General features: G+C 46.9%; 5 protein-coding genes and 1 pseudogene across 12 annotated transcripts in view; 2 read left to right on the top strand and 4 right to left on the bottom strand.

Moving 5' to 3' along the window:
- Positions 1–9,990: 9,990 nt before the first annotated feature.
- On the bottom strand, positions 9,991–17,901 carry LDLRAD1 (low density lipoprotein receptor class A domain containing 1). Of its 3 annotated transcripts, XM_021683931.1 has the most exons (7): positions 17,848–17,901; positions 17,259–17,310; positions 15,833–15,835; positions 15,204–15,329; positions 13,138–13,275; positions 11,267–11,395; positions 9,991–10,139 (listed from the first exon to the last, which is right to left on the bottom strand). In XM_021683931.1, the coding sequence occupies exons 1-7, from the start codon at positions 17,866–17,868 to the stop codon at positions 9,991–9,993; spliced, it is 618 nt and encodes a 205-aa protein (XP_021539606.1). In that variant the 5' UTR covers positions 17,869–17,901. The 3 variants fall into 3 exon arrangements, with proteins under 3 accessions (XP_021539606.1, XP_021539607.1, XP_021539608.1); XM_021683932.1 differs by lacking the exons at positions 15,204–15,329; positions 15,833–15,835; XM_021683933.1 differs by lacking the exons at positions 13,138–13,275; positions 15,204–15,329; positions 15,833–15,835.
- Positions 17,902–25,865: 7,964 nt separating this feature from the next.
- Positions 25,866–52,715, bottom strand: TMEM59 (transmembrane protein 59). 6 transcript variants are annotated; one of them, XM_021684327.1, is made up of 9 exons: positions 52,419–52,673; positions 48,817–48,849; positions 47,697–47,802; positions 45,633–45,727; positions 43,057–43,209; positions 41,418–41,499; positions 40,516–40,597; positions 36,757–36,865; positions 25,866–26,508 (listed from the first exon to the last, which is right to left on the bottom strand). In XM_021684327.1, exons 1-9 carry the CDS (start codon positions 52,605–52,607, stop codon positions 26,353–26,355), a joined length of 1,005 nt encoding a protein of 334 aa, XP_021540002.1. In that variant the 5' UTR covers positions 52,608–52,673; the 3' UTR covers positions 25,866–26,352. The 6 variants fall into 6 exon arrangements, with proteins under 6 accessions (XP_021540002.1, XP_044770453.1, XP_044770455.1 ...); XM_044914518.1 differs by having other exon boundaries at positions 40,516–40,600; XM_044914520.1 differs by lacking the exon at positions 48,817–48,849 and having other exon boundaries at positions 45,633–45,662; positions 47,746–47,802; positions 52,419–52,715.
- On the bottom strand, positions 29,719–32,072 carry LOC110575326 (annotated as a pseudogene).
- Positions 52,716–53,006: 291 nt separating the features above from the next.
- Positions 53,007–87,036, top strand: TCEANC2 (transcription elongation factor A N-terminal and central domain containing 2). The gene is made up of 5 exons (XM_021683934.1): positions 53,007–53,153; positions 53,768–53,912; positions 64,105–64,246; positions 79,133–79,326; positions 86,055–87,036. The coding sequence occupies exons 2-5, from the start codon at positions 53,811–53,813 to the stop codon at positions 86,241–86,243; spliced, it is 627 nt and encodes a 208-aa protein (XP_021539609.1). The 5' UTR covers positions 53,007–53,153; positions 53,768–53,810; the 3' UTR covers positions 86,244–87,036.
- A 32,302-nt stretch (positions 87,037–119,338) lies between these two features.
- On the bottom strand, positions 119,339–132,505 carry CDCP2 (CUB domain containing protein 2). Its single transcript, XM_044914035.1, has 6 exons — positions 132,427–132,505; positions 129,061–129,408; positions 126,025–126,360; positions 124,746–125,099; positions 121,697–121,875; positions 119,339–119,708 (listed from the first exon to the last, which is right to left on the bottom strand). The coding sequence occupies exons 1-6, from the start codon at positions 132,503–132,505 to the stop codon at positions 119,382–119,384; spliced, it is 1,623 nt and encodes a 540-aa protein (XP_044769970.1). The 3' UTR covers positions 119,339–119,381.
- Positions 132,506–138,185: 5,680 nt separating this feature from the next.
- The window catches only part of LOC123324552 (dynein light chain Tctex-type 4-like), a 4,305-nt gene continuing 463 nt past the window's right edge, over positions 138,186–142,027 (top strand). Inside the window, exon 1 of the mRNA XM_044913878.1 lies at positions 138,186–138,287. Within this exon, the coding sequence (XP_044769813.1) occupies positions 138,186–138,287 (102 nt within the window). The remainder of the gene's footprint in view (positions 138,288–142,027) is intronic.

Consider the following 142,027-nt stretch of genomic DNA (forward strand, 5'->3'; position numbering starts at 1 on the left):
TGAGCATCTATATGCACCAGGCATCTGCTCGGTGATGGCGACCCACGACAAACAACACAGACACTGCAGCTGTGGAGTTTGGCAGGGGACCCGGAAGGATTTGGTGTTGATCTCCCGGAGAGGGAGTGGTCAAAGACAACGTCAAGTTCTCTAGACCGAGGTCAGTAACCACCCAAGGAACAAGTTTGGGGGCCAGATAAGTTCAGTTTGGGGCTTGTCAAGTTTGAGGTGGGACAACCAGATGAAACTGTCCAGGAGATCACTGATCCGTGAGTCTGAGGGGCCAGAGAGTTATGGGCCTGGGAGAGAGACTGGGAAGAAGCCAGGGGTGGGACTGAGATCAGGCAGGAAGAACAGGCTTCAGGCGAAGAATCTGGAACTGTATGCAAAATGTTCTGTGTTTGGATCAGTGTGGGATTCCCCCACCCTATGGCGTGGTTGCATAGCCATTATCACCTTCTCCCAGGGCAGAAAATACTCCGCCACCAACATATGAGCCGCTGAGATAAAAATGGGGTGGGCAGGTGGCTAATGAGGAGACTTTGGGAGTGGTGGCATTTAAAGGGAAGCAGAGGAAGAGTCACCTGAGAAGAAAGGGTCGAAGGAGGAGGAAGCCAGAACAGTATCCCGTGACGGAAACCACAAGAGGGGAGTCTTTCCCTGGTGCAGAAGGGGCAGGGAAGACGGAGACAAGCAGTTGGAATTGGAGATGAGAAGGTAGGCCGAGGGGAACCTGGCATAGAAGCAGGCTGTTTGAATATCAGACACACTGAGACGTGACACGTGTTCACGGCACAAGGAGCAATCCAGTAGAGGAGGGGAGCCCTCTGCGGCCCCTGTCCTCCCCCTTCAGGAAAGCAGTCAGCTCCCACAGAGCGAGGGGCAGCCAAGTGACAGGCCAGCGCAGGCAGCCCTGTGCAGCTCCCCAAGTAGGCTTGTTCAGGAGACCGAAACCCTTGATCCCAGGAGGAACAGCAAATGACCAGGGAGATGTGCAGCTTGAGAGGCCTCAGGGGGCAATGGTTAACTGTTTTCAGGCGAAGGGCTTTCCTGGGACAGAGGGAACAGATATATTTTCTGGATCCAGAACTAATGAAAGAGAGAGAGAGAGATTTGAGTCGGTAATGGACAAAAATTCCTAAGCTCACAGCTACTACGAGAGGTAGCAAGCTCCTCGTCGTCAGAAGTGTGCAACCAGAAGCTGGGTAATCATTTGGCAAGGCTGGTACAGAGATAATCCACAGACAAGCCGGTGGGGGATTGGATAGATGACCTTGAAAGTCCCCTTTAGGCTTGGCAATCTCTAATGCTTGTCAAATTTCCCTGGTCATCTCAAAGGTTTTGGTGAAATGGTCAAGAAAGACTATTTTGGGATTCATTTGATTAAAGAAAATTCATGCCACATAATGCTCATGAGTTTAGGAGCAGAAAGGGATAATATAACTTAACAAGATAGCACATCTAGTAAGTGTTGTAGCTCTTGGGAAGAAAATCACTGGCTTAGGCTTTGGATCAGTGATTCCTAGAAGTTTCCAAAGGTCACCTGAGGACTCCGTTTAAAAAAAAAAAAAAGAGAGAGAGAGAAAGAAAAAGTGCAGATAAGCTCTACCACTCCTTTCTGATTTGGAATAGCTGGTTGGCCCCGGGAACCTGTATTTTAATTAATTAATTACTTTTTAAAGATTTATTTATTTATTTATTTATTTTAGAGAGAGAGCATGCACGAGCAAGGGGGAGAGGCCGAGGGAGAGAGAGAAGCAGACTCTGCGCTGAGCACGGAGCCCGACGTGGGGCTCGATCCCAGGAACTGAGATCACGACCTGAGCCCAAATCAAGAGTCTGATGGATGCTGAGCCACCCAGGCACCCCGGAACCTGCATTTTAATCAAGCAACACTCCCCTTGCCCCAAGAGTCTGAAGTGGCAGATCCCAGGACTCCCCTGTGGGAAACTGGATGAAGATAATGGCTTGAGAACAAGGATCCTCTAAGCGAAGTGCTCGGTAAATCTCAGTGTGCTGCACAGATGGGGAGCTAGGCTCAGCCGTGTGGGGGGGCTTGCTGGGCAAGTTAGGGTGTCCTCTTGGACTGACTCCCAGGTCCAGTATTTCCCCACATCACTGAGCAGACTAAGTGGGACATTTTTCAGGCCTTAATCTCATCCATTCGCACTACTCCCCTCTGTGGAGGCTAGCACGCTTGAGTCATTGCCTCAGTCCCCCAGCCTATAAAATGAAATAGCGACAGCTTCTTGATGAATGAGGTAGAGCGAATCTGCAAGTGGGTGGGGCTGGAAAACTCTGGGAATGTGCCTCCCTCTGCCTTGTTCAATGGATTCAGAATGCAGCCAAGATGTAATAATGGGACCAGCTTTGCCTTCCCGCCTGGAACAAACAAAAAACCAGGCAGAATACGTGAAGCAGCAATTTTAAGACACTGGACATCAGGCAGTGAAGGACAGTGATCCCCGAGACTGAATGCTTTCTCCTCACTATCAGGAGCAAGGCAAGCATGTCTCTTCTCACCACTTCTATTCAACATTGTAAATGGCCATTGAAATCAGAGAAAAAATAAAAGCCATCCAGATTGGAAAGAAAGAAAACTGTCTTTATTCACAGATGATATGATTATCTATATGGAAAATCTGATAGAACCTACAAAAAAATATAGAACTAATAAGAGAGTTTAGCAAGGTATCTGATACATGACTGATGTACAAAAAATTAACTATATATACTAGCAGTGAAAAATCAGAAATTAAAATTTTAAAATGCCACTTGCCATCAAAAAATAGGAAATACTTAGGGATACGTCAGACAAAGGATGTACAAACCCGTACATTGAAAACCATACAACATTGCTGAGAAAAAGCAAAGGAGAACTAATAAAGAGAAAGAGAGAGAGAATGTAATCATGGGTGGGGACACTCAGCAATGTTAAGACGTCAGTTCTCCCCAAAACTGGTCTGTAGTTTCAATGCTATTTCAATCAAAATTCCAGCAGAACTTTTCTATAGAAATTGGCAAACTGACTCTAAAATTCATATGGAAATGGAAAGGACCTAGATAGAATACCCAAAAAACACCTTTGAGAAAGAACAAAGTAGGAAGACTAATACTGTCTGATTTCAGGGCTTCTTATAAAGCAACAGGAATCAAGACAGTATGGTATTGGCATCAAGGCCGACAAATAGATCAGTGGAACAAATAGACCACAAATATATAGATTACAGATACAAAGGCAATTCAGTAGAGAAAGGATTGTCTTTCCAACAAATTGGCGTTGGAACAATACCATGTGCAAAAACAAAACAGAAAGAATGTTGATTTATTCCTTGCACTATGTACAAAAATTAACTCAAAGTGGATCAGAGACCTAACTAGAAAACCAAAACTAGAGGGAGACAAACCATAAGAGACTCTTAGTCTCAGGAAACAAACTGAGGGTTGCTGGAGTAGAGGGGGGTGGGAGGGATGGGGTGGCTGGGTGATGGACGTTGGGGAGGGTATGTGCTATGGTGAGCACTGTGAATTGTGTAAGAGTGATGAATCACAGACCTGTACTCCTGAAACAAATAATACATTATATGTTAATTAAAAAAAAAAGAAAAACCAAAACTAGAAACCTTCTAGAACACATAGGATAAAAATCTTTGTGACCTAAGGCTAGGCAATTATTTCATATATACAGCACCAAAAGCATGATCCATAAAAGAAAAAAATCTGATAAATTGAACTTCATCAAAACAAAAAACGTCTGCTCTTGGAAAGACACTGTTAAAAGAATGAAGTGACAAATCACGGACTGGGAGAAATATTTGCAAATCACACCTCTAATAAAGGGTGTGTATTCAGAGTACATAAAAAAACTGTCGGGGCACCTGGGCAGCTCAGTTGTTAAGCGTCTGCCTTCGGCTCAGGTCATGATCCCAGGGTCCTGGGATCGAGTCCTGCATCCGGCTCCCTGTTCAGCGGGGAGCCTGCTTCTCCCTCTCCCACTCCCCCTGCTTGCGTCCCTTCTCTCGCTGTCTCTCTCTGTCAAATAAATAAAATTAAGATTTTATTTATTTGACAGAAAGAGCACAAGCAGAGGGAGAGGGAGAAGCAGGCTCCCCGCTGAGCAGGGAGCCTGATTCAGGACTCGATCCCAGGACCCTAAGATCATGACCTGAGCTGAAGGCAGCCGCTTAACCGACTGAGCCACCTAGGCGTCCCAAATAAATAAAATCTTAAAAAAAAAAACCTGTCAAAATCCAGTAATGAAAAAATAAACAATCAAAAAGAAAAAAGAAATAAAATAAAACGGGTAAGAGATCTGACGAACCCTTCACCAAGGAAGAAATATAGACGGCAACGATGCATATGAAAAGATGCTCAACATCATTAGTCATTAAGGAAATGCAACATAAAGTCACATTGAGATTCTACCACACACCTATTAGAATAGTTAAAATGAGGGGCACCTGGCTGGCTCAGTCGGAGGAGCATACAACTCTTGATCTCAGAGCCGTGAGTTTGAGCCCCACATTGGGGGTAGGGATTACTTAAATAAGTAAAAAACTAAAAAAAAAAAAAGAATAGCTAAAATGAAAAAGGCTGACCACAGCAAGTGTTGGCAAAGATATAGAGCAATAGAACTCTCATATTTCAATGATGGGAATGCAAAATGAAACAACTGCTTTGGAAAACAAGCAGTTTCATAAAAAGGTAAACATACACCGACCACATCCAGCCATTTTACTCCTAGGTATTACCCCAAGATAAATGAAAATACTATGTCCATATAAAGATTTGTCCGTAAATGATCGTAGCTGCTTTATTTGCAAGAGCCAAAATTGGGAATAATCCAAAATCCATTAGCAAATGAATGTGTAAGTGAAGAGTGCCTGAACTATCAGGTATGCTACCACACGGTAAGTCTCGTAATAGTTATTCGGAGTGAAAGAAGCCAGCCGGACAAAAAGGTTGTATACCATATGATTTTATTCATATAACATTCTAAAGAAGTACCGATTATACTGAAGAAAGAAAATCACTGGCTGCCTGAGTATGAGGGGGAGACTTGGGGAGGGGTAAGGCAGAAGGATTACAGAGGAGCATAAGGACACTTGAGGGTGGATGAATATGTTCACTATCTTAATTGTCATAGTTTCGTGGGTGTATACATATGTCAAACTTATGAAAGTATATACTTAAGGTATGTGTAACTTACTGTAGGTCAATTATACCTCAATAAAGCTGTTCTTAGAAACTCATGGAACTTAAGGGACCCTGGGTGGCTCAGTCGGTTAAGTGTGTCCGATTCTTGGTTTTGGCTCAGGTCATGATCTCATGGGTCGTGGGATCGAGCCCTGTGCCCAGATCCCCACTCAGCGGGGAGTCTGCTTTAGATTCTCTCCCCCTGCCCTTCCCCCTGCACGTGTGTGCTCTCTCTCCCTCACTCTCTTTAAAATAAATAAATAAATCTTAAAAAAAACCTCATTGACCTTAAGCACATATACTTAAGATCTATGCATTTACTGTATGTAAATTATACCTTACTAAATTATTTTTTTAAAAGAGGATTCAGAGAAATCTCTTTTACCTTGACCTGGAGTTGCTCAGTGGCCCTCAGAATCCCAGTGATGGCCACCAGACAGTGCCACTTTGAGCTGGTCCTGGTGTCCTCTTGTCGAAAGCGTGGCTGGGCTATGTGTTTCTCCCCAGTTCCAGCCATCTGTGGTTCGGTGAGTCTAAGGATGAACAGAGAGTCCTAAGCAAACAGTGACCTCAGAGGGTTAAACCAGACCAGATTTCTAGTCCAAACCCTGGGGTGAAGGCTGAGCCTCTTTAAATTCCATTCATCTATCCCTGCGTGTTTGCACAGCAAAGAACCCATTGTGCTCCGAGTACTGATCTCAGAGACGGAGGGGAGGCCAGGGAAGCTGGGAGATGGCAAATATTGACGCTGGCTGCCTGGGTTCTCCATGCAGGCTGTTGCATTCAATCCCCCCCACCCCCACCCCACTGCAACCAGCCCCGCTCTGCTGATGCGAACCAGGGGAGGGGCCTGGCTGGCTGCCCTGGGCTCTGTGTCTTTCTGGACCCGGCTTATGGAGGATTGTTCAGGAGGTTGCTGTGCACCTGCTTCTTTCTGAAAGGAAGAACCGATAAACGAGAAAAGAGCAAACGCCATTCTGCCAGCGCCAGCCACCTCCTGTTTACAGGCTGCTGCTCCCTGGCCTGGGCTCCGGCTTTCTTGTCCAGGGAATCCAGGCTGCAAAAGAGCGAGACATCAGGGAGGGGCTGTGGCAGGCTCTGGATTTGGGGCTGTCCAGGTTCGATCCTGGCTCTGTGGTCTCAGGCAAGCAGCTTCGTCTCTCTATGCCTCTGTCAAGTGTGACTAACCAAACCAGGTGCCTGGGATGGTTGTGTATATTAGGGAAAATGAGATACAAGAGACAAGACATATATAAGGTGGTGAGAGTGCTTGGCATGTACTCAGTGCTGGCTAAATACTGCCTTTTAATATTCATTAAAGCCCTTGGCGCAGTGCTTGGCACTCCCCTTTCTTCTGCTTAAAGCTTTAATGTTTCCAAGTGGCGTTCACATTCTGGATCTCACTTTTTCTTCTCAATGAGCCTGCAAGATAGTTTGCCGATGACATCGTTCTTCCTGACGCCCGGAAGAGAGCCTTCTTAGCAGCCCCTCCTCAGAAGGGAAGAATCAAATGTGTTCCTCCTGCTGCAGACCTCTGCCAGCATCACGTAGCGTGCAGAGTCAAGTTCATTCCCTGCAGCCCAGCATCAGAGGCTCTTCCTCACCCTGAAGCCATGGGGTACTGTTTCACATTCCCTCGGCTCCCAGCCGCCCTCCCTGCACTCTTCAGCCTGGGCTGCCCTGGGCCTGCTTCCCACTGGGCTCCATCATGGCCCTGCGTGGGCATCACCACCACCAGAAGCTTCCCAGATCTCCCGAAACAGCGTCCAACAGCGGACTGCCGCAGCTGAGCCCCCAGACTCCTGGCTCTGCCCCCAACCAGTCATGCACACTTCAGAAGGTGCTGGCCTCTCTACGTGTGTGCAAACGGTTACCCGCCTCGGAGCACCGTTGTGAGAATGGAGGGTAAAGCTCTTACTGAGCGCAGTGCCTGGGTCCTAGTAAACGCTCAGCAGGGGCCAACTGTGCGCAACTCTGTGCACCTGGGAATCTGGCTTGTAGGTCCTGCCCTGCTACGGCCACGCTGAGTGGACCGGGACAAGTTTGTTCCAGCCTTGCTTCTCCGTGCTGTAAAATGAAGCATCTTAACCCCTAGGGGCCCGTGGGCGGGTTTGGTTGGGAGGGGAGGGTAAAATGACGGGCAACCAATGGCGCCCGTGCCTCGGGCACTTTTCTGAAAAGAGCCACTAAAGAAGCCAGGGACTGGAGGAGCCCTGGGGCCAGCTGCCCCTCCCCCGCAGGGCCCATCTGCAGCACCAGCAGGAAGCGTTTTCCTGGCGGGGACCGGGCACTCTCCGGCTGCCCGAACCACTGAGGCTGCCCGGTATGAGCATACGAGGGGCACATTCCCATAGCCCCCTCCCAGCAGCCTTGTTTTCAACAACTAGTGCTCAGGGCATGGGGAGCACATCCCATCTGAGTGCTGGAATGAGCCTCTGGACCTTTTCTTGTTCCTCGGGGACCAGCTCAGCCCTTTATTCCCCTGGAGACTGGCATCCTGTTGGAGAAGGCGCACCCAGGGCGGGAGGACTGGTGCTCCTTCTTGGGTCTGGACTCCTCCACCTCCCCCTTCCCCCTCTTCCCTCCCCGCTCCCTGCTCCCTAAAGTCCCTGTGTTCCACCAGTAAGTAGCCTTTGACTACCCCCTCTGCCCACTTGGTCCGGGAGCTGGCATCTTTCTTCGACTAGTGTAATTAAAGCTCATGGTAGGTCCAGGATGCTTCCTTGCTCATTGCCCCTGATGATGCCCACTGCCCTTAGGAGGAGGTGTGACAGGCTGTGCCCTGCAGGATCACATCCTGGTTCACCTCCTCACCTCATCTCCTACTGTCTCCTACCCCCAGCCGATGCTTTGGCTACTCTGGCCTGCTGCACATTCCTGGGCTGAGCTATACCCAGTCACACCCCCATATCTGCATTCACATCGGCCCCTCAGTGGGGAATGAATGGCCTTCTCCTCCACCCCTACCCCTGGAAATTCTCCTACCCTCCGGAGCCAGCCCCAGGCATCAGAACTGACGATGCCCTGAGCGAGCCCCAAGTGCCTCACTTGGGCTGCAGTTGGAGGGAAGCTTAGCCACGGGTGACTGTCCCTCAGCCAGGATCCCTGAGGTACCTTGTCCCAGGAGCTGGTCCTCAGGTCATCAGGCTCAGGGACGGGATTGTGTCCTCACTCCCCAAAGGCACCTCGTTGGTGGCCTCAGCCCAGCATTCCTGCTACCCCACCCATCCTCTATGTGTGAGGGGCCTCCTCCATGAGACCCTGTGCTCCTTGTGTGCTGGGATCCAGGTCTCTTTGCTCCTGGGTGCCTGGCATTGCCTTGGCCCAGAGCAGGTGCATGGAGGCTGCTCAGTGAGGAAAAGAATGAACTAGAGCTCAACGGTCTCTCAGATGCTTATGTTCAATTCGAATCTCACCAAAGACTGCTATATTTTATTAATTTTCAATGGGGATATATCTGTCTTCCTCAACAAGAACTCTCCTTTTGGCCAGATTCCAAATTCTAAGTGTCTTTTTCAGGATAGGGGTGGACCACATTCTGACCTTCAAATTTTTAAAAATTTTTTAAAGATTTTTTATTTTTTATTTTTTTATTTTCACATTTTTATTTTTATTTTATTTTTTAAAGATTTATTTATTAGTGGGCAGAGGGAGAGAGAGAATTTAAACAGACTCCACACTCAGTGCAGAGCCCAACGCAGGACTTGATCTCACAACCCTGAGATCATGACCTGAGTAGAAACCAAGAGTCAGACGCTCAACCCACCCAGGTGCCCCCCAAATTACTTTTTTTAAATACCCCGCAGAAATTCTGTTCCTGGCCAAGGTATGATCCCACTGGGAGCAGAAAAGGCTTCGGAGCTGGGACACTAGAGACTGTGCTTGAGTTCCAGTTCCGGCACTGACTTTGTTGTATGACCTGGGCAAGTCATTTCTTCTTCTGGACCTCGGTTTCCTCATCTGTTTAAGGGGGATACCCATCCTTGCCTGTCTGGCTATTGTGAAACCGGAAAGTATTCAGATAAACGGCTCATTCACTCAGGCTTCCGGGACCAAAATACAGTCCCTCCCTCAGGAAGTCTGGGCTGTTTGGCTGGGCAGCTGGCCATGGGGTGTAGGGTGGGGAGTGGCAGGGTGAAGAATGGGATGGACAGAAGGGCCGTGAGGAGCCCCTCAAGCTGCTCTTTCTCCTGACCTTCTATTCTCCAGCTCAGAGCCTCCCGGGATGGCTTCCCATGGGCAGGATGGCAGGTACCCTGCCTCGTGTGCAATCTCCTCTGATCGATCAGCAAGGCCTACTAGGATCACTGAGTGGAGAAAAATGCTAAGGCTGCATGTGAACCCAGCAATATCTGTCTTGGGTACCCAAGGAGGCAGAAAGTGGCATCCACTTCACATATATGTGCCATCCATAAGAGCTGAACTCCTTGGCTTGGTTTTATCTTTTTTCTAAGGGGTGACAGGGTCAGGATCTGGAGCCTGTCTTGGGGCAGAGGAACAGCTTTCTTCTGTGTGGCCCCACAGACATGCCTAAAATCATGAACGCGGATCCCTTTCCTCTTTGTCAGGAGTGGTCTGACCTGGTAGTGAGCCCCTGACACTGGAGGCATTCAAGGATAGGCTGAACAACTTGAAAGCAGTAGAGGCGATTCTTATTCAGAGACACTGGTGCGTGGATCCCACTAGATGATCTTGAAGCCTCCTTCTTGCCCTCGTGTTCTTGCATTTGATGCTCATGTGAAGCCTTACCAGTGCCTTTCCACCCTGCCTCGCACTCTGGCCCGGGGGCCCCACTCAGGGTCCAGGACAGGAGTACTCATCGGACCAGTCGGAGCAGTGCTGCACGAGGTCACGGCAGAGGCTCCTGGGGATGCAGCCGCAGTACCCGAAGACGGTGGAGGGGCAGCGCCACCAGCCCGGGCCACAGGGCGGGCATGCGGTCACTGTGGGCACAGCGGAAGGGGCGCTGCTGTGGCCGGAGCAGCCTGGCTCCCACGGCCCCACCCCGTCGGACATGGCTTGACTGTATTCCTTATGCCCCTGTGGCAGAGAGAATCTAGACTCCCCAGATCACAGGCTGTGTGACCGTAAGCAAGTCTCTCACCCTGCCTGGGCCTCGGTTTCCTCCTCGGCTCAAGGTTGTTATTAAGGAAGATAAGCCAAGGGCCAGGCACACAGCCAGTGTTCGGATATTAAGGGGGGCATATTTTCCTCCCTCCCTCACCCTGACTCAGCCACACCAGCCGACTTATGACAGGCTCCTTGAGGATGCCTCACGGACTTCCCTCCTTTTCTCTGTACCCTGGGCCCCCACTGTGCTTTCCTGCATGCTCAGCTTCTGCCTGTTGAAACCTGTCCCCTCTCTAAAGCCTGCTTGAATACCGCGTCTTCTGAGAAGACTCCCTTGATTCTTACCTGCACCCCTCCCCTCAAAAAACCCCTCTCTAGGTCCCCAGCACGTCCTTTTGGCCTCAGCATGATGTTAGTCCTGGGGGTTGGACACATGTTTGATTCCCTTCTGGCACCAGGCACTGAACATTTGTTGATTGAACAATGGGGAAGGAATTGAAAGGAAAGTTTGGGGCAGTGAAAGAGCGCCAGACTTGGAGTCAGGAGACCTGGGTTTACATTCCTGCTCCTTTCCTATCCCTTCTTCTATGAAGTCCCTTCTCTGCTCTGGCCTCAGTTTACCTACATATGAGTTTGGGGCTAGTGATTCCTGCCCTGCTTTCCTCACAGGATGGTTGGGAGGTGCAGAGGAGAGGAGGGAAACCCATGCTGAAATCCCAGTTTGGCCTTATACGTACTCCTTGCATGACCATCTGGTCCCTGGTTTCTTCATCCGTGCCCTTGAAGGTAGGTGCCCCACCCCAGAAGAATAAGCCTCCAGAAGAAGCCACTTGGAGTGGTAGCGAGCCCTCCACCAGTGGAGGCATTCAAACAGCAGTGGAAAACTTCATGGAATGCAAGAAGGGGAGGCAGGGGAACCTCTGAGATTCTCTGGTCAAGCTCTACCCTTTGGCCACTGCCTAGCCCCCTGCCCCAGCCTAGCCTGTGCCCAGACCCATACCTGGGCTCAGTTCATCTGAGCAGTCCCCGCAGTTGTTGGCCCCATCACACTTTTGGTCTGAGTAGATCCAGGAAGACGGGTCTCCACAGCGGGCGACGAGGAAGCTGGGGAGGCTCTGGGGCATGTCCCCTACAGTGGCACAGATGAAGCAGGGGGAGGTCCACATCTGGCCTCCAGACGTCTATCTGGAGGTGGACTGTCCTGGCTACCCCCAAACCCGGGCTCACAAGGAGAAGGGCACAGGAGAAGGTTTCCTGGGGAGGAGGCCAAGTCAAGGGGAGAGGAGGATTCTTTCCCTGTCTGCCCAACAAGATGGCCAGAGAGCGGCATCTCCCTCGTTCATTCCCGGCTTAGCTCTGGGGCATGCCCACCTCACACCATTGCTTGCACTATTCCTTCCTCCAGAAACGTCCTTTCCGACACCTCTCCAAAGCCATTCCACTTTCAAGACCAGGCTCAAGTTCCTTCACCTCCAGGAAACCTCCTCCAACAGGAACGTAACAAGAATAAATGTGAAGTCTTGCACTTGGGCGCCAGAATGCAGAGGATGTGGGTTCACAAACTTTGTGAGAGAGGGAGTCAGGGCACTGTTCTTGAAAGTGGGTTCTGTGTTAGGCAGTGGCGCGAAGGGGCTACCAAAAAAGAACACAAACTCAGGCCACAGGACGAGAGGCCTTTGGGAGGAGAAAAGCCTTTGTTCTTTGGACTAGCCAGGGCCGGCCAGAAATGTCATGGATACTTCTAGAGCCCGACCGAAGAGGGGGACGAGGGCAGCTGGTGTGTGTCCTGTGGTGTGCTGGTGGAGTGGAGAAAACCAGCCCCGAGGGGCATGACCGTAGGAGTGTGGAGTGTGGCCCTGGGAAGGGGATACTCACGGTGGGCAAGAAAGCAATTTTCAAATCCATGCAGTGCCCCCATCATGGAAGATAGATTCAAATGTGGTTCAGATGAGGGAACAGAGTTGGAACCAATCAAGGATGCTACAGGGGGACAGCTCTAAGCTCAGTCCACGGGAGACACTCCCGTGAAAACCATGTGATGAGGGGAGCAGCTGCCTCAGGCTGTAGTGAGCCCCCCATCCCAGGAGTATGCAAGCAGAGGCTAGGTGGGTTTGTTAGGAGACAATTTGGGCATGAGCTGTGACATGTACTAGATGACCTTTGACATCTCTTCTAGTCTAGAAGGTCCATGATGCAGTGACGCTTCCCCCCTCCACTCCCCCACCCCACCCACTCCAACTCCCCAGACTCTCTCCATCCTACATGGAAAGTGCCTAGTCCACATAGCCAGGGCTTTTCTCTCCTGGGCACTGTCAGGTCTCTAAGGTCTGGGACCCATTCATTCATTCATTCATTCACTCATTCATTCATTCTTTCATTCACTTCTTCCATCGTCCATTCAGGGAATCATCTCAGAGACTCCTCTGCCAGGCACAGAGGCCCCCAGGTCAAGCAGACCAGGCCCACCCTTGAGGGGTTCACAGTCTGATGGGGGTGGCAAATGTGCCAATGTGAGTCGGGCTGGGGCACAGGGAAGTAGAGGGGCTATGGGAGCCCCGAGGAGGGACCTTGACCTACTTGGAGAGTCAGGGAAGGCTTCCGGGTGGAGTTAACACTTGAACTCTGCCTCGAAAGATGAATACGGGTTCTCTGGGGGGGAGATGCGCTAGGAGTGAAGGCCTTCCTAGTCCGGGCACGTATGTGTGCCTGCGCCTGGGGCGGGCTGAGGACCCGTGGGACAGGAAGGCGTCTGGTTTGACTGGGGACACTAGAGCTTTAGTGTGGCTGCAGGGAGAACTGGAGTGGGGGGCAACCCCGAACAGGCCCTGGAGGGGTCCACTTGGGGCAGGGCAGGACTGAGCAGGTACTCACGGCACATGGCCTCGTCCTCGTCCTCGCCGTGGGCACAGGTGCGGACGCCGTCACAGACCCTGCTGGCGGGGATGCAACTCCTCCGGTCGTGGCACAGGAAGCCCGTCCTGTTCGTCAGCGTCACACAGGTCTGGGCCCCTGAGTTGGCAGGGGGAGACCGCAGAGGGTCAAGAGTGGTGCTCACAAGTTCCCGTAACTCGGCCGCACACTGAGCTGGCCCGAGGGGCTGGGGCGGCCAGGAGGATACTGGGCTGGGTCCAAGCCCTCGCTCTACCGTTTGCCGACTGCGTGACCTTGGGCAGGTGCCTTGACCTCTCTGAGCCTCAGATTTCTTGTTTGTACAATGGGGACCAGAGCACACACCCCACAGGACTGCTGGGGAGCTTACATACAAGCTTTTGTGTGAATAACCTAGAACACAGAAAGTGCAGAGTAACTCACGGTTCCCTCCTTTACTGAGGGCTTATTGACAGTCTTCCAGAAGCTCCTGAGGACAGGGCTCCAGTCAATGCAGTGGTTTTAATAATGGTGGAGTTCCTGGTGCCAGGTCAGCTTGTCGGAAGCAATCTCTTGGGGTGGGCTGGGGACCCTTATGCCATAATCCGGACATCGGGGCACAACTTTACAGGCTGCAGAGCACTTTGACATTTGTATTCTGTTTCCCCAAATAGCTCTGGGAGGTGTCATCCTTAGCCCCATTTTATAGATGAGAAAAGTAGGGCTCAGAGAGGTGCAAGGCCCAGTCACACGGCTAATAGCCCGGCCCGCTGACCCTGCTCTTCCCCGAGGCTGGGGCTGGCTCCCCAGTGTCCAGGAATGGTGGGCAGCTGAGCATCTTCCCTTCCATCCTACTGGGGGGGACACCCGCCCCCGGGCTGCTCTGAAGAATTAAAGGAGAGAAAATGGCAGACAAGGTGGGGAGGTCACCCTGGCCCCCCGGCTGTGCATGCCGGCTGGAGACGGGCTCGGCCCTGTGCAGGTGTGTTTGGGCGCCCACGAACCGCCTCCCACCTCCCGGAGCGGTTTCGGCTAGTGCGAGGGGGGCTGAGTCTCAGAGACATCCCCGCTGTCCCACATACATACACACACTGACACGCATGCACATGCACAGACGTGCACACTCATGCACACGGATACACACTCTCACACAGACAGGTATGCACACACAGATGTGTGCACACACTCACGGGCACACGTGTGTGTGCACATGGGCACATGAATGCGACTCCTCACATGTTCACTTCACTCGGTGCCCATGTTCTTGCACAAGGGGGTAGAGTACTGTGGATTTTACCCCTTGCTCCCCCTTGTCCCTTTCTACCCCCCACCTGGCTACAGAGCCATCTCTCAGGAAGGACACCCCACCCCCAGCTGAAGCCCCTGCCCGTGGCGCTCTGGATGGTGACCCTTCCCCAGTACAGCCTTTGAGGCCCTGGGCACCCGCCCTGCCCACTGCTCTGGCCCTCGGAGCCACTGGCCTCCTGTGTCTCCTCCTCACGTTTCCTCCCACCCTCGGGACTCTGCACCTGGCCTTTCCTGTGCCTGGAGGCTTTTCCTGCCACCCTGCCACTAACCACTGCCCACCTTTTCTTCATGGCCCCGCTTCCTTTCACTTCTCAAGCTGCCCACCTGACTCCTAGCCTGGGTCAGAGCCCCTGTTCAAGACTCGCAGAGCCCCTATTAACCCCGCCTTAATGGACTTCTTTGATTAATGTCCATTAATCTCCAAACTATTAGTTCCATGAGGCAGGGCTGCAGGGATGGACCAGACATGGCCCTGTCCTCTGGTGGAGGCAGACACACAGATGGATGGCACCCCCAGGAAGTGTGGGGGCCGTGGGGGCCAAGGCACGCCACCCAGCCTAGGGGTCAGGGAAGGGTTCCTGAGGAAGGTGACATCAGAGCTGGGTCCTCTCGATAACTCGTATTGCAGATGTGCAAATGGCAGCTCAGAGTCCTGGATGTGTCTCATCATGGAGAAGCCGGCAGTGTTAGGCTTCCTTATCACTCTGTGGTCCCCATCCCCTCCTAGCAAGCCCGGCCCACCCTCTCTGGACCACACTGACCTGGTGTGCGCGGTGGGAGTCCAAGGATGGTGACCAGGGCGATCAGGGCTGCAAGGGTCACCAGCAGGAGCAGCAAGAAGGCCGAGAGACAGGCGCACCGGCGCGAGCAGCAGAGCAGGCCGCAGCCTACGTGCAGGGTGGGAAACCAGTGGCCACCAGGGATCCCCCTTGCCCACCCCTACAGATGCGCCTCCCCACCTGCGGGGTTGGGGGCAGGAAGGCCGCCTTGGAGGAGGGGGCTCCTGAGCCTTCCATGATGCTCTTGGTTCTGCCTGTGGGCCCACCTCTGCCAAGCACCCGTCCCTCGCCCGGGCCAGTGGCTGGTGAGCAGCAGTGGGGATGAGCGTCCGAGTCCCTGCATCATGGCCCTCACCCCGCTGTCCTCCTTCGAGGACTTCTCCTCAGGAGGCCAGGAGAAATGGACACCTGCTTAGTGAGCTGCTGCCTGGAGAAAAACTAAAGCAGGCCCTAGGTAGCAATTGCTTTTACTTTTCAAAAACAACCTTTATTTTATAGACGAGGAAACTGAGGCTCAGAGAAGAAAAGGTCCAGATCACCTCATGCAGAGCTGGGACACGAGTCAACGCCAAAAGCTTTGAACGATGCCAACTGACCGTCCAGTCTGGAACCAGCTGATGCTGGTTGGACTCCCAGCTGGATCACACTGAGAAGTCACTTTATTTCTCTACGTCTGTTTCCTCATGTGGAAAGGCGGGGCGGGGTGGGTGGGTCATAATATCTACCTTAGGGTTGTTGAGAGGACCAAGCTAAGCTAGCGAACCGGTTGGAACAGTGCTTGGCACATAGTCAGTGCTCTAAAGGTTTCAGCTAGTAGGTCGCGGGTGCCGGAGGGAGGGGCGCCAGGAGCCGGGGTGGGATTTCCACAGGCAGGGCAGGGAGGGTGCCAGGGGAAGGCATTCCAGGGACAGTGTGTAGGAGCGAAGGCCTGGCGCAAGGGTGTGGGGAACTGAGCCAAAAACCCGCCACGCCCACAGGGCTGCTGGTGGCTCCCTGGTCGGTGAACACAGGGCCAACTCAGGTAACCAGGGAGACAGCGTGGAGCCCAGGCATTCAAGCAGCTGCTCCTCAAATATTTGTGCAGCACAGGCTGTGGGGGGGGGGAGGGGAGGGTCCCAGGGGGGACCTGAGACAGGACTGGCAGCACCGGGCCCGGGCCCACGAAGACGCCGCTCTTTGGAGCTCAGAAGCCCTTTGGCGCCGGCCCTCCCTGGACAGATGGGGGAAGGAAGATATTTGTCCCACAGCCATGCCCAGCAGGGAGCTGTGAATGAGCGCACAGGCACTTTGCCACCAGAGGAACCCCAGCTTGAATTTGAGCTCCATCTACCTCTCCCACCTCCCAACTGCACGGTATCCCAGTTTGGCCAAGCTCCCCAAACTCCCTTAGCCTCAGCTGCCTCATCTGTTATTGTCTCCAAATAGGACCCCTTCTCAGAGCTGTCCCGGGGACTGCAAGAGGCCATATGCTGCCTGGCACAGACTAGGGCGGGGTGGGGGGGGTGGAGGTAGGTGTTGATCCTTTATAGCTGATATTATTTTTATCTACCTCTGATTCTCTTTCCTCATTGGCAAATGTGGGCCAAGACAGGGCATACAGTAGATGCTCAATAAATGTGTGTTCCTTCCTATATTGCATAAAGGCAAAGCAACCTGTCCTGGGTGCATGGTGAGTCAGTGGTACACAGTAGGTGCTCACTAAGTGTGTGATCCTGCCTACTTGATCCCTCAGAGGGACAGAGAATGGCCCGGGTCACCCACCAAGTCAGGGAATTGGCCCCCGAGCTCTTTAGGTCATCGTGGAAACTGTATGGGGTGTATGGGAGGCTGCACAGATAGGTGCTCAACAAATGCAGGGAGCGAAAGAAGCCCCCTCTTAAGCAGGTGACTGTCAGCCCGGCGGCCAGGAAGCTGGGAGCAGACGATGTCAGTGTGGAGGCAGAGGTCTGAGGGACAGTGGGGGCCTTAGGGAGCCCTGTTCATGCCTCTGTAGCGGCCCCACCTCAAGGGAGCCCCCCGGGGGGCTCTGCCCTTTACCTTCCCCTCCAGGGAGGGCTTTGGCTCCAGCAGCACTGTCATTGCCGTCTCCCTGCCCAAGAGAACAGAGGGAGGGTGGGCTGAGGTGGGCCGAGGGCTGGCCTCTGGGAGCCAGACAGAAGGCCTTTTCCGAAGGGTCGAGGAGAGCCTGGCGTGGAATCATGGGCCGCACGCCTGCCAGTGTGCTGTGCGCCTCAAGCCCACCACGCCCGCTTCACGACTGCACCCCTTCGCCTGGACCGTGTCCTCTGCCCGCAATGCCCTTCTCCCCACTGTCCACTTGGCAAACTTTCATCCTTCAACCCTGCTCAGGCTCATCCTTGGAGGGGCTTTCCTTGATGCCGCCTCCCATAGTGCTGACCGCTCCCTCCCCTGGCCCCCTGTCCACCTGGCTCTCTGGCTCCCTTCCAGCGCTCGCCACCCGAACTATGCGGCCGGTTCACCTGCTGGGTCCCCTACAACCTGGGAGGGAGCCTCCAGAGCAGGGGAGACCTGGGCCACCTCAGCGCCTCCCCTTTTTACTTAAGCCCACTCTTTGCCCCAGGGTTGGCTCCCCCAGGTCGGGGGGCCATTTTAAAGCAGCTCTTACCTGGGGGAAGATTTTGTTCATGTCTCTGGCCTCCAGCTCCCAGCTCCAGCCTCCCGGCACTGGGGAGCCCTGTGCAGAGAACTCGGCACAGGTTCCTGCCCCGTCACCAGGGGCAGCCTGGCGGAGGGAGGACAGCAGGCCTGGCCTGGCCACACCCTCCCTGCGGGCAGTCCCCTCCCAGGCTCCTGCCTGGCCCTTCCCCTCCGCCCTCTGATGGAGCACTCCAAGGTGGGAATCCTCCTGCCCACATTACCGACAAAGAGCCTGAGGTTCAGAGAGGAAGAAATTGACCCTAGGTCACACAGTAGGGAGGGGGAAGCGGAGTTCGGATCTGCTTTTTCCTCCACACCAGTGGTGAGACCGGGGGCTCTCAGACCCCTCAGCTGCATGAAGATCCAGGCAGAAATACGGAGAATTAATGTTTTAGTGCCTAAAAAACAGGAATCATTTTCTTATTGTTCTATTCAATTTAATAGGTAATCTATGTGGAGAGAATATGCATTTTCCACTAAAATTAAAAAGCAAATATAATTTTAAATTATTTTCTTTTAAAAAGTGGCCATGTGCCTTTTCATCTTTCCGGAGATGGTGCCCGTGGTGGGGAAGGGGCGGGCGGGTTGCTCACCTGAATAACCCTTGCTACCCATCCCGCAGGTGGCAGCCTCATCCCACTGCTGAGGAGACCAAGGCCCTGGGAGCTCAAGGGACTGGCTGGAGGACGAAAGGAGGAGAGGTGTCCACCTTGGAACTGAGCGCGGGGCCTCCAGGGAAGTCCCTCTGCAGCCTGCCTCTGACGCCCAGGAGTTGCCCTGGGATATGAACTACTGGAGCCCCTGAGGTGGGGGTGGGATGGATCAGTGCAGGAACAGCCTTCCCGAGGCAGCAGCCCCGGGAAGGGCTAACCCCTCAGCCAAGAGAACAGGTTCTCCCGAGGGCCCTGTCACTGGCGCTGGCGTGGGCAAGTTGCTCCCCTTTGCTGAGCCTCAATTCCCTCGTCCATAAAATGAAAGGATTAGACTAGATGAAGGGGGCGTCTTGGGACTCCCATAATCAGACCATAAGACCAGACTGGAAGTAGGTTTAATTGAGAGTGATCCCTGGAAATGACAGCTGGGGAGTGAGGCGAGTGAGACAGGGAAGGGAAGGACCCCATAACTGGCATGTGATCAGGCACGTTCCCGCGATGCGCAGATAGAACTTTCTCCTGCCAAGGAATTCCAGGAGCCAAGGGAGAAGGCGCGCCTCCGAGTTACCCGCCCCCTGAAGGTGAGGGCACGGGGGCGGGGGGATGTGCTTGTCAGCTCTTGCTAGTCAGCGGCTGAGAATTGCCGGGGGTATGACCTGCCGGCTCCGCTGGCCTGCCGTGGGCGCCGAGCTGCCTGTCTTGGCGTGGCAAGCCCGGCTGACGTGCCCTGAAGTGGAACGGGTTGGGGAGTGTGGGCTGGACACCCCACGGCATCTGCCAAAGATGCGAACTAGATTTCATCTTGTACGCCAACGGCGACTGATGGATAGAGGATGTCCGGAACATGGGGTTCAGGAGGATTCTGAGGTCAGGACTCAGGGTTTTGTGATTGACTAGAGATGTCTACCATGGGTTCCCTTGGGCAACCCTGCTGAGCTCCCTTGGCCTTGGCTGGGGCCTGCTCGAGCCACACCCGGGTACACTTCTAGCAAGAGCGGGAACTTGGGTGCTGACAGTCCAAAGGGCCCCCCGCTGCTAGCTGTGTGACCTCTGAGCTAACCTCTCTGAGCTTCAGCTTCTCACTTACCTCTCTAAACTCCTTTTCCATTCATTCCTGAAGTAAGGCAGTGCCCCAATCAAAGGACCTCTCTGTCCTCCCCACTCCACACCCAACCCCACACCAGGTCCCCTCTGCCTATTTGCTTTAACCTCGCCCTTCTTCCCCTCTTTCCTCCCCTGGGGAAAAAAAGTCCCCAAAACTTATTACAGAAAAGTAGGAAAAATTAGGTAACAAATAATTATATATCTACCCTCCAGAGTTAACAAATGTTAAGATTTAGTCATTTTTGCTTTAGCCTTTTTTTTCTATTAAATTTAGCAAAATCAAAGGCATCTTTTCTTCCCAGTTGTGTTCCCTTCCTTCTCTCCCCAGAGTCAACCAGTTTCCTGAATATGCCGTGGACGCTTCCAGGAGCTGTTGCTCTCTCAAGACACACAGACGTGGACGCTTCCAGGAGCTGTTGCTCTCTCAAGACACACAGACACACACACATAGAATCACACGGTAGGGGCACCTCGACTTTAGCAGAATTTGCCATGCCGTTCTTCCAGGGGGCCATACCAATCTGCACTCCCGTTAGCAGCATGTGAGATTTCCATCTTCATTCTCCCTAGCCTCAAAACGCTCAGATTCTCTGGCACCTGCGTCTGTCTGGTAGGTGCAAAATGGTGTCTTCGGGTGCGGGTGGTTTCATTTGTTCATCTCTAGTAATTACTATTGCTACGACTAATCACTGACAAGTACTGAACCCTTACTTTTACCACACGCTGTACCAAATGCTTTATGTATGTGAACTCATTTAGTCCTCCCAGCCACAGGATATGGGGACTATGATCTCCATTTTACAGATGAGAACACTGAGGCACAGAGACATTAAGTTACTTGCCCAAGGTTCACAGTTGAAAAGAGGCAGAGCTGGGATGCAGATCTGGCTGGCTGAAAAGTTCACACTCTACCTGTACCTACACCCTTACTTTTCTAAAGTGTGTTCCTCAGACCAGCAGCATCTGCATCATCTGAGAGCTGGTTAGAACTGGGGTCTCACTCCAGCCCCGCCAAACCAGAACCTGCTTCTTAACAATATCCTCAGATGGAGAGCCTTGCCCGACCCCATGTATTGTGCTGCCCTTTTTTATATATTGGTCATATGGATTTCCTCCCTGGCGTATTGCTTTTTCATATCTGTCATTCATTTTTCTATGGGTGATTTGTCTCTAATTGATTTGTGGATTTCTTTTTGCTGGACTGTAGCTTGTCACTTGCTTAGAGTGGCTTCTGCTGGCTCCCTCTGCCTTTCTAAATCCATCTTTTGTGCCCAGAACCCAGAACCAAGTAAAAATCTCACTTCATGAAGCCTTCTCTGTCCCTTCTCCCCCGGTTTGACCTTTCCCTATATACCTTACCGTCTGGGGCTCTGTCTTGGCCTGGCTGTGGCTGGGGGAAAACCCTCTGGACATGAGATCAGCCAACCTCAGCTTGTCAGACAGACCTGGGTCTTCATCCCAACTCTGCCAAATTAATAATAATTTAAGGTGGCAAGTCACAGCCTCTTGAAATCCATGTCCTCCTCTGGAGAATGAAGACAAGAACACTTGCCTCAGAGCGCTATGGTTAGAATGAAGTCAGTGCACGTATGTGAAAATGTTCTGCTCCCTTTGGGGGCGCAATATTGTTTCTGGAGGCCTTGGTTTGTTTACAGTTACAGAGAGCTGCTAGGACTGCTTCTTAGTCCAGGGCCCAACTCTGGGTTAGAGAATGCTAACCGGCACCACCATTAGATGGACCCAGGGACCTCCTTCCAGATGTGCCTAGAGGTGAGGCCTGTCCCTGCCTCAGCATTTATCACTCCTCCCCTAAGCCTCCCATAACTTGGGGAGCCCTGACTGGTGTCTCTCCTCTCTCAGACTGTCTACTCAACTCTAGAATGGAACTGGCGGGGCCCAGCCTGCTTTCCTAAAGGAATGTGGTAAGCACCCATTTAAGGGGATGGTGAGACTGCTCTAAAGGGCTTGGCGGAGGGCACAGACAAACACCATCATGACAGATCTAAGCAGACACTGTTACAAGATAGCATTACAATAATGTTTAATGCAGATGATCCAGATTTTATCGAAGTTTACACACTTATGCATTATGAACGACAGATGCAGGGTTCCAGCAATGACTGCATGACAGTTTATCTTGAGGTAACATTATCGAGCTTTTGTTGTCTAATCAGTCACTGATTTCTTTCCACCCAAGCCTTCAATTATTGCTGTCCCAATGTTGCAGAACAATTCAAGTATAAAAAGCACACAGGAAACAGTAAAAAAAAGGAGAAAAAAAGAAAGGACCCAAATAATTTAGAATTGAACAAGCAAACAAAAATATTTTGCTCCTAAAATGACAAAGTAAAACTGTTTGTGAACTAACTGGAATTTAAATAAAAACTTTAAAAAAAAATGGCAAAAGTTAGACAACTTCTAAACCAAGGGTTTAGTGCACTTGAATGGGAAAGAAATAAATCTTTATTTTCACTAACTTCTAACTGAAATATAGCATTTCCTTCAACTATGAATGTAGGCCACAATCGACAGTCTATGAACAGTACCTGCGACTTTGTCACCGATAGAAACCACAGAGATTCAGATATCATATTACAATTGTTGCAGGTTATTTCGAAATAATAACCTGAAATTACTTTGGAATTACAGAGATTCTAGAACTACCACTAGACCTCAATTTATGTGTTAATAAAGAAGTCCATATATACACAACCACAAAATCTTAAAAATGCCTTAATAACTATATTTTAACATAATTAGTTTCCTTTGCAGTCCTTCATATTCAGTGTTATGCATCTAAAAACATGATTCTGAGGAGTCCACAGGCTTTATCAGATCGCCAAAAAGGTCCATGGTGTGAAAAAGGTTATGAACACTCGCTCTCAACAAGTTAAGTCATCAACATCACAGGAAGAGAACACTTAATTGTGAAGTATATGGAGCTTCAACAATCACAAATTTGAGAAAAGGTATATAAACTATGCTTCCCAATCTAATTATTGCAAGGAGTCGGAAAACCCACAGATTGTACAAGGTAGCTTCTCACAGAAGTCCACATTTTCCACTATTTCATTCTTTTATCTCTATTACTGTACACACTTCTACCCCCGGACTCTAGTTTAAAACAAGTAGTCAAGGAAAGAAAGATTAAAAAGGTAGTTCAGATGTTGATGATACTCAAATGTAAACATGACAATCTTAGCAACTGGACACCTGGTGGGAGGGGCTCAGGAGCACACTGGGTTCATAGAGGCTGGGTTGGCAAACCTAGAATTTGAGCATAGTGATAAGTGGACCTAGCATTGTGGTTTAAAAATTTAGCCCAATATAAGTCTGGTAAGAAGCTTGGGCTCCACAGAACAGCCTTCCCAGTCTGCTTGGCAACACTTAGATTGTGATCAGGACCCTGAGACCAGTCCTAGGATTTACCATCCAAACAATAATGTGGAGGGATAGAGAGACTTACAGATAAGGGCTCAAAAATACATGTGAAGTAAAATGAAATAGTATTGGGCATTAAAAAAAAAAGAACTCTGGGAAGGGAATGGAATTTCCCATTTCAGTGTGGCTGGATAAGTATGCAATTTAATAGATCTTAGAGGTTACTACAGAACTGGTACCTTCAGCTTCTTAACTTGCCCTTCTGGTCTACCTCCACATTGTTGGCAAGTGAATGGTTCTAAAACACTGTAACTCTCTTGCTTAAAACCTTCCTATGGCTTCTATTGTGCTCAGGATCAAGTCCAGGTTTTATAAGGTCCTTTATTATCTTGTCTTCCCAGCCACATCTATTGCTATGCTTTTGCATGCTCTATCACACACAACCTGCTAACCAATTTGCTGTTCCCACCCTTGAGCTTCTAGGTCTTTCAGTGCACGGCTCCCACTGCCTGGAGTACTTTTTTGACTTTCTCTCCTCCTCCTCCAGGTTTAAGCTGCGATACTACTTCCTCCCATAGGTCCTCCTACGTCCTCCCATACTACTCTATGCTTATCTGGTCATAGACCTTATCACATTAATAGTCCCCAGACGTTGAGCAACCATTTTTGTTTGTTGCTGAAGTCCTATCACCCAGCACAAGGCAGGGCACTCAGGCTCTCAAGTGGTTATTGGATAGTTAAAACTGTGAATCTGGATCAGGATACCTGCGCAAAATCCCCACCATGGTGTGGTGGAATGGGGATTCAGATGAGACTTGTTTTATAGTTTGCTCCAAAAGTGGTGGTGGGGGGGGGCTGGTTAATTTTATCAGAAAAGGTCTAGAAACAGATCAATAGATCAATAATTCTAGATCAGTAATTCCCAATATGTGTCCTAAGATACTTAAGGGCCCATAAAAATCTTAACAGCTCTTTTATATATTTCAAAAATCACAGTGGAAATGGCACATGTATCTAAGATAAAGCCAGACCAATAACAAAGGATAAAGTTGTTTGCTTTTGGCTGCACTATCAGAGTAAAAATAGTAGATTTCATACGATGATCAGCAGCTCAGGTTGGCTGTTAATGCATGCCATCTCTCTGAGACAATATCGATAGGCCAGATAACCTGGTAATTTCTGACTTACTGGAAAAATGTATCATAAATAAAAGGGTCTATATAGTTTTGTGAGAAGATTGGGAACCTTGGGCCTAGATCATTCACTATGGTGGTTACTGCCATCTCTGCAACTGTCTGAATTAGTCTGTCTCTTAGACCAGGGACCTGATCCAAGGACCTTCTTGGGAGCCTGGGAGGTTTGAACCAGAGACTCAAGGGTCTTGACAATTTGCCTAGGACCAAGATAAGATTCTCAAGATGCTGTGTGGTAGGAAAGCAGGTGCTGCCTGTCTCATGGAAACAAGTGAAGAGGGACCCATCCAAGAAGGGCTAAACTTTAAAAGAAAGGACTGGTTTTGTTGCTTGTGATGGAATTTTAGGGTGGTGGTGAGTTTTTTGTTTAAAGTAAAACTCTTCCCGAAAATGTCAGTCTGGTTTAATCATGCTAAACTAAAAAAGGCAAAACACGAATATTTGAGTGCCTACTAAATAATAGGAATGACTGGGTGTTGCCACATATATGGGGTTGTCTCATAAACAAGAGGGGAAAGTCTGTGTAAACTTGAATCAGGACTTTCAAGAGGAATGAGAGTGTCTCAGGGGTACCTCATTCAAGAAGCAAAGAGAAACAAGACCAGGGGAAGGGGGCAGAATCTAGGACAATTGTCCAGTCGCTCCTTATGCAGGCTTCACTTTGTGCTGTTTTAGAAGGGAGGCCTCTCCTCAGGCCTCGGGGCTCTCAGGCTCCCACACACGTGCAGCACTTGGCAGATCTCCCCCTCAGCTTGCTTCACTGGGTGCATTACTATTAACTCTGTGCCCCATTAAGGGATATAAGTATGTATCACGGGGCGGGGAAAGAAGACTTTTTTTTTTAGGTGACTCCAATCTTTGCCTCATGTTTTTCAACTGTTTTCTCACAAGAAATAAGAAAGAGACAATGACTGCTAGATGACTGCCCAGTAATTCCTTCCCTCTTCCCCATCTGGATGTGTGCGCATACTTTCAAACCGCTCTCCCAAATCTAGACAAACTTTAAAAAACCCAAACCTATCATTTTGTGACCCAAGTGTGACTTGTGTAGTTAACTGTGTTTCCTCCTGACCCTAAGCAAGCAGACAGCCCAGCTGTCAGGTGAAGGTGTGACTCACTGCGCTCAAGCCGCCCTACCACCCGCACCAGCAACGCCCCGTGAGTCAGGAGAGCACTGCTCTGCAAAGTTCTGTAACGCTTCGTGCTGTGACGACACTGGATCATGTTGAGACTGTGGTGCACTGTGTCACCTAATGTCACCCTTACTCTTAAATCTGCATTACTGTAGGTTAAAGGAATGATAATACAAGTCTTTGCCAAGTGTGAAATCTATACTTAATTCTGCATCACAAGAGTCTGATTCTTATTGTCAACATGAAACGTTTTCTCTGAAAATATCTTTAACTTACACATGATATGCTTTCTAACAGAGAAAAATAGCTCTTTGGAAAGACTCATCCAACAAAAATTCTAGAGCCTATACAAAATAACATAAAACGTACTTCTTAGAGGGTCATCTTTGCTTCAGTTTGTTCTCTGGTCATCCTATTAGATAGCAATAGACAGAACATTTCATAATTCTTTTCCGGTTGGGTAGGGGTGAAAGGAACGATCTGGAAAATCAGGACTATATTAACTCAAATTTCAGCACATAATTATTCAAATAAAATTTTAATGATTTCAGTCAATACAACTGAAAGTGTAGTGTCATTAAAGGGCATTTCCTGCTAAATCTCAAAATACAGGTTGTGGGCCTTTCTGAGCAAAAGCATCAAATCCTATGGAGTATTCAGTTTATTAACTAAGGTGACAGACAGACAGTATTATGGCAGGAGGTGGGGAAGAGCAATGATCAGCTCACAGAATTTGGCTAAGAAAGAAAACAAACAAAAACAATGTAAATAATAAAATAGCTACAGGTATTAGTAAAATAAAAATGCAATCCCAAACATCCATCTCTTAAATTACTAGAAAAGAAATTACAGATAAAGTTACAGCAAATACAGTCTTCACAGATTTGGGTAACTTTATTTGCATTTTATAGTGATTTTTAAGTCCTATCCAATGAAACCATCTTTAGAAGCTCTATGAGGAATGAAAATTTAGATGTCTATTACCCTTCCTTTAAAAAAGAAAAAAAGCTTAAATTTCTGAATGAGCAAGATTCATTTTTGTAGGTAGAGGCCCTGCTTCTTCGTGGTCTTCAGCTTTAGATCTAACAACCACAAGAGAAGAAGATGGGTATCTGTTTAGCTTTTGTTCATTCACAAATTCCAAGTCACCATAGATACTCAGCTTCTGCAAAAGAAAATCAATGCACATTAACAATTTGAACAGTTAAGAACCTCTCTGAGTACATCTTCAAATAACAATTTAATCTACAGGTATTTGGTAAAACAAAACAAAAAACTATAGACATTTCAAGAATGAAGAATGCTTTTACTCAGTGTTACTGATATGTGATTCAGCTTCCAATAAATGGCCAAAGAAAACTTTTCCACATGTCCCAACTTAAAATACTTAGAAAGATAACAACTAAGTATCAAGAAAAATTGCTCAGGTTTAAATGGAGTTAGTGTGGTCAAACCAAGAGCACTGATTCTGGATGTTCAATGTGTTAGGCGATCAATTCCTTTAAGATCTTAGCTCTCTGAACAAGTGATCAAATGATTTGGGGTAAGTTTTGACTTAACACATTGGAAAAAGATATTTCAAAAGGCTATGAGTAGAACAAAGAATATACATGAAACACTTTAACACAGATACAAATCTCTTCAGAAATATATAAAAGCTCCTCAAATTGTTTCTATCATATCCAAGAAAATACTACAAAAAAAGAATAAAATCATAAAACAGAATCAATGTAAACAGCATAAAACTCCCTGGACTGTAATAGTTATGTCTAACATCTTTTGAAAGTAGGTCTATGTGGATTAGGTCTATCTCCTAGATGCAGAAAAGCAAAGTGAGAAGTTTTTACTACAGAATGGGTAGATGTCGTTAACTCATACAGCAACAAATCTCTGAATCTATCAGTTAACAACTGAAGTGCTGACATTATTAACAGGGAAACTGACTAGATTATAAAGCAAAAACCACCTAGACATACTTGATATTGGAAAAGTATTTTTTATTTTTTATTATTTTTTAATTTTTTTTAAGATTTTATTTATTTATTTGACAGAGAGACACAGCGAGAGAGGGAACACAAGCAGGGGGAGTGGGAGAGGGAGAAGCAGGCTTCCCATGGAGCAGGGAGCCCGATGCGGGGCTCGATCCCAGGACCCTGGGATCATGACCTGAGCCGAAGGCAGACGCTTAACGACTGAGCCACCCAGGCGCCCCGGAAAAGTATTTTTTAAAAGATGCTGAATAACGAGGACTTTCAAGAGATTGAGCATCTACCAACACTGCTACATGCTACAGCATGGATGAACCTTGAACACATTATGCGAAGTGAAAGACATCAGTCATGAGAGACCACATTTTGGGTGTTTATGGCTCAGGGTGGTGGTGGCAGCCCTTGGGAGGCAGTGGGAGTGACTACTAATGAGTCCGAGGTTTCTTTTTGGTGTAATGAAAATGTTCTAAAAGTGACTGTCATGATGGGTGCTGACTTGAACTTCATGTTTCAGATGTGGCCTGATGCCTAGTTTCAAGGCAACAACTATCCTGCAACAACGAGGGAGCCCAGTACCTTACACTTTTCCAGTAAGAGTATCTTCCAGACAAATTCAGTGGTTGATGGATTGGACATAAAGCTGACATAATGTGGCCTCCTTAAAACTCAGAATTAACGTGTGATAATTTGCTCTGGGACACTGGGAAAGAAAAACTTTCACAACTTTACCAAACAGCATTTAAAGACCTTGAAACAGCAACCAGGAACTGTTGCAATGATTTCAAACATCGACATGGAAGAAGCTATCTAGAACAGGAAGAAAGTGTAAAATGTGTGTGGAGAAATGAATGAGAGCATATGGATAATCTGTAGTATGTATATTGATTTTGTGTCTATTCTGCATTCTCAAATTACCAATTAAATACAAGAGTACAACAGAGAGATTTTCAACAGTGTTAACTTGATAAGTTTACCACCCAAGCGTCCTTTATGAAAAAAATTACTTAAGAAAGTACTCCAGCAAAAGTAATTCAAGAAAGCAAAACACAGAGAATACAAGAAACAGCAGCAGTTGAGAGGACTTAGAAAATGGAAAGAAAACTAGAACAAAACAAAAAAAGATTCCATTAAGCAGAGATAGCTGGAAGACTCCCTTGGGAAAGTTTTAAGTAATGCAGTTTTCTATTTGCTTTTATGTGACTCTATTCACCACTGTATTTGGTTCTATTTTGAATACTTACATAGTCATAATATTGTAAATGCTGTCTACTGGATTTTAATTTTCCAAGTCAACCAGTAGCAAAGCATTGAAGTATATACAGAAGAATTAACATTTGCATTTTATTGTCAAGGGTCATAATTAATGAAAATTGAGAGCAGAGTATGGGAAGAGAGAGGGAAGGAAAGGAAGTAATGAGGAGTCAGCTGAAATTTACAGAGAAATCACTAAAAGTCTATAAAATTTACATTACAAAAACCAGAATGTGAAGAGATGAAGGTGATGTGGGAGATAATATGAGCAAACCAAGTTCCTCATTTTTCAGTAAGAAGACCTCAGATAATGTCTAAAGTTGATAAAACAAGAAACGAGATAAAATTCCAACAGAAGATAAAATTATATAGAAGATAAAATTAAAATGTGGTAATTACTTAGAAAAATTGCTTAAACTATTAACTGATTTATCTGAGAAGTGAAGAAAAAGAAGACAATTGAGGTCACACATATTACTTCTAAAAGTTAACAAGTAAATTAGTAAGTATGCAGTGGGCTTTGGGCCTGGCTTTGCCACTAGCCAGTTACACGAGCTCGGGAAAGCTGCTTAAATCTCCAAAACTCAGCTTCTTAACAGAATTTGGATTTAAAAACTGTGGCACTTACATTGTTTTCTGATTTTCTGACTCTTTTAGCAGACTTAACACTTCTGAACAGTAAGGTTCTTGGTCTTTTTTTTTAAAGACAAAGAAAATAATGCTTATTACAATTTAAGACATATTCACCCTACTTCCTGAATCTTGGAAGCCTTCATCATTTCATTTCATTCCATCTTGATCATAATATTCTCAATTGTATCTCTAGTCCCTTGAACATAGCCTGGCACATAGTAAGTTATGCATAAATGTATGTGATTTACTAACATCAATGTTATTAGGAATCTTCCAAAACCCTTCTTCTTCTTCTTTTTTTTTGTATAAAACTGCATCTTCTTTATTTCACATCTTTGATTTCCTAACAAAATAAACAAAAACCCCACAACACACATCCAAACCCAATGTCAGATGTGGGAGAAGATAGCGCTCAAGGCCCTTGTATCCTGCCTTAGACAGAAAGACAGGAGGGGAAAAACCTACTTGGAATCAGCAGAGGGAACCAGGTGGGCCAGGGCCACTCAAGGCCACTGGGGAAGCCATGGGGACACTATACAGAGGGCACAAGGTCTGCAGGTAGAAACTCCTAATCTACTTGTTCCACGAGAAAGGCATCCTTCATCAGCCTCAAGGGGGAGGATCTCATCAGGAAGAACAGCGCTGGGTTTCTGTGCTGTCATTTCATCTGTATCAATGCCCAGCCCTTACTTGACCATGAAGTGGATAACTGCTGGAGTGGGTCTGGGGATCCTCAAGTGAGAAGCCAGAAGAGAGAAGTGTCGTTTCAAACACCAGCACCACCAAGTCCTTGATGACCTTGTCATTCTCGTCGGCCTCTGCCTTCTGCTGTAGTGTCTCCACAATGGGGTGGTCAGGGTTGAGCTCCAGGTGCTTTCTGGTCATCCTACAGCCCGTTGCAGAGTTATCCCAAAGTGCCTGGGCTTTTTTGATGTGCTCCATGTTAGCTGTCCAAGTGTAGGTGCTAGTCACAATGCAGCAGGGTGAAGACCTAAGCCTATTGGAAACTGTCACCTTTTTTTTTTTTTTAGATTTATTTATTTAAGAGAGAGAGAATCCTCAAGTAGACTCCCTGCTGAGCGTGGAACTTTATGCAGGGCTCGATCTCAGGACCCTGAGACCATGACCTGAGCCGAAATCAAGAGTTGTATGCTTAACTGACTGAGTCACCCAGGTGCCCCAGAAATTGTCACCTTCTTATCTAAGATTTCTTTCATGAATTTGCAGAGGTTCTCAAATGGCCTTGTTCTCCTCCACTTTCTTCTTCTCCTCTTCATTCTCAGGCAGCTCCACGCCCTCCTTGGTAACAGGAGACCAGGCTCTTCACATCAAACTCCTTGAGCTGCTGCACGCAGTATACGTCAATAGGCTCGGTTATCTAAACTACCTCAAAGCTCTGCTTCTGCATTTGCTCCACGACAGCAGAGTTGACAACCTGCTCTTTGCTCTCACCAGTGATGTAACAGGTGGACTTCTGGGTCTGCTTCATGTGAGAGACATATTCTGAAAGAGAAGTCCTCTCCTTTCTAGACTAGGAGGTGTGGTAACACAGCAGCTCAGAAAGGAGTAGCCAATTAGTCCAGTCCTCATGGATTCTAAGCTTTTAAATTTTTAGAGATTGGCTCATACAATTTCTTATATAGTTCTCCTTGTCTTCTGCCAGCTCAAAGAGCTCAAGGCACATGTTCACAGTATTTTTGCAAATGACCTTGGAGATTTTGCTCTGTTGCAGTGTTTCATGGGCAATGTTCAGGGGCAGGTACTCAGAGTCAACCACAACCATGGATGAAGTTGAGATACTCTCTTATCAATTCATCACAGCTGTCCATGATGAACAGACAGCAGACTGAGTCTGATATTGTTCTTTTTATTCTTGTTCTCAGAAATCAAAAGGAGCCCAACAGGGAATGAACAGCAATGCTCTAAACTCTAACTCACCTTCTAGAGATAAGTGCTTGACTACCAAGTGGTCTTCCCAGTCATTGGTAGGACTCTTGTAGAACCCTCCATATTCCCCCTGGGTGATGTCACCAGAGTTTCTGGTCCAAATGAGCCTGTCTTGTTCAGTTCTTCCTGATAAATACATTTCTCCTTAATCTTCTTTGTTCTCTTTTTGTTGTCCTTCCTGCTATCATCCTCCTCACCTGAGCCCACATCTTCAGTCTTGGGTTTCTCATTATCTTTATCTCCTTTCTCACCTTTCTATTCCTCTGCCTCACTATCAATGATTTCTTTCTCTTGTTCCTTCTCCAAATAAAGGGTGATGGGATAACTGTGAGTGCTTCTTCACCACTTCTTTGACCAGCCTCTCCCAAGTACTCTGGTCTTCTTTAAGGTGGAGGACCACTTTGGTAGCCCGGCCAATGGGCTCATCATGGTCCACATATATAGTGAGGGAGCCCCAGCAGAAGACTCCCAGGCACACTGCTCATCATCACTATGCTTTGTGATCACAGTCACTTTCTCTGCCACCATGGAGACAGAATAACAGCCAACACCAAACTGTCCAATCACAGAGAGGTCTGCATCAGCCTAAAGAGGCTCCATAAATGCTTTAGTACCCAACTTGGCAATGGCTCCCAAATTATTTATGAGGTCAGCTTTGGTTATGTAAAGGCCTGTGTCCACCGGAGTCAGGGTGTATTCCTAGGGGTTTCAGTTTTTTAACACTGTCCAACTTAGAAGGGTCTGTCAGGCTCTGATAGAGAATCTTGTCCAAGCACTACTGATCAATTCCCAAAGGAAAATTTCCTCCTTGGAACAGAAGGTATTGATGACAAGAAATATGAACTGGGCAATTTCTGTGTGGAAGGCAAGTCTCCACCTCCTCCTCTCCATGATACACTTCCTCAGGCATCGTAAAGGAGAAAAGCTGCAAGCACTATAGACCAGGGTGGGCAGGGACTGCATGGAAGTGGCTCAGAAAGCTAAAACCCTTTTTAACTGACCACATGAAATCAGAGGATCACGATCTTGACAAATAAGAAAAAAGGAAGCACACAGATGATGAGATAACACCGAGGAAGCATCTGTATCACCACCTGTTGCAATAGCAAATTTCTGCCTGATCTCTAGGAAGAAATATCCAATACTGCTGCTGCATCCTGTTCTCACATGTCAAGATTGACCTGCCCAACTAGGACCACTATGAATGACAACTCTTTATCTTAAACAGATAGCTCAACAAGAGAAAGTGTCATCCCATAAAGTTTCAAAAATGACATAAAAAATGTGAAAAAGAAAAAAAAGTAGAGAAATGAGAAAAAATCTTTATAAGTCAAGTCACTCAAAAATGACACTGCTTTAAGATCAACCAAAGAAATGAAATTCTTTGCCAACTTTTTCTGGTCATTATAATCAAATGATATATGATGAGTACCTACTATGTGCAAAGCAGGCTAAAGATAAATTATTACAGAGCTTTCCTATATAAGAAAAACAAAGCTGCTCCTAAGTTTCTAAGATCACACTCCTGATCTTTATTGCCACCATTTTAAATTTTGTAGTGACTGAAAAGGAAGCTTGTTCTATTTCATGTTTGAGCTCCCAGATACCAGGTCAGTACTGAAGAGACACACATTCTCTCAGCAGGCTTATGATTTCCTACAAACACACAGGATCATATATGTAAATAATATAACAAAATATAAATAATATTGCTCACACATGAATTATACTTGTAGAACTTAAAATGAAGTCTTATGTTACTATGGAAAGGGGTCAAAAATAATTTATGTTTCAATAATAAAATCAATGAGAAGGTTTTATGAAAGTGAAAAATAGTTGGCTTTTGGCCAATAAAACTGCATAACTTTGGTATGCTAAATTTTCAGCTATTTTTACAGTAAACAGAGGAAAAAATACCAGGGACAGAGTATTTATACTGTAATATGTTTTAAAACAAGAACCAAAATATTAGTATGTATTAAAAATTATTTATGCTGAAAAGAAATCCACTACAATGGAAACACTACAGGGGCGCCTGGGTGGCTCAGCTGGTTAAGCATCCAACTCTTGGTTTTGGCTCAGGTCATGATCTGTCGATTGTGGGATGGAGCCCTGTGTCGGGTTCTACACTCAGTGTGGAGTCTACCTCAGATTCTCTCTCCCTCTCCCTCCCATTCATTCTCTCTCTCTCAAATAAATAAAATCTTTAAAAAAATAAAATAAAATGGAAACACTACAATAGTTTTGGATGATAAGTGATTTTTCTTTCTGCTTCTTTGTATATACTTTACAAATTTCTACAGTAAGCATAAAGAATTTTTATAATGAAAAAGCAATAGTTGAAACATTATTACCTAGCCAAAGGGGGTTTCACATAGGAAATAAAGCCTAAAAGCAGTGAATCTAAAGGGCTGTTTTCCATACATTTTTCCAGAAAAATATATCTCCTTAGAAAAGTACAGGCCTTTTGAGGGTGTAGCCATAATTTTGATTGTTAAGGATACGTAGTAGAGTTCTAGAGAGGGGCAAGGAAGAAACATCCATATGGCAGATATCTAGGGGGAATATAACAGCTGCCAACAGGACTCTGTGTATAGTGCTGATGCCTTAAGCTTTATGATCACAGGGGCCAAGGGGTGTATGTGGGAATAGTGAGGTGTTTCCCCAAAGAACTTGGAAAACAGGAGAGAATTTCTCACAGAATTAAAGCTATACTATCAAAACAAAATTTAGAGCACTGACAAACATCTGAAAGGAAGAGAAGCTCAAGAGTCATCTGAAAGGGAGGGAAAGATCCCCAGGTCTGTAAGATGTAACCAAAGCCACAATGAGAAGGGGTCATTGCCATTAAATCACGTAAGGAGATAAGAGAGGAAAACCCATGAGATGCCCATCTGAGAACTGTTTGCATAAGAGAGAATTTGAGGATCCTGGCTCAAAAACATGAACCATGTGGTCCAGGTGGTTATCTATCTTCCTAGTGTCAAAGAGGGCACACAGGAGATCAGCTCCTGAATGAAACACAACATCAACTCTCCTATTTATGATTTCAGGCTAATTAAAAGAAACTTCAGGGTACTGGCTTTGGAGTCAGATTACCTGGGTTAAAATTCTGATTCTGCCACTACTAGTAAGTGATACTGGGGCAATTATACACTCTTCTTTTGCAGTCTTCATATCTGGAAAATGGGGATAATAATAGCAGCCATCTCACAAGTTACTGAAAGGACTGAATGTGCTAATTCAGATAAAACATTGAGAACAGTGCCTGGGAGAAAGTGCTCGACATCAGTCAGTAGGCCTGGGGACCAGGATCCAGGCTGTGGTGGATTAATCAAGGTAAATTCCACCTAAGTCAGCCATCCAGTCTTTCCTGACAATAACTGGACCAATCTCTATGGAATTTTTCTTTGACAAAGGGCACCCGGGGAGTAAGGAAAAGGAACTGTACTGATGAACAAAAAGGAAGGAACAAAGTACCACAGGGTGGGTGGGGGTCAAGAAGGATTTATTAGTATGAGGATGTAGAGAGCATAGGGCAGCTCAAAAGAAGTAACAGGCAAAGGCATTCCTGTAAGGTAAGTAATTTCAGTTTTATCAGCAACATCAAAATGATTACAATATGGACATCAAAACTAAACAATAACACAAATAGGTAATGCAGAAACAGGATGTTATCTGTATATTCATATCATAAACAGATGAGTTCTATAGAAATCTACCTATTCTTTAATACTTCCACAATTCCAAGTTCTTCCCAATCCTGTCTAACTTTATCCATTTGATTTCCTAATTTAAGTTCTTCTTACCAAGTCAATTCCTTATAGTCCTTCCTTGATAGCTTATTTATTTATTTTTTTTTGAGAGAGAGAGTGAGAGAAAGAGAGAGAGCACAAGCATGGAGGGGGGTGGGGAAGAGCAGAGGGAGAGAGAGAATCTTAAGCAGGCTCCACAGCCAGCATGGAGCCTGAAGTGGGGCTCGATCTCATGACCCCAAGATCATGACCTGAGTTGAAATCAAAGAGTTGGACACTTAACTGACTGAGCCACCCAGGCGCCCCACCTGATAGCTTTTTCTTGTCTGTAATTGGGAAAATTATACACTCTCCTCTCTCTCTGCTAATCCAAGCCTTACTACCCATTTTTCAAAATTTAGGTCAAGATCCTCATTATCCAAAAGCCCTCCCTGATAATCTCAGCACACAGACTCTGCTTTCCTTAACACTTTATATATTTATTATTTGTGCCACCTTATCAGCCATAGGAAAGATAGTATATAGGAAAAAGACAGGAGTTGCAAGTCAAAAGACATGAGCTGAATTCCAGTTTCAATACTTTCACAACTGTGCAAACCCAGGAAAGTTACCTAGGCATTATAAGCCTATTTACTGATCTATAAAGTGAATAACAAAACCTGCTCTAGAGTATTGCTGGACATGGCAGATATATGAAAATATTTTGTAAATTTTAAAGAACTCTACAAATGTTAGTGACCTACATTATCCTGTTCCAGCTTCTAGCTGCTTATATCACATAGCATCTTAATAAAAAACACGAAATATAATATTATCATAATCATTACTCATATGTAAACCTATTTAAAAAGCTATCTTTATAGCCTTCTAAGATAAGACTGTTGTTTAAGCACCATGCTAGGCACATGCTAGTTATTATTAGATTCTATTTTAATTTCTTTCCTTTCTTCTTTTAAATATTTTTCTTTTTTTTTTTTTTTTAAAGATTTTATTTTATTTATTTATTTGAGAGAGAGAATGAGAGAGAGAGAGAGAGCATGAGAGGGGGGAGGGTCAGAGGGAGAAGCAGACTCCCCGCCGAGCAGGGAGCCCGACACGGGACTCGATCCAGGGACTCCAGGACCATGACCTGAGCCGAAGGCAGTCGCTTAACCAACTGAGCCACCCAGGCGCCCTAAATATTTTTCTATTACACTTTGGAGGCACAAGAAAACTAAAGTGCATTTCAGTTGGATTTGATGTCCATACACATTATTATCCTCTATTTAGTTACATAAATAACTTTCCTTTCTTGAAAGCTAAGCTGACTCACCAAATTATAGCCTTTTCCCAAAACAAAAATCCTTTACACAGTTCGGTTTCTTGGGTCAGAAGAAGTCACAAGAGTTTTCCATCTCTCTCAGGGTTAGATACCAGCACATACTAACTCAAAAATCAAATACTCTAGCCTTGCTGCTTCTAAAGCAGCAATTACTCCTTAACATTTGTGGCAATTAATTTAAAATTTTAAGTAGTTCTACAAATCTTTCTTCTTACAGATCATCTTAGAAACTAGTGTCAACAGGTTCTTTTTAGGCTCAGAAAACCAGGGGGGAGAGAGAGACCCCTTACTCAGACCAGCCAACTTATACGGCACTCCGGTAGTTAGTGTCATGGAAAACTGGGGACAGTGATTCTCGTGCTACAAACCTGCCATTTCCATGTGGGATTAAAACCACCTCATCTTCTCTCCTTCCATTAGGAGAGAGGCCTTGTTTTTCTAGTTAACAAACGGGCATTTAAAATGGTAAATCACATGGCTCAGCGTTCAAACGGCCCAAGGGCTTGGATTAAACCTACCTCAGAGGGAACATACTGCTCCATAGCCGTAGCGACGGTCGCACAACAGATCCAGAGCAATACCATCACCGAGAGGACAAGGGTCGTGGTTAAAATCCACCCAGAGTTACTAAAAAACAAGTTAGTCAGGTTAAAATTTCATAATATAAAAGACAGATTCTTAATAATGAAAGGCAATCAACCTTATGCACTTAGTTTAATAATACAAATAAAACTTCATGTGTACTACCTTTAAAACTATTTTAAAAATGTACCCAGAGAAGGAAATATTATAATAGCTTTTTTATTAGGGTCCTCCATTTCTCAGGTTTCTGGAATATGGCTATCACTTCTATAATTTAAAAAATCAGATATACTGGCTTTTTGCTAAATATATAAAATTAAAGCAAATTACTGTCAAAGGTCTTTTTTAATTACTAAATGAGATAATGCAAATCAAAGTGTTCTATAAATTGTATGCTGCTATTCATATGTCATACATTATTTTGCAAGGCACTATAGTGATACTTGCTTTAAGAAAACCCAGGATCTCAAAGATTTAAGGTACAGAACAGGTACATTATGAAATGATCATTTATTTTATAAAAAGATGCACAACAGGCTTCTAGAAGTTACCTTCCCTCGAATAGTTAAAATAATTAATTTGCCACAATTTACTTATATTTCAATTTATAAGAGCACATCTATTATGAGGCATTTTGTACCCATTATAGCATATCTTAGTAAAGAGATAGTTATATTTTTCTTACGTTTAAAATATCATAAATTTGGCCAGTTACAAGGATTAGCAACTGATGTTTTTCCCATAATTGACCTATTGTTTGCCAAACTATAGATTAAGAGTCAAAAAATAAGAAAAAGTCAAGCTATTTTTAAATATTTAATAATCCAGTTCTAAAAAACTGTGATAACTCCTGCAGGTAGTCTGATTTTCACATCTGTGCTCATCCAATACTGCCTGATAAAATGTCTATACTTACCACCATAACCCATTCACTTGATGGTTTGCCAACACTTGAACATGCTAAGGAAAAGGTATGCACAGTCACTGTCTCCCAGCAAAAGAGGTGGACATTGGAAAATGCACTGCATCTAAAAGCAGGGAACGCCTATATGATGTTTTGTTTTAAGTATTCCAATTCAAAAAGATAACAGAGTAAAAAATATTTTTAATGAAAAAACACCCAGTTTACATATTCCAGCCCTAACCCGAGTACTAAGGTATTTCCTTCCATGAAATGAGAAGGATATATTTGATATCTGGATTCCAATAACAACTTAAGCCAGAAAACTGGGGCTCATTTTAGAGTCCATCTGCTTCTTCCACTTCCACAAAAAAACAATCCTACAGATTCTCAACTATCTCCATTATCTCTTGTTCCCCTTGTCCATCACCCTAGTTCATAACTGCTTGCAGGATTTACCAAGCTCTCCAACCTGATCTTCTATCCTTCACATAGACGCCTCTTCCCAATACTTAGATTTTATTACTTTCCTGCTCCTATCTAGTTCCTGTCCACCCAGTTTGGTCTCTGATTCTCCTGACTCTCCATACATATTAATATACTTTATATATTTAGTAGGAAGCCAGCATAGCTGAAAAAAAAATTAAAGAAATCTGTTACAACTAGCAAAAATCTCTGTTCATTATTTAAGACTTATTTCTATGTCCTCTGTCAATCCTCCCTTTTGAAGGTATACTCCTTGTACTATGTATATGAGAGGTATGTATAATATATAGCAATCATCATTGCTTGTTCATTGTTTGCATATTTGTCTCTACCATGCTAGACCTGAGAACTCCATAGAGGCAGAGCTTGAACATCTTTCTTTAGGTCCCAAGTCCCTGAAACAGTTCCTGGCACTTAACAGACTCTCCCAAAAAGAAATGGCAATTGAAAAAATGAGTTCACCTCAGTTTCCATTCTGGAAGCTAAGGGTACCTCCATAACAGCTATGTAGTACAATAAAAAGCACTGCAGTTAAGAGTCAAAAGACCAGATTCCATTGACTGGCTAGGTGATCTTGCATGCCATCATGAAAAACTCATGACCCTCTAGGAAACAGACACCTATGGCAGAACAGGATGAGTAGAAGTTGCAGAATTTAAAAAGCTAGGTTTGAACTTTAACGTAATGGATACATAATCTTAGGGGTGGGTAATTCACCTCTGACCCACCTACTTATCACAGGGTACTCTTCTAAGAGTCAAATGAGCTCACTGAAGGGAAAAAGCATTGGAAAAAAAGTTATTTTTTATTAAAATGTAGAAGAGTATTATAATTCATGTTTGTGCACAGAAACTTCTAGGCATTAAAGCTCTAGTTAAAAAGTTATTTCCTAAATTAAACATTTACAAAATTACTTTTAAAATGTTAGATTTAAAAAAACATAAAATATAATGACAAAATGCTAAAGGGTATATAAGTCACCAGTAAGCTGCCAGGTAGTACAGTATTGAGAATAAACTGTAACTGTAACTTAAGATTAAGTGATTACTTAGATTTCATAAGACCAGCAAATTGCAACAAAAATCCTAAATATCAGAGACAGAAAAATTATGCCTGTATTCTGCCAAGGTCAAAAGCAGGTTTAGAAATGAAAGGAAGGGAAAATTTAAAGTTAAATCCTCATTTCTCTTACCCAGTCTTTTTTTTTTTTTTAAAGATTTTATTTATTTATTTGAGAGACAGAGAGAGTGAGAGAGAGAGCGCAAGAGGGGGTAGGGTTAGAGGGAGAAGCAGACTCCCCGCTGAACAGGGAGCCCGATGTGGGACTCGATCCCGGGACTTCGGGATCATGACCTGAGCCGAAGACAGTCGCTTAACCAACTGAGCCACCCAGGCACCCTTTACCCAGTCTTTAAAGCCTTTGTTTGGTAAAAGGAATTAATTTTTAGGTGCCAAAATAACCCTGCTGATACCTGATAAAACCTGTCAAAAAAACTATTTTATTGTAAGAAATTATAGGAAGCAGGCAGTTTGGACTACTGTAGTGTTACACTTGAGACAGAAGAGCCCTCTAGAGTATACACACTGTGAGGGCAAGCATTTGTTTACCGCTTCTACTCAAATGCTTGGTCTGGTATCTGACACAGTAGATAATTATCAGTAAGTGCTATGGGCCACTGTCTTTCTCTTTCTTCTTTTTTTTGGGGGGGGGGGTGCTATAGGAGGAGAGCTCATATCAGAACTCTTTGGAGGAGGAGAAGCATACATATTTTAATAAAACCCCCCTCACTCTCAGAAGGCTTGATACTCCTTCCTAGGAGAGCATAAGGTACCCATTACCCCTGCCTGCCTACTTTCCCCTGCCATCTTTAAGGATCCTTGGCATAGAGTTGACACTCCTTAGCACAGAATACAAAGCTCTCCTTAATCTATACCCCTTACCTACTCTCCCTAGCCTCATGTGCTGTCATGTAGATAAAAACAAAAATCCAACCCCAAACCATTCAGACATACTTTAAAGCTTAATTTAAATGTCTGGAGAAGCACATTTCTTAACATAAATCAGGGAATCTTAACAAGAACAAGAATGCTTCTGTATTGTGAAAAAAACTACCTGCTTGGGTTTTATTATAGTAGTATATGTATTACCTTTTAAACAAACTAAAGTATCCAAAAGTACAAGTTGGTAGGAAAAAGGTAAACAATTTTTTAGCAGCTGATATAATTTTAAAATAATAAAAAGGAATGCATCTGTCTGATACAAGCCAGATTTTATCACTGATACATATAAATAAACAGGAATACATACAGAGACAGACATCTTAAAAAGCCATCACTTTCTCCATCTTCAAGATAGTTCCTATGTGTTTGTGAACTTCTCATTTGCAGATCTGTTGAAATAACAAGGTACAATTTATGATATCCTATATCCCAAAAGCTAGTCTCAAAACTACTCCTAGATATATAGACTGTACAGATACCCAGTTGCTTTTGTAAGTGTAATCTGATACACTGATAAGGAATGCAAGTTCCTCTGGCATGTTAAACACCAAATGAATATTCTACCACATTATGGATTTCCTATTTTATTTTCAAATTCTTGTTGACATTGCTACTTTCTGTTTAATTACATTCTGTTTAATTCTATCTAATTATAAGATAATTAGAAAGTTAATTAAATCAGTATCTAAAATAAGGTATGAACTAGTACATTTTAAAAGGTAAGCTCAGCTTTAGGTTGATATTATACATTCCTATAAGTTAAAATTTATTTCTAACATGGAAATAAAAATAGAACAAGAACTCACACTTTTGGGATAGTTTCACTATTCAGTTAGCATATCAGAAATATCAGAATACTTCATTAGTTCATAGTCAAAATATCCTTCAAAGCAAGCTACATGTCTTTAGAATATTGATTCTCAAAGTGTGATCCCCTAACCAACAGTATCAACAAAATCTGGGAACTTGTTAGAAATACAAATTCTCAGGTCCTATCCTAGACCTAGTAAATTGGAAACTTTGGAAGTAGGGATCAGAAATCTGTTTTAACAAGCTCTCCAGATCCTAATGCACTCTAAAGTTTGAGAACCACTGTTTAGAAATTATTTGTTCACTTTCTGTTAGTGTAAGAACAATCATACAACCAATTCCAGACCACAACCAGATTTGCTAGTGTTGTTATCCCAAGCTACTTGAAATAAAACTTACAGGACATTTTGCTTAGCGACGATTCTTTCCAATTTGTAGGCTCCTGCTCCAACTGTGGTGCATACTGGATTTCTGGCTTAGACTAAAATGATAATGAAAGCAATTAAGCCATTTCTACTTCTTATGCTTTTCTCAGTAACAAGTTCTATAACACATCATCTGTATAAACACTCAAATTGAGAAAAAGTAACAGAAGTTTGGTATAAAAAATAAAACACATTAGCCACAATATATTTTAATTGCACTTCCTAAACATCAGATCCGGTGCCTTGCAAAGAAACAGGCAGATTTCTGGCATCGTCAAGTATTTAGTCAGTTTAACTTTCTGACAACATTAAAAATAAATTAAAAAGCAGGGACAAATTACAACATACTGCATTAAATATCATACCCTGCAAAAATGAATTCTAATTCTAGTTGATCAAGAATAATATAGCGGACTGCCAAAATTTTGGGCTAAACATCTATTATCTCTATTTTTCTCATCTGAAACATTCCATTTTTCCCTAAGTATGAGTAATTCATACATTATAGCTAAATACTCCATGCTCTACATCCTCCATATAGGACAGATCCTCTGGAGCAGGGGTTTCTCCCGTCTAGTTACACAGAAGTTAATACAAAGAGAGAAACAAAGCTCATCTCACATCTAATCAGGAATGAATGAGGGCTCCACTCTGAGATTCAACTTAAGCTTTAAGCTAATTAGCTTTAGTACACAGAAATTACTCATGTATTTAAAGAGAAAAAATTCCTTCTGTGTTTTACTTATTACCAAATTATGTATAGACGACCTAAGACTCAGGATAATGCCACATACTAGCCTTACAGTGACCCATTCTATTAGCAATAATAATTAAAAGGTTTACTTTAATTATTACCTGAGAGAAAGTGTCACAACATAGTTTGTGGTACATTTAAGGAATTTAACTACCAAATTAAAAGGAAGATAGCATGGTAGGGTGGGATATAAGCCTGGGAATGAAAATAACCTGAGTCTGAAGCCTAATTCTGTTACTTACTGGCACGGTGACCTTAAAAAGTTAGGCTCTTGGTTTCCTTATCAATAAAATAGGGATAATACAACCTCATGAAGGTGTTTAAAGATTTGAGATAACATATGTGAACGCCTAGTACATAAGAACCTTTAAGAAAAGCAGTTATTATCATCACATCACACGGTCAGTAATGAGGTAGGAGAAGTTACTTCTCTAGGAGGCAATATGCTTCTTCAATAAACTCCTACAAGAGTTATGAAGAAAAGCACTACAAAAAGCTAAAAATGATGTATATTCCTCTTCTTCAATATCCATATGTGATATATATATTCATGCCATTATTTACATTCAAAGTATATTCATTACTCTTATCTCTCATACCTAAAGGTTTCATTTTATCAATTTAACCACTATAAAATTTAGAAGACTCAGAGTTCTTGTTAGAAGGACCAATGGGCTTGAGATAGGCTTCCGATGGGCAGAGGGAAGTCTCACTGTGTCTTGATGCCCAAGGTTTAATGTAGGCCAAATCAGTAATTATTATTTGATGATGTATATGGCTCTATGCCAAGACACTCATTTAAGACATGTACACTTACTATTGTAGGTATTTAGATGAATTTATGAAGCACAGTTATTACCTGGAATATAACTATTTTTCCATCATCAGCTTGAAGATAAAAAGTCCATGAAGAGGTTATGAAGCTCTGAGCAGAGTCCATCATGTCACTCCAGAATGACCTTACCAGAGTTAGAGGGAAGAGTAGATGCATTTTTGGCATCAGGGACATGAGCTTTAAAAAAAAAAAGGTAAATCATGAGAAATCTATTATTTATATATATATATATTCAAGAGAACAAACTTAATTAAGATTCCCCAAATCTAGGGACAGGGAATAAAAAGTGATTCTACCATAATAACTAGCATTAAACTCCTAGTTTCCTATGCAAACGAACTGTGATAAAGCTTAAGATCCCAGGCTACTTTAATTTGCCACCATACCCACATATAAACTACCTATTACCTCTATCAGAATAACAGGCTTTTGAATCAGATCCAAAATTGTGAAGAATCTTAAGATTTGATTAAATAAGGATTAGCAAGGTCTCAAGAGGTGGAAGGGGGAAGGACAAATTCTACCATTCTCATCTTTAACGCTTTTATGTAAATACATCATGCTATAATGAACATCAGTGGAAAAGGGGAAGGAAAAAAAGCCAACCAAAAGAATATATGCATAAAATGTGAGACATCTGATAGCAGGGCAGGGTGAGGGGAATACCTATGTGCTGAATATATATAGTAAGCTACCGATTTTAACATGAATGGTGATCATGTTCCCCAAATTCTGACTTTTTCACTTATTTAGCAGCAGTGGGCCCCTCTAAAGCACAAGTATGGGATACCATTTGCTGCACTCTAGGGATGGCTTTGGTTCTGCTATATTTCAAAAGAGAGGCATTATGGAGTAAGAGATCAGTTTGTAGAATCAAAAGATACATATTCATGATCCAATTTTCCAACTAATAGCAGTGAAATTTTTCATTGATTAATTCACCAAACAAGTATTCACTGAGATTATAAATTTTAGGAGATCAGGGACCATGTGTATTTTATTCATCAACATATACCTGTGCTTAAACTGTGTTATCTATATAGGACAGAGGTTAAAAACAGGGTAATACATGTGTATGGAGAAAGGCACCTAACCCAAACCAAGGTGAGAAGGGGTTAAGAAGGCTTCACAAAAGAAATGATACCTGCCCTGAATCAAGGGGATTCAATAGAAGGATGGGGAGTAGAAGGAACAAAACCATGAATTAACTCATCATATAAAAATTAAGAACTATTCAGTATGTATACAACTAAGAGAAAAAAAAGTCTCTTAAAAATTAGCAAACATGTTTAACATTACTCATAGTAAGACCAACACAAATTTAAAATATATTAAAAGTGATACATTGTCGGGAGTTGGGGAAGAAGGAAAGAAGTGGGTATGGGATTTCTTTTTGGGGTGATAAAAATGCTTGGAACTAGATAGTGATGATGGTTGCTCAACTTTGTGAACATACTAACAACTACCAAATTGAATACTTCACAAGGGTAAATTTTATAGTATGTGAATTATATCTCAATTTAAAAAATTGGTACAAATTCCACAGAGGGCAATTTTGCTCTACTTCTCAAAATTAAAATACAGATACCTCTTGCTCAGCAATTCTACTATGATTTTATTCTATAGATATAAATGTGTGAAGTATGCAACATCGCTTGCAAGTGAAAAAGATTAGAAACAACCAACATGTCCAAATAAGAGATTGCTTAAATAAATTATGATACATCCACAAAATGGATTGTACAATGAAAAACAGAATGAGTAGACACTCTTTATGTATACTTGTATTTTACAAAAGAAGGAATATATATATATTCTTGTACATGCATAAAATATGTCTTTCTTGGTAACCCTGGCTACATTAAGAGGAAAACTGAATGGCTAGGAGATACAGGGGTAGGAGATTTTTCACTACATACTCTTTTTACCTTCTGAGTTCTATACCATGTAGCTGTACTTTCTATGCAAAAGTTAATAAAATTAACAAACTTTATCCAGTATGTTTGGAGTATAGAGTATGAGGGGTGGGGAAAAGAGATGGCCTAAGAGAGGTAATCAGGAGCCAGGCCACGATAAGCAGTTTGGACTTAACCCAGTATGTAATTGGGGAGGGGGTCCTGAAGCATGTAAGACAGGAGAATGACATGATGAGATTTCCATTTAGAAAATAAATATCTGAACACATACTAAAGGATGGACAGAAGAGGGTGAAGTAGAAAAATAGTTTGCAAGTTTAGTAATACAGATGAGAAAGGAATGATGATCTAAGTTAAGGCAATGGCAGTTGGGGTGAAAAAAAATGACTCTCAACTATCCACTTCTCTGAGCCTCAGTTTTTTCATATGCAAAATGGGGATAATATCATCACTGGACCGAGAGAAAAAAAACGAAAGAGATTATGGATATGAATGTAACTTTTAACAGTAAAGCATTACACAAAAGTAATTATGCAATTGACTTTTCTATTTGCAAACATATAATTTGTTTGCTGAAAACTATAAAATATAACACTAAAACAGTATCTAGTGGGCGATAAACATTTCAATACAAGTCAGTGCAATTTAAGCAGGCAATTCTGAAAGGCAGTATTTGTTTCATACTTGTTCTTGTCTCAGTTCAGCGAATGGCAGCTGATTCTGGCAACCAAGATGGCAAGCATATTGCTCATCAGATTGGGAATATGCTTCTGTACATGCTGTAAGAGAAAAACAGTCAAATTACAAGGAAAAAGAGAGAGATGAAGGAAAGGAGAAAAAGGGAAGGAAAGAAAAAGGGGAAGGATAGAAAAGAAGGGATTTGGCGTTTTATAAAAAAAATTTCTTTTACTTAAAAAGCATTTCATCAATATGAATTTCATCAATATGAATTTTCAAAATTTGATAATAGTAGCAAATGTATTATCTTAATAAACCCCATATCTTCTACCTCCCACACGTCAGATGTTTCCAGTATAAATCTACTGATTACACACTCAGGCTCAGGCTAGATGATGACATTCATAATAAGGGGATCCTCACCGCTAAGGTTTGCAAAGTGGAAAAAACACGGTCTGGCATCCTGAAGTTGGGTTCCATACACATTTGGCTGTGTATGTGTCCTGGGCCATGCTGTTTAACCTCTCCAACAGTTGATTTCTATATGCTTAAAATGGAAATGCCATACTTCATGGAGTTGAACAATGTATTTTAGTGATTTACACAAATGTGTGACATTACCGTTAAGAAATGGATCACTCTGCTGAGACTCAAGGGTATTCCCATAGCAAAGAAAAACAAAACAATCAGTTTAAAACCCTAAATTCTGAGAAACTGAACTTAGAAAGTGTTCTACAGCAGGATTCCAAAGTTAAGATGGGTACACACCCTCTTCATTTAGTTCACTAGAGCCAGTTCTTTCTTGTGATATATAACATTTTACCACCGTAACAATTTTATTTTTCTTTCCGACCCAGTCATGTATTTGTAATATACTTCTCAAAGGTGCTAGATAATAAATTGAACAGCATTATGCACATATAAAGATGGCCAGTTAGGAGACTGAGCCATAAAAAATAAGGTCATGAAATCAAGGAGACTAGACAGGAGTCACGGCATAGTGATGTGGAAAAAGATACCTCCTGCTACACTGAATAAACAGCATAATGTAATGAATGGAGAAAATTCCATTATAGTTTCTTTGAAAAGTTAAATGTCAATTTTGTCTTGATTACAGGGTTCTTTTATTAACCACATCTCTTTCAGCAAAAGGTAAGAACAGTGATTTAAGAGATGACAGACTCTGGTTACTTCTTTTATCGGCATGACCCACAAAGAATACACTATTAAATAGTGAGTCAAAGGCCTGATTCAGTGGAAAAAAAACTTGAGCTAAATCAACTGGCCTATGATTGAAAGGCTTAGGAAAATTATACTACCCATTGAAAAGGTAGTGATGAATTATGAGAAGGGTAATTACTACTGCATTTAAACCGAATGCTTGGTTACACAAAGGTGTCCTATCCACGGTACAAAATCAACATTGTCTCAACAAATAGGAGTAGCCCCCACTTTTCAGGAGTTCATACCTATTTTTGCTAACCGAAAGAAATCCAAAGAGGATTCATGCTTTGATGAAAAAGAAAGCGAAAACAAAGTTCAGCATTTGTTTTGCAGCGAGCCATTGCAGAGGCAGCACGCACGCCCCAGCAGCAAGAGAGGCATCACCAAGCTCCTCCCCGGGGAACGCTGCTCCGCATCCAGCCGCCAGAGCTTTGAGCTGTGTCTGTGAGCATCTGTGTTTTATCTTGATTTATGTTGTGCCTCCTTAGCAAGATGTGTCCTAAGGTATCAGAAAAGCCTAGGAGAGGTTATTTTTGGGGACTGAGAACACTCAAAAATTTTTCCATGTAAATTAATGGTAATTGCTTCTTTGCTTTATGCCATTTTGGCTCAGGAAAGGTTTCATAGGAATGCTCTACTTTCCTATAGCGGGGAAACCTAGAGATGAAACTGATAGTCCATGAAATTTCTAGCAGCAGCTGATAAAACTCAAACCTCATAATAATTAAAATATGCTAGAAATCAGTTTAAACAATATGCTTGTCATTTTCTGAGGAAAACATGTAAGGAGCATAACACAACCCCCAAAAAACCACAATGTTATATACTGTTAGCATAGCATCTTACCAGATTCACATTCCATTTTGGTCCGATTTAGATCAATTCCATCATCCACAAATTGACAAATTGAAAACAGCCTGCAACCTCTCTGACATGCGTACAACTCCTCTTCCTAGGGAGTTCAAGAAGAAGGAGGATTACCAAAAAAAAAAAAAAAAATAGTATTTTTTCCTCAGGGGGAAAAAAGGTCAAAAAGAAAACAAAGTTAGTAGGGTTTATTATAAAATGTCCAATAAAAGTTTGTAACTTTTAGAAAGAAAGAAATATGATAGGAGCCAGGTAATACCGAAGACCTCTGCCATGTAAAGAGGTTTTAGTTTCTTATTTTAAAAGTGATACCCAAGAAAGAAGCCTAGTGGGTAAAAAAAAAAACTATACCCTTTTCCCATATTCCAAGGTTACACTTTGTGGGAAAAATTTGAAAATAAAAATAACAGTGACATAATCAGAACTTTAACAGAGGTAGAAATGAGTAAGCAAGTATCTTAGGATGAATGGCATACCTCTGCCACATAAATATTTACACAAATCATCAGGCTTCTCAGGAAGAAGTATCATGACTAGCTTCACATGGCAAATAGGGCCATAAAGGCCCCCACAAAGTGAGGCATACATCTATAAAAATGCTTACATGAAAGGCGCTTTTAAACTTGGCTTACTTTAACTGAAAACACAAACAAGAGCAAGTGTGGCATATGGGAAAGGGCTCTGGAACCAGCCAGACCTGGATTAAAATCGTTCAGGTGAGTGACGCTGCACAAGTTACTTTACTGATCTAAATCTCAGTTTTCTTATCAGAAGAGCAGATAATAGCTATAAATTATCTCCAAACCCCTCAATAATGCTGGAACATAGCTATTCCCGGTATAGTGCCTGGGACACAGATGGTGCTCAATAAATGGTAGTAGTGTTAATCACAATAATAGATTTTTTTAAAACAGAAAACAATAGCTACAGGCATCATTGCCTATCTATGGGAGCTCAGGATAGGGTCGATTCTTCATTACGGGGAAATGTTAACTGCTTAATAAGACCAATAACAATGTCTTCAACAGGCTTTTGTTCGATGAAGTACATACAGTATTTGACACAAACCAGTACATGTGGGGGAGCCCCTTCAACTTACTGTGTGATCCACTGTGTACAAATTGGCGGGCACCTAATAAGGAAGCAAACAGCATGTGCATATACCAGTTAGCAATCAATGGAAGAGAAAGGTATGCATTTCTTTCCAGCAGAAGGATTAGTAAGATGTATGCAGCAGCAACACCCATTTAGAAGAGATGGCTGCAGTCTGACATTAAACAAGTGTTACATATAATTTTGAAGCTAGAGTGTTTTTGGACCTGAGTTCCAGTTGCATTTATTGTTAAGGTGAAACTGAAAGAATTTTAACAATTAAGATAAATTTCATACCTGAGTAGCTTTTGCAGCTTTGTAAAACAGTGGAAGAATTCTCTTAGGTATTTGGAGCATCACATACCTCCTTATACTGCACAGAGGAAGCTTGAGCTCATTAGTATGAGCTATACTGCATGCCATTTCATTTTCAGGTAGGTTTTCTTTTCTTAAACCAAGCCAATAAGCCCTCCAGTCTCATTTTCAAAAGAGAGTAGGGCATGCTGCAAAGAGCCTAGGTCCAGGAATCAGTCCTGCTTTGAAGCTCAGCCCCACTGCTTGCTCTGTACAACCTTGGGCAAGTGACAATCTCTCTCAGTCTCAGTTTCCTTGGTTGTAAGATGGGGACAATACTCTTATGTCAATCTTGATTATGATGAGGATTATACATTTTATGTCCACAATATCATGAATATTATGCTAAACTATCTAATAAATCAGCATAATAATAATATATTTAATGAGCACCCACAAAGTACCAGACACCACGCTAACACTTAAGGTATTATACAATGTCCAGCACAGAGTAAGGGCTCAATTGGTAGCTATTAAGAATCATATCCTTATTCCAACTAAGTGTTTCATGTACTAGATAATATTATTATTCTAAGTAAATATTTCATACTCTATGTATCTCAAATGATTGGCAAGCTTATCTGAAATGTATCTTCTCTGATTTAGAGCACAAGGAAATGGTGCTCCCCACCAAACTGAATGCCAGCTAAATAATCAGAAGGGACCTCAATGATACTATTTATAGATTATATGCATTTTCTTTGCCAGAGCTAAGTCAAGCTAATTATTCTCATTATTCAGCACCATTATTCAGATACTATATGTACCAAACTGGTTTTATGTGCTAAAAGTGCCACATACATTATCTTTAATCCTCACACCAGCTCTGTAAGGTGTGAGGCGTTTTTGTTTTTTTTTTACAGTTGACAAAATGAAGTCACGAGAAGTTAAGTGATCAGCAAAGATACACATAGAGTAAAAGTGGAGCTGGGAATGGAACCCAGGCTTGTATAGTTCCAGAGCCCACACTCTAAAAATGACCAGGTTGGCTCTAATTAGCTTTGCTGTTAACATAACATACGTCTCTTGTATTTGAACCCAGGCAAATTATGCAACTGCATTTTTGAAGAAAGTTAATTGGTAACTATATTGGAATTTTAAAATAACTACTTACAGATATTCTACTTTCTTGCAACAAATAATTAATTCAAAAAAGAGTCATTAAAATGAGATTTCTATCTTCCAGTTGCAAATACCAGACTGAAAGGCTATCTGAGCTTCTTAATTCATCTAATTTCTTAAAACACACACTGCTTTTTCCTGACCTGCAAAGCACAGTAATTCAGAGGGCCAACAGAAATCAGTGAAATAAGTAAATTAAATATTTTTAATACAACTTTATTAACAGAAGGCAGCACACTGTAGCCAGTTTTAGGACTGAATTCCTACCACTCCACTACTTCTTAGCTATGTGACCTTAGGCAAGTCACTTAACCTTTCAGAGCCTCAACTGTAAAATCCTACTTTGCATGGTTGTGACAATTAGGGATAATGGGTATAAATCTCTCATCAAACTGGCTAACCGAGAGTAGACAGTTAATAAATTTTAAGTCCACCTAACATACAGGGACCCAAATGACTTCGAGTTCCTGGTGAGAACAGCTTTAATGAAGAAGCAAAAATGACTTACAGACATCACATCAATTGTTAAAAACTGTTAAAAGAGTGGATGTTATGGAAGTACCTGAAGTTTCCAGAAACATTTATAGTAGTTAGTTATTTTCCCAGCATTCTGGGTCATACTACAAGTTTGCTAGGAAAATCTCAAAAAAGGAAAAAAACACAAGAAAACACTAGAAGGATACAAAATAAGTCTCCATTCAATGCCAGGCCAAATAAATCTTAGTGATACATACAATCTTCTTAATGATGACAGGTTTATAAGTAGAGAAGAAAGTAATGTGTTTAGGGGCAGTACACATTGATTTAAACCTGGAAGTCAGAATCTCTCATTTCTTTCTCCTCATTGCTATATTAGTATCTGACTGAAAATTTTAGGATAATCAAGCTCCCACACTTTTTCTTGAAAATTGATAAACCCCATGCAACATAAAATCCTGCAGTAAACAGACATATGGGAAGTGAAAGCATTTAGAGCTTTTCATATCAAAGACCTGAAAGCATTTGCCAATAAGGAACATCCTAAAGTTCATCGGCCCTCTCCTCGTGGTCACCTCGTAGTCTGAGAGAGCAAAGAGGGCTAGCCACACGGTTAAGCCAACAGCACAGAGGAGATAAAAGGAATACAAGGGGAAAAAGACCAGTAACAACAGCAAAAGCTCTTACAAAAAAAGCCAGTGGGGGGAAGGGCGCATATATCCAAATTATATATGGGAAAGGGTGGGGAGTCACCACACAATTTAGAATGTTGAGTAAAGAGTTCCTAAGTTAAAAAAAAAAACAAACAAAAAACTTGAGAAGCAGAATGGAATTAAAGGAAAGGCATCAACCGCAGGCGACGAGAAGTGAAAGCAGGGTCACTCCCCTCGGTAAACTGGGACCCCGACCCCCCCAGGGGCAGTCTCATTTCTATACCTGCGCCACGAATTCCCTCTGTCTTCTGCACTGAACGATAAGTTCTCTGAATGCAGAAACCTAATTGCTTTTTCTCTAAGCCACCTCAAACCCTAGTGACAGTCTCGCACACAGTAATTCAACACAGGCGGAAAGCCCTTCCTGTGCGTCTCTCAACTCCTAGGGCTGACTTAATATATTTCATACCACGGTGGAATTGTCTGCTTGTCTGACTCCCAGAACATACTGTGCGCTCCCGGCCCAGAGAGGCGCTCAGTAAACATGGGTTATGAACTAACCTTTTGTGGGCTTGCATATCTATCTGCTCCTGCCCCCCACCATCCCTTACGCTCCTTGAAAGTGAAGACCCTGCATTAATCATCCATATCCTCCTCCCCAGAGGGTATAGCTCAGTGGCAGAGCATTTGACTGCATATCCTCCTCCCCATCGGAGTGCTCGTCTCCCCTGCCGCCCCGCAAACTGCCAGGGGAACGGGGTCATGTCTTGCCCATCTCTGCGTCCCCAGCCTAATATATGGTCGATGCAGCACAAACTTCCGGTAATTACAGCAGGAGATGGGTGCGGGTAGAATTAGGGAAGAAAACAGGAGCTACACAGGTGGGAGACAGCGGTTGTAGGGTGTGGATTCGACACCCAGTTTCCCAAGCCGACACAAGTGCGAGAGAGCGGAGAGATCGGCGGCCAGGGGAGGGTCGTAGCCCGGTTCGGACGGGCCCTACCTTGGGGTAGGTATGCAAGGGGAAGGTCAACTGACAGGCCCGGTGACAAGACGCCGTATCACCCAAGATCGAGTCAAACGCTTCAGCCGAAGCGGTCCCCGAGCCTCCGGCCAGGGCCATGGTCAGCAGCAGCAGCGGCGGGAGCCCCAGCTGGGCCCTGACCCAGAGGCTCCCTTTCGGCGCCGCCATTTTGTTTCCCTCTGTCACAGTAGCTCAGCTTGTTGCTGTTTTCTTTTCAGGGTTTCCTCCGCCTTCCGGGGCCAGCCCCTTCCCCGCCCCCCAGGCCGCCGCTTCCGCCTCCGCCGTCTCCTCAGCTCCGCCCTGACCCGCCCAAAACTGCCGCCTCCCGCCCCACCTCCAGGTCTAAGAACTTCTTCTAGGTTGGCAAGAAGAGATGGATCCAATCATCGCGAGTATTAGAGCGAACAGGCCTTCCCTGATTCCTTCCCTCCGCGGGGCACGCTGGGGCATGTAGTTCTCTGCGACCGGCGGCACACGGTGGGGTCGGGAAAGTCGGTCTCGGAGAACTACAGTCGCCGTGGGCGCGCCTCACCCGCTCCTTTGCAGTGCATGCTGGGGAATGTGGTTTGCGGAGGTTCCGAGGCGCTCTGAGGTCCGAGAAACCACCGTCCCGTAAGAAAGCGTCAATATAATTCTGACCCCGGCGGCCCAGGCGTGGGTCCTCAGAGGGTGTGCTCCGCAAGGGTTCAGCTGCTGACAGGACTGCTTTTCCTGGTGGGTCTCACGTCATACCGTTGTTAGTTTCCCCTTCCTGGGTCCTGCGTGCTGAGGGTAGAGGAGGATGGTGTTTTCCCTTTGCCCAGGGATTCAGGGCGCGACAGTCGTGGTGAGGGTCCTCGGACCACCGAGCAGTTCCTGGAGATGGCTGCTTGTTGTGAGGACCCTACTGAGATCTGGAGGTGGTGGTTGGTTGCTCGTTACTAGGGGAACCTTTGGGACTGTGATTATGGTAGGGTAGTTGTTAATATTGAGCCTCATGGAACCCAGTGGAACTAAACCCTGCCTCAACCTCACCTAAGTTGAAAAAGGCTTTTAGAAGTCACCGGGTTCAATGCCTGGCCCAATATTGGAATCCCCTGCACAGCGTGCACTTCTGAAAGCTGGGCACCTCCTAACTCAGGAATTACACCGATCATGTATAACAGTTTCAGTTCTTAGGAAGATATTTCTTTTCTAAGACGAAATTTTCTTTCCTGTAAATTCTACCCAACAGTCCTCGTATTCAGGAATGCTTCCAGAATAGAATAGAAGCCCATTGTGTCACTTTAGGGAGAACACATCACAGCAGTTTTTATGACGTTTTAGAATCTTCCCTCTTTCTTGAGCAGAAAGCGCTGCAAGCACGTGAAGGTAGTTGGCAGTCCTCTAGCAATGGATAAATTCGTCATTCGAACGCCTAGAATCCAAAATAGTCCTCAGAAGAAAGATCCTGGTGGAAAGATTTACAAGCAGGCCACGATTGAATCTCTGAAGGTGAGAGAGAGAGGGGATCTGGGGCTAGAGAAAATGTGGAAAGGACTGTGGTAGCAAGGTGGTGCGTAGTTCTACTATGGAAGACCTATGAATTCTTTCTTGCTATGCTTTCTCCCCAAACTGTTCTGGACCACTCCTAATTTGTTTTCTCCCATTCTGTACAGACTTTCATTTATCAATTCCCACATGCACTTTTCTTACTCTTCTGATTACTTTGGCTGTATGGTATGTTTTGCTGGCTGAGAGAACAAGCCCCCTCTTATTTTTTTTGCAAGATTTTCCTGTCTGTTAGGAACGTTAAAGTACGAAATATGATTCTGTGTACTCTGTACAAACTCAGTAAGGCTGGGTGGTGATATTCTACTTTCGTGCCTTATTGGCCAGAGCTGTATCACATGGCCTTCACAGCTATAGCTGAGACTGGGAAACACTGTGTTAATGGACTCTTTGCAACCTCTGCATGTCTGATTTCTGTTCACAAAGAAGAGGCAAGGAATAAATACAGGATAGACAATAATGAATCAATGGACATGGGTACCCAATTAATGATAAAGTAAAAATTATTTCACTAAAAACAAACATATTTGTAATTGGTTCCCTTTGCCTCCTTGACCTTTTACATTTCTGGTCTTTTCAGTTTCCTTTATCGGTTCCTCCTCCTCCACCAGACTCCTAATATTTGTGCTCCCCAGAGCTTCGTCATATTTTATGTATTTGGCCAGGGTAACCTTATTTATCTTAAGGCTTCCCATGCTGATGACTGCCAGACTTGTACTTCGAGCCTATATCTCTGACGATGAGAATGATATCTGGGGCTAGAGAAGGTGTGCACAGGGCTGTGATAGCAAGATGGCATTCTGAGTACTTGACCTATGTACTCAGTTGGACTCCTCTTCTAGATGTGCCACAGGGTTACCAGAACCAGATTAGAAAGCAGTGCAGGGGTGTATAAACAGAAGCCCTGAGTTCTAGGCCCTCCGGTGCAACTAGGTGGTCTTTAGCAAATCATTTCCTTACCTAGGATCTCACTTTGTCCTCATCTGGAAAATGTGGGGTCGAACTTTATCAGTGTTTTTTTTTTTCTAAGATTTTATTTATTTATTTGAGAGAGAGAGCATGAGCCAGGGTGGAGGGGCAGAGGGAGACGGAAAGCAGACTCTCTACTGAGCAGGGAGCCCGCCATGGGGCTCCGTTCCAGGACCCTGGGATCATAACCTGAGCTGAAGGCGGGCACTTAACTGACTGAGCCCTCCGGGCACCCCTATTAGTATTTCTTCAAAGGAACATTGTTGTCATGTGGGGCAAGGTAATTCTTCATTATTTGGAACTGTCCTGTGAGTTACTGAACATTGACCCTCCCTGGCCTTCAGACACTAAATGCCAACAGCACCTCCCATTGTGATAAGCAAAACTGTCCTCATGTATTTCCAAGTAGCCCTTGGTTGAGATCTGCTGAATTCTAGATGGTCTTTAAAAATCTCTTCTGGTCTTGGAGTTCTGTGCATAATCAAAATTTTCAACTGTCTCTGTTTTGTCAGAGTACTCATGGAGTTGTATACAACAGTGACTCTCAATGACAGATGGTGGTGGGCAGGATTGTGATATCAAACTGGAAGAAAAAGAGAAGGGTAGTAATTGAACTACTCATACACTCATATACAAACATCCAGATTCTAATATACTTCCACCTGCCTCTTCTCCCCTCTGTGTCCCCACTTATGCCCCAATTGAGAGTCCCTCTGTGAAGAGAATACATCATGTGAAGGTTATGGAAGCAGAATAAGCAATATGCGTAGAGAGAATAACATTCCTCTTAAATGCAGTAGCTTTTCTTCCAAACCTGTTCTTTATTCTCCTGTATTTACTTTTATTTATTTATTTATTTATTTTTATTTACTTTTTTAGAGAGAGCACATGAGTGTGAGCAGGGGAGGGGCAGAGGGAGAGGGAGAGAGAGAGACTCTTAAGCAGACTCCATGCTCAGTGCAGAGGTCGTGACCTGAGCTGAAATCAGGAGTCGGACACTTAACCAGCTGAGCCACCCAGGTGCCCCCTCCTGTATGTACTTTTAAATCCATATACCAAGTAACTGGGACTAGAAACTTGGAAACTATCCTTAACTCTTATATCCAGTTTTCAATTCTGCCTCCTAAAAATCCTCCTTGTCCTTACATCTCCCACTTTAAATTTAAAACTCTCTCATCTAGGGGCACCTGGGTGGCTCAGATGGTTAAGTGTCTGCCTTCGGCTCGGGTCCTGATACCAGGGTCCTGGGATTGAGCCCCACATCGGGCTCCTGGCTCGGCGGGGAGCCTGCTTCTCCCTCTCCCTCTGTCTCGCCCCCTGCTCATGCTTTCTCTCTCTCTCTATCTCTGTGTCTCAAATGAATAAGTAAAATCTTTAAAAAAATAAAAATAAATAAATAAAAATCTCTCATCTAGAGCAGTGCCATGGTCTGGTAACTTGTCTCTCTGCCTTTGACATCCTCTCTCATTCTCCCTTCCACACTTAAGCCAGAGAAATAAAAAAGACAGTCTACTCAGGTCACTTCCCTGCCTCATCCTTCAGTGGTTTCTCATTACCTATCGATGAAGACATTTCTTTTTTTTTTTTTTTTTAAAGATTTTATTTATTTATTTGAGAGAGAGAATGAGAGAGAGAGCACATGAGAGGGGGGAGGGTCAGAGGGAGAAGCAGACACCCTGCTGAGCAAGGAGCCCGATATGGGACTCGATCCCGGGACTCCAGGATCATGACCTGAGCCGAAGGCAGTCGCTTAACCAACTGAACCACCCAGGCGCCCGAAGACATTTCTTTATATGGCACCCAAGGCCCTCTGTGACCTGGTACCTGCCTCATCCCCTGCTGCTCTTATTGTTTACATTCTGTCCAGTGTCAGCCAGTCACAATTTCCCCAAGATGGTGTGGTGTTTCATACCTCCGTACCTTTGCATATGCTGTCCTGTTTGCCTGGAATGGCCTTACTCTCTTGGCTTGGTGGCAGTATAGTGTGGTAATTAAGAACACAGACTCTGGAGCCAAACTGCGTATGTTTAAATCCCAGCCATGCCACTTATTATTTGTGTGCCTTGGGCAAGTTATTTAACCTCTCTGTGTCTTTATCTATAATGATAATATCTATTTTATAAGGTAGTTATGAAGGTTGAGTGAGTCAATATATATAAAGTGCTTGGAACAGAACCTGACACATACTAAGTAGTGTGCAAGTGTTTGCTGTTACCATCAATTTATGACTTCGTATTTGTCCCCCATGACCTAGTTCAAGTGTCTCCTCTACTGTGAGGCCTTTCCTGATCACCCTTCTGTCCCCCAGACAGAAAGCCAATCTAATCATTCCCTTCCCTCAGCCATCCCTGTGTCTTTTTTTTTTTTTTTTAAGGATTTTATTTATTTATCTGTCAGAGGGAGAGAGAGCACAAGCAGGGGGAACAGCAGGCAGAGGGAGAAGCAGGCTCCCCACTGAGCAGGGAGCCCGATGTGGGACTTGATTCCAGGACCCTGGGATCATGACCTGAGCCGAAGGCAGATGCTTAACCGACTGAGCCACCCAGGCATTCCATCCATCCCTGTATCTTAAACATGCCCCTGTCATTGCCCTTATTTGTGCTATATTGTGTTTTTTTAAATGCTCTACTGCACTATACTCTGAGCTTCTTGAAAGACTACCATCTTACTGAATTTTGTGTCCCCAGTACTCGGCACAGGGTTTGGTACATAGAAGTTTACAGTGCATTTTTCTGAATGACCAAATGAACTAAAACTCTAAAAGCCTTGGCATGGCATATGAGACCCTTCCTGTTCTACCCCAGGGAGCCTTCTCATTCCATCCCTTATAGCTCCCCTTTCCCAGGAATGTATTTCAACCATACCCCATATTTTGCTGGTCTCTGTATGAATTATTCTCTTTCATGTCTCCAGGGATTTGACTTGATGCTGGTCCCTTTTCCTGGAAAACCTTTCTCTTTCTTTTTATGGAGACTGCTCTACTCATTTGTGAACACGCTCAAGTGTGACTTTCCCTGTGAATCCTAGATTATAAATTTCATGAATACAGGGACATTGGGAATTTTATTTACTTCTGTATCCTTGGACCTATCACAGTACTTGGCACATATTAAGTGGTCAATAAGTATTTGTTAAATAAGTGAATGTTGAAGTGCTTTCTGGGTTCGTTGGGAATTAATCCTTCCCTCTTCAATACTGTCTTAGTACTTGGTTCAAATATCTCTCATAGCACTTACCTCACTGTATTTTAATTATCAGATTACCTATACTTTTCTGTAGTCTACTATAAACTCCTGAGGACCACAGTATCTTATTAGGTTCTGATTCTGCTCCAAGACCTAATGCAGTGCCCGCTACATTGTAGGTAAAAATTTATTGAATAAACAGTAATCATTCTTATTTGGGGATGCCTTTGCAGGGTCTGGATAGTAAACTATTTAACAAATATTATTGCAAAACAACTTTATGCCCAGCAGTATGCTAGATACTCCAGGGAACATAAAAGAAATTTAAGATAAGAGTATGAGCCCTCCTGGGACTTCCTATTGGGGGATCATATTATAAGAAATTAATAAGTAATGATAGATAATCATATGTGGTCCATTACAAAATTGTTGTTTAGACAGTAAGGGTTAAGAGTTCAGAGGAAAGAGCTCACTGTCTGTTTTAGTGCTCAGAGCACCTTACAGGGTTGAAAAGATTTGGCTAGGTAGAGGGAAGTAGTGACACACAACCTCTCAATAAGCAGTACTTGCTTTCTCTTTCCTTTGTGCACACACACATGCTTACTTTATGTGTACACAATGACAACTTAAAAGCAAATTGAGTTAAATGTGAATTCTAGAGAGTTAGATCTATTCTGCCAAGTAACTTATTCCCACACACCAGCATCACATTTAAATGCCAAGAATCTGCTGAATGTTCAAGCCTCAATTTCCTCGTCAGTAACATCAGAAATAAGTTTATGTAACCTGCAGTGTTATTATGAGAGCTAAATAGATAAATGCAGATCAAAAGGGCTAAGCGTTGTGCCTGGCATGCAGTAAAACTGATCAATAATTTCCTATTTTCATGTGTGGAAAAGGAAAGGCTTGTGTAGGAAAACTAGAGCTGGAACCAGTGATGATGAGAGCGACAGTAATAATTACCGCCAGTGTTTAAGAGTCCCTTTCTCTGGGCCAGGAATTGTGCTAAGTGCTTTACATGCATTAACTCTTTAAATTCTAATAACAGCCCTGTGAAATGGATGCTTTTATCATTTATATTTTAGAGATGAAGAATCTAAGGCACAGAGAGATTAAGTAGCTTGCCCAAGGTCATGCAGCTGTAAGTGGCAGAGTTGGGATTTGTACAAGACAGTCTGGTTCCACTGTCTGCCCCCTATAGGGTGAACTAAGAAAGTGGAGGTTTCTGAATGTCAAGCAGAGGAGGTATAACAATCTTGGAATATTAGGAACATTGGACTTCTGTTACCGGTTTATTACAAGTAATTTTGCCATAGCCTTATCACATTGAATAAAAGTGAGACCCAATAGAGCTCGTGTAGTATACATTTGAATGGTAAAGGTTAATTTGGTTAATCTCTTCTTACTCCCTTAAGGGAAAGTGATTTGTTCTGTTGGTTGCAATCGGAGGTTTTTTGTTGTTTTTTTTTTTAAGATTCTAGGATGTGCTAATTCTTTCAGGTTTAGTACTTGAGAATGCTCTGTAAACCTTTGCTGCTTTTGTAGGATTGAGCAGCCAATAGATTGTTCCCTGCCCCCTGTGGTGGGATGGTTTCCATCTTGTCAAACTTGATGTTTCAGCCATCCACAACTTAAGACCAGATGGTACAGGAGAAGGCACATCTTCTTTCTGGTGATAACCTTTCCACTACTCGTGTAGCTCCCCTTTTGATACCTTGTGTCCACTTCCCTTGTTCCTCTAAATAATTCAGAGAACAACTTGAAATACCTGTTTTGGGACCCATATTTGGACAGAAATAAGGAAACATTCTTGGATATATATGGAATTCTTCTGTTCTGGAATTGACTGTAGATTTTTCTATTTCTAACCTGAAATTTCAGATCTGAAAACTACACTGGACTTCGGTTCTTAAGGGTAGAGATGGCTTTGTTCAATTATACCTACTGTGCACTGGGGAGAGGGAGACAAATTGTTCAAACCCTCAAATGGCTCATAGTCAGAGGGGAAGACAGCCTTATAAGAAAGTATGTGCATAAAATGCAGATACAGTAATAGAAGTATGTCCACATTACAGAGGACCCAAAAGGGAGTGTGGTCAGATTTGGTAGGAGAGAGTCAAGAAAGGCATCAGAAGAGGGGATGCTTGAAAAGAGTCTTAAAATATAAATAGGTGTTTATCATATGGTTGAGGCAAAAAAAAGAACATCCCAGGCAGAGGGTGTGAAATACTGCAATTCATTTAGGCAGCTTCAAATAGTTTGCTATAGCTGGAGCAAATTATGAGGCTGAAAAAGATGTCAGGAGCCAAGTCATGTAAGGTCTTTTATGCCATGCTAGAGTTTGGGTTTCTGTAGTTTCCATATACTGGAGTGGTCTGATGTGGAATCCCTAACCTCATTCCAACCATGTAGAAATGCTGATAAAAAGTCTCTAATACAGAGCTGAGCTTGAAAGCAAGAAAGAGAAATCCTCAGATGCCAGGAAGAGAGAGGAAATTCAAACCCTGAGCTTTAAGTGGGAGCTGAAGCTAAACAGTTTTATGAAACCAGATATAATGCTTGGGGTGTGAGGTATTAGGACCAGTATGGGAACTGCAGATAAGGCCTCAGGCTAACAATTCCCACTTGCAGCTGGGAGCCAAAACAGGTGAAAAGTGTGAAAAATGAACTTGAAAAATTCCATCCACTAGTCCAAGGAAACAGCATGAAGACTGTGATCTTCTCAGGGGTTTTGGATGGAAAAAGAATTGACTACGATAAATTAGAACCCCACACTTATTACTATGCATAGTTTTAAATTTACACTCTGGGCAAAACTGAAAAAAAAAAATAGCATAAAAACTGGTATAGAAACAGAAATCCAGAGGCTTTGGCCAAGGCAAATGTGAGATTTCCCTGTTAAAACACCTCACAATCTAGGGCACCAGATTCCTGTAGAGAACAGTCTCCATTAAAGATGAACTCATGGTCAGAATTACAAACTCTCCAAGAAAATTGATTTCCCGGAGAGAGAATGAGCAGAAAGAGATATATAAAACCATTTCTACCCCAAGAAGTGGCGATAAGAGTACAACCTCAAAGAGATCTTTATGTGAATTTTCACAGAGATAAAGAAAAGATGTTAGACATTATAAGAAAAGAACAGGATAGTATGAAAAGAAAGTGGGCAGATTTTGAGGAAAATATTAAGTCATCTGATGAAAAAATTATTTGCTGACGCGGAAACAGATTGAGTAGGTTAAAAGTAGACAGGCTATAGCTACAGAGAGAAATAGTGGATTGGAAGCTCAATGTGAGGAAATCACTTAGAATGCATCACAGAGAAATAGAGAAAAATAGGTAAGAACAGTTAAGGTACACGAAGGACAGACAGTCGTTTATATTTCTAATAGGGGTTTCTACAGTAGAGGCTTACGAGGAGGATAGTGATACAGATTTCACTGAGCATACATCTTAAAAATTGTAAGGATGAACACTAAAATGATAGCAGTAGAGTGTATCATTTCCAAACCAAAAAGAAAAACAAGAGCAAAGAAAACTTAAACTGTTAAAATCAAAGATAGGAAAAGAAAAAGAAGCAAAGAGGAAGTGTATCCAGTTATATCAGTAACCATAATAAATGCAAATGGATTAGGCATGCCTGTTAAAAGATAGAGAGTCTCAGATTGGATGGTGGATGGGGGCAAAATAAAGCCACCATAGGCTATTTTAAGCATAATGACCCAGAAACGTTGAAAGTTAAGAGATGGAAGACAATATTGAATGTGTCATAGGCAGGAATTCATCCAAGCAGTGTTTATAACTGGAAAAAATATTAGGTGAGGGGTACCCTGAATATCCATTAGGGGAATAGATTTTAGAATCCTAAGACATTTATGTATAAAAATAATGGAATACTATTCATTACTATTAAATGGATCAACTGGGTTTATATATATCAGTATGAATGAATCGAGAAAATATAATGAGTGAAAAAAGCCTTTTGTAGAATATTATATTTATACTTTACACCTTCTTCCTATTGAAAATATCCCCTTACCTGGTTTCATTTATTTATTTTACATACCATTTAACATTAATGCTACTGCTTTGTACTGTAGCAGATCATAACAAAGGACTTGTCTCATTTTTGGCTAAAGCACCTAAAGGCTGAGAACAAAGCAGAGTGTTCCCAAATGAGATTCTAGACTGCAGAACTTGTGAAGGCAGTATGTGAAAACCAATTTTGGAATCCTGAACGCATCACCTAAAAGGAAGAGAGAAGGAAAAAAATAAATAAAGGAAGAGAGGAGAGAGAGTTCCTTTGGATAAAGTGGGAGGGCAGTGGTATTTTCACTTGGAGAACTTGACCTCTGTTCCTGGAGCTGGTGGACACAGAAACCAGATCTGTGCCTGGGAAAGTCTAAACAGAGTGGCTGTATGGGAAGGCTGTTAACCCTTAGAATTCTTCAGGGCAAAGGTGTGGGTACAGCAGAGAAAGTGCTGGCTGGCCTGGAGTAGAAATAAAGGGCTTAGGTTCACAAGGATCCTTGAAGGACAGTGACACCCCTACAGAAAGTCTTGTAAAGTGGTTTGCCAAAAAGCAGGGACTTGTAATCAGCTGGCTGGAAGAGGCCTTGCCAACATTACCAGAACTACAGGTGAGGTCTCAACAATGGGAGCTCTCCAGGGAACCACAGAAGCATCCCATACAAGAAAGAGTTAGCTTTACACATCTGCTGAGTCTAGAAAGCACACTAAAACCTGATTAGTGGAGTATCACAAAAGAAGGGAAGGCTTTCCCTGTCCCTTACTGCGCCTCTTCCCAGCTTCAAACTTGGAAGGGTCAGAGGTCAAAGCAAACAAGCAGATGGGGGAGCAAGGGAAGCAAAGATGGGGAGCGGAGTCAGACATGTCCCACCGTGGGCTGCTAGGCTGGAAGCAGACCCCAGCCAGGGAAGGGAATTGAGACTTTTTTTTTAGTTGCTTTTTATTGAACTATAATCTGCATGTAGAAAAGTGGACAAATCATGGGTGTACATTTTGACAGATTTTCACAAAGTGAACACACTTGTGTCACCAGTCTCCAGATCAAGAAACATTACTGGCATCCCAGAAGCCCTCTGTGGCCCCTTCCTTTCCCTAACTGGGCCTACCTCCCCCAGGGTAGTAACCATGCAAGATAAGATTTTTTTTTGGTAATTATAAAAGCAACTTTATTATTTTATCTTTCATGTTAATTTTTTAAAATTCTTAGTCAAAATAATTTCACAATTACAGAACAGTTGCAAGATCACAAAGAACTTCCCCATCCCCTTCACCCAGATTCCTTAATTGTTTATATTTTACACTTAATGCAAAGATGTGTATCAACTTTAAGTTGGTGATTTCTTTTTTTAGAAACAGGAGAGGAATGAGTTTAGTGAAGGATGTAAGGAGACAAACTGTAGAATGTTTTGTTATTTTATGCAAAACAGCAAAATGTTAACTTTTTTCAATTATAAATACTCTACCTTTTTATGTGTTTGAAGTTTTAAATTTTTTTCAAATAAGAGAGTTTGAATTTTATCATCTAGGAAGTGGGAAGCTGTTGAAGTAAGCTTTTTATTGTTGAAATAAATATGCCTTTATGACTTCCTTGCTCTCTGTCCTTGCCTGTGAATTAAGACACTTAAGTGAGCTATAGGGTTGATTCACCTTAGTATCGTTTTTCTTTTCTTCTCATCCTTACTGCCTCTTTCTGCTAAGTGCCCAGCGGTGTCTGACATGGTTAGATTAAAACTTGCACTTTTCCTAATAGATGTAACTCTCTTCCTGATTTGCAGTAAGCGGGACCTGCTTTTAAGCAATTACCCATCATTTGGGGCCATCATACACACTGTGCTTTGGTTCAGGTCATAATCAATAATTCATATGTCAATAGGAGCCCCATTAGCTCAGGTGAAAGCAGATGTTTTTCAATGAAAATGTTCCATTTTCCAAATGACTTTTCTTTTTCCCAGAGAGTTGTGGTTATAGAAGACATAAAAAGATGGAAAACTATGTTGGAGCTTCCTGATCAGACCAGAGAGAATCTAGTTGAAGCTTTACGAGAATTAAAGAAGAAAATACCTTCCAGGGAAGTGTTAAAATCAACAAGGATAGGTATGTTCTTTCTGAATTTTATGAAAAGTGCTTATATTTTGTCTCCTTCCTTCATCCTTTTCTTCCTCCCTCAAACATTAAGTTATTTATCATATCAGCACTTCTCAAACTATCTATGACGAAGGGCTGTTGTTTAAAAAATTCTCCATCATATTTTTATGATATATAATAAAAATTGCCAGAAAAAGAAAATATACAAAATACATGCCCTGCTTTTTTTTTTATTAGATTCAACAGAGACAGAATTACTCTGTCAAATTGCTATCAAAGTTTCTAAATGCTTACTTCAGTTTCTGTACTTAACTCATGGGTTGGTAACCAGCAGTGATCTAAGGATAACTTTTTGAGTGTGTTTGCTGCTGTGTGTTCAGAATTGTCTGAGACATGGTTTATGACCTCTAGAAACTTAGGGTTTGGTGGGAGAAACAAGCATGTAGATGATCAGGAGCAGAAAATACTGTAGGTTATAAACAAAAGCCTTTAAATAATATCCTGGATATCATTCTGATCTGTACAAGGTACATGCTGGCACCAAGGACAGAGCAGTCACTTACATCTGGGGGACTCAGAAAAGGCTTCGTAGAAGAGAGGAGATTTCAGCTAGATCTTGATGTTAAATCTTGGCTTTTCTGTCTCGAGTAGAAATAACTTGCAGAGTGTGGTTTGTAAAAACAAAATGATAGCAACATTTGCCGCTACATCATTTATTATAGCATGGAGATATTTAAAAGGTAAGTCAGGGACTTCGTTGAATTGCCATTTTAGTACAGTACACAACTGTGAATAATATTCGAGGGAGGGCCAACATGTGTTCCTCAAGCTGCTCCCAGCTCCCTAGGGAGTCCAAGGTAGTCATTCACAGCTGCTGCTGTTGCCCTCGCTAGTGCAAACCATTGCCTTCTCTGCCTCCCCTTGACCTCTTGTTCATGAGAAGCAGAAGAGAGAGCAGCTTCAGACTGGTGCTAACAGCTGGCAAGAGCTATGTGAAATCCCCCGGAGGGCCCCCCCAAGAGTCTTGAGAGTTGCACCCCTGTAATATAAACCAGAATCTGAGAAAATTAGATGCTTAAAGAACATAAAGCCCTATCATTATAGCCAAGGAGATTCTCCCATCTGCTGCTGGATTTTCTCTTTATAGGTTGTGGTCACTAGAGGGCAATAAGACCATTCATATGAGCCGGTAAGGTATCTCCACCAGTAGAGGGTACTAGTGATTAATATTTTATGACATGTATATATGTACATATGTGTGTGTGTGTGTGTGTATTCATATTTAGGCACACACCACAAATACCATTTCTGATCAGATCTTAAATATCAGTGGAATAGGCTGGAATTGTCCTACAAATACAGAACAGATGATCATTTAAAAAAAATATATTTCTGTTTGTGGGGCACCTGGCTGGCTCAGTCGGTAGCGCATGCGACTCTTGATCTTAGGGTTGTGAGTTCAGTCCCCACTTTGGACATAGAGATTACTTTAAAAAAAATTATTTCCATTTGTCCTTTGAGTACAGTTGTGAGTGTGCTTTTAAGAATGTGTGTGTCTAATGTTCATAGATTTCAATTCAGGGATCATAATGAAATCAAACACTTGGTTTGACTTAGGAGGAGCTAGAAAGTATCCAACTTTTGAATCCTGACCCTACCCCAAGCCCTCCCTAAACCTGAGGTTGTATGGAATATAGGGGTTTCTTGGTTCCTTTGTAGTTATTTCACTTGCTAGGCTGAAGATTCATTTGGATCACTGCCTGGGAATGTTTACATTCTTCCGCCTTTAGCCTCCTGCCTGTCCCTATCCTGTGGGCTATAAGGGACACATATTTACGGACTACTTTCTCTGTGCTAGGAACTGTGTTGGCGTAATAATGAAGGAGACAGATATTGTCCCCACCTTTTTGGATCCTGCAGTCTAATGGAAGGACAGACAGTTTAACAAGACTTTATCATACAGTGTGATGGGTAGAAGATAGCCAACAGAGTATACGTGTTGAAAGTAGAGAAGGAGGTGTTGAAGAACATGTTAGGCAGTGGGCAACATCATGTGAGCTGTACGGAGGGCTGGAGGTGGGGGAGAACATGATGCATTCCAGAAACTAGAAGTTTGGTGTATTTGAAATGTAATAAGCTGGAAAGAGTGTGGCAAGAAGTGAAACTGGAGAGACAGCTTGACCAGATGGAGGAGGCTCTTTGTAAGTCTGCTTGGTCTTAGTGTGTGTATTAGTTATCTATCCCTGGGTGAAAATTCCCCCCAAGTTTAGCAGCTTAAGTATTTGTTATCTCACATAGTTTTTCTGAGGGTCAGGAATCTGGAAGCTGCTTATTTGGGTGGTTCTAGTTCACGGTCTCTTAAGAGGTTACAGTCAAGCTTTTGGATGGGGCTGTAGTCATCTGAAAGCTTCACCAGGGCTTGAGCATCTCAAAATGGCTCACTCACAGGACTGCTGGTAGGAAGCCTCAGTTCCTCATCATGTGGGCCTCTCCTTACAGCTGCTCATGACATGGCAGCTGACTTTCCCCAGAACAAGCGATCCAAGAGAGAACAACCAAGATGGATGCCACAGTGTCTTCCATAACCTAATCTTGGAAGTGGCATGCTGTCACTTCTGTCATATTCTATTGGTCACACAGACCAACCCAGGTAAAATATGGGGGGGGGGGGTTGGGCAACTGCATACAGGTTATGAATACCAAAAGGTAAGGATCATTGGAGGTTATTAGTAGACTGGCTACTGTAGCATGTATTTCTCATTTATTTTACTTCATGGATCTGCAGATTTATGTTCATTTGTAGAAATTTTACAGCCATTATCTCATCAAAAGTGGCTCTCTCTCATTCTCACTATTCCTTCATTTTGGGATTCTACAGTTAGAAGTATGTTAGGCCTTTTATTTACCAAACCCCTTAGCTTATCAGTCATCATCCTATCTCCTTAATCTCACAGAATTCCAGGAAATTTCTTCAGATATGTATCTTCCAAGTCATTAATTCTCTCTCCAGCTCACTCTAATCTGCTATTTAGCCCATTCATGGAGTTCTTTGTTTCAGAGCCATTTTACATTTTTACAAGTTTCCCCCCCAAATCTGTCTCTCTTCAATAGTATTTGTACATCCTTGTCATTGTGCCTTTTCTTTATTTTTTAAAGGTTATTTACTTATTTGACAGAGAGAAAGTGAGAGCCTGCGTGCACAAGTGGGGGAAGGGCAGGGAGAGGGCGAGAGAAAGAGAATCCTCAAGTAGACTCCCCACTGAACACGGAGCCCAACACGGGGGCTTGATCCGAGGACCCTGAGGTCATGACCTGAGCCAAAGTCAGACACTTAACCCACTGAGCCACCCAAGCGCCCTTGTGCCTTTTATTTCTTTAAGTATTAATATATGGTTCTTTTGTATTCTTCATCTGACTCTTCTAGTACTTGTAGTCCTTGAGGATTTACATCTTTGTTTCTTCTGACTCTCATGGTGCTTGCCTTTCCATGTGCTCGTTGATTTTTAATTGTGAGCTCATTTTTTTCTTTTAATCCATGGGAATTCTGTCAGGTTAGGTTGGAGCTTCCCTCTAGAGGGGATTAACTTTTTTTTAGTTTCTGCCAGTAGTCAAGGGCCACTTCAAACCTGGAATACTTTAGCATACCTTGCAAGCATCCCAGCTCAGTATCCAAGAGTCCCACGATTAGTTCTCCCACTTCATCACTGGCCCAAAGTTAAGTGTTTCAGCAGCATTGCTATTAACATCACCCCTTAGGATAATCCTACTCCTTTAGCCTCTGCTTACTTTTTTGGAGGAGGGAATGAGGTGACTTTTATCCAGAATCTAGTTTATTGCAGTGCAGGGGTAGCTTTAGTCCACCATAAAGCCTAAGATCTTAAGGGTAATAGGTGGTTGTTATTGAAGGGTTTTGAGTAGAGGACTGACATATTCAGATTTACATTTTAGAAAAATCTGTCTACCATGTGGGAAAAATGTTGGAGAGAAGCAAACCTAGAGTCAGGAAGCCCAGTTAAGAAGCAATTAAAATGTCTAGGTGAGAAATGAGAGCCTCCTGGATGGGATAATCATCATGGGGATGGAGCCGTGTGCTTGGAATCAAGAGATATAAATGGAATAAAATCCAAAGGACATAGACATTGATTGGATGTTGGGAATGAAGATAAAGAAATGAAGGTTGAGGCCCAGATTTCTAATATGGGCAAATTGGTGGATGGCAGTACTGCTTATTACCATAGAGGTGGGGGCAATAATAAGTTCAGTTTTAGACTTAACTGTATTTGACATACTGTGGGACATCCAAGTGAAAATGTCTAACAAGACATTGGACGTACAAGACTGCAGCTAAGGAGAGACTGTAAATATCTGTTTGAGAGTCATTATCGGCATATAGTTAGAAATTGAGGCAATAGAAATAGGTAAGCTTGTTCAGGGAGAATATATAAGAAAAGCTAAGAGCCAAGTCCCAAATCCTGAGGCACACCAATCTTGAAGAGACTTGTATAAGGAAACTGAGAAGGTATGACCAGAGAAACAGAAGGGAAACAGGAAGGAATGCTGTCATGCACTGGGAAGGAGTGGGGTATTTGGGGGGGGGGGGGGGGCGGCAGAGGTCAGCATGTCCATTGTTGTCAAAGGGCCAAATAAGTGAAATCTAGAAATTGCATTTTGGATTTTGCAAAGTAAGGTCATTAACGATTTTGGTAAGGACAGTTGCAAAGGCAAGATTAAGAGCAGAAGCTTGAAGAGAGAGGAGGAGGGTAAGGAAATGAAACTGATGGTAGATAACTCTTTCAAGAAGTTTTGTGTTGAAAGAGAAGAGAGAGGCAGCAGTATCAGAAAGGGAATGTGGAATGGAAGAAAGTTCTGATTTTTGGAACAAGGGAGACGCTAACTTGCTGGGTGACGGGCTCACAGAGGGACCTTGTCTGAGAGAATGGACTGGCTTCAGCAAGACCTGACTGAGGAGGTGAGAGGGAGTGAGGACGCCAGCGTGCCTTTCTCTGTGTTGTCCTCTCCTCCGGTGCATTCCATCTGCCTTCAGACTCTTTAATTGTCTGCCACCTTTTCCAGCCACCTGTTTCTCTTTTATAGCCACATCCCTTTAAAAATGATTGATACTCACAACTCCCATTTCTGCCCCTCCCACTCCTTCATTAAACTCTTTCTGTTCTGGCTTCTCCCACACCACTGTTCTTCCCTCGCAGGACACGAGTGATTTCTTTCTAACCAAATCCAATAGTCTTGTCTCATTTCTCATCTTCCCAGAACTGTGAACTTGAGACCATTGATTTACTCTCTTTTCTGTTGACATAAGTGACACTGAACTTGTTCCCAATTCTGTGTCTATTTTTGTATATATATGTTTTTATGTATATGTCTTTATATGTTTATTTCTTTTTTATATGTTTTTATCTGAGTTTATAATGACTCATTTGTTTGCTGCTTTGTTTTTTATTTGCTAACTAGCAACTCTGTGGCCGCAGGACATTGCTCTTTTATTCACCAGTACGTTTCAAGCATTAGTGTGGCATATAGCAGCAGCTCAGGATATATTGATCAAGTCAGTGAAAATGACAAGGACAAAGATTTTCTCCATGGCTCTTTCTGCCTTTATATATCCTGCTTCTTGCCTTTCTCTGTTTCTTCATTCTTGTCCCTTTCCCCTACCAGAGGGTGCTCTTCCATAAATCTCAGACCTCAGTCAGCTGCTTTAGAAGTACTTAACCAGAGAGCTTGTCCACTTCTCCAGTTTAACTGAGGTTACTTAATTCAGGTGAGTCTTGGGTATGCATCTCCTGTCCTCATTAATTTTTGAATCTTAGACTTTTAGAAAGGTTCTGATTTATATTCCTGCTACTTTCATAAAATATTACTAATTCAACAGGTAAAAATAGCATCTTGTTTTCATTTGCTGCATAGAATGGTTTTCTGTGTTTATTGGTACTTTGTCCTTTTTTGTGAACTGTTTGTATTATTTGTCCGTTCACTGTTGAGATCTTATCATTTTTGTTATCTCTTTCTGATTTCTATAAAGTCAATGTCATAACACTTTTAAATCTTAGCTACTTCAATTTATAAACAAAGAAACTCAGGCCCAGAGAGATAAAGTGACTTATCCAGGGCCACTTGGTGAGGTTAGCACCAGAAATGTAATGAGAGCCCAGGTCTCTTGGGGCAGGGTTCTTTCCTGGTTAGCGGACAGACTGCCATTGTGCCGTGGACCCCGGCCATATGTGCCTTTATTTTATCAGAGCATTTCTCTGGGTTCTGCCATCTGCACAAACTCACCTCTTTTAAGTCAGAATTTAGTGCCTTTTCTTATGTACCCCAAATGGGAGTTTTCTCCTAGTATTGCCATTTTAGTCAACATCCCTATGATTTTGCTCTGACATAAACTCTTCAGGTAGAAATGTCCAACAGGGAGCTGGAGCCGTGGGATTGAAGTGCAGATGAGAAATTTAAGACCAACAATACGTATTTGGAAGTCATCTGCCCAGAAGCATTTGCTTACAATCACCTAAGTGGTGAATTCTCCGAATAAAAGTAAAAGAAAAGGCTAAAGGATTGAACCTGAGAGAATGTCTGTGGGGTGGAAATGGGAGGAAGAAGAGGAGCCAGTGAAGAGACAGAGGGAGTGTAATTAAAGAGGAAGAGGGAGAGAGGCAGGGCAGTACAATGACATGCAGACTCAGGAGGAGAATGTTTTAAGAGGCAGAAGAAATGTGTGACCTCACTTCTCTCAAGTGGTCTGGGAAGTCAAGGGCTGGCTGGGCAAAAGCCTTTGGATCTGCCACTGAATTAAGGGCTCTGTGACTAGATACCTTTATTATAGAGGAAATAAGTGGGCAAGGGGTATGGGGTAAATGTCTGGTAAGGCAGTGGAGTCAGGCCTTGCCCTCTTAACCTGATGAGCAAGCATGCCCCCCTTTTGCAATACTGTACATAGGAATATAATGGGGAAAATTATATGTCCATCCTATTGATCTGATTTCAGAGATGTCTTTTTTTTTTTTTAAAGATTTTATTTCTTTATTTGAGAGAGAGACACAGCGAGAGAGGGAACACAAGCAAAGGGAGTGGGAGAGGGAGAAGCAGGCTTCCCGCTGAGCAGGGAGCCCCATGCGAGGCTCGATCCCAGGACCCTGGGATCATGACCTGAGCCGAAGGCAGATGCTTAACAACTGAGCCACCCAGGCGCTCCCAGAGATGTCTTATTTTCATTTATGACTGGTTAACAACAGCAAAAAAACCCTGTATCACAAAGTACTTTCCCATCTGTGATCTCAATTGATCCAGATAACCATTGTGTGAGGGAAATGTTACGATTTTCTCCATTTTACAGATGGGAAAACTAAGGCTTAGAGAGTTTGAAGTAATTTGCCCTTGGTCAGAAAACCAAATAAGTGACAAAGCTATGATGTACTTATACCATGTCATGTCACCTCTTGAAACCTAAAGGTGCACCTTTGTCCATGGTAAACTCTTGCTTGCCCTTCAAGACCCAGATGAAATGCAGTCTTCTAATCTGAAGCTAAAAATGTTTGTTGAATGAATAAATGAGTTAGTGGGTGGATGAATGAATGGGTTTGTGACTTAACTTGCTCAAGGTTATGGAGTAAGTTAGTGGCAACGACCTTTCAGATGGCCTTTTTTTTTTAAGTTCTCCCATAGATTGTCATTGCTTCAGCAATCTTGAACTACTTATAGATTCCTGTATTCATTTTCTTTTGAATAATGCCCTGACAAATTGCCACAAAATTAGTGGTTTAAAACTTGGAAACACAGATTTATTATCTTACAGTTTTATAGGTCAGAAGACAGGTCTCATTGGGCTAAAATCAAGGTGTTGGCAAGGCTACATTCCTTCATGGATGCTCTAGGGAAGAATCTGTTCCCTTGCCTTTTCCAGTTTCTAGAAACACTGCATTCCATGGCTCATGGTTCCCTTCCTTCATCTGCAGAGCTGGCAGTGGTGGGTCGAATTCTTGTATCTTATCTCTCCCACACGAGCCTTCTGTCTCTTCTACTTTTAAAGACCTGTGTGATTAGATTGGGCCCACTTAGATAATTCAGGTTAATCTTCCCATCTCAGGGTCCTTAACCTTAATCTTGTCAAAGTCCCATTTTCTGTGTAAGGTAACATAATCACAGGTTCTGAGGATTGGGGCATGGACATCCTTGGGGATCATTGTTTTGCTTACTACAACCCTTAAATTATGCCATGCTATTTCAGGTTCTGTCTTCTCCTTCACTGTGCTTCTTGTGTGAGTCCTGTCTTCTTGAACCATTGTCAAGACTCGGGACAAGAATTGCCTCTTTTCATGGTGTTCCCTGGCCCTTTTGTCAGCTGAATTGACTCCTCTGTCCTTTTGACCCTCCCTGGAGTTCCCCTTCAATACTATCTTAGGATCCTGGACCGACCTGTAACACTTTTGTGTATTTTGTTTTGTTTAGGTGTCTTCTCCTATGCTTAGACCTACCTGGAGCTCCTTGGGTACAGGATTGTCTTGCTCAACATTCTATCCCAGTGTCTAGCACAAGGCCTGGTACATACTTTGTATTTGGTAATGTTTGTCAAATGAGCAAAAGACTGCTTCCTGCAGGGAATTCATCTTACCAGTGTGCTGGGATGCAGAAACCCCCTGCCCTTAAACCTAGGGGACTTGACTTAGATCATAAGACCAGCCAGTGGCACCGCTTGCTTTAAAACATAAACGTCATGGAGCAAATAATGACTTTGCAGATCATTAAATTCCTTGATGTAGCTACTGACCAACTTGTGACCTTGGGGAAAGATCACAGAGCCTCATATTTTTTCATCTCAATCAGGTAGAGATAGGACTGTATGATCACCAGGGGCACAAGTATAGGGTTAAAGCATGAGCTCTGGAGCCACACTGCCGACATTTGAAACCTGGTCCTATTTCTTACTTGCCATGTCCTGCAAGTCACTGAATTTCCAGGTCCTTGGGTTCTTTACCTGTAAAATGGGGTATCATAACAGCCCCTGCCTGTTCTGAGGCTTAAACGAGTTAAGGTAGGTAGAGCATTTAGCACAGTGGCTAACTGTTGTTATTGTTACCATGAAATTCCCTCTCTGATCTAAAATTTATCATTTTGTCTTGCTTTTGTTTTGTTTTCTTTTCTAGAAGAAGGTTTCCTAGACACCCCACCTCTTCTCTTTTGCTGCCCCAGACCAACTGCCTTTCCTGCTATCACCTGCCTTGCGGACAAATCTTGCATTCTCCTGGGCTCCCTTACAGTACTGCCCTTCCTGGGAGGACTTCACTGGTTTGGCAACATCTCCTGACCAGTCTGGGTAGAGGTCCTGTGGGGCATCTGTGAGGTGACCCCACTGCCCTGGCCTGAGAGGTGAAGCCTTCTGCCCTTTGGCCATCTCTCAAGACCTGTGCTCTTCTGGTTGGGGAACAGCAAGAAGTTGAACAGCATTATCTCAACTGAGGTTATGTTTTAGAGCTTTACTGAACACTCCCTGCGAGCCAGTCCCAGGGAATTAGGGGTTAAGTGTGTAGGTTCTGGAGTCATGCTGTGTGTGTTCAGATCCTGGCTAAACCTGGCTAAACCCTTAGTAGCTGTGAAATGTTGGGCAGGTTACTTTGCTGAGCTTCATTTTCTCATTTGTAAAAGGAGATATAATAATAGTATTTAATTCATTGTTTAGTTATAAAAATTAAATGGGATAATTCACATACAATCTGGAGTAGTAAGCAGGAAGAATTCTTTTTTTTTTTTTTTAGATTTTTATTTATTTATTTGAAAGAGAGAGAGAATGAGAGACAGAGAGCATGAGAGGGAGGAGGGTCAGAGGGAGAAGCAGACTCCCTGCCAAGCAGGGAGCCCGATGCGGGACCCGATCCCAGGACTCCAGGATCATGACCTGAGCCGAAGGCAGTCGCTTAACCAATTAAGCCACCCAGGCGCCCAAGCAGGAAGAATTCTTAACAATGAATTAGAAACTTTTCATTTTCCCAGCGCCTTTTGATTCAGTTCTTTTTAGTATAATTCCATTATTTTGTTTGCAGTTGTGTGATTTTCCCAATCAACTGCATCCATATTCAAATGTTAGTACAAAAGCAATTTGAAAGCCGAATGTAAATGGTTTTTATTTAACTGTTTGATTCAGTTCAGCAAACATTTATTGATTGTTCTGTGCTAGGCACCATGCCAGGAGCTAGGACTATAACTTGGGAGTAAGGTATGGGGTTCTGCCCTCAAGATGTTTATAGTTTAGAGGCTCAGGTGGGCATTTAAACATTCTAGGCAGAGGGAACAGTGTGAGCTAAGGCACAGAAATGTAAGAAGTCCAGACAGCCTGACCTGAAACAAGGACCTGCAAGTTGCTCTCCATGACTAGAACTTAGTCCATGAAGGCAAAGGAGCAGAAGGGCTGGGGGTGACCGGAGAGAGGAAAGAAGGTAACAAGGTGAGAGGTAAGCCCAAAGAGCTTCCAGGTCATCAAGAGCTTGAATGTTATACTTAGGAATTAATTTGAGGGCAGTGGAGAGAGCCATTGAAGGGCTTTTGCTAAGGGGGTAATGAGATCAAATTGTGTTTTTGAAGATTTATTTATTTGAGAGAGAGAGAGAGAGAGAGAGTCGGGGGAGGGGCAGAGAGAGACTCTTCAAGCAGACTCCCCACTGAACATGGAGCCTGATGCCAGCTCTATCTCAGGGCCCTGGGATCATGACCTGAGCCAAAACCGAGAGGCGGATACTTAACTACTGAGCCACACAGGCATGCCTCAAATTGTGTTTTTCAAAGGTTATTTTGACTTGAGTAATAAGGATGAGTTGGAGAAGGCCAGACTGGCAACAAAGATTGGTTAGTACGTCTCTGCAGTAAACCTGCAGAGAGGTGGTGAGGACCTGAATTAGGGTAGCAGTGAGGAGGAAGGGGAGGTGAGGAGGAAAAGGGAAAGATATAAAAAATGTTAAAGAGCCTGAAATGATGGGTGAATGGTGGTGCCTTGTGTGACAAGAAGTACAGGAGGAGAGACTGAGGGGGAAAATAAGGAGTTCCATTCCCCATTTTAGAAGTGTTGAGTTACTTAATCATAGGAAACAAACTGACGGTTGCTTCAGATTGGGGGATGGGGTAACTGGGTGATGGGCATTCAGGAGGGCACGTGATGTAATGAGCACTGTGTGTTATATACAACTGATGAATCACTGAACTCTACTTCTGGAAGTAATAATATACTATATGTTAATTGAATTTAAATAAATTTTTAAAAAAGCGTTGAGGTACTTGCGAAAGAAGCAGGTGGAGGTGTCCAGTAGGGGACTGGATGTTTGGGTCTTGTGCTCAGTGAGAGCCTTTGGGCTAGAGATATATATTTAGGAGTCATCTGCTTGCAGATGGTAGTTGGACCACAGGAATGGGTAAGATTACTCAGGGAGAGCAGGTGGAGAAAGAAGAGAAGAGGCCAAGGACAATGCCCCCCAGCTCAGGTTCACTGATAATTAAAGGTTAGGTAAGACATATGCAGCCAGCAGAAGAGAGAGAAAGAACAGTAACAGGTGGTGTCCCAAAAAGCGGTGGAAGAGAGTATTTCGGAAGACAGAGCAGCATCAGAGGTCACAGAGGGAACAAGTAACATCAGGATGGAGAAGATCCATTGCATTTGACCAGCAGAAGGACTCTCTTGGAGGGACTTCTGCATCTTCATTTCTCGCATATCAGGCTGGATCAACAATGTCTTTCTTGGAGAGAAAAAAGGATAAGAAGGGGAACACATGGAAGGGAAGGATCTGTATTTGGAAAAATCTGAATGCCCCTGTTACAGCACAGCACGTGCTGTTAGGATTGCTGACAGGTTGAGCCAGTCCATGCGATGGAGCTGAGCTGCATGCAGTCCTACTACTCACAGGAGACCCCGGGTAATCATTTCATTATAAATTCTTGACTTTTTTCTCTGCATATAAACAAATATATGTGCTTATATGTATACACAAATATAATTTTAAAAGTAAATATTGGCTCATACTGTGCGTGCTCTTTGGAGAACCTGAATAAAGTGATCATCTTTCCATGTTACTACATGTAGAGCTATTCCAGTCTTTTATGGCTGCAAAGTATTCATTGTTCAAGTGAACTGTAATTTATTTAACCAATCGGACAGTCAATGATGGACTTCTAATTGTTTCTTGCTTTTCACTATCACAAACAGTACTGTAAGGTATTTTTGTACACATTTCTGTGCACACTTTGGCAGGGTGAGTATAGGTCAAATTCCAGGGACTGTGTCTTACTCGTATCTCTTTGTACTAATCTTTCTATCTTATGGTACATTTTCCCCTTTCATCTGCATTTCCCCCTATACTTTAGTAAAAAGATGTTATTCTTCATATGGGTCTCTGATTCCACCAACATTTACTGCACACCCACTCTCCCGACCCCTACCTCCTGCCACTGTGTTCTCTGCTGGAGAGACAAAGATGAACATATCACAGCTCTTGCCCTCCAGCTCTCTTTGGTGGGCAAGAGAGGTAGCTGATCAGATAATTACAACTAGTTATAACAACTATTGTGAGGGACAGAAGCACAGGGTGCTGAGGAAGCACAGAGGAGGAGGAGGAGAGGCACCGACCCAAGACGGGGGCTATTAAGGAGGACTCGCTAGAGTAGGGGACTCCTAGACTGAGTCTTAAAGGCAGAATGGAAACTAACCAGATAAAAAGGGAAGCAAGGGTGTTCTAGGCAGACAGAATGTTAACTGGAAAGTAGGTGGGAGGGGACAGATCGTGAAGGGACTTGTGTGACAAGATACAAGTTTGGGTACAGCACTGAAAGATTTACGTGGAGGCGTGAAATGGTCAGATTTATGTTTTAGAAAAAATATCTCTAAAACAGGAAATAATTAAGTTTTAAAAAGGCCACTCTGGCTGCACTGTGGGAGATGCCATTAAAGGGTTCCAAACTTAGGCAGAGAGGCCAGTCAGGGCTGTTGGGAGTCAACTGGAGGCAACATGCCCAAATGTTACTTAACATTAACATACATGTTAATGTATTGTTAAGTGGTTTATGGTTTTTACTCATGTAAGCAGGATTTTTCCCTACTGTATTCAGACTGGTTATTGCAGACATAAGAAAGCTATTGATTTTTTAAAAAATATATCTAATATTTCTCTACTTTTTAAGTTTTTAATTCTAAGTGTTTAGTTGATTTCTTTGGCTTTTCTATGTAATTGTTTTTGTCTGAGTACTTTTGCATATTGATATATTTGATCCTTTTCCTCTTTTTCCATTTTTATTATGCAAATCTCAAACATACATAAAAATAAAGAAAATAATAGAACACACCCCCATATGCCTTCACCCAGATTCAGTAGCTATTAAGATTTGGTCCCACTTACTTCATCATTTCCAGTTTTGTGTTTTTGTGCTGTTGCTTAAGTATTTTAAAGCAGAATCCCAGACCTTATTATTTCAGCTCTACATACTTCAGTATGCATCTCTAAAAATACAGGTATTTTCTTACATAACAACAGTGCCATTATCATTCTTAACAAACAGTAATTTCTTGGTATAATTTAATATGTAGTATAAATTCATATTCCTTGTGTATCTCAAAATCTCTTTTAATGGTTGATTTGTTGCAGTGAGGATTGGAATCATACATCGCATTTGGTAGTTTGAACTCCAAAGACTCTTCATCTGTAGCGGTCCATAACCTTACTCCCTTTAAAAAAAAAAAAAAAGAGCCATCAACAAATGAATAAACAAATGAAAAACAGAATCAGATCTGTAAACACAAGAGTATAAACTGAGGGCTGCCAGAGGGAAGGGGAGTGGGGGCTAGGCAAAATGGGTAAAGGGAAGAGGGAGATACAGGCTTCTGTTATGGAAGGAATAAGTCACAGAAATAAAAGACACAGCAGCAGGAATATAGTCAATGGGATTGTCATAGCGTTGTATGGTGACAGATGGTAGCTACACTTGTGAGCATAGCATAATGTAAATACTTGTCGAATCACTGTTATACACCTGAAACTGATGTAACATTGTGTGTCAACTACACTCAAATAAAAAACTTAATTATAAAATAAATTTTTTTTTAAAATGCCAATGACTATTGAAGAAATCAGGTCTGTGGTCCTACAGAGTGTCTCACATTCTGGATGTCTTTTTCCTCATACTATAATTTAACTCATTCCTCTGTCTCATGTTTTCTACAAACCGGAGGTTAGCTTTGAATGACTGGTTGGATTCTGGTTCTTCGTTTTCTCTGGGAGGAGGGTTGTAAGACTATGCATAGGTAGGGCTGTGAAATGTCACCTTTGTCTGAGAGTCCCACTCTTACAGGTGCTAAGATTTATTAGTGGTTCAGGTGATGACAGCTCATCCCTCCATTATAAATTTCTCCATCAACCTTACATTGAATGAGTTCACCCATTGATGCTTGTCACCCGAATGAATTATTTCATCATGGGCTATGAAATGTTTAAAAATTCTGTCAATCCTTTCACACTTATTAGCTGAATAAAGAGCATTCCGTCAGTAAGTAGGGCTATTTGGTTGTTCTGAAATATAATATGTACCAAAAAGACAAGATAAATGCTTAATTCATTTTCTCTTACTGCAATTTTTGAACGAAGGAGTTGGTACTTTAATTGTTCCATGTTAAGCATCTATTGATCATACTTCTATTTTATGACTTACTGCGTTGGTTAGTCCAGTGATTCTCCTGCTATGGTTACCTGGTTATCTCAGCCTTTGAGAAATGGGTCTTCATTTGCACAAGAGCCTTTACATTTATATCCTTAGGTATGTGAATGACTTTCTACATGCCACACGTCAGCCTGTCTAGTCCTGTACTTTTCAAAAGAAAACAGAACCACCTTTCCCTTAGTTTCTCCTTTCTTCTTCCAGGTCACACCGTGAACAAGATGCGTCAGCACTCAGATCCAGAAGTGGCTTGTCTTGCCAGAGAAGTTTACACTGAGTGGAGAACTTTCATTGAAAAACATTCAGACAGACCTTCTATTGAAGTGCGAAGTGACCCCAAAACTGAGACATTCAGGAAAAATGCCCAGAAGTTACTCTCAGAAGCCTTGGAATTAGAGGTAATGTCCTGGTTGGAATGTGATTCTCTCAGTTAAATGAGCCTCACATTTTCATAAATCTTCCGTAGTCTTAGTGCTATGGCTTTATTCTAACTGGGTTTTCTTTAAGCATCTGGATTTGTAAGCATTCTGGAAGATAGTATTATAGAAAGATTGCAGGCTTTGGAGCAAGACCTGGATTAAAACCCTGTCTCTAGTATGTACTGGTTTTGTCACTTTAGGTAAATCCCTGAACATTTCTGAGACTTGATTTTTTTATCTATAAAATGAGTATTATAATTCCTACCACCTGTAATTATTGGAAAGATTAAATGAAACATTTATACAAAGGAATAGTAGAGTATGTGGTGATTAGAAGTGACTTAATGAGTGTGGTTCCTTCCTGTTTAAAATTCTTCCCCTTCCCACCGAAACAAAAATTCTGGCCTGGATTGTGCTATGGAGTATCAGTGGCAAAATAAATAGGTGTCTGTTGGAAAGACTCTACTCCCCCATTTTTTGTCAGCGCTCATACCTTTAGTTCCAAGGTGTATAATCAATTGGCTAGACATAATCTCTATCGTTTTCACAGCTCACAGTTCACATGTTAGTGGTTTGAGGTACACGTGCTGGAAGAAGGATTTTTGCTCATTAACAATGATATTAATCATCATAAACAAATCTTATAGGTCAGTTAATATTCTAGAAAAATCAGACATAACATCCATATTTTTTCCTCTTCTTCAGGTATCCCTATTAAAGTATCCTTAAAAAATAATATTATTAACAAAAGAAACAATTTCAAAAGTCTAGGTTTAAGTGCTAGAACTGTCACTGCATTCTCTGAAAAAAAATTTTAACCTTTCTGTCTCAATTAGGCATCCACACAAGAAAGGTAAATGGACTTATGGTATGTTATTTACTTTTTAAAAGTAAAGTTTTGGGTTTTTTAATACAAACTTATGCTAGAAAATGAGAAAATATAGAAAGGAAAAGCAAAATCATCATTGAACCTACTGCCAGACATAATCTGTTAACATTTTGGTGCATTTCCTGTTTGTTAAATTATTACAGCTCTTTAAATGAATATTGGACAAGTTAATGATTATACCATATTTATTAAGAGCTAATCATATGCCAAATGTTCCATAAGATGCTTTTATTGATCATTTAAATAACTGCAGAAAATTGACAATTACTTACATTGTGTTTTATTTTTCATCTTGATCAATATCAGGGTCATTTGTATATCCTTTTCTGTATATATTTATTTTTCATATTTATAATTTTAATGTCTGTTTGATAGTTCAGTGAATTAATATGCTGTAAGTTTGCTTAACTTTTCCTAAAGGAAGCTTTAACATGACTCTTAAACCCTTGGAAGAAAGAAAAAAAAGTAAAGATTGTAAGCCTAATTTTCCAGAGTATCGATTAGCCAACAAGATTTGCTATTTAATATTTTACATAAAGTTTATTTTTAAAATAAGCCAAAATTATTGCAGAAACATAGAGTGTGGGTATATAATATGTAGTTAATGTGGTGGTAAATACCAGTTCCCTGTGGTATCTAAGTAAACGATAATAACGAAGCTATGCTTGTAAGGATTAATGAGCAGTTTGCCTGCTATATTAAACTCCATAATAATTATCCTTTTAGTTTATCCATTAATTATCCTTTAAATGGCACATCAAGTGGTAAGCACTCAAGTGTTACAAAACAAAGTTAAAAAAGTGATACATTTGTTAGTGCTTTCCAATGTAATTGGAAAAAATATCAGATTAAGCATAGTTGAATGGTTTTGTTCCCAAAGAATACATTTTTAAAATAAAAATGTGCATTTTACTATATTCCTTGAAAAAAAAAAAAAAAAAAAAAAATCAATCTGTTTTCCTTGCATAAACAGCATTTGACAGTACTTTTATCAGTTTGGTATGTCAGGGAATATAAATATAAACACTTTTATATAAGGTTAACTCCTAGCACCTATCATCATATGAAACATTTCCATGTTAGGGTAAATCAATGAACCATCTCATCCAGTATCTGGTCTTTGACAGTAACCAATGTTGAGTGCATTCAAATCAGACCTCAGATCTCCAGAAATGTACTTTATCAGGCAGGAGTAAACCATTGGGTAAGTTACAGGCCCAATGACTAAAAAGCCTTTACAGTTTAATCCTAGCATGTGTTTTTGCAAATTCACGCATTATATTTTTGTGGGAAAAAATGTTTCCGTGCTATTTATTGTGATCATATCCTTTAGTAGTAAAAGCCACAGATGAAGAATATACACACACAGCCAAAAGGTGCATCTCTTTATTACTCTATACAGGTCTTGCTTTCTAGATGTATGGATTATTTCCTTGTTCTTGGAATAATGGGATAGATGAATAAAACCTCCACACTTTTGAGACCCATGCTCCATTCCCCTTTACTTTCTCTCCCTTCCGGATCTTCTTTGTTCTTCCGTGTCCTTTAGATCTTTCCTCATATGAACGTCCCCTGTGGTGTCATTCTCTTACTTCCCCTTCCTCATTATCCACTCTCCTTCCTACCTCATGGCCTGTGATCATTTTCCTATTATGTCATTAAAAAAAATGAACCTGGTTCTCAAAGTGAGCCTGTATCATTAAGAGTTATGAAACACTGGCTGGTTGGCCCAGTTGGTTGTCAGATGGTGCTAATGAGATCCAGGTCAGGGGTACGTCCCCATATGGGACTGTTAGTTTTCTCTTCATTTAATGGGCTCAGACTGCACCTCTGGCTTTGACCAGCTCTATCATAAATGTATTCAAGTGGTCAAAAAGGAGTGTAGGTAGATGTGTACAAATCCAATCATGCTATTGGAAAACTCATACAAAGTTTGCTTCCAGCGGATATTCAATTCAACAAATGTTTAGTACTACTACTGCTGGTGCTGGGGAGAATATAAACATAAATGAGGTGCATTCCCTGGGCTTAAGAAAGCTTACTGTCTCCCGGCTGAGAGCCTGTGAATGACTAACTAAATATAAGGCAGGATGAAAATATGTCTGAAAGAGTGGTACTAGCAAGTGGTACAGACACACAAAGGACAGAACAGTGAGATCTGCTGAGGGAATCTGGGAAGGTTTCACGGAAGAGATGACAGTTGAATTGGCCTTTGTTAACGGGTAGGATGTTCCAAGCCAGAAAATACATATTAAAATAGAAACATTATATTTCAGATCTTATCTGTGTTACGTGTAGAATGTTACCAAAAGAGCTGGAAAGCAGGGAGGTATACATAGAGAAGAAGGATACTCATTTAACAAATAACTTCCTGAGCACTTGCTATGTGCCCATACCAATGCTAGGCCTCGGAAATTAGAAATGAATCCAACGTGGTAACAGCCCTTGAGGGGCTCCAGTCTTCTGAGGGAGATCGGTGAAGAGTCACAGTACAATGTGGGAAGCTCTGCACTTGAGGTAAACACATGAAGAAGACCTTACCTTGCTTTTAAAGAACTTAGGGATGTAGCAGACATTACTAATCGATTATGGCACCATTTCCCACTGGGTCCAGAATCCTTGAGGAAAGCTAGCTCTAGGTGGTCACGTTTTATATCTTCCCCAGCTACCGCTGGTTCGTCTGCAGTCAGACAACTGAATAACACACAGCTAACATACAGGTACAAATAGGTAAGCAAGGCAGATCAGATGCTCTGTCCCTGAGAAGTGTGAACTAGGAAATAGCAAGGAAACAACAGTGGGAGTGTTGAAGCAGAAGGGGTGTTGGAGGAGTTGTGAGGGAGCAGAAGCTAGCTAAAGATGGGTAGCACGGGGGAAAGAATAAGACTGTTAGAATTGGTGGTGAGTAAGGCAGATGGAGAGGAGCAACAGTGTGTGAGAAAGAGACCAGGCAGATCTCGAGACCCACAAGAGAAAGGATGTGGTCCCTAAATAAATCTCTAGGTTTCTTGTTCCCATTCATTCTGATGTTTCCCATTCCTGCTCCCATTCCCACTCCTGTGGATGTATCTCACAGCAAAACCTCTTTTTCTCAAGGTCTCAGTGAGACTCTGGTCCTTTCACCCAGAAGGACTAACCTGAATCACCAGGTTGGGACCCACTGGAAAGGACTCAACAACTTGGATGGGTTTGAAATATCCAAAGGCAGCTAGAAGACAGACACTCTTCACTTTGTGCGATGACCTTGTTGTACACATGGGTGTATGATGAATTATTTTCCCTTATGACTCACATTTTAATACCACTGATGTTTTTCCTCATTGTGATTGGCCTTCATTTAATAAGAGGCATGCATGAGAATTGTTAGGTGCTTGCTTCCTTTTCCCATCACATCGCTGGTGCAGCACCCACCCCCCTGCCCCACGGCTCTCTGCATATGTGCCATCTCCTCTCTTGACTGTGAGTTCCCAGAGGGCAGGGGTCAGGTCTTTTCTGCTCAGGGTCTCCAATACCCGGATCAGGCCAGACTCAGAGTAGCGACTCAGTAGCTATTTGCTGAATGAAGTATGGATGATATTCAGTTATGTGAATTCCAAGGCTTTCTCAAAGTTCTTTTTACATACAGACTACAGTTTGATGGAATGGTCATGACATATTTTTGCAAATGCACACATACCCTTCTCCCCCCAACAACCACTGTCCTCAAAAAAAAAAAAAAAAGAAAAAAATGAAGACTTCCTCTTGTCTGTTACATTAAGTGAATCTGAACAGTCAGTGACTGACCATCCTCCCCCTGGGATGAGGGGCCTCTCTGGCAGCATTGCCGGACGGTGGGCCGACAGCTAGCCACCCTTCCTGCCTCCTGCTAAAGTAGTCTGGTACCAGGGTTGCCTTAGGCGGGGGGCTACTTCGGTGCCCACCCAGGAGGCCATGAAAAGCTCGAGGAATCTGGGTTCTGGAGAACCATGGTGCCAAGTGCACTTAGTCCAGCACAAGCCATCAGGATCACGGACTTCCCTGAACATCTCCTGTCTGCTACACATAGGCAGATGTCTGGGCCTAGATAGTCCTCCCTGTCACTCTCTTTCTCTCTCTCAGTCCTGTTCTATATTCTGCCTGGTCCTTCTTTCTTCCAAGTTCCTTTTTTATTTGTTTTGGTCTGTTGGGCTCTCTCTTACGTGAGGACATTTTATCAAATATCGGGCGTTCCTTTTTTATTTTTGGTACACTTTTTCTTAAACTTTTCTTTTAAATAGAAGTATAGTACATATGTAGGAAAGTGCACAGAAGATCTACATAGAGCTCAGTGAATTTCTCACAAAGCAAACGCCCTTCAGCTGGCCAGAGAGGTCTCGGATCAAACATCATTCCCTCCCGAAGCCAGGTGCTGCCCTCCTGGGATGGGGCACTGTGCCATAGCTTTGTATCCCAGCACTTATTCCTGTCCCCTTTCCTAGTACTCAGTACATTTAGGATCCTGTTCTCTACCTTTCTCCAGCGGGGGTTGTACTCTCCATGGAGTCGAGGACTGTCAGCTTGTTCACTGCTTTTTCCTCAGCCCACGCACAGCGCCTAATAAGTGCTGAATAAGTATTTGAATGAGTGGCGTGGTAAGGAGGGAAGGGAAGAAAGCAAGTAAGAAAGAGAAATTTGTTTCCTGTTTTCAAGGAACTCACTATCAGGGAAGACACACTCAGAAAATAGATCATTATAATATATTATGAAAATGTTTAAGGGAAGCTTAGGACATTGTGGCCACCCAAGGAAGAATTTTCAGTCCTTTGAGCTAGGATTTGCTTTTTTTGCTTTTTCGTTTTTAGCTCAGCTTTGACATGCAAATAGGAATATGTTTCCTGGGAAAGTGGACCTTGCTGAGGGAGCATTTACGTGGGCAGCGGCCCAGCGGTATGTCAGAGCACCTTCGCTTGCTCAGGCTGGGGCTGTGGCCAGAACTGGTGAGACAAGTAGTGGGAGATGGGCCTGGGAAGGAGGGCAGTGAGGGCGGGCTGCCTGACCAGCAGCGCAGTCTGGCCTGGGTCCTGACCGTGGACAAAGACTCAGACCTGTGCTGCTTTGATGAGGTCTGTGACTTGAGAAGGGTTTGGGTCTGAGCTGGACCACCCCGGAACTGCTGCAGGTCCCATCCCACAGACCTGCTGTGCTCAGCTGGCCCTGCGGAGGTCTCTTGAGACTCAACTGGGCTCTCCGAATGTAAGGGGTCAGTTAGTACGGTGAAAGGAGAGGAACATGAACTTTGGGGTCCGGTGCGCCAGGTCAGAGTCTTAGCTGTAAGACCTTGAACCTTTCTTTACCCTTGAACCTATTTCCTCATCTAGAAAATGAGGTAACAGGAGTTGTGAGCATTAAATATGGAAAGTGATTTATAAGCTGCTGTACACACATATCAAGACCCAAACCCCGTGTGTCTGAAATGCTGTAAGGGGTTAAAAGGCACTCTAAAAACCAAAAAAAGTATAAACTGTTACACTGATTTATTACCTTTGGTCTTGGTTTCCTGGTTGGTAAAGTACAGGGCCCAGTACCCGTTGCTTAGTTCAGGCCAGTTTCCTGTTATAATGGCAAATATTACCACCCGGCAGGGGTTGTGAATGAGGTCCCTGTCACAAAGCACATGGCCTTGTTCCTTAATTGCTAGGGTGGAATTAATTTGCTCTTCCTGTTTCTCTTGTGACAGGAAGTAGATGTCCTTGAATTTCAGTTGATTAATGGAGGCCTCTGAGCAGAGTGCTCCAGCCTCTCTTGCTTTTAATCCTTATGCAATACAAGGCCCTAATTTGATAATTTTGCTGTTTTTTAGATGGATCACCTACTGGTTGAAAATATTGAGCGGGAAACGTTTCATCTCTGCTCCCGCCTCATTACTGGGCCATACCGGCGGACGGTGAGAGCCCTGGTCTTCACATTAAAGCACCGAGCTGAAATCCGGGCTCAGGTGAAGAACGGCTCGCTGCCAGTCGGCACATTTGTACAGAACCACAAAAAATGACCCGAGGATGGTTGCAGCGCTAGGCTGGGCAGAAAGCAAAACGGGCCTGGCTCTCTGCCATTCAAAGACTCTTTTGAGTTTGGGCGACGGCTGCTGCCGGCGGTGCCGAGTTTTCCCCTGGCGCCATTCCCGCAGACCGAGGATGCGGAGAGCCCCGGGAGCCAGGCCCGCGGGAGAGGCTGCATTAGCTGTAGAGCGTTCATGCCGCCTCGCGGGACGGGGCTGGCTGGCACCAGGAAGTGCAGCACAGTTGCCGTCACCCAGCCCGGTGAAAGGGTGACGGATTTCACTGGGAGTGTGCCAAGGACACCTCTGAACTCCCCCATGTCAGGCAGATGAACTGACTGCTTGATTTCGCCACCCTGCAGGTAACTGAAACTCAATTACCACGGCTGCTCGCTCAGTCCCGTCCCCCTGAGTTTAGACAGCTCCGGTGCCCGTCAGAACTCCCCTGTCTGTTCTCTTTGCTCTACCCCAGGGGTGAGCCTGCTGGAGCCAGCCAACTACCCCTTCTTTCCAGAACTCACTTATCTGAACATTGCAGCTCTCCCTGGAAGACCTTCTGCATTGGTCTCCGGAGCCCCCATGCTGAGGCTTCTAATGAGGAGCTGGCCTGAAGCCTCCCCACACCTTGGGGTTTATTTGAATACGCTGGCTCTTGGTTTAGGGCTCTGTAGAAGGTACATAATGAAATTTCTCTTGAAATGAATTACCATAGTAGAAAAACAAGTATGTCTATATTCTAAAATGAAATGCCACTTATAGGCCTGCTTGAACAATTACGTAAATGGTATTTGCTCTTTTAAAGTAATAATAAACTGGGACTTTTTTTTTTTCCTAAAACAAAAGGTGTGGCCTGTTCATTGAAAAGTGTTCAGGGTTGAGAAAGGGGACAGTTGGTGAAAATAATGATTGGACAAGAGTTTGAGGGCGATAGCAAGACCCAAGGAAGGCTTTTTAGGTTAGGGGAGACTAGAGCATGTTTCTAATCTGAAAAGAAGGAGCCAATAGAATGGGGGAAATTAAAATTAAAAAAAATAGAGGGGCTAAGTTAAAAAGCAAGGACAAAAGGGAGGGGCCTGATGTCATCTGCTTTCTAAGTGTTAGATACCTTTCCTAAGATAATTTATTAGCATTGACATTGATCTTTATGTAGTTTTAATAATCCAGTTTAGCCTTCTCATCTGTTGTATTCGTAAGTATTATTTCAGTTTTTTAGACTTCTTCATTTATTTAACACCTACTTACTGAGACCCCGAGGCTCACCAAGCAGAGTGTCTTGTTCGGTTCCCCACTGCTCATAACTATTGGAGCTAGAATAGTAATTGAGCACTTAACTATGTGCTCAGCACTGTGGCAGACATTTAAAAAATTAATAATACTAATACCTAATTAAAGATGAGGAGAGTGAGGCTCACAGAGTCACACAGATGGTGAGTGGCAGCTTTACCATTTAAAACTCAAGTCTATTTGACGTATACAGTCTTCCTGGTCAATTTCATCCATTCATGCTCTTAGGCATCGTGTACATGCCGATGACGCTCCAGTTTGTATCTTCAGCCTATACCTCTTCCCTGAGTTTCAGACAATATCTCCTAGAGTTCTCATGGGCATCTCAAATGTGACCTATCTTCTTTCACTTGGCAATACTGGCACTTCAGCTAAAAACCTGGGGGTCAGCCTAGGCTTTTCATTGCCTCCCCCCCCCAACCCAACAAAGTCCTTATGGTTTCACTTCTCACATAGATCTAGAATCTCTTGTCTCTTCTCCATCTCTAGTACAACTTCAGGACTTTATCCTCTCTTGTCCAGATGACCACGTGGCCTCCTAACTGGTCCTTCTGCCTCCAGTCTTAACGTCTTCAAACTGACTTTTCTGTGCTAGAGACAGAGTGACATATCGAAACTGGAAAGCCCATCGTGTCACCCCCCACTCTGAGCCTTTTTACATGTTGTTTTCTCTCTCTGGAATGCTACTGTCTACCCAATTCCCTCCCCTGTCCCTACCGTAATACCCTGTATACTGTTCTGTACATACCCACATGTTCTGTGGTTATGCTCTTGATGCTATCCCCACTCGATTGTAACTTCCCTCAGAAATCCTGCCAAAATTCGGAAATCCTGTCTTACTCATCTGGGTATCTTTAGTCCTTAGATGAGTGCTTGTCCCATAGTAGTACCCAGTACATATCTGTAGAATTAATGGATATCCACGTGTCTGTGCCTTTTTTGCCTCCACCTTTGTTCCCCTTATCATCTAGTGTCCACACAGTAGCTGGAACAAACCTTTTAAAATGTAAAACAAATCCTAGCTTTTCTCTGCTCAAAATCTTCTAGTGCCTTCCATCTCAGAGCAAAATCCTAAGCCCTTACCATGTCCTGCAAGGCCTGACATGATCTGGCTCCTGGCTGCCTCTTTGACCTCATTTCCTAAAATTCTCTCCCTTTCTCACACCTGTATGGTACCACTGGCTCCCTTACTTCCAAACAACACACACCAGACACGTTCCTGCTTTGTGGCCTTTGCACTTAACTCTTCGCCCTATCACAGTGCTCTTTCCGTGGATATTGGCATGTTCCTGTCTTCCCTCGATTCAGGTTGCTGTTTGCCTTATCAGATAGGCCTTTGCTGACTACCCTAAATAAAACAGCCGTCCCTCCCAATCATTGTTTAATACTCTACCCTGCTTTATTTTTCTTCAGAGTATTTATTCCCCATTTGACACAGTTCATTATTTCTTCATTGCCTGTCACCACCACCTCCTTTAAGAATTCAAGCTTCTTGACAGCAGAGTCTTTGTTTTGTTCCTGCTGTATGTCCAGCACCTAGAACAGAGCCTGGCACAAGTGAGGTCTTCATAACTATTTATTGAATAGTTGAATGACTAGTTGTAGACATACAGAGAAGGTATCTAATCCAATCGGGGAATGCTTCCTGGAGGAGGTGATAACCTGTGTGCAGTCTGAAAGGGCAGAAATAGGTAATTGGGTGGTTGAGGTGTATGGCAAGCCCCAGAACTGTGATACCTGGGAGGTGATTGGGATGGCTGGAGTGGAGGACATCTGCAAGAGAGTACCTGGAGATGAGGCTGGAGAGAAAGGTAAGGACCAGGACAAATCTGAAGGGTCTTGAGGACAAAGTGAAGGAGTCTGGACTGATTGCAAGCAGGAACTGGTTAGTTTCTTATTACCAGGCTGTGTGGAAGAGAAGCCTGGAGTAGGGAGAGGGACAGGAAGGAGGAAGCTTCATTTATAAACATCCAAAGAGTTCTGCTAACTTAGGAACCCAGAGTAAGTTGAAAACAAATTGCTGTCGGCTGAAAGGCTTCAGCGGTGATAGTTAGAAAGTGAAATGATTGCAGAGATGTGCTTTGGAGATTTGGAAAACAGGCTATGTTATTTGTGGCTGTTTTCTCCTTGATGCATGTGCAGAATTTCCATGGACGTTAATGGAGCTATTCTGAGTGCTTGCCAAAGGGAAGGAGGTTCGCAGACTCCCATGTAAGCTTACCCACCCATGAAGAAGCACCTCTGAGCTCCAGCCTGTTCACAGTGAAAGGGTCAGCTGCTGATCCTGAACTGGGCTAAGAGAGGTTCCTAGGACCTCTGAGTTACCTGTAAGTCTAGGCATGAATATGTCTTCTTAGTGTGTTCAGTTGCTAGAGGAAATTGGGAAATTAAGTACTGTTAAAGTCCACTCCACTAGCTTATTGGTCCTTTCCTTGTGGTTAGATTGGAGGTTCTGGGCCCCTGGGTAGGGACTGTGTCTTTTCATTCATTCACTGAGCAAACAAATGGTGCCCATCTGCTGTGTGCCCAGGACTGCGCTGGCCCTGGGGAAACTAACATATGAGATACAATTTCTCCCTTCAGGGAGCTCTTAGTCTGGTGGGGAGACAGACACATAGGTAAATAATTATAGTATAAGATAGAAGGTATTTACTGTAGATATTTATCTAAAGCGTTGAGAAACTGGGAAGAGGGATGATTAACACCATTCTAGGGGAAGGAGAGTCTTCACAGAGAGTTAACATTTGAACTAACTCTCAAAAGATAGGTAGGAGCTCTTCACAGGGGGAGCACTGTGTGTGCAAAAGCCCAGGTGTAGAGGGCGTGGCTTATTTCAGCAGAGGCAAGTGATGTGTGGTGGGAGCGTAAAGTTCTTAAGAATGGGGGGGAAAGGGCGCCTGGGTGGCTCAGTTGGTTAAGCGACTGCCTTCGGCTCGGGTCATGATCCTGGAGTCCCGGGATCGAGTCCCGCATCGGGCTCCCTGCTCGGCGGGGAGTCTGCTTCTCCCTCTGACCCTCCCCCCTCTCATGTGCTCTCTCTCATTCTCTCTCAAATAAATAAATAAAATCTTTAAAAAAAAAAAAAAAAAAAAAAAAAAAGAATGGGGGGGAAAAAAGTAGCCAGCACCTCGGAGGCCTTGTGCAGGAGTTGGATGTTGGCCTTCAGATGATGCGAGGCATGAGAAGTTTTTGAGGGGGTGAGGGACCTAATAAGATGTGTGTTTTACGAAGATAAAAATGTTCCTACGTAAGCATATTTAAGAAAATTTTTAAAAATTTAAACCCCAAAATTTAAGGCAAACGAAAGACACACTTGAGAGTCAGTCAACCAGAGATCTTCCTTTTTTTTTTTTTGACAAATGAAGTTTAGAGTTGACCAAACAGATATCATTAGAGAGTCCCAGGTTTGAAAAATGGCAGGAAGCTCAGATAATGCATTTACTTTGTTCAGTGGTGAAGGAATAGGCAGCTGGCCTTTTTTCATTTATAGAATATCAGGTTCTTAAACTTGTGCTTGTCAACCTTGGTTTTCTTTTGCTGCAGCCTCAGGCCCCAGAGCCTCACTCTGAGATTTGTAATGTGTTTTGGATGTGTTTATCACAGCCAGATGGGGCGGGGGCTCAGCTTGTTACTGCCCATTATTGCTATCAAACGGAGTCCATCCAGAAAACAAGGCTTTGGGAGCTTCGATTAGGTCGGTGACACTGCCTTGGTTTCAAAAGAGAGATGGTTTGATTGGATGACATCGTATTTTCTTTTAAATCAACCAAAATGATAAAATTGCTGTCAGGGACAGGCTTACCCATAAGCTAAGGAGCTTAGTTTCAAGATCCAAGGAGCCCAGGATGTCCAATCAAATGCTGCTTGTTCATCCTGTTAAAATGTTCATTCAGGGCATATTTGTTGAGCTCTTACGAGCCAGGTCCATGGGTCACGGGGATAAATGGACATTGTCTCTGGCCCCACGAAGCTCACAGTCTAATGAAAGAGACAGACAAATGATTATGAATTATGGGAATTCAAAAAAAGGAAATAAGCCAATAAACATATTAAAAGATGCTCGACCTTACTAATAAGTGGGGAATGGCAAGGATTAATGCCATCCTTGAAGACCTAAAGGATGCAGGGACGGTGATCTCATTATCTCTGTTCCACTCACCAGTCCGGTCCCTGCACAAATCAAAGGGATCCTGGAAGGTGACCATGGACTACAGCGAAATCAACCACGTGGTAGTTCTGTTTGCAGACACTGTGGCGCACGTGGCATCTTTCCTAGAGCACATTAACGCGTCCTCAGGTATGTGGTGGGTAGCAATCGGCCTGGGGAGCATTTTTCACACCCTTCCCTATCAGAAAGAAAGAGTTCATATTCGCTTGCAACAACCTTGCCCCAGGGCTGTTAACCTTCCTGCCCTCCCACAACCTAGTCTGAGAAGACCTGCCTAGATACCTTGTAGAACATCAAATTGTGCCAGATGGACAATGAAGGATACGTATATTGGAAGCCTTAGTGAGACACATCCATTGCAGAGAGTGGAAGAAGACACTAAGAGTCAGAGGCCTGAGAGCTAGGTGAAATTTGTAGGGACCAGTAGTCTGGGATGTTCCAGGGACGTATCCTTCAAAGGAAAAGACAGCGACTGCAGCCCCCACTCCCCCATTAAGAAGGAAGCACAAAGGGGCGCCTGGGTGGCTCAGTTGGTTAAGCGACTGCCTTCGGCTCAGGTCATGATCCTGGAGTCCCGGGATCGAGTCCCGCATCGGGCTCCCTGCTCAGCAGGAAGTCTGCTTCTCCCTCTGACCCTCCCCCCTCTCATGTACTCGCTCTCTCTCATTCTCTCTCTCTCAAATAAATAAATAAAATCTTTAAAAAAAAAAAAAAAAAAAGAAGGAAGCACAAGGCCAGGGAGGAGGCCCCTTTGGGTTTTGGAGGCAGCATATTTCACAGCTGGGAATACTGCTTCATCTCTTATACTGGGTGACACAGAAGGCTGCCAGTTTTGATGGTGGCCCAGAGAGGGAAGGGGCTCAGCAGCAGATCCAGGCTATGGTACAAGTAGCCATATGACCTGGCAGAACCCATGGTATTTGAGGTATCTGTAGTGGAAAAAGATACTTAAAAGAGTTTATGACAAGGCCTAGTAGGAGACGGTATAGATCCCTGCGGTTCTGGAGCAGGGCCATCTCATCTGTAGTCAGGAATGACACACTTTTCAAAAAATAGCTTCTGACTTGCTAAGGGTTCTGGTAGAGACAGATCATCTGACTGCAGATCATCAAGTTGACCATACAGCTAAAGCTGCTCATCGTAAGTTGGATTCTATCAGATCCACCAAATCATAAGGTCACACAAGGCCAGCAGCAATTCATCACAATAGACATGGTACAACTGGGATTGGGCACAGCAGGGCCAAAGGGCAAAAAAGACAGCTGCATGAGCAGGTGGCCCAGACATTTATGTTGTCCTCCATCTTTGCCCCAGCGCCTCTCCCTCAGATCACCTATGGCTGCCTGAGGAGCTCCTTTTATCCAGCGGGAGGAGGAAAAAAAGCCAAGCTTTGTTCATGGGTGGGTCAGCTCAGTATGTGTAAGCAAGCCAAAAATAGACTTGCTGTACTGCAGGCCCCACTGCGGTGTCCTTGAAAGATGGTAGAGGGGAAAAAAAAAAAGGTGCCTGGGTGGCTCAGTCAGTTAAGCATCTGCCTTCAGTGCAGGTCATGATCTCGGGGTCCTGGGATCGAGCCCCACATCGGGCTCCCTGCTCAGTAGAGAGTCTGCTTCTCCTTCTCCCCCTGCTGCTCCCCCCTTGCTCCTTCTCTCTCTCTCTCTCAAATAAATAAAATCTTTAAAAATAAAAAAAAAAATGACGGTACTGCTTCATCTCTTATACTGGGTGACACAGAAGGCTGCCAGTTTTGATGGCAGTAGTGTCCCTTTATAGAAAAGTTTGTTGGCAGTAGAGGAGGAAATCCTTCCAGTGGACAAGCTCTGACTAGTACACTCAGTCATCCACGTTTTGTGGAAAGAAAGAGGGGCCCATGGTTAGAATAGACATGGATCTGATGGGCAGTGGTGAATGGCTTGGCTGGTTAGTTAGGGGTCTGGAAGGATAAGATCGGAGAATCGGGGACAAAGAGATCTGGAGTACAGGCATGTGGATGTACTGTGAGAGTGGACAGCAAGTGTGAAGTTCATTGTATTCTGTGTTTACATCCACCAGAGGGTGTCTACCAGGGGAGAAGCACTAAACATACAAGTAGCCACGCTGTGTGAACCATATGATCTGGCAGAACCCATGGCTTTTGACCGTGCAGCCAAAGCTGCTCGTGGTCAGCTGGAGCCTATCAAATCCACCACATCATAAGGCCACACTATCCCTAACAAACTTCCTATCTGCTCATCTCCATCTCACAGTCTCCTCTCCGGGGAGCTGGACCTGCAACATGGCTCTCTGAATTGTTGGTAACAACTCTTAGATCAGGTGCCAACAAACTTTTCTATAAAGGGACACTGTGAGTACTTTAGGCCTGGCAGGCCACATGGCCTCTCCCAACCACTCAGCTCCGGGGCTGGAGTACAAAAGCAGCCAGAGATAATACAGAAAGGAGCGAGTGGGGCTGTGTTCTGGTGAAACTTGACAGAAGCGTGTGGTAGGTGGCGTTTGGTCATGACCTTGGTTTGCCGGCCCCTATTCTAGAGAAAGATTTTTACGAGTGCACGAAGTAGGCATTACAAAGATTTAATTGCAGCATGGTCTGTAATAAAATTTTAGAAGTAGTCTCAATTTCCATTAGAAAAGGAAAGGTTGAATAAATTGTGGTACTTAAAGATTTTGGAATGCTATGCAGCAGGTTAAAAAGGATGAGTTTAGATGTCTATAGCAGCACTGTCCGATAGAAATATAACACGAGCCAGCCACATATGTAGTTTTACATTTCCAGGAGCCACATGAAAAACTGTCAAGAGAAACAGATGAAATTAATCATATACTTGAGCTCTATACACTGAAGATATTATCACGTTAACATGTAATTAGCATAACAATGAGATATTTTACTTTCTTTTTTTGTACTAAGTTTTTGCAGTCTGGTGTTCGATAGCCGCGTGTGGCTAGCGGCTACTGTATGGTACAGCGCAGCTCTGTCCTGAAAATCTACTGACGCAGAGACACCACTGATGCACATTGTCCAGTGAGAAAGGGAAGTTACTGAACAGTAGGTACCGGATGAACCGCTTATGTAAGGGGGAGAAACCTGCAGGAACATATTGAAGAAGATGTGTATGCGTGTGTACCCAATTTAGACCGGGGCTTTGGGTGGAGTGGTGGAGGAGGGACTCGCCCTCTCCTTACCTGATTTTTGAAAATAAACTTTTTATTTGGGGATAATTTTAGACTTACAAAAGAGTGACAAAGATAATACAGGGAGCTCCTATATGGCCCTCACCCGGTTTCCCCTGTTGTTACCGTGGTGCAGTAGTGTGGGATATTTGTCAAAATGAGAACTCCACCATTGTTACGTTACTACGAACTACACTCTGGACTTTGTTCGGCCTTCACCAGCTTTTCCACTAACGTCGCTTTTCTGTTCCAGGATTCATTCTGGGGTTGAACTGCATTTAGTCGTTATGCCTCTCCAGTCTTCTCCGCTCTCTGACCGGTTTCCCAGTCTTCCCTTGTTTCCTATGACCTTGACAGTCTTGAGCAGTGCTGGCCAGGTATTTTGTAGAATGTTCCTAAGTCTGAGTTTGTCGGAAGAAGTCCTCCTGACTGAACTGGGGTTATGGGTCATGGGGAAGAGTACCACGGCGTGAGCTGCCCCTCCTGTCACAACAGTGCATCAGGGGTACACGATAGCCCCTGAAGTTATCGCTGGGGATGTTAACCTCCCTGGCTTGGTTAAGGTAGTGTCTGCCCAGTTGCTCCACTGTAATGTTACTTTTTCCCTTTCCATCCTCTATTCTTTGGGGAAAGTCACCAGATCCTACTCAAAGGTGGTCATGATTAAACTCCACCTCATGAGTGGAGTATCTACTTATATTATTTGGAATTCTTCCCTAAGGAAGATTTGTCCATTCTCTCCTATCTATCTATCTATCTATCTACCTACCTACCTACCTACCTAATCAGTATGGTCTCATGTATATCTATTTTATAGTTTGGGTTATAATCCAATCAGATTGTTTTTTCACAGTGAATATAAATTCATCTATTGTAATGTTTTAATGGCAGAAAACATGCAAACAACCATGCTGTGTGAGACACAAATTCTGTGATTGGCAAGACTTTTTCCTCCACAGCTCTTCACGACTGCCTTTGAGTAGGATAATCATTGGCTCATTGCTATTCAACTGGCAACTTTAGACAAGCTATTTCAACCCTCCAGGTCTCAATCCCCACATCTGAATAAGAGAGTGTATCACGAAACAGTCTCGAGGTGAAGAAGGGGATGATGTTTGTATGTACAGGTATTTTGTTTCCTATTAAGAGACTTTAAGTCCTTAATGGCAAGGGTTATCTTTTCTTATTTATGTTGGAAAATGAGCCCAGAGCTAATAGCCTTTGAGAACATCACGTAAACATAATCAATATTTATATCCCCTATCACAACCCCAAATAGTACTCCTGTCCTACTTTTTCACCTCTCTGGGGGGGGATCTGGTTTTCGTCCTCTCCCTCAGCTTTTTCTCCAGTGGCTGAAATCTGCCCTGAAACCTGCTGACCCCTCTGGCCTCATGCTTACGCCTCTCATCTATCTATACTACGGCCACACTGACGCCCTTTTCACCCCCATGAACGAAAATGCTTAACCGAATATCTCACTCCTCTATGCCAGGCCCTGAGATGAGAGGAACTGACAGGGGCTCTGTGTCCTAGCTCATCTTCCAGTGGGGGGACCGAGTCATCAGTCCATAGCAATCTATCCTAGAGAGGAATGGGTGGAGGGCTGTGGGAGCATCATGGAGCGAGGGCCTGACCGTGCCTGTGGAGGGGCCCCGTCTGGAGAGAATCAGAAAGGCTTTGCAAAAACGCTAACTCTGGAGCTGGGCTTTGACAGGTATCCAGGAGCTTACCAGGGAGTGAGTGGGACAAGAGGTGTTCCAGGTACAAGGAAAGGTATATGCACGCCAGAGAAATGCCAAAGAACGGGGAACAATAATATGCATCATGTGGCTGGAGCCCAAGTGCAGAAAGAGGAAGAAATGGCCCAAGGTGAGAGTGGAGAATGAGGGGCGGGAATGAGTCTGTGAAGGCCCAAACTGTGGGCTAGAAATGTCTACTTGGGAGATTTTTACGATTTTTGAGATGAGGAAGTACTTAGGGAAAAGGAGAGGAACAGTATCAGGGGCTTACTACTCAGTTAATCAGCAAATCCTGAGCACCTGTGGCACATCGGGCCCTCTACCTTCATGTGAGCTTCAGGGCAGGGTGGGTCTGATTCATTCTCGTGTCCCCGACAGAGTCTAGTACAGAGCAGGAGCTCGGTGCACACGCACTGAATGAGGGCGTTGGAAGACCAGGCGAGGTCCTGCTCGGGATCGCACCATGCAGGATGGAGGCCAAGCCCGCCCTCGGCCCTGAGTTTCCCGTGGTTCTGCGGTTCGTGCTGTGTCGGTGCGTCTCTGTACGTGCCTGATGCAGAGAGCACAGCTCCCTGAGGAAGCACTCCGACTTGGATTGCTTCAGACCCCGAAAACGCATGGCCCGTGGGAGGTTCCCTTCAGAGGCAAGCAGCCCACGTGGCCATGGGGTTCATTATTTGAGGACAGCCCATGAGGGGAAATGCATCGAGCATTATCATGGGGGCCTCCGGCCCAGTCCTTGAGCTGATCAAATATCAGGACTTTTCAAAGTTATTATTCTGGAGAGGCCGTGTGGCAGAGAATCAACTCATCACAACCCCAGCCACCACACAGTGCTCTCCTGCTGTACTCCAGAGACTGTGCTGGGTACTCTACACTCCATCTCTTCCTCTCATTGTTGCCTCCAAAATGTAACCTCCACCCTTATTCTTCTCCACACCCTATTGCCAGAGCCTCTGCCCTTGTCTCCTCGGGGGCACTCTTGACCCCCCTGTAATCGGTTCCCTACCCAGCAGCCCAAGTGAGCATCTAGAACAGACTTGCAGGTCATGTCACTCCTCTGCCCAAAGCCCTCAGTGGCTCCCATCACACATCCCATACAGAGGTCTACAAGGTCCCCAAGGTCCTGACCTCTGGCCCCGTCGCCATCTTGTCTCCTACCCCTGGTTCCAGCCACTCTGGCCTTCTGTCCCTCAAACTCATCAGCTATGGCCCTTTGTTGGGGTGTTTGCATCCACTCTTCCCTCCGCCTGGCACACTTGGACCGCCCCACGGTGACTCCTTGTCATGCAGGTCTTATCTCCTCAGAGAGCTCTTCCCTGACCACCCTAATTAAGCCCTCACCCCCAAGCCACTCCCTGACACATCTTCATAGCATTTAACCCCATCTCAACTTACTTACTTACTCTACTCATTTATTATTTTTTTCTGGTGTACTCCCACCAGAGCACACACTTCATGGGCGCAGCGACCTTGTCTGTCCCTCATCTGGGTCTCCAGTGCCTGGCACAGGGCTCGGCCCCTAGCAGGGCTCCGTACATGTGTGCTGAATGAGTGCCCCCCCACCCCGACGCCTTCGAGCTGGCCCATGAGTCCCCACACAGCCAAGCAGCCCTGTCTGCGCCACACAGGAAACCCTAATCCAGAACGTGTGGGCCAACAGATGGTGTGGAACCCAGAGACGAGGCATGGCTGTTATTAGTCTGAGTTGCTTTTGCTTGGAATAGGATTAGCATAAATACCATCCCGGGCAAGTGGATAAGGTAAAGCTCTGTTAGTTACATTCAGATTTTGTTTCCCTGTTGTAATCCAGAACCATCCTTTTGCTGGGTGAGTTCAATTCATAGCTAAAGGTGTGGTCCAGAGAGGCCACATGGGGTGGGAGTGGGAGGGTCACACACACAGTCCTTCTTAGTCCCTTCCAGTCCCTGCTCCACACTGGCCTCTAGAGTGACCTAACCGCTAGAATCCAACCTTAGCACAGCAAGCAGAAAGCCTTGTCCTGGTCCACATTGTCCCCGATGAAGCCCAAATGCCTTCTAATGATGAAGATGAAGATGTGATCGTGGTAGCTGCCACGTAACTCTCAAAGCCCCCCAGCAGCCCTACAAGGCCCGGGAGTATCATTGTCCTCATTCGTCAAGTGAAAATCTGATGGCTCAGAGAGGTTCAGTGACCTGCCCAGGGTTGCTCAGCCAGCTAGCCACAAAGACAGGTGCCAAGCCCAGGGCTGTGGACTGATTGACAGGCATTCGAGGCCCTTCCTGAGTGGGCCAGCCTTTCTCTCAGCAAAGCGGCCGTGTTCCTCCAGGTGCTCGGGTGTCAGCCTCACCTGACTCAGCAAGGAGCCCAATCAAAGGCAGGTGGCAGCCCCAGGAAACTCCTATTCTCTGGGAGTTGGCTAAGAAGCATCACTTGCTTTAGCCTCTTCCGTTTAGCTCCATCAAGAAGCATTTTGTTTTGGGGGTGGGGGGAGTCATTTTCCACAAAGAAACAATTCTTAAAAACTGATTTATGACAATAACGTGTATCATAACAATAAAAGCTAACATTTATGGAATATTCTGTCAAGACTGTGTTAAGTGCTTTATGTACATTATATTGAACAGCCCCCCTCCCCTACCATGACTGAGAAACAAGCGATTACAAAAAGGTGCATGGTGTAAAGTAAGGCTCCTGTCTCCCCTCTCCTCTCTCAGAGCCCACACTGTGACCTGTCCCGTGGGCTTCCTGCGGGGTCCGTGAACCACTGTGAGCTCATTAATCTTTAAAGGGCTTTGAGGTAGGTATTATCATCCTTGTATTACAAACCAGGAAACTGAAGTTCAGACACAGGAGGCCACTCACTCAAGGTCACATGGCTTTGGGTGGCAGAGCTGGGATTGCTCCCCAGGCGGACTGCCTGCAAGCCCGTGTGCATTCTCACCCTGGACCACCCTGCCTCTCCCAAGGAGGAGAAAACCGTCGGTTGAGCTGAGACGTGTAGGCCAGGCAGGGCTTTGCCTCCACATACCAGTCTTGCAATGAAGAATTCAAATTTGGGCCTCTGTAAAATGACAAATGATGACCTGTCACAGACCGTCGAGGTTATTGACCAATAGTCAAGACCTCAAGTCTTCCAATCCCGAATACACTAGTCAACAGTTCTTGCTGTATCTGGCTGTCTGGCACCTTTGTGCCCTTAGTTTGCCCTTTGGAGGTGTCGGCTCTGACAAGCTGCTCAGTATCAATCAGGTTTTGTGAGACCGAATAGAAAGAACACAACTGTGCAGGGGCGCCTGGATGGCTCAGTGGGTTAAGTGTCTGACTCTTGATTTCAGCCCAGGTCTGATCTCAGGATCCTGGGATGGGCCCTGCATCGGGGCTCCATGCTCAGTGGGGAGTCTGCTTAGGGATTTCTCTCCCTCTCCCTCCACCCCTCCCCCCACTCACATTCTCTCTCTCTCTCAAATAAATAGATAAATCTTTTTTTAAAAAATAAAGAAAGAAAGAAAAAGAAAGAAAGAAAAACCCAACAGTGCAGCTGTAAACCTAGGCCCTGCCTCATCTCCCCCCTCCGCCCCCGCCGGCCTGCACAGCGGGGGTGGGTCATGCCACCTCTCTGTGTCTCGGTGTCCTCACTTGTAAGGCAGGAATAATTACATCTCACTTCAAGGTTTGAGGATCCTCAAGTGAGGTAATAAAGGCCAAATGGCAAGTAGGAACGCCACATGCAAATGGCATTACTCTCAATAACAGGAAAAGTTGGAGTGAAGTTACAGGCTCTATGTAAAAAGCAGTTGGCTAAATTCACAACTACTGACCCTTCACTTCTTTCTATCCCAGCCCCCAGTCTGCATGTGAAATCTTTTACAGTCTACAAAATCCTTTCTGTCTGTTGCCTCATTAATCTTTGCCCAAGCCCTGTGAGGCAGAGAGTGGGATTATCCACCCCCCGCCCCGTTTACAGATGAGAAAGCTGAGGTTCCAGAGGGGGAAGTGCCTTGCCCAAGGTCACAGAGCTAGTGGGAGGTGGTGTGGTCCTCACACCTGGCCTGCCCTCGCCCATGTGACTGAGCCTGTGCTCCTTAGCCTGGCACCCGAGGCTCATGGGGGTCTGGCCCCCGCCTCCCTCCCCAGATTCATCTCTGTCCTTGCCCCTCTATGCTCCGGTCTTTCCAAGCGTCTCATCATTCCTCAGACAGGCAATGACCTCTCTCAGCCCTTGTCCTTTGCTTCCCTCTGCCAGGCCGCCCCGTGGACGCCTGCCCATCCTTCATCCATTCCTCCCACAGTCACCCTGATAGACGCTGACACGATGAATTTTCATTGTTGTTGTCATCACTACTGTATTGATCATTTTGCAGAGTGAATCGGGGCCCAGGCTCCAGAGCCAAGCTACGTGGGTTTAAATCCTGGCTCAGCCACTTACTAGCTGAGTGCTCATGGACAAGTTACTTGACATCTCTGTGTCATGGAGATGTGCCTTCTAGGATTACATGCAGAACAGGAAGCCCGGGCCTGGCACAGACTGAGCATTAGCTATCATTAGCTATCACCGTTCTCATTAATGATCATGATTATTTTCTATTATTTGTATTCACTGATGCCTATCCTCTCCCACTCCTGGTGCTGGGCACACTGAGCTGACTCAGACACGGTGTCCGGGTTCAGAGCCCGAGCGAGGAGGGAGGCATATAAATACTCCATGACAATGAGTTCATTCTGACCACGTCACTGTGTTGCTTAAATCCTCCTGTGCCCATGTTCATGGGCTCCAAGGAGCAAACACCCCTCTGCAACCACCCCTTCCCTGCCAGGGGTGGCCTGGGTCCTTGTACCACCCCCCCACACACACACCCCGTTGAGTGTCTTATCCATGGGGAATGCTTTATCTGCTCTCCCTTCTCTCCATGTTAACCCCAGAGATAGGCTGCTCCCAGAGTGCAAGGAGAGTCAGCTGCAGTACCATTTATCTCCCTGGGGCTGCCGCCCCAGCTGAGATTTACAGGCTGTGCCTGTCACAGGGACCCTGCAGGCTCAATTACAGATCTGCTTCCAGGCTAGACTGGGGCAGCAAGCTGCCTGCATTTGCCAAGTGGCCCCAGGGGAGAGCCATGGGCCCTGCCAGACCCGGGACCTCGGAAACGTTGGGGCCCATTCAGCCGCCTCACTTGGGACACGTGAGGAAACTGAGGCCAGAAACAGGGAGACACACTCAAAGCTCCCTCCGGGGAAAATGGGCCCAGTGTGAAGTCTAATGTAGGCCCGTGGGTACCATCCAGGGAGCTCATTTCACTGTACACGAGTTTATGACTTTATTATTATCCAAATAGCTTTCTTTTTATATAACAAAAATATTTACTATGGAAACATGCTTTGAAGCTTAAACCTAAAGCAAAACATCCAGAAACAAAGACCATATTCTGTCCACACAAACACACTAGGAATGTATTCGGTGTAGCCTAAGCATTTCCCGGCTTCACCCACCTGGAATTACAAAATGGAGTCCCGTTTTTGTCCACAGACAACAGCCCCAAGCCCCCTCCTACATAGGCAGGAAATGATCCTTCTCAAAGTGTCCTCCAGTTATTCCTGGGAATCTCCGAGAGTAGTCACAAACCAGTGTCGATTGCAGTCACGACCGTAAAGTATTTGCCTGTTCTTCCTCTCCGGCTATCTCCTTCTTCATCAATATCCTCAACTAATGAGGCCCTTAGAAGGCGTCCCATTGCTGCCACCGTGAATAGTGCCTGTTATGGGGACAGTGGCAGGGCCTAAAAGTGCCCCAGACTGCCTTTTCTTTGGGCATGATCACCCAGTAGGGCTGGGCCTCCTGGGAGGGACCCAGGTCCCTTGGCACCCTATCCTACTAAGCTTACCAGCCAACAGTCCTTGGTCAGGCCTCTGAACCTGAACCGTCTCAACAGTTACCTAGAGGTGATAAGAATGTTGTCATGAGAATCACACAAGGTCCTATGTGCATGATACCTGCTATATATAGTAGGTGCTCAATAAATGGAAGTTACCATTATTATTATTATTATAATACAGTCTGAGACTGGGTTTCCCCAGGAACAGACCCTGAAACAAGCATTTGAAACAAATAGTTTATTTGAGAGGTAATCAGAGGATGCTCTGCAGAGGTGTTGTTAGAAAGCGAGACAAGGAAGGGAAAGAAGCAAAGCATGTACTGGCAAAGCAAGTTTCTGCTGCAAGTTTCTGCTGTAACCAGCCAGGGCTCGGTTCCACTGCGGAGTTCTGGGTGATGGTGCAGAATGTGCCTCAAAGTCGTCCCAGTCAAGGCGTGAGGGAGCTGGGGTATGTATCCCCACATCATCGGCTGAGAGCTGCTCGGGGGAAGTAGATGTTGAGTTTCTGGCAACTTTCCCGCATGCATTCAGGCCAGGCGGAGTGGGCTCCGAGGCCAGAGAAAATCCCCAGGGAGAGTCGCTGGGGCTGGCCCTTGGAAGCTATTGGGTCGGCGTGCACAGACATGGTGGACACCAAGGAACACGGGTAGGATACTCAGAACACCTGCTACAAACACCATGTAGTGTCACTTCATCTTAAAGATGCTAAAAACATCTCCGTCAGCCTTGGAGGGTGGAGGCTATGTGGGTTCTCATTCCAGCTCTGTCACCTTCAAATCGACCGTGACCTGGTTCTGTGCCATCTCTGGTCCTCAGTTTCTTCTCCTGCCAAGTCGGGAGTTCAAAGCAGATGGATCTCGAGGTCCCAACCAGCTCTCAGAAGTTCCACAATTCACCTGGCTTTTTGACTTGCACCTCACAGCACCCCTCGGCAGGACCAAGGAAATTCAGCCTCAGACGAGGGGAGTGGCTAGGCTGGCAGTTCTCGAAGTGCATTCCCTCTACCTGCGACCTCCGTGTCACCTGTGCACTTGTTAGAAATGCAAAATCTTGGGCCGCAGGTTAAACCTACTAAATCAGAAATCAGGGGGGCAGGGCCAAACATCCGTGCCACCTCCCAGTGATTCTATTCCTGTGCGTGCTCATGTTTGAGGCTGGGCCATACAGGGAGTTAAAGGCGAAAGTGGGACTAGAATCTGAGTTCCTTCCTCCCGGGCTGCACATTTGTGGTTGGCATAGTGCCCTGTGCTTAGTAGACACTCAATAAATAGCAAGGAAATCTGTAAGCCCCACACCCATTTCTGGTTGCTGCATCTCCAGGGGACCTTTTGTGCTGTGCTGTGTCTGCTATTATTAGTTTCGCTATGGCAGTTTGGAGCCCTAGAATGTCAGGGCATTAGGCAGTCAAGTGCATCCATGGTAGACGAGAAATAGTCCTAGAGGAGAGGAGCCCCTGGCCTGAGGTCACCCAGCAAGGAAGTGAGCAAGCCAGACCCAAAGTCCTGGTGTCCCTCCTCTTACCTCAGAGCTCCCCCACCACTGATGAGTGTCACCTCTGGGCTAGTGCCAAGGTAGGGATGGGGGTCTTCTGAGCCATCTGGATGCGAGGCCAACATTCCCTCTGACACTAGGTCTCTAGTGTCCCTCAGCTTTCCCTAGATGCTTCTCCCTTCTCTGCTCTGCCTAGGGCTTATGAAAAAGCTCAGCTTTGGGGAAAGGAGTCTTGGAAACTCCAGCATAGCAGCCAGAAACTTCTAGTTATGCCTTCCCCACCTAGCTACTTCCCAAGGCCACTTAGAAAGTTTCCCCAAGGTTGGACACCTGGGTGGCTCAGTTGGTTAAGTGTCTGCCTTCGGCTCAAGTCATAATCTCCGGGTCCTGGGATCGAGCCCTGTGTTGGGCTCCCTGCTCATCGGGGAGCCTGCTTCTCCCTCTCCATCTGTCCCTCCTGCCCATCCCACTGCTTCTGTGCTCTCTCACTCTCTCTCTCAAATAAATAAATAAAATCTTAAAAAAGAAAAGAAAAAGTTTCCCCGAGGTAAGGAGCCCTTCCCTCTGCAGAGCCAAAGGGCCTGGGTCACGGCACCAAGCGGGGGCTGGTCACGGGGAGGGTCATTGAAGGCAGCCACTACTGAAGGAGGCAGTTGAGTCACTAGACCCCTCAAAAGCAGCCGTTCGAATACCTGAGAGAAGAGGTACTCAGCCAATGTCACTCAGTTGAATCCTGGCTTCCTGACCCGCCGAGGCTGACCGGATGAGGTCTTCCGGTCTCCACTGCACGCATTTCTCCTGCAGGGGCTCTCGGGCTTACCCCGACTTGGCACCGCTCTGCAAATCTGACCTCCTGCTCACGGGGCACTGACCCTGGCCTCCCCTTTCACACGTCACTGGCCTGGGCCACCAAGGCTCTCTGCATTCCCACATATAAATCGGGGCTGTCCATTGCCATCCAGACTGATGGCTGCAAGAGCAGCCGGGCCACTTCGTCCTTGAAACTCGTTCCTCTCAGTTTTTCCAGCAGCATATTTTTCTGTTTTCTCCTCCTGGGTCTTAGGCTTTTGTGGACTCCTTCATTCATCCCACCAGGATGGAAGTGGCTGTTTTTAAGTGTTGGTCCTTGGCCACTGGCAATCGGTGGTGAGCAAGATGGTCAGGACCTGCCTTATAGAGTACACAGTGTACGAGGCCCCTCGGGGCCCTGTTCTGAGCCCCTCCCATGCCCTTCCTCCCTGCGCTCTCCTGATCATCTCAGCAACATGCCGAGACCGCCAAGCCCCATGCTCTGCCCAGAACTCCCTCCAGATCCCCATCTCTTACTGTGTGGGGAACATTTCCATCTGGATGGTCCACAAACAACTCAAACTTGCAAGGTCCCCACCAAACTCATGATCATCTTCTCCAGCCTCCCGTCCCCTATGGCTTGTCTCACAAACTGGGGAGATATTTTTCACCCTTCCTTCTAGCACTTCACAACCATCTGCCCCCTAAAGAACACACTCCTCTGTCCCCACGGCCAGCGCCCTAGGCCTGCATCACGAACACGGCCCCAGCCCTTCTTCCTCGTCCAGCTTGTTCCCTCCAAACCATTGCGTGGACACAGCCAGAGGGATCGAAATTAAGCCTGAACAGCCCCGTGCCTGTCAGTGGATAAATGAATCAACAATTTGTGGTATATCCACGCAGTGGAATATTATAATATTATTACTCATCCTTAAAAAGCAGGGAAGTTCTGGTACGTACTATGGCACTGGTGAACCTCAAAAACACGAAGCCGAGTGAAGGCAGCCAGACACGAAAGGTCATGCGGTGCATGCTTTCATTTATGCGAACCGTCCAGAATAGACCGATCCATAAAGGCGGGATTGATGGCTGCCAGGAGCTCTGGGGAGGGGCACTGGCGAGAAACTACTTCGCAGGGAAGGGGTTTTACTTTGAGTCATGAAAATGTTTCGTCGCTACATAAAGGTGATGGTTGCCCAACACCGTGAAGGTACTAAATGCCCCTAAATTGTTCACTCTTAAGTGGCTAATTTTATTAATCTCACCTCAATGATTCATTTTTTTTTTAAACACCACCTCATATGCATTAGGAAAGTTCCTACCCAAAACGAGCACACAAACAAAAGGCCAAACAAAAGAAAAGGAGCATTGGCAAGAACGTAGAGGAACAGGAACTCTTGTGCACCGCTGGTGGGAATATGAACAGGGGCAGGCTCTCTGCGAAACAGGATGGCAGCTCCTCAAAAAGTTAAAAGTAGAAATACCATCTGACCGAGCAATTCCACTTTCAGGTACGTAGCCCAAAGACCCAAAGACTCGAAAGCAGCATCTCAAAGAGATACTTGTACGACCACATTCACAGCAGTGTTATTCACAAGAGCTAAAATGTGTCCCTCGACCGGTGAATGGATAGACAATTATGGTGTAAATACACACACTGGAATATGATTCAGCCTTAAAAAAGAAAGATTCTGCAATAGGCTACAACATGGGTGAACCTTGAGGACATGACGCTAAGTGAAATCAGCCAGGCACAAAAAGACGAATGCTGTGTGATCCCACTTGAATGAGGTCCTTGGAGGGGTGAGGTTCACAGAGACAGAATTGTACGGGGGTTGGCAAAGGATGGGGGGAGGGGAGTCAGTGTTTCGTGGGCACAGAGTTGCAGTTTTACAGGATGAGAAGAGCTCTGGGGATGGGTGATGCTGATGGGGCACAACAGTGTGAGTGCCTCGAATGTCTAAGACCCACCTCGAGTGCCACTTACACTTGTTTACAAGAGTAAATTTTGTTCTAGTGTATTTTATTTCTTTTCTTCAAGATTTTATTTATTTATTTATTTATTGAGAGAGAGCACGTGTGCGTTCACATGTGGGGGGAGGGACAGAAGGAGAGAGAGAATCCCAAGCAGACTCTCCATGCTCAGCACAGAACCCAATATGGGGCTTGATCCCACGACCCTGAGATCATGACCTGAGCCGAAATCAAGAGTCAGATGCTTAACCTACTGAGCCACCTAGGTGCCCCTCAAGCGTTTTTTTTTTTTTTTCCCCCACAAAAAAAATGTTTCAAAGTAAATCTGACCCTGTCAGTATCTCTTCAGTTCCCTGTCATGGCTCTGCTCTTAGAATGAGGTTCCAGCTCCACAGGTTGGCACCCAAAGCCCCCGGCACCTGGCTCCCCCACCTCTCAGGCCCTCTGCCCTGCTGCTCCCCATACACGGTCTTCACCCCACAGTCTCAACGACTGACAGTTTGTCACACAAGCCAACCACTTTCTCTAATGCTGTGGGCCTTCGCACATGCTATTCCTTCTGCCCGGGACACTTGTCCCCACTTCTTCTCCAGGTGCACGCTTCAGCCTTTAAAACTATGCTTAGGGATTATTTTCTCTAGGAAGCCTCTTTTTGCCTCCCTGCTCCCAGGTCAGGGGGCTGTGGGCTCCCCTCTGTTGTGGTACTGATGTCACATGGCTGTGCAGAAAGCCCCTTCCTGCCAGGCTGTGTGCTGCCCAAATCCGCAGACGAGGCTTCATTCGCCTCCGTGCATGAGTCAGCAGAGAAGGGGAGAGTGGTAGCGTGGAGACTACTGAGAGTACCGAGCTCTCAGTCCAGGCGGGTAAGACAAGAGCACAGAGGAGGTGGAGATGAAGGGCAGTGGTGTGTAGCGGAGAGGGCAGTGCTGTCCATGCCATGGAGCCCCAGAAGCTTTTTGGAGGTGGGGCATTTGAGAGGACAACATTTCTACAGAAGGAGGTGGCAGTCACTGGAAAAGCATGGGGAAAGACACAGCGGTAGGGAGTTGCTTGGAGAAGGAGCAGAAAAACAACTAGTCATCTTCAAGCAATGACTTTGCAAGATTTCCAAAGCCATACAAGCCTTCTTAGAAACAAAGTCACAAGGAACCCCAATCCATAAAAAACACACAAGTGGAACAAGATGTGAGAGATCTGAAAGCTTTATTCTGCTCCCACCAATACACCCACCATCCCAACCACACACATCAACCCAACGAAACACACACCATCCCAACCACCACGAACCATCCCAACCACCACACATCATCCCAACAACACACACCAGCCCAACCACCACGAACCATCCCACCCACACACACCATCTCAACCACACATAGCATCCGAACCACACACCATCCCAACACACACACCATCCCAACTACACACACCATCCCAACTACACATGCACCATCCCAACCACTACAAACACACCATCTCAACCACCACACACACCATTCCAACTATCACAGACAGCATTACAACTACTATATACACTCTCCCAACCACCACATACACATTATCCTAACCACCACATACCACCCCAACCACCACACACACCATCCCAGTCACGCACACTGTCACAACCACCATACACACACCAGCCACCACCACATGGTATGTGTACACCATCACAACTGTCACATATACACAAATACCACCACATACACACCATTCACACACACACACCATTCCACACATGCCATCGTCATTCTCACCAGAACACAGGAAACCAGCAGACAATGGGTACAGGTAGAGCAATGGTTAGAAGTGTAACTTTAAGAGCAATAGGAACCAGTCACATGGGGCCTTATGAGCAAGGTTGAGGAGCTCCAACTTCATCCTGAGGGCCATGGAGAGCCATGGAGGGTCCTGAGCAGAAGGACCCCTTAGCTGCAGTGTGGAGATGGTGTAGAGAGACACCTGAGCTGGCCACGGCTAGCCTGCCCAGACAAAGGCCCTGAAAGATGCCAGTGGGACCCTCACTGTTCTTCTAGTGCAGGGTGGGTAAGAGAGTGTCCCCAAGCTGGCATGGCAAGAATTCTCAAGACTGAAGACCTGGAACCAAATCCAAGCCAGCATTCTCACTCCTCCTTAAGCTGGGACAAGACTCCATGTTCTGGCCATGGTCTAGATGAACTCAGGGCAATTGCTGGAGGCAGGGAGGCCAGCGGAGGCTGGTGGTGGCTGGGTAGTGGCAGTGGAGATGAGAGAAAAAGGAGCAGACTGGAGAGATGGGGGTACCTGGAATTGAAAGGACTGGGTGAGGGGGCGCCTGGGTGGCTCAGTTGGTTAAGCGACTGCCTTCGGCTCAGGTCATGATCCTGGAGTCCCTGGATCGAGTCCCGCATCGGGCTCCCTGCTCAGCGGGGGGTCTGCTTCTCCCTCTGACCCTCTTCCCTCTCGTGCTCTCTGTCTCTCATTCTCTCTCTCAAATAAATAAATAAAATCTTTAAAAAAAAAAAAAAAGGACTGGGTGTGGGAGGTGAGGGAGACAGAGGGATCAAAGAGGAGCCCAGATGTCTGGCTGGGTGACCGGTGTGTGGGAATGCCACTCATTGAGATAGGAACACAGGAGAAGAAAGAGGCTCAGGGGATGTAATGATTCTATTTGAGGCCTATGGGGCCTGCGGGACAGCCTGGCCTTGTTGTTCAGAGCAGGGCAGGACAACAAACCGAAGAGAGAGGTCTGGAGCAAGGCCCAGCTGGGGGTCACCAAAGCCCACAAAGATAGTAACAAAACCCCCAGGATAGAAGAGATTGCCCAGAGCATCTGTGGCCAGCAAGACCCCTGCTACGGTGAGGGCACTGAGGCCTTCTCTGATCCTTCTGACCAACCGAGGTCCCTGAGAAATTGTTTCCACTGCACCATTTCTTCCCTGTTGCCACACTTGCTCATCTAGGGTGACTAACTAGTCCTGTGGACCCAGGATTTCCCTGATCTTAAAACTGACAATCCTGCATCCTGGGGACCCCTCAGTCCCAGCCAAACCAAGGCAAACCAGGACAATCGGCCACCTGTGGCTTATTGCAGAGAATTATCGCAGTTTTAAGGTAACTTGGTTAGTGTCTGTCTTTCTAGTCAATGGGTGTAGCACTTAAGAGTCAGAGGAAGGAGAAGGGTGCCAGGAGGGGCTAGGGACTGGTTTGGAAGGTAGGGGGAAAGCCTCAGGAAAGCATCTTGGATCTTTTGCATCCCAGGAAATTGGTGCACCCCAGATCTGGTGGCTCAGGATCAGGGAGTGGTTTGGCCTTCCAGGGTCCCCCAGGCCACTCGTCCCCATCGTCATCCCTCTTTCTTCCACAGAAGCCATCAGTTTCCTGGAGACGCCACGGATCCCTCGTTGCGGCCCCACAAGGTGGCGCTGCGCCCAACGCCTGCCCTGGGCTCTGCCAGGCGGGCAGAGGGACCTGGAGAGCCTCTGGCCAACCCTCTGAGCCGGCTCCCCCAGCCCCCTCGGCGGCCTTGGGCGCTCAGGAGCGGTCTGGTGGAAGAAGACACCCCGCTGCACCCGCAGTGCACACAGGCTTTCTCTCTCGCCAGGCACGCCCATACTCACACGCTCTCCTGCCCACGCAGACCCCGAATACCCTTGACCCTGACAGCCCTGCAGGAACATGCTTGGCAGAGCCAGGACAGGCCTGAGGGGTCACCACTTCCCGTCCCCTCTAGGATGGCGTCCGCACGGGCACACGCAGGAGCATCCGTCCACAAACACACGCGCAGAGCTGCCTCCTGAAGCCGGGCGTCCTTCCCCTCGCGCTGAGCACAGGACCCTGCTTCCCCGAGCCTCCCTTTCTCCACAACCCCTGCCGTGCCTCCCTCACTGTCCTCCAGTGGGGCCCAAATAAGACACTGGAAAGGATGGGGTTTCATGGGAGTGCAGCGGGGGTAACGTTAGACACACACACGAATGTTCACAAACACACCTGCGCACGCGTCAACACGCAGCCCCTCGCACCGGCCCCGGCCCCACACGAGAGCGCTCAGGCACAGCTGTGCGTGTGGATGACAGCATAAGGACACAGGGCACCCGACCTCGCCCTGCTGCTCACACCGGCACGCCTGGTCCGGACACCTGACGCCCAGTGGGTTCCTCCTTCCCTTTTGCTATGAAACAGAGCTGGCTGAGAGGCTCAGTGCCCAGGCAGGGTTCCCCAAACCTCCAGACTGCCCCCCTCCGCCCGCCTCAAGTTCAGCTCTGGCTGGAAATGTGCTCCTGCATCTCCCTTCCACCCTCAGCCCTGGTTCCAGGTCTCGCTCCACCGGCTGTGTGACCTCAGGTAAGGCTTTCCACTCTCTGGTCCCTCCCCTGCTCCCCGAGGCTGTATTGTCCTCTATCAGACCTTTGGGGGTCCTGGGGGTCCTGGGGAGAGGCTTGGGCAGTGTAAGCCATGCTGGCCTGCAGGGTCTGGCCCATCTAAATTGGAACTCCCATCCCACCTCTGAGTCTGGGGGCCCTCGGGCCCCCCGAGGATCCTTTCTAGGGGTTTGTAAGGAGCCCAGTACAGGACGTGGTGTGCCAGAGGCATATGGAAAATCTTTGCTTCCTTTATGACAGGGAATCATTTTGTGGCGGGGATTGTATAGAAGGGGAGACTGTATAAAAGAGAGGATTTCTACACCCCTGGCAGAGCTGGAGGTGCCTAATGACAGGAAGCTGCATCCCAGAGGAGAAAGGGAGGGAGCCAGTCTCAGAGCCTACCTGGCTCCTTCTCACCGCACCCCTGCCCTCAGCCCGCCACCAGGCCTGCGAGCTCCTTTTCTATGCAAGGGGGTGAGCAGAGCTGGGGAGGAGCGGGTGTCCAGGAGCACAGGGCGGTGGCCTGGGTGTTCGTGTTGTGTGCATCTGTGTGTGTGTGCACACGCGTGTGCCCTGAAGGAGGCTCTTTCTCCACGTGGCTGAGAGTGTGTGCAAAGTCTCAGATGAGCCATGGCTTCAATTGGAATGGGCTCTGGGACCTTACCCAAGTTACTTTACCTCCCTGTGCCTCAGTTTCCTCATTTAGAAAATGGAGATTATGATTCTATTAAAAATGAAATAATAGACAGGCGTCACAGGGCATGTAAAAGTAGTTAGCCAAGCAGCCGGGGGCACACGGCTAGTGTTCAAAAACCTCTTCGTTGCTGTTTGATAGAACGCAGCCGGCACTGGTACCCATTCATTCATTCATTTTGATTCATTAACTGCCTCTAGCTCTGTGCCAGGCCAGCCTTGAACTGGACAGGGTCCTTGACCTCCAGGAGCTTCCAGAAGGATGGGAGAGACAGATCCGAACAGCAATAGCAACAGCAGAGCTGATGTTGAGAGAGGCAGCTGGGAGACAAAGGAGGGGAGAAGAGCCCCTGGGAAGGGAGGGGCGCCACCCCCAGGTAGCCCCACACTCTGTGCACCAGCCCTATTGGAGCATTCCCTGTTCCCCAACTGTCTACCTGCTTTCCTACCTCCAGACTTTTGCTCACGCTTTCCTTTGCCCAGAAAGCCCCCCTCCCAAGTTCTGCCTCCTCACTGCTGTGCATTTTGTGAAAGACTCAGCCTCGGCCTACATTCCACTCTTGGCTTTACCCACTACACACATCAGAGATGGGCCATATAATTGATGTGCGGCCAGCACGTGCTGCCGTCTGGGGCTACTTGTTTCTGGTCCTAGAATGCCAACGCCCTGTGATCCTGAGCACAACCCTTCACCTCTCGGGCCTCAGTTTCCCCCTATGTAAAATGGGCAGCACCTTTTTCTCAGGACAGGTGTGAGGATCAAAAGACAGAATGTTTGGGGAAAGTACTTTGCAAACTGTAAATTGCTGGGCACCCGTCCAGGAGAGTTTTTATTCAAACAGCTTCCTTTCTTCTCCTGGGTGTGAGCCAAAAGGTGTGTACACCCCCACAGGCTTGGGCCACATTTCCCCAGAGCTCAGGTGTGGGGCAGCTTCTGTTTGGGGTTTGTGTTTGATTTCAAAGACAGGGAAACTCCCTCGCCCAGGTGATGTGGGCGGGGCCTGGTCAACAGAGTTGCCAGGGGAATCCTGAGGTCTGTGGGCCCTGATTGCCCCCCACAGTGATCAGGTGGAAAATCAACCCCCAGGAAGGGGGAAGTGTGTCGAGATTGTGCTGCAGGGACAGAGTGTCCCTTGGAGTCCGGTGACCCGGGTGTGATTCTGGCTCCTCTGGGGGACTTTAAGCTAATCACGTGCTCTCCAGGCTTCAGCTACAAAGCCAGTGTACAGGATTTATGATTTGGGGAGCCCCTTATACACCAGGGGGTCCTGAGGGTACCAAATGGGGACCAAGAACTGACATGGCCACTGTGTGGGACGTCTCTCGAAGTCAGGCTCTGTCCCCACATGCCTTCCCAGCCTTGTCACCTCCACGCTCTTGTCCACTCTGTGGTGTAGCCACCTGGTGAACTTGGGGTTCCCTCGAGTCTCCCAAATCTCTCATCTCCAGCCATTGCCTGTCTGACGTGCCCCTCCTCCCTGCCTCTCTCCCCTGTGTCCTATTTAACGTCTTCTCATCCCCCAGAACGCTGCCGGGGCTTCAGCACCTCCAGGACCCCTGGCAGCTCCCAGGCACTGTGGGGCTCCTCTCTACTCATCTGCTCCGTGTCACTGGTGGTTTATGGGCAGGTCTCCCCACATCCCTTGCATTGCCATGGTTTCCCCAACACCTACCAGTTCAGGGCCAGGCACTCAAAGTCATGAATAAATACCTCCGAAGGTCCTCAGCACAAAGAGCAGGAGGACCATCTGGAAGAGCCCATGTGGTTTTGGTTTCGTGGAAAGAGCCCCCAGAAGAAACTGGGCTCAAGTCCCCATCCCACCAGTTCCCAGTTGGGTGGTCTCTGGCAAGCCTGTCAGCTTGACTGAGCCTCGGCTTTCTCATTTGTGAAGTGGGGTGGTTCTGAGGGCGAGAGTGGGTAAATGCCCGTGGGACCAGAGGGCTCAGTGACTGGGAGCCCTTGCTGCTCGATCTCCCTTTTCGCCAGCACTTCCAAGGGAAGAGGCATCAGGGCTCTTTGTGAGGTGGCCCCCCACAGCTATGCCAGGGACGCTCTGGGCCGGGGTGGGCGCAGAGACAGCTGCAGCAGCCTTCCCCGAAGTGCCCCCCGGTTTCTGGGGCCTGGGTGGGCTGGGACGAAGCCAGCAGAGGGCAGTGAGCCCCACTGATTTTCCAGGAGGGAAGTCAGCCAGGACCTCGTTAACTTTGGAGGGGAATGTGGAACGGCCGTGGGAGGCTCTGGAGCTCAGTGTCCAGAGCAGGGCCTGGCTGGGGCAGGCAGGCCAGGGATGCCACAGGCCTGGGAGGCTCCGCTGGGAGCAGCCTGGAGCTCTGACAAGGCACCTGTGACGGGCCGCAGTTCATCGGGGCCTGTCTGGGACCTCAGGAGCCCGCAACCCATTTTGCAGCTTCACACTGACCCAGGTTAATACTTAACCAGGCTCCTGCTCAGCGCGAGGCATTGTGCCAAGAAGTGTTGGGGCCGCTGGTTAGGAGCGGGGACTCTGAAGTCAGACCACCTGTTTAGAGGCCTGAAGGCACCACTCAGCAGCCATATGACCGACCATGGGTGACATACACAGCCTCTGGGCCTCTGGGCCTCCGTTGTGAGGCCTAAACAGGCGAACCCATGTGCAGTGTCTAAAGTAATCCCTGGCTCTGGGCATTAGCCTTCACCTAATGGGAGCTCTTAGCTGTGATCTCAAGCAAACTATTTAACTTCTCAGTGCCTCAGTTTCCTCATCTGTGAAATGGGACTCATAACAGTACTCCCCTCCCAGGAATGTTACAAGGACTGAATCAACTAACTTACAGAAAATGCTTAGATTCTGAGAATAACAAAGGGCTCAGTATTATGGTCTAACACGTCTCTTGTTACAGCTACGAACGTGAGTGCCAGTTGTGATCTGTTACTGTGGACTCCCCTCACCTGCTCTACTATAAGGTCTGGGCCCTGCAGCCAGATCTGTTGCCTGGGTTTGAATCCCACCTCGACTGTTTCTTAGAGGGAATGATAATCGTTACTGCTTAGAGAATTAAATGAGAGCAGAAATACAAAACCCTTTTTGAACAATGCCTGGCAGAGAGTACATTTCAGCAAATGTTCCAGCTGCTGTCCCAGTTGACAGATGAGAAAACTGAGACTTGGTTAGGGAAAGCTAGTGGCAGAGCCAGAGCCAGGTCTGGGATCCTGGCAGGTGTCTTCATTCTGAAGCCAAGGACACAGAGGGCTGCTTCCACTGTTGTTCTGAGAGAAACTGCTGGTGCCATCCAGGTGCCCTAATTAGTAACTTCCCATCCTGCTTCCCAGCTTCACCCCAACACACCTCCCAGTCCTCTTCCCACCCTTATCGTGACATACTCTTCTGCATCTCTTTGCATTAGCACATGCTGTTCCCCATGCCTGGAATGCCATTCCCTCTCCTCTGCCTGACGTGTCCTCCTGGCAGCACGAGTCATCCCTCTGGGCTCCTCTCGCACTTACCCAAGCTGAGTCAGCAGTTTAAACCCTGTCTTGTTCCCAAAAGTCTTCAAGAGGAAAACACTGTTTATTTCTGTGCTGGTCCCCCTGCGCCTGTCAAGATCCGCTGTCTGTCTTCCACCCTGCTCCGTGGGGAGGCTGACCACCCAGACCGCGTCCTTCTGGGTTCAGCCTGAGGCGCCGCGGGGAGACTGGAGGGCAGGGGGAGGGCGAGAGGTCCCCCGGCGGCCTGTGTCCCTCCAGGGAGCACGTCTCCTGACCCTGAGACGCCTGGTTCTTCCCCGCGGACGGTGGGCTCCTGAGGGAGGGCTGTGTCTGTGCCCAGGGCAGCGCAGAGCACACGCTCGGGAAATGTCCTCGACTCGGACTGCCCCAGAGGACCAAGATGGCCACGCACGTGGGACTCGGTGGACGGAGTGGCGTTGAGCTGGGGCATCCGTCCACGAGCTCGTCCCCTTGCGCGATCCCAGACACTTGCTGCAGGGCACGTGGGCCGGGCTCTGGCGAGGCTGGGGCTAGGGGAGCCCGCATCGTGGTGACGGGGACTGGGTGCAAACAGGCGAAGCGCACTCACACCTCACACCATACATCCTATGAAGGCAGGCAAAGGGGTACAAAGTGACAGGGGTGGGGTGCAATCTGGGGGCCACTGGGCAGAGAGGGCTGTGAAGGAGCCAGGCCAGCGATGCTCTGGGGACATTCCACACAGAGGGACCGGGACACAGGAAGGCTGGCGGTGGGAACACCTTGGTCTCTTGAAGAACAGCAGGGAAGCTGGGCATCCGGGGAGACCCTCCCAACTCTGACATTCGAGGGCTCCTAGGAGAAGGGGCCCTCGGCTGGCCATGGACTGCCAGTGAGCCCCATCCTTAGTTGTGCAGGTGGAAGCCCCGTGTGGACACTCTCTCCTTGTGTTCTCGAAGTCCTCACGATGACCTCGTGGGGAGGATCTTGGTGTCCCTGTTCCATACATGAGGAAACCGAGTCTGAGAGAGGTGAAGCAAATTGCCTGAGGTCACAGGGTCAGGGAAAGAATGGAAATGAACCCAGGTCTGCCCGACCCATAGGCAAGAAGGCATTTTCCCAGGGCCAGCACATCCCTTTGCTGAGGAGCTCCTCTTCGGTAACCTTGGCCCTGCAGGGACAGGCTGGTAAGAGCACCCAAAGCTCCTGGCTAGGGGGAGGCAGTCCCAAGGCCACATAGCCAATGGGGAGGGCGTGGGGGTTCCAGCCCCCCACTCTCTGCAAAGGGGACACTGGTAGGTGAACAGAAAAGCCCTGCCATGTCCGCCATGCCCAGACACTCTTCCAGGGCCGGGCGGGTTGGCTAATGGGTATCATTTCAGCCCTTTCATTTCTAATAGACACTGTACTGTCATAAAGACTGTCATTTCCCACGGCTCAGGCAGGATAATCAACACGCTGGCTGCCCAGAGGACTGAGTGGCAGGATCTGGACACGGCCGTGAAGATAAGCCCCTCCTCTCCCTGTCGGCCATTCCAGTCCTTTCCCAACCAGACTAAGCCCTTGGGTTTAAGAGCAGGGCCTGGGGTCCCAAGAGGTCCCTGCTCGCTGCACAATACCCCGCTCAGGGAAGAACTGCCTCCTCTCAGCCTAGCTCCAGCATTTCATCGCCTTGTGTCCTTGGGTAAGGTGTTTTCCCTCCCCAAACCTCAGTTTCCTCATCTGTAAAATGGGGGCAATTCTTTCTGCCTCACCAGGCAGCTTACGTGAGCTGATCTACAACTTGACTTGCGTAGTTGGTGTTTATGGGCAGTCGGCATGACAGTGGCGGTGCCAGAGGTGATAATGATGCTTATCACATGTTAAAAACAGAAACTGAGCCCAGAGGGGCACCTGGGTGGCTCAGTCATTAAGCGTCTGCCTTCGGCTCAGGTCATGGTCCCAGGGTCCTGGGATCGAGCCCCGCATCGGGCTCCCTGCTCCGCGGGAAGCCTGCTTCTCCCTCTCCCGCTCCCCCCGCTTGTGTTCCCTCTCTCGCTCTCTGTCAAATAAATAAATAAAATCTTTAAAAAAAAAAAAAAAGAAAGAAGGAAAATGAGGCCAGAGAAGGGAGTGGTCTCCCTAAGGTCACACAGCAAGTTAGCTGGGCTGAGAACTTGGGTTTCTAGGCCAGAACTTTTGCATGAACTCCTCAGTGGTCAATGGTAGTCTCTGAGGTGTGTTGAATCCTTCTCAGGAGCCGGGCACTGTCATGCAGGATCTCATGCAGTCCCCCCACAGAACTGACGAGGCAGGTGTTATTACCATCACCCCCAATTTGCAGGCAGGAAGGTAGACCCCGTGGGATGCCCTCAAAGAGGATCTGGTACGTGACAAGTCCTGTCCAGAGAAACTGAGACCCAGGTGGTTGGTAGGCTGGCAAAGTTAGCTCAGTGGCTGGAGGAGTCTGAGAGGAAGAAGGTAGCTGGGAGAAAAAGAGGAAGGGGCCTCTGCTCCAAACAGGCCAGGGTGTCAGTCATGATCCCCTTACTGGCACATCACCCTGCCAGACTTCCCTGCTTCGTCGTGTTGCTACGTTCTCACAGCACGCTACACACAGTGGTCCCATTTTGCAGATGGAGATATCGAGGCTCATACAATCAAAGTGACTTGCCCAGGCTCACACAATTAATAAGAAGACCTTGGACTTGAGCTCAGTTCTCTTAATGTCCAGGTAACTCTTTTTCCCTTGCTTAATTCATTTTTTACTTTGTTCGCGTTTTTCTCTCTTGTCTTCTCTGCAAGTTACCAACTGTCTGCCTCCCATCCCCTGACGCTGCTACACCGGACGTAAGCAAGCATCCTGAAGGTAGGAATCTCATTTGACTTCTTCGCTGCTGTGTGCTTGGAGCCTGTCACAACAGTGGGGACAAAGCTGGAAACAAGTGGCTGTTGGTTGGGTGGTTGAAGGAACTGTAACCGGGCTACAATTTGTTTAAGTGATACCAGTGGTCGGCATGGTCCATGTGGAGATTTCTTTTGATTGTGAGGGATTCATTAGCAAATATACAGGTGGGCAGGGGAAAGTGGTGTTATTGTAACTGCATTTTGTTGTTGTTGTTGTTGTTTATTTTTCATGAACAAGTTTGCTCCACTTCTCGATCCGTAGAGCTCTGGGGAGGGCTGGACCAATCTTTAGGAGGATGCCAGAGCACTTCTCACAAGAAAGCACTGGAAAGCCAACCCCCGCTCCCCACGGTGTAAACTTAGAGAAACATGGGGTGCTGGAGTAGCTCTGAGTGAGGTCCAATGGCAGGAGAAGGCCCCCAGGCTCCAAAGAGAACTCATCTGAAGGGCGACATCAGGGGTGCGGACAAAGACATACGGGACTTCGATCAGCTTTTCAGTCAAGGATCCCCATCTAGGTGAGGAAAAACACCACGGTGAAGGAGGCACCAATCCTCAGCTTGCAGCTTCCCTGCCCAGCACAATGTGGGCCTGCCCGTGTTTCGCACAGACCTGACCCTGCAGCAGCACCAGCCCCTCCTCCGACCCGAGCCGCCAGGATGCGCACAACCAGCCACGAACAGCGACACCGCCTGGCGGAGGCTGGGATGACGGCACCAGGTGGGGTGTCAGCACCCTTTCTCTCTGGTCCTGGAGTTTGCAGGCAGGACGAGCCCGCTGTGGACAAAGTCCTCAGGGTTCCTGAGTCGGCTCTGGAGAGTGGAGGCCCCTGGATGGTTACTGAGCTTCCTGCCAATGAAGGCTTGTGATAAGCGGTTAGTTGGAAAAATAAGAGATGCCCTTGTTTTTATCCCAAGTCGGTGAAGCCCTTGTGCGTTTAGGGAACTTCAGTTTTACCCTCTGTCACCAGGGACCACAGCTATCCACATTGACAAGTAACACACACGGGAGACTTCTTTTCGATAGCAGACTATCTTTGAAATTAGTAACAATTGCACACACACGGGACATGCCAGAGTTGACAAAGTTCTTAGGCATTCAGGCTCTTCTCTGAGCCTCAAGCCAACCCTGTGAGGTAAGGAGGGCACACGGATCCTCCCTAGGAAAGTGAGACTCAGAGAGGGACAATGACTTGCCCATGGCCACCAACGAGTCGACAACACCCGGCCCTGCCCCTGTTGTGGGGACCCCAAGCTGCCTCCCAGGGAAGCCCGCACCCAGGTCCCTGCCCCCCTCACAGCAGCATCAGGACCACGATGGCAACGACCATGAGGACTCCGGCCAGGATGCAAAGGCCCAGGAAGACAATGTCACTGGTGTCCTGAGGCACCATGGCCACAGGGCCCTCCAGGGCCTCCACCTCATCCCTGGGTGGTGCTTCCTGAAGATGCTCAGCTGTGGCGGCATAGGGCCCAAGCCAGTCGGAGCCAGACAGCAGGTGGACAGAAGCCTCCTTGCGCCGTGGCTCACAGCGGACCTCATACTCATGGACGTCCTCCTGCCCGCCAGCCGAGAAGTCGATGTACAGCACGCTGACGATCACTGAGGTGTTGTTCCTCCGCTGTGGGGGTCACGGGGCACTCACTCACACCTGAAGGGGTCGGGGCTGACCCTGTGCCCCTAGGTATGTAGGGACTCTGTGCCAAGGGGGCAGAACGCCAGGAGCCTGGGTTCTAGTGCCAGCTTGACCACCGACTCCCTTCCCACTTGGAACCTCAGGGTCTCCACCTGTAAAAGGGACACTATGGGAATGTCTGATGGGTCCGTGTTTGCTCTGGCTTCAAGGAGGCGGGGTCTATGAAAGACAATAACAGCAAGAGCAGGCCCATCTGCCATGTTCCAGGCTCTGTTTTAAGTGCGTTGTCTCATTTCATTCTCACTACCATCCTCTTTTATTGGTACCATTAATATCCCCATTTCACAGATGAGGAAACTGAGGCCCAAAAGTTAAATCCCTTGTCTGAAGTCACACGACACACAAGTGACAGAGCGGGCAGACAGGAATGGTAGGAAGCTGCCGTCCCTGGACACTGGGCCACCCCTCTGGGGAAGGGTGTGAAAGGGAGTTTCAAAGGGGCTTCCAAAAGGCTCTGATTCCATGTCCCCAAAGGAGGCTTCTGCATTTGTGCCCTCAACCTGTCTGCCCCCAAACCCTCTGAGGAGGACCAGTGTCCTGGATTTTTGTGATACAGAATTGAGACCCTGGGCAAAGAAAGATGGGGCCTGTGAGTAGAAGGGGACCCAGGAAAGTCAGTCCACATGATAAAGAAGGGAGGAAAGAAATCACAGGAAGTGGAAGTTTTAGGGGTTGTTGATGAGTGAGAGACCTGAAGGGGAAAAGCCAGCCACACAAGATGTGCTGTCATGGTTATGAAATCAAGTCTCCATTGTTTTTTAAGAGATGCCCAGAAAGGTGGCCATTGCCTTGGGCTGTTCGAGCTGTGCATCTTTGAGAGCAGCTCAGTGCAGAAACTGGTCCTCGAGCATCTAGGACATATAACGGTGACACTAGGAATCCAGGAGTCTAAGTTTCTCAGCTTTTATGTTTCCGTGGTATTAGCCCCAAGATTCTATGATTCTGTGGCTCCGAGTTATGGTGGTGGTTGCATGCCTCTGAACCTCTGAGTGACGGTGACACCTCGTTCTCCGTTTCCTGGTTCCCTGCCTCTGGGATTCTCTGTCCGTCATTTCATGACTCTGTGGAGTGTCCACAGAAAATCCCTGAGGGACTTAGGGCATGGAGTCAGGGTGAGGGCAGATCATCTTGGCAGCCAAGACTGCCCCCACTTCTCTCCTCAAGTCAAAAGGACAGAGGTTGCCAGGGGCTGGGGAAGAGGAGGGGTGGGCTGGAGGGGCCCCAGGTGGACATTTGGCTAATGTGGGGGGCGGGGTGGTATGGCTTGCTGGAAAGTGGTGATTTCTGCCAAGCCAGTGTGACACATCCCTGGACACCAAACCTTGGGGGTGGGGGTGAGCTCTCCCTGGAAGGGGGGGCATCTCTCCTTTCCCCTTTAACCTGCCCCTAAGAATGCAGACATCTGAGGTGCTTGGGCCACTGCCCAGCGACTCCGAGGGCCCCAAACCTGAATTCATTTGTAGGCCTCACTGCCTTTGGGGGAAGTGGATCCTGCTACTTGAAAGGCCCTTTTGCTCTGTGGAGCACAGAGACCATTTGGATCACAGGTTGGGGAAGGGGTGGCTGGAGGCAGCCGGGTGTGAAAGGGGTGAGGCCTGGGGGGGTGGGGAGTTCCCGGGAGAAGGGAAGGAAGAGCAGGAAGGCCTCCAAGGATGGTCAGGGTCAGGGCCTTGCAGGAGGAGCCTTCCATAGGGTTGTCGCTGGGTTACTCAGTGGGGCCCCCTTCTCTGTCTCCCATTTGAGTTCTTTGTCACGTCTACACTGAGCAAGTTTGTTGAGTTCTGCAACCAGGCTTGTGGGGTCACTGAGCCAGGAGGAGGAGCTGAATTCTCAGGAATGGCAGGTGCCTCTCAGCAGGGGTCAGACGCCCTCCCTCACACCTGCGCCCCCCCTCCCCCCCGCCCAGCCCCTACCTGAGACTCGGTGCCGCAGGTGTCAAAGCGGGCCTGGATCCGGAAGGTGCCACCGGCTTCCTGCGCGGCACAGCTGCGGCTGCCCAGGTAGACCTTGGTCCGCTCCAGCGGTGCCAGAGTCTGTGCGGCAATCAGGATCTGGAAGTCCGTGCGGGAGCAGCTCACGTTCATGGGCACGACTGGGGACGGAGGGAGGGAGCGGCTGGAGGCCTTAGGGGCAGGAGGTCTGCCCCCACCACCCCGAGACCCCACGCAAAGGGTGATGTGTGCAGCCTAACGGGGATGATTCACGTGTGTTACTCCGTTTAACTCCATCAGACTATGAGTTCCCGAGGGCAGGTACCCGGCCTTCTCATGTCCTTGCAGCCTGGCTCAGAGCTTGGCAGGTGCTGTGAATTCTGAATTCTGAATGAATGAATGAGTGAGTCAGTGAATGAATGAATGAATGAATGAGTCAGTGAATGTATGAATGAATGAACGAATATTCTTAATCATAAGAAGAGGTACTACCTGCTGATCTCTTTACCATGTGCCAGGTAATTCATTCAACCATTTAACAAATATTTCTTGTTGGCCTACTATGTGCAGGACACTATTCTGGCACCACAGAAAAAGAAATGGAAAAAAAAAACAACCCAACACCCCAAACTTCCTGCCTTCTTGGACCTTAATTCTAGTTGGGCAAGGGGGCAATAGATAGGTAAAATGAAAGACGTGTTGGAGTGGGCTGAAGGAAAATCAAGCGGAGAAGCAAGACAGGGAAAGGCAGAGTATGTGTGTGGGGGTGGGGGGCAGAACTGCGGAGAAGAAAGCCTCACTCGCTCCCCACGGTGACCCCATGAGGTGGACACAACTAAACCCATTCTACAGTTTTGGAAACTGAAGCTCTGAGAGGTAAAGTTGTTTGCAGTGGTTGAGTTGGGATTTCAGCCATTATTGAGTCTGTAGGTGATCCCCCCCACCCTATTTGGTGGGCCCCCACAGCCCTCCAGGCCGAGATGGTGTGACTCTCTGTGTCTGGGTATATCAGAGCCTGTGTGCGTGTACAGGGCAGTGCTGGCTGGCGCGGGGGCAATGGAGGGGGAGGAGAGGGCGGCTGGTGGGTGGGAAAGAGAAGAGATGGCAGGCAGAGGCCTGGAACTCTCAGCCCCTCTCCAGGAAATGCCTCAGACATATTTCAGCCTCTGGTGTCTGGGCAGTCGGGGATTTATGGGCCCGCCATCTCCCACGATGATCTCGGTGGCACTGAACTGTGTGTCACCCCTGATTGATGCTGAGGTTGTCCTCTAGCCGGGAGGCCGCCTGCAGCCTGGGCCACATCTGGAGCCTCGTCTAGCACGAGTGCCCCTGTCTGGCCCTGGGCTCCCACAGGGATCTGGGGAGGGGGGCGGGGTGGGTGGGAGCGGGGGCTCCTGCCCCTGGAACAGAGCTGGGTTTAGAGCTGCCCCACCCTCAGGCTCTGTAGGCACCAGAAGGAGAAGGGGCTTGTCCAAGATCCCACATTGCTGGGAGAGGACCCATGCCTAGAAATAAGACGATCAAACCAAAGGGGACCTTAAAGATCCTTCAGCCAGTGTCCTCATTTTACAGGTGGAATAACAGACCTGCAGAGAAAAAACCACCTGTAGCTAGCTGAGGCAGAGCCTGTGGCCCCTGGCTCTCTGGAGTGAAACCCTAGGAGGGGTCACTCTCACAAGGGACAGCTCTCCTCCCCCAGGTTATGGAGGAAGCCAACTGAGGCCCTGGAGGGTGGGTCTGCCCAGGCCACTTCACTGCCCCTAGCTCGCTGTGGCGCAACCGTGTCCTTGCCCATCACCACTTGCGTAGGGGGTAAGGATGGAGGGAAGATGCTTGATTGCAGACCAGGCCCGAGACATGTGAGGGACAGACATCCACCCTCAGCAAGGATGTCCCCTGTTCTCTCTTTTCATCTGAATGGCCGCCTGCAGAGGACATTCATCAACCCCTTGCATGGATGAGGCCACTGGACGGTCGGTAAATGGGAGCATTAGGATGTGGCCCTGGTCTGTCGGAACTCAGCCCTGGCTCCCTCCGCCGGGACCCTACTGGGCCACAAAGAAGGCAGGCAGGGGTCCTAGTCTTGGCCGTGCCCCCGTCGCCCACGTGACCGTGGGGAAGCGTTTCTGCTCTCTGCCCCTCCCTTTCCACACCTGCACAACAAGAAGCTTTCGCCTGCTCAGGTAGAGGGAAAATGGGTCCAGAGCCAGGCTCTTCTGGGCCCACGGGCCAGGGAAGGGTGACAGGAAGAGGGGACAGATGGTGGAGGCTGCTGGCTGGCAAATCTAACGGGCACTATGGAAGCCGGAAACGCCCAGCGCCAGCATCCTCAGCCGCCTCTGCCACTGGGCATGGCCACCTGACCAAGTTCAACCTCCTGAGACCAAGAAGTCCTTCAAGAGCTTCTGAAAATGCTTTTGTTTTCCTGGTAACGGGACATTTGTAGCTGGCATCTCCCCTACCCTCTTCCAGCCTCGAACGTGGACATGATGTCCGAAGTTGTAGCAGCCATTTTGCAGTCATGAGGCCAAGAGAATCCCAGAGATACCAGCTGAGACAGTGTTAAGTCCCTGAACCAACAAAGCAGCTCCCTAGCTCCAGACTTCTTGTTATGTGAGGAAAACAAAAGCCACTTGTTCAAGCCACTGTCAGTCAGGATTTATGACCGATATAAGCAAAGCTTGTCGACATCTCCATGGTTATACCAATTGTTTATCACAAGTAACGTGGCCATATTTTGCGTACTATCCCTGGATACACAGGATAAACCACAGCAGGAGAGAGGCCAGGGGCCCAAGGGGGAAGGAGAGAGATGGGGGGAATTAGGGCACGTGGAGTTGGAAGCTGGGAAGGCAGGACTCTGCGGGGTGGAAATAAGCAAGGGCCACATTGGTGCGGTCCCCGGGGTCCCAGGGCAGCAGTCAGCAGTGTTGTAGCCACCTGAGAAAAGGTTGGAGGAGACACGCGGTGGGATGGAGGGAGGAAGCTGCAAAGGACCCCAGCCTTGCCCACACCCTCCATCCCAGCTGACCTCCAATGTAGGCCACGGAGAAGCCCCTCCGGGTGGTGCTGCGGTCCGTGTGCAGTAGGAGCAGAAGCTGGTTGCGGCTCGAGGTGACCGGTGCTGGCAGGTGGTGGCCGCACCAATTCCCCAGCAGGGAGGCCTCCTCGCTGGCCCCATCAAAAGCTGCCAGATGGTCGAAGTCACAGGTCCTGGTCAGGCTGTTGGGACCCTCTAGGTCCAGGTCCAGGAAGAACACCTTGACCCGGTAGCCTGGAGGCAGGCGGATGGTCCAGTGGCAGTGAATGTTGTTAGGGTAGGCGCTGGGGTACTGGGGACTGGAGAAGTTGCCCCGCACGGCTGTGTATACCTCCTGGCATTCTCCTGGGTTGGGGAGAGTGGGACAGAAGGGACAACAATGAGAAGGGTGGAGACTGTCACCCTCTGCAGTACAGCTTGGGCAGTGGTCACCATAAAGGTCCTAAAACCACCCTGGACCACCACCTGGTGGGCACCGTGGTGGGCAAACCAGACAATGGATCCCAAAGCCTGCTTTAAGCGGGAACTAGCTGAAGGCTAGGACTCTCATTCCAATTGGCAGTCCACTTCACGAGTGCTGGTCCGGTTAGGACTTCAATAACCAGACCTAATACTTGTCCTCAGAGTTGAGTCCAAACTTGGACCTGACAGACAAGATGGCTCATGACATGACCTTGCTTGTTTTCTCACTGCCCCTCATCCAGCCCTACCTTCCAGCCTCCCCAAACACCTCCCAGCATACGAGCACACTAAACCCTTTCTGTCCTCCCTGCCTTTGCGCATGCTCATCTCTCTGCCTGGAATACCCTTCCCTTCCTTCTGCCTCTGGCTAACTCCTTCAAAGCACTACTCAATTCTCTCCTCCTCCAGGAAGTCATCCATGATTCTTATTGTTAACAAAGATCACAGTGGGTTGTCATTGTCTATTTCCTTCTCCATCTCCTCCACTTTCTAGTTCATTTTACTATCAAGGGTTCATTCATTCATTTGTACACACATTGATTGAATCCCTTCTATGTGGCAGGTACAGAGACAAACCCATAGGAACTCACAATCAGGGGAAATCAACGTGCCCACCACGTACATAATGATAAGTGTTAGATCATTGCTGCAAAAAAAAACTCCAGAAGGAGTTGAAAGAAAGGACTAATTCTGAGTCAATCAGGAAGACTTCACAGAGGAGGTGACATGCTTATGCCTTGGCACTGGCCAGGCAGGGACACGCACAGCATGCACAGGGGACTCGAGGTATAGCCCCAGCCCCTTCTACCTGAGAAGTAGTAGGCCTTGAAGCCCCGGCCTCCAATGTTAAAGTCAGACTTGAAGACCACCTGCAGCTCGTGGCCCAGGGACACAAGAGTGGGGGGCCGGGTGCTGCCACAGTACCGATGCCCGTGGGCGGGGCCAGGCCCCCCAAGCACGGCCACGTAGTCATAGGTGCACTCCTCACTGCCCTCCACCTGGAAGTCCACGAACACCAGCTTGACGGTGGCGGGGCCGGAGGCGTGGATCACCCAGTGGCACTCCACGTTGTTGGGGTAGTTGTCCGGGTAGTCAGGGCTGGTAAGGACCCCTGAAAGGCCCATTAGGACACCACCACACACATCTGCAAGGAAGCCCTCCTGAGCTGACTTTTCTTCCTCCCCGTGGCCCCCCAACCCCCTCCCTTGGGAACAGGACACCCCTCAACGTGCCACCCCCCTGGGTATCTATCTCATGGAAACCTCGTCACCATCCACTGAGCGCTTGCTGTGTGGCAGGCACAGACCTGGCACTTGGCACCGAAGCTGTCTTTTGAGACCATTACCATCACCCTAGGGGAATGCACAGTGGTTCTCCCCATTCTATGGTCGTGAAAATGGAGGCACGGAGAAGGTAAGTAACTTACCTGGGGGAGTCTAGGTTCACTCAGATAGACCCTGAGACAAGGGTGTGAGCACAAGGAGTTTATTTGGGAGCTATAAGGGCCAATAGAGGGCATGTCAAGCCAGCTGCCCAGCCCTGTTGGGGAATCCTGGGGAATGGCGTCAGGCACACACCTCAGAGTTATGTCACCTGAGAGAAAGGGAGCTGGGGCGTTCATACACCAACTCCCAAGAGCCCAGGCCAAGGGCTGTGGGGACAGAGGCGACCTGCCGAGACTCCGGAAGAAGGCTTCACATAGAGATATGGAGGTTGGCAGGAGCCACTGAAGTGATGAGTCCCCGGGAACCTGGGTGGGGCCCTGATGGCAGGCCACCCAGCTGGTAATGGGGAGAGCAGGCATTGCCTGGTTGCAGAGCCTGGGCACTTGACCCTGTGATTCTTACTGTCCCTTCCTACCAGGCCTGTGGCACACAGAGGCTGAGGTGCCCAAGTTCAGCAATATTCTCAAAGCGCCCTGACAGAGGAAACTGAGGTTTGGAGAGAGGGTCTGGTGAAGTGGAGATGGGCTTGAAGTCTGAAGACAGGTGTTGGTCCTCAGCTCTGTCTTCTATGAGGGGTGTGACCCTGGGCAAGTGACCCAGCCTCCATGAGCCTCATGGGAATACGAGAGGTCAGAAGACCTGCCCAGCCTGATCCACCAGGTGCAGGCTCATGCAGAATCTCCAGTGCTGATGAAACCCTTTTGGAACCCAGCCCTACCAATCCAGCCAGGAGGTGGCTGATGATGAATGCCCTGACCATGTGGAGGCACCAGTAGGGTGGGGCACACTGCTGTTTCCCAAGACGCCAAGAACCTCGCCCCAGGGCTTGGCTTTGTGAACCTAGCTCTGCTCTGGGCTGGGCGCTAAGACTTCTTGTCCCAGTGTTCCTGCTTTCAGCCATGTAACCTTGGGAAGGCACACACCCTCTCTGCTCTTAACTTTGTTTGTGAAATGAGAGGGCAGGTTCTGACAGTCTGTGAGATCCTTTTCCACGTGAACACACTTAGCAGAAGCTTTGAATTGTGCTCCGGAGCTTTGCAGCAGCCCCCTGGGGCATCCATCGGCCTGCACGTGGGGCAAATTTCGCTCCTGTGCTGTATTCAAGCTCTCTTTAACGCGCTGAACAACAGCATCCACAGTCACAGGTCATATATAAAAATTTCACTCATTGGAGGCCATCCATATTGACTTATGTTTTCAGTGATTGGCTTATAATAAGTAAATGTTAAAAATATGAACTTCAAAAATACAGTAAATGCATACCAAGAAAGTACTGCCTTTATCTCTTTTATATATAAGGGATTAACCTAAGTTTCCATTTGCTATAATGGTACTCCTGTTCTTAAAAATGCTGGAAAAGGGGCACCTGGGTGGCTCAGTCGTTAAGCGTCTGCCTTCGGCTCAGGTCATGATCCCAGAGTCCTGGGATCAAGCCCCGCATCGGGCTCCCCATTCAGGGGGAGGCCTGCTTCTCCCTCTCCCACTCCCCCTGCTTGTGTTCTCTCTCTCAAATAAATAAATAAAATCTTAAAATAAAATAAAATGTGGGAAGACATTGCTTATGGAATTATGACTTTGATATCCTAACATTTTAAAAACCTAAGAGTCTAAAATTCCAAAACTGTGACGAGATCAGTCTGTGATTCTTGTGTTTTGGCATTCCGCAGTTCTGTGCCTCGAAAGCCAGCTCAGGGAGGGGCGTCCCACCCGAGCCCTCCGACTGTTGTATGGGGAAACCTGCGCCCCAAGAGCCTCCGTGGTTGTCTGTGGCTTGAGCGGACACAAGTAAGGCATTGGGTTTGGGCCTTGGGAGAAGGGAGGAGGTTTGAGTGTCTGCAGAGAGGCCTGGAGACAAGAGGAAAGCTGAGATGAGCAAAGCCTCTGCTCCCCTCACTAGACTAAGGGGCAGGTTTCCAGGCAGAGGGAGGGAGGGTTAGGGATCCACAACGTAAGAGGCATTAGGTAAGGCCTGGGGAGGGAGAGTGTCACCAGCTCCACACAGATGGCCCTCGTGCATCTTTTACTCCAGAGGACTTGGGGTGGGGTGCCAGGGGTCCCTGCGCCCGTAAGTGATGGGGTGCTGCAGAGGGACGGGCAGCAGGAGCAACCTGGTGTCCTCTCCTTCGTCCTGATGCCATGGTATGGGATAAGAAGGACCATAGCGAGCACAAGAGGCCTTGCTCCTGGGTACAGTGAGACCCTCCCAGGGCTCCCAGGACTGCTGCCCTGAAGATGGGAACCTACAACACCATGACCACTGCTGGAAGCTGTCCTTGTCCCTGAGCTGTGGCAGCAGGGCCACCCAGGCTCCGGAGCTGCCGGCAAGCCTCACCTCAGCCCACAGCTCTCCTCCCCCCGGCCCCCGCAGGGCCCCCCTCTCCCTGCCAGGCCCCCCTTGCCTTTCTGGTAGCCAGCAGAAAAGCCTTGGCTGGCCACGTGCTTGTCTGAGTGGAAGACGACAGACATGACATGCCAGGAGGAGGTGAAGGGCGGCGGGGGCACCCGGCCGCAGAACCTCCCCAGCAGGCTGCCCTTGTCCCCCGAGGCCCCGTTGTACACCTCCAGGTAGTCGAAGCCGCAGGAGTCGTGGTACTCCAGGTCGAAGGCGTGGAAAGTGAGCAGCACCGAGGAGCCCTCGGCCACCACGATCAGCCAGCTGCACTCTATGTTGTAGGGGTAGAGTCTGGGGAAGTTGGGGCTGGAGAAGTTTCCGGAAGGTGCTGAGAGCACACCCCCACATTTGACACCTGGGGCAAGAGGGAAGAATGGCTCGGTCAGTGCTGGGGTCCTGGATGGTAGAGCCGGCCACAGACCTGGGTCTTCGGGATGGGGTGAGGGAGCATGAGGCCATGACCCTAAATCAATTCACTGATGCACATGTTTGCTCATTCATCTGCTTAATCCTCAAATACTTATCAAGCACTCTTTTATTCATTCAACAAATACCGTCTGAGTGCTAGGCAATGTTCTAGGTGCTGGGGTTTCAGCAGGAACAGAACAGACAAAAATTCTTGCCTTCATGGAATCTCCTGGGTGGTTCTGATGGGGAACGCAGATGATAAACACGGTGAGTAAAATATAGAGCATACTGAAGAGTGATTAGTGTTATGGAGAAAAATAAAGCAGGGAGAGGAGACAGAAACGTTGGGGCAGATCTATAATTTTAGATAAAACAGTACTATATGCCAGATCCTAGGCGTGTACCATAGGGAATTTAAAAATTACAAATGATAACACCCCCACCCTCAGTGAGGATGCGCACAGCCTATTGTACTTTCACAAGTACATTCTTATACGCGCATATTTGCTGATATTTAAAAAAAAGAAAACAATGGAAGGAAACTAATAAAAATGATTCTCTGTCAGGGGAAGGAGTAAACAGAGGGGAGGAAAACAGGCATGAAGCTAGACCTTTTTCAATGAGACCTGTTTTATAATTTTGACTTTATAGTCATGAATGACTTTTTTTTAAAGATTTTATTTATTTATTTGACAGAGACACAGCGAGAGAGGGAACACAAGCAGGGGGAGTTGGAGAGGGAGAAGCAGGCTTCCCGTGGAGCAGGGAGCCCGATGCGGGACTCGATCCCAGGACCCTGGGATCATGACCTGAGCCGAAGGCAGACGCTTAACGACTGAGCCACCCAGGCGACACTCATGAATGACCTTTAATATAATTTTTAAATTAGCAAAAAACCCTTTGAAGTAACCCCTAAAAATCCAAAACTGAAACAAATATCATATACATATATCAAGTTGGAGGCACATTCATCATGGGGGGAAATGATTTCAAATGACTTGGAAATACACTTTTTTGACTGTACATTCCTAGAGGGATATATCCCCGGGACAAAACGAAGCACAAAGAACTCTGAAACTTGACTCAGGAGACTTACTGTTTGTAATAACAGTCAGTACTGCTATTTTACAGTATTTTAAAAATTGGAATAAAGCACGTCTGCTAATGTCAATAGAAGCTAAGAGGTTCCGTGTAAGAAGAGAGCAATACAACCATAAAATTAAAAAATTAAATAGAATGCTTGTGATCCTCAATTTGAATTAAAGACAGTATGAATTTAAGATTTATTTTTGTTTCTAAAAAAAAAAAAAATTAATTTCCTAACTCTGTTCACTGAAAAGGCCAAAGAGCCTGTACCAGGCCTGGGCTGACTCAGCATGGGGCTCTCCCGGGGAGCGCACTGTGGAATGGGAGGGCTGTCAGCAATGCCATAGGGGGCCCGAGGGAGGAGGGCTAATCTTGCTGGGCCAGCACTGTTGGGGGCTGGGGGGACAAGATTCACAGGGAAGGTGGTGTTTGAGTTTGCCCAGGAGGGACAAGAAGGTTGTTAGTTGGGGACAATTTGGAGGGAGGAAATGGCACGGACTCACAGTCGCCTAGCCTCCCCGAGCCTCAGTCACGCATCTGTAAAATGGGGTGTCTGTGAGCACCGATGAGACAGAGCTTCTCCTTCAAGGGCCTCAGATGCACACCCAGCTCAGGTTGTCGGCTCCCTGTTGGCCCCTGCATCAGGCCCGGCAGGAACCCTGTCTGATTCATGCCTTTATGGCAAGAGGACAGAGGGATATTCTGTCCGGTGCCTGTCCTTGTCCTTCCCCCAGCCCTGCCCATGGGACAGGAAAAGCCCTGGGAGTGTTGGAGCAGAATTCCTGTGGCCAAGGAGGTCCCAGGTGCCAAAACAAGTGTAGGCCTTGTCCTCCGGGACTCAGCCAGACGCCCTGAACCCCAGGATCACCCTGGGGCCGCTATAGCTCCGGAGGCTGGAAAATGGGAACAGCTAGCTTCTCCCCCTACAGGAAGGAGTGAGACGCCTGGGGACCCAGCCCACCTCTGCCACCGAAGAGGTGACTGGCACAAACCCTTTCCTTCTTTGAGCCCCACTTGAGCCTGCAGGAAAACAAGGCACTTGCTGAGCACCCCCAACATGCACGCCTTGAAGTTCAGGGAAGTGATACTGTTTCCCAGACAGGCACACAACACAATGGGGCTGGAGCAGCACAAGGAGACCTGGGGCCAGGGTGCTGGCACAGGGTTCTGGGAGCTCCCAGGAGGGAGCCTCTGAGGCTGATGGAAGGATGTGGAAGGCTTCCTGGAGGAGGTGGTGTTTGACCCAAGTTTGATAGATGAGCCACATGTTCTCAGAAGGCAAAACAGAACAGGGACCTTCCAGACAGAGGGTGAAGCATTTCCAGAAGGGGGCATGATCCTCTGCCAGAGCTTGGGGTGCCCAAGGGACACAGGGGACCGAGGCTGGATATTATATAGAGAACTGGGGCCAAACCTGGGGGACACCGAATGCCATCAGGAAGAACTTTGATTTCACCTGGCTGGTGGTGGGGAAGTACAGCAGGCTCTCAGGAGGAGGATAAAGTCTTCCTCCAGCAATAAACCTTCCATTGCCTCTGAGCCATTCCCTTAGCCCTTGGTAGCTATGTCTCCTTGGACAGGTTACTTAACCTCTCTCTGCCTCAGTTCCTTCTTCTGTAAAATGGAGGACTCATACCCACCTTGAGGTTTGTCCTGAAGATTAAATGCAATCGTATTCGTAAAGCATCCAGCACAGAGCAGGTGCTCTGCAAATACTGCCTTTCACCATCTCAGAAGCAAATACACCCTCAACTCAGCCAACTCCCCCCAAAAAGGCCTCCTGCTTTCTGGCCTCCCACATGGAAACCTCCTGAGACCCTGGCAGCCACCTGCCCCCCCCCTCATCGCAGAGCCTGCCTGTGTCCTCCGGAGCTCCTACCTTTCATGGCGTGGGCCCTGGGGCCTGGGCCCAGCAGCACCAGCACCAGCACCAGACAGGACCCCAGCTCTGCCAGCATCCCCTCACTGGGGGCCCCCACGGGTCTGCAGAACTCGGGGCAGGCCAGGATCTGAGGGTCTGGAGCAGGGGAAAGGGAGATGAGTCTGAGAGGGCCTCCAAGTTAATGGTGGCCTGAATAATTCATCGGCCCCTCGAATTAGTAAGCTGATCCCCAGGTGCTTCCTTCATTCCACCCTGAGGTGATGGATCTAGTGTCACTGGCTTGACACATTCTGAGATCTGCACTGGCCGCCCTGGATCGGGAAGGGAAGCACCTCAGGGCGGGAAGGGAATTTTGTGGTAGAGAAAGGGCATGAGTTTTCGGGCTAGGCAGATCTGGCAACCACCCTAAGTCAGCCTCTAGCCCGCCGGGTAGCCTTGAACAAGTCATCTAGCTCCTCTGGGTCTGTCTTACTCATCTGTCCAGTGGGGCCATTCAGCCCTGCCTGTAGGAAATGGCAGGCTGTGACCTATGCTGCAGCCCAATGGCTGTCCCATCCCCACCCACGGGGGAGCTGAAGGGACCTTCTAATTAGTGGGACAAGTGGGAAAGGCATCCTTCAGACATGCTTAGATTAGCTCAGAGGGAGGGCAAAGGAAGCTGGAGTGGGCAGCTGATGAGGGCAAATTCTATTTTCATGGAAGAAAGCAGCCGGAATAACAGAATGGGAAAATTGTATTGTGCATCTCCTAGAGCGACCGCAGATCCGGACCACAGTGTAAATTCTGGCCAGGAATATTAGATATTCCCTCCTCAACTGATCCACAAACGCTGCCTGAGCATTACTCTGTGCCAGGCTGGGTGCTAGGAGCGAGGCTGCAGGAACGCTCTCAAGGGCTCTGTGTCCAACAGGAAACAGGCTCTACTTCCTCTGGGAGCTGTACTTGGTTCTGTTCAGCCCAGCGCTCATTCCCCAGCAACTTCTCTGTGCAGAGCCTGCACAGGGCATCTGAGGGAAACATGGCACGCTCCTGCCTCCCAGTGAGGAGCCTGGGCTCTGGTTGGGCCCACAAGGTCTGATTCCCAGCTCTGCCGCTCCTGCCGGGCTGGGGCAGCCTGGGAAAGTGGCCCAACCTCTCTGAGGCCCGGTCTCCTGAGCACGGAGAGGCGAAAGCTAGTAGCTTGTAGTCCGCTGCGAGGGTTAGATGAGCCGGCGCCTGGCTCCGTGCTTGGGAGCTAGCATGATTTTTATTTACCTCAGAGGGACTCAGAGGGCCGTCTGCCAGACCACATGCTGCTTCTGGCCCATCCTTGTGTCAGGAGGTCCCCAGGGAGGCCTTTGCTGCCAGCATGGGAGGCCACCTGGAAGGTGTTCGGCAAAGAGCATCGGGGATGGTCGGGCCTGAGGGATTGGCTTACCTTTGGGGCTTGATTGGCAGCAACAGAAAGGTTCTGCTGTCCTGGGCCATCTGAGGGGACAGGAGATTTAATCGCCCCCATTGTGTGCATGAGAGAGGGTGCTGACCTAGTGCCTGCTGAGTGCTGGGGCCTGGCGCCGGGAGCCTCATGCCCGTGTGCACATGCCCTTCCAATGTCACAGGTGCACGGTAGACTCCCTGCCTCACAGAGGAGGAAACCAACACCTAAAGGGTCTGAGCCCACTGTCCTGGGTCGAGCAGCTCCACAGGAAGACCCTGCAACAAGGATTCAAGGGCCAGTAGCTTATTTGGGAGGTGATCCCAGGAAGCACAGGCAGGGGCATGGGGAAGTGAGTCAGAGATGAGAAGAAGCCAGTTGAGGGCATGGTGATGAGCTACTGCCACTGTGGACAACTGAGGCTCCGCCCCCATGAGCACCTGCGGGAGACGGTGTAGACTATGGCCCCACGTTGTTCCAGTGAGGGGTGAGGAATGGCCCAAAAGTGCAGGGGTTGCAGGCAGAAGCTGTCTGCATGCCCAGGAATGATGAAAACCAGGGATGTGGGCGGGGCCGTGGTGGCATCGGCGGAGTCCTGCAGGACAGAAGACTGTGGCCCTTAGTGCGGCTTCACCCTTGACCTGCTATCCCTGGAATTACTCACCTCTGAAATGTTCATTCCACCCCTGAAACAGCCATCTCTTCCCATGCTCCCTGCAACCTCTGGTCTCTTTCCCTGCCCTCTCCCCACACCTGGCATACCCTTTGCCCTACCTTCTCTCTTGGGCTTAGATTCCAGGGTCAGGGCCATCCTGCTCTTTCAAGACATCTGCTGGATCAGCCCAGTTGGCCGCACCCTCCCTTGCAGGTCTGGGCCTCTGAGCACTGCTGGGCAGCACGCCGTCACCATGCGGTGGCACTAGCACCATTTCAGCATCTCCAGCCCTTCCTGGGTCTCAGTTCCACCCCCCAGCCTTTCCGTGTTTCCCTAGGTGGCTCTCTCTCTGACCCTCCATGGACATCATCCCAGATGGTCACCAGTCTCCCCCTATAATAACCCCAGCCCCTCCTGCAGAGCCAAAAAGACGCAAAGCAGAAACCCCTACACCTCACAGCCCTCCCCCTGTCTCCAAGTGCTCACGCGTCCCTTCCCTCCAGCCTCAGGGAACGGTGGTTCCACATCCTGTCCGAGGCCAATTCCCCTCTTGTGCCTGGAGCCTGCCCCTCTCACTGCCGTAGGGACCTAACCCTGCATTAGCTCCCCATTCTCCAGGTCCCCAGCCTCGCCTGCCTGGCTGCCCTTCTCCCATCCCCATTTAGGCATCATGGGGGTGGCTGGGATACAAACACTTTCCATGAGCCTGTGTTTCCCTCCAGCTCGCACCCTACCCATCTGCTGGCTCTCAGAGCCCGGCTTCTTGAAGGCTGTGTCTTCCCTTTCTCTCCTCCTCTCCTCCTCTCCCTCCTCTAGGGTCTACAGGGCTGTGGGCATATTACTGCCACAAAAAAACCCGAGGATTTGGTCAGCAAAGCGCAAGGCATGGATGGCTGTTGGGCAGGCAACCGGCGGTAACCACCAGAGTGCCCCTCAGGCCCCTCAAAACCCACAGCGAACTCATCGCCACTCCCCACCCCCAAAATTGCTTCTCCTCTGGGGTTTCCAATTCTAGGTGGTGGCACAACCAGCCCACCGAGCCGGAAATGTAGCAGCTGCCTCGGCCTCCCTTCCCTTCAGTTCTGCACTTGAGCTTGGCGAGCACTTCAGGCTCTGAAACAACTTCTGAAACCACCGCTCCCCACACGCACCACCTGGCTCCTGTCTGCCCACCTCCCTGGCTGGCGCCCAAACTGCTCTCTGCCCTCATCTCTCCAAAACACGGATCTAACCGCATCACCCCTCTGCTCAGGATAAAACCCCAAGTCCTCCGCTTGGCATTCCTGCTTCTTCAGGACACCCCAGACTTCCTTCCTTTCTTCCCCACATCCCAGCCACCGGCATCTCCCTCACTTCTCACGTGCTGTGCCCTGAGACTCAACTGCCCCTCTCTCTGTCCCATCATCCCTTGACAGACTCTTACTCATCCTTCAGAAGGTTACCTCCTCCTCCAGGGAGTTGTCCTGCCCCTACCTCAAGCTGGGAGAGTGCCCGCTCCCTGGGAGCACCTGTAGCACAGAGAGGACCACCTGGCTTTTCTGCAAACACCTTGTCTTCTAGGGCTTTCGCTCCAGTGCCCCACACAGGGCTTAGCCCAGAGCACACCATCTCATTGTCTCCGTCCCCGCTGCACACCGTCCCCTAGCACATACTAAGTGCTCAGCAGCCATTGGTGGATTGAACTGCTCGGGAACACACTAGGACGTGTCCCTGTCAATTTGAGTCCATGCTCATCTGTGTCCAAAGCGTGTGCTTTTACCCCCGCCCAGGGGAATGGCAGGGCGTCTGGTGTTGTGATTTTGCCCAGAGCTCCTAGAACCAAGACCATGTGGGTTCAGACTGAAGCTCTGGCAGCTACTAGCTGTGTGACCTTGGACAAGTCACTTTGCCTCTCCGGCCCTTATTTCCCGAGCTGTGAGGAGAACTGTGGCCACCTGTCAGGCGTTGTGAGGACCAGACGGGCGAAGGCACGTGGAGTGTGGAGAGGGCCAGCACTAAACTTGGGTACGTGCTCTCTCTCTCCTCCTGCCTTCCGTTTGTGCGGACTGCCAAGGCTCCACAGACCTCAGGTCAGCTTGCACTGTTCTTTTCATCTCTCCTGGATGTCTCCTCTGCGTGGGGCCTCCCCTGCCGGGCTGCCGCTCCCTGCCATCAGCTGCCTGGCCTCGGCTTCTCTCCCCGTCCCCGGGGGAGGTGGTGGAGAAGGAAGAAAGGCTGCCCTTAGCCTGTGCACCAGGGTCCTTAGCGAGTGCCCGAGCCGCCCACAGGACAGTCAACCCCGGGGGCCCGGCGGCCTTCCAGTGCCAGGCTGTGCAGACTCCCACAGCCAAGCCCTGAGGACACACTCTCAAACTTCCAGGGGATGTCTTGGCATAGGGATGACTCTCCTCCCCATAACTGGCTCTGCCATGCCGCAGACACCTAGCAGACACAAGGGAGGCCCCTGAGGAGTGTTGTGAACATGTCTGGGGTGGGGGTACCTGTCTCCGTCACTGTGCGGATTTGTCCGTCTCGGGGTGCACCTGTGCCATCAGCTGGTCGTGCTGTTTCCTCAGGCACACGAGCCCTTCTTGGCGTCTATGCATCAGGCACCAAGTACACTCATCTCTCTGTGGGTGACTGTCCGTTTCTGCGTGTGCATATCCCTTTGCAACTGCACCCAACACCGTGCATTCATGTCTCGATGTCTGTGGATATGCAGCTACACCTGCACCCTCCCTGGGTGTCCATCTGGGTCTAAGTGCAAATGTCATGGCTGTGTGCACGCATGACCGTGTCGGGGGATCTGCGCCTCTCCACACGTACACGTTTATCGTTTTAAGAAGCTCATGTCTATTTCCACAGGTACACAGCTTATAGGTCTGTGTCTCAGTTGTCACCTCTGGCCGGCACGTCTACCTCTGAGGCTCCTCTCCAAGCCAATTTTGTTTTCCCGTCTGCATTCTGTTACTCCACCTGGGTCGGGGTAAGTTACCCATGGGATAACAAGGTGCTGCCTCAAGCCTCCTCCCACAGAGGTCTGAGCTGACAGAAGGGTGTATGGCAGAGAGCAGGGAGCAGGGAGGCTGTGCCACCCCGGGGGATTCCTGGCTGGGCAGCAGGGAGTCACACCTCTCCATTAACCAGGGCCCTGGGGACTTAGGGGAGCTTCCCATGAGGATGGGCCCGGTGGCAGAGGCCAGGAGGGAGGGACACCTGGGGAGCACCCACACCTTCTCCTCCTGATGTCTGCAGGGGCTGGCCCTGCAGGGTGGGAGATGGGCATGTCACATCGCAGACTTTCTCTGCCGGGGCCTGCTAGAAAGCCACGGGGTGGCACAGGGTGAGTGGGTGAGGATGTGAGGGAGGAGCAGAAGGGGAAAGGAGGCGGGAGGGAATACAGGCAGCCAACAACTAGAACCGGTGAAGGGAAGGGTGAAGAGCAAGGGGGAAAGCTGAAAGCCGGGGAGGCAGGTCCTGACCGAGACAAGGCTGGTGGTGGGCTGGGGGGGAATCCCTGGGGTGGACAGCAGAAGGGGGCTGCCCCTCACAGCCCTGGGAGCCACAAACCGGCTCCAGGGCTGCGACTCTGTGAAGATGACACCGTCTCCCTCCCCCAAGTCTCCTCTCTCTGCGTCTGTTTTTCTCTCAGTTGCTCTGCCCTGTCCTTTCCCAAGGCTACGCTGCAAAGGCCACATACTGGGAATGATGTCTCAGAAGAACAGATGTGCCAAGGACCAGGCGTCCCGGGAGGCCCCGGACAAGGACGTGACCTTCACAGCCTCCGGCTCCCGGGCCAATGAGAAGAAAGTGAGGAGGGGGGCCAGGATCGCCCCCTTTGGTGGGGCCTTCCAGGCCCTGGGTCCTTCCACACCGTATCTCACTGAACCTCCCAACCACGCAGGGAGGGGCTACTGCCCCCATAGCAGAGTGGAGGAGCTGGGCCTGGCGAGGGTGTGCACCCTCGCTCCTGGGACAGGGCGAGAACCAGGGGCCAGGCAGAGAACGGGCCTCTCAGAGCCCTGCTCACCCTCAGCAATGCTAGGCCACTGCCCTTAGCCAGGGTTTAGTGGAAAGGGTGACGGGTCTCGGTTCAAATCATCCTGGGTTTGGACCCGTGTTTCACATCTGAAAGGTAATGTAATTTTAGGCAAGTCACTCACTTACCCGTGGAGCCCCGGTTTCCTGGTGTGTGAAGGGGGTTTACTAATCCCGCTCTCCATCTCTGTGGGCTGCTGCGTGGATTAAATGCAAGGTCTGAGAGGCAAAAGGGCTTTGCAAACTGTGAAGAGCTGTGCACCATCGGTGTCTTGGGGGGCTACCCTAACAACTGGGGTGACCGTGATAGTGAGCTAGGTGGTGGGCGAAGCCCTTTGTGTAGGTCAGGTCGTCTCCTGTAATCCACACATCCCTCTAAGTAGGCCCCCCCATCGCCCAGTGCACAGACTGGGGCACAGTGATGACCCAGGATCATAGTCCTCCTAAATGGCAGGACTGGATTCCAACCCAGGACCATGGAGCTGCAAGGCTGGTGCTGAGTACTGGGTGGGATCCAGCAGAGTCTGACCGAAGGTGAAGGCAGTCCTGGAAGGATTTACAGGGCCAGGAGCAGAGGGGTGGGGGAGGCTCAGGAAGGAAGCCTCCTGCTGGCCCAGCTTCTCTCCTCCCCTCTCTTTGATGGCCAATTAGTCCAGCTTCTTTGGCAAGCCAGGACCTTTAACAAGGTTCAAGGTTACATACAGGGGAAACTACCCTGGTGACCTTCCCTGCCTCAGGAGAGGCGGCTAGAATGGCGGTCCCAGGATTACAACCTCCAGGGAGGTGTCTGGAGTGTTCTACGGCCTCCTCTTACCCTCTGGGCCCTCATGTCCTTCTCACCCGCCCACCACATTCCACCTCTTATACCTCCACCCATCCCCACCCAGAGCTCAGGCTCCTGGGAACCTTCCAGAGCCTCCTGCCTTGCACTGGATACCAAGCCTAAAACCTCCCTGCCCCCCAGCAATTGTTGAGCTCCTATTGTTTCAGGCACATTCATATCCAGTCATATCCAAGCTATGTGACCTTGGGCAGGTTCCTTAACCTCCCCCTCTGTGCCTCAGTTTCCTTATCTATAAAATGAGAATAATGAGTTAATATTTGCAAAGTTTAGAAGAAGAGTACCTGGCAAGTAGTACATTCTATTTACTAATATATTTAAACAAAGGTAAAAATCTTTACAAGAATTTTGCAAGGGAAGGATTACCAAGCTCCATTTTATGGTCTGGTAATCAGAGCTCAGAGAGAGTTGCTTTTATTAGTTCATTTATTCAACAAGCATTATGGAGCACCTACTGTGTGCCAGGCCAATGCTCAATATTTTGTGCACTTTATCTCACCTCACCCTCACAGTTCTGTGAGGAGGTGTTAGTATACCCCAAGGTTTCCAAACCCCTCCTGGGAGGCAGGACTACCCTGGGGGAGACCCCGGGCGGCTGATTGTTTCCCCCAGCACCTGATCACTGGGACAGAAGCGACCTGTATTTTATCGGGGCTTATTTCAGCCCATGGCATAGAGTAAGTGCTCAATAACTATCTGTTGAGAGAAGGGGTAAAAGTATCCCTAGCTTACAGATGAGGAAAGTGAAGTTCAGAGTAATGAAGCGATTTGCCCAAGATCACGCAACTGCTCAGTGGTGGAGTTGGGATTTGAACCTAAGTATAACCAGCTCAAAAGCCCGTGTTCTTCCTGTGACACCGATTCTACCCACACGGAGGCCCATTTTTGAGGAGGAAGATGAGGTCTGAGCTGGTTTGCAGACTTGGGTCGGAGGGTTGGAGATGCCTGGAGTGGCAGAGCTGCGGGCTGAGACCCATGCAGCCTTTTTCATTGAGACCCCTGGTCCCTCCTGCCTCCAACCTGTCCACCTGGCTTTCTCCTCAGGCCACTGGCCATCCTGGTCAGGGAAGCAGCGCTCCCTCATCAGGTCCCCCATTAAGAAGGGGGGCCCCTGAGCTTCAGAAATTCCAAACGCAGAAGGGGCCACGCAGCCTCCAGGGCCTCATCACAGTTTACTGCTTGAAAGCTTACCTGGGAGTAGAGGTGAGAGGGAAGGGTGCAGAGAGGAGGAGGGGTGGGGCGGCCTGAGGAGGAGGGTGGGACGGGGCCTTGGGCCATCTGGGCTTGGAGGAGACTTCAGAGAGCAAGTCCAAGCCCCTTTCCCACCCATTTCTTGGCTGTGGAAACGGAGGGCCAGGGAAGGCAGAAAGATGACAGAGCCTACCTTCACAGAGTGTCCAGGCTCTTTCACATTTATTCTAATAGCTTCTGTGACACTGGGGGACTGCAGACACCTCCAAAGTCAGCGTCTTCAAGAAGCCAGCAGAAAGCCTGCACACAAGCAGGCGTTCAGAATGCTCGCTGAATACATGAAGGAAGGAGTTACTTAGTTCTCAGAATAATCTGGTGAGGTAGGACTTACTATGCCATTGAGGAAACAGGCTCAGAGAGAAGGGAATTGACAACAGCATCGCAGGCTGCAGGGAAGTGATCTCCAGACGCCAGGGACACATGTGGGGTGGGCACCAGAGTGCAGGGGGTTGAGGAGCGAAGGGAGGTGACAAAGGAGACCCTGCAAGTTGGAGGCAGCTCTTCAAGGAGAGGCTGAAAATATGGGAGGAGGGAGGGAGGGCAGAGAGGTTGAGAGACAGAGAGTGCGTTCTTCTCTGGAATAACACAGAGGGAAGGCAGGCTATTGCTGGGTTTTGTTGAGTTGTCATGGGGGAAACTTGGATAGGCTTCAGGGCTGGTTGGATGGAACCAGTAAAGGCCTGCTGGAGATCCCCTGAAGCCCTTCCTCTGGAGCATGGGAGGCAGTTCCCTGAAGGTGGTCACGGGCCTGGGCGTGAAGGTTTGCTTCCTGGCAGAGAGCCCTGCTGCCCTTAGAGGGGGCAGAGGAAGGGGATCAGGGCTCACGGAGACATTGTGGGCCAGGAAGCACTGCACACTTTCCTTACACCATCTCAACCCCACCCCATGGTCATGTGACTCCCATCAGCTCATTCATTCATTCAACAGACGACACGTCAACATTGACTGGGGAGACACGGTGCTAGCTGGGGTGGTGGGGAGGGAGCAGGCAAGCTACGGACCCCTCCCGTCACGCAAGAAAACCACTTTCTCCACCAGGTGCTTTACCTCTTGAGCATCTGTCCATTTCTTTGCCTATGAAACAGGGAAGCTACTGCTCTCTAAAGATCGTGAGCACTGAGATACCTTAGCGGACCCTGTTCATGTACCACCTCTGCCGCTCACGCACCAGGAGGAAGCTGCAGAAAGTCCCTACAAGCACCTGGCTCCTGCATCTCTCGGCCTCAGGGCCCCCTGGCTGCCAGGCACTGAGCCCACCCCTGGGAGGCCACAAGTGTGGGGAGTTGGTGCCCTGGAGCAAGCCTCAGCCCCCTCAGGCACTTACTGTAGGCTGAGCCCCTTAGAAGCCAGGTGAATCCCTGTGCTCATAAAGTTATTCTCTGTGTTCCTGGTTCTACGCTCTAGTTGCCATTCCACTGTT

The sequence above is a fragment of the Neomonachus schauinslandi genome, chromosome 4 (assembly GCF_002201575.2).
Source record: "Neomonachus schauinslandi chromosome 4, ASM220157v2, whole genome shotgun sequence".
Taxonomy (NCBI): Eukaryota; Metazoa; Chordata; class Mammalia; order Carnivora; family Phocidae; genus Neomonachus; species Neomonachus schauinslandi.

Coding starts and splice junctions, on each gene's coding strand:
- LDLRAD1 (XM_021683931.1), bottom strand. CDS start 17,868: ATGAACAAAATCTTCCCCCAG. Junction 13,276..15,203: donor ACTCCCACCGCGCACACCAG/GTCAGTGTGGTC, acceptor CTGCCAACTCAG/GGGCCCAGACCTGTGTGACG. Junction 11,396..13,137: donor CGAGGACGAGGCCATGTGCC/GTGAGTACCTGC, acceptor GTGCCACTGTAG/GGGACATGCCCCAGAGCCTC.
- TMEM59 (XM_044914518.1), bottom strand. CDS start 52,607: ATGGCGGCGCCGAAAGGGAGCCTCTGGGTCAGGGCCCAGCTGGGGCTC. Junction 40,601..41,417: donor GTCGCTAAGCAAAATGTCCT/GTAAGTTTTATT, acceptor TTGTTATTTCAA/CAGATCTGCAAATGAGAAGT. Junction 26,509..36,756: donor AGCAGTATGTTCCCTCTGAG/GTAGGTTTAATC, acceptor TTTCTTTTGCAG/AAGCTGAGTATCTATGGTGA.
- TCEANC2 (XM_021683934.1), top strand. CDS start 53,811: ATGGATAAATTCGTCATTCGAACGCCTAGAATCCAAAATAGTCCTCAG. Junction 53,913..64,104: donor CCACGATTGAATCTCTGAAG/GTGAGAGAGAGA, acceptor TCTTTTTCCCAG/AGAGTTGTGGTTATAGAAGA. Junction 64,247..79,132: donor GTTAAAATCAACAAGGATAG/GTATGTTCTTTC, acceptor TTCTTCTTCCAG/GTCACACCGTGAACAAGATG.
- CDCP2 (XM_044914035.1), bottom strand. CDS start 132,505: ATGCTGGCAGAGCTGGGGTCCTGTCTGGTGCTGGTGCTGGTGCTGCTG. Junction 126,361..129,060: donor TTCTGCTGGCTACCAGAAAG/GCAAGGGGGGCC, acceptor GCTTCCTTGCAG/ATGTGTGTGGTGGTGTCCTA. Junction 121,876..124,745: donor CTCCGTGGCCTACATTGGAG/GTCAGCTGGGAT, acceptor CTCCGTCCCCAG/TCGTGCCCATGAACGTGAGC.